Raw genomic sequence first — 121,896 nt, forward strand, 5'->3', positions numbered from 1 at the left:
TGACAAGGCCAGCATCTATGGACCTTAAAATGAGTAGCTTCCTAAGCCATTTCAGGGAGCAGTTAAGAGTCAAACACCCTGCTGTAAGTTTGGAGTCACATTTCAACCAGACAAGGTAAGCACATTGGATGTCATGCCTAAAAGACAGATATCATAATACATGTCATCACAATGAGTCCAAGCTCAGTTCTCCAAATGTTCTCAAACTTCACTGTGTCATAATTAGACACAGGCTGCTAACCAATGATAGTGTTTTCTTTGGCACGGTTTTACGTAGAAGCTATTTTGCAAACAACTTTCCGACTAACAACTTCTGATACCGAAATATGAGGAACCCAAATTTTGTAATAATGTGTAATCAAGTGATGAACAAGAATTTACAAAAAAGCAATTCTGTAATTGCTTGAAGAGGAAAACAATTACAGGATCAGTAGAAAAAGTGGCAGTGGGGGGCAGAATCAAGCAGATACTCTTTCAAAAAGAATAGCATGGCTCATGGGTCAAATGGCCACCTTCTGTGTTACATGATTCTGATTAAGAGTTTACATTTGAACAACAGAGAAAGAATTTGATATAAGAACATGCAACATAATGTACATTGCACATCGTGTTTCAGGTTCAGGCATGCTGAATGACTTCGTGCAACAGAAAGGCATTTGGAATTGCTTTAAGATGTCTGACACACTGTTGTTGAGTTCAATCCATGATTGCATGCTTGAGGGTAAAGAAAAATTATAGGCAGAGACTCGACTCTATTGGTGTTGATATTATGGTTGCTCAAACTGGTAATTGCGAGATATGCAGAAGGAAATTATAGTTTTCTATGGTCATTGACTGGAATTAGTCACTGTTTCTTGTATGATAAATGGAAATGGCAGATTTATTACCACCGAAATGGTAAATACAAACTACAAGTGAGAATAATTCATGCAATGAATTCCACTTAAACTGAATATTGTATCACAGATGGTACAACGTAAAGCTTTCTTTGCTTTTCTGTATCTGTTCTTAAACCAGCTCCAAAAGAATGCTTGCAAAGTAAATGTTTCCTTTGTCACTTAATTCATAGTCCATCACAATGAAGCTAACCTAGCTTTGAATCAACCTGTTTAGAGATGATACTGTACACCTCTGAAACAGGTGGGACTTGAACTCAGGCCTTTTAAGCTCAGAGGTTGGAATACTACCACTATACCACAAGAGCCTTCTCAATGAAATGCTCTTTTAAAATTTAACCTATTTTTCTAATCAGCCTGTTCAGCAATATTATTACACACCTCTGGAGAAAATGGAACTTGAACCCTGGCCTCCTGGTTCAGGGAGGAGAAAATGAGGGCTGTAGATGCTGGAGATCAGTGTGGTGCTGGAGAAGTACAGCCAGTCAGGCAGCATCCAAGGAGCAGGAGAATCGATGTTTCAAGCATGAGCTCTTCATGAGGAATCAGATGATGAGCTCATGCTCAAAACATCCACTCTCCTGCTCCTCGGACGCTGCCTGACCACCTGTGCATTTCCAGCACCACACTTTTCGACTCACGGGTAGGGACTCTACTTCTGCACCACAAGAAAGCCCTTCAAATGAAACCAACAACTGAGTACTAAATTTGACATAACTGTGATTTGTTAATTGTGTTCAGCAGTTTAATTATAATAACTTAATTATTGGCTCATATACTGTTGCCGTATGAAAACTGAAACATTATAGAAAAACTGACAGGCTAAATTTTGCCACTGCATTTTTTTTTATTCATTTACAGGATGTGGGTATCTCTGACTGGGCTAGTATTTATTGTCTATATCTAATTGCCCAGAGGGCAGTTCAGAGTCAACCACATTGCTGTGAGTCTGGAATCACATGTAGACCAGACCATGTAAGGATGGCAGTTTCCTTCCCTAAAGGACCTTAGTGAACCAGATGGGTTTTCCCCTGACAATTGATTCATTGTCTTCAGAAGATTAATAATTCCAGACCTTTATTGAATTCAAATTCCACCATCTGCCATGGCAGGTTTCGAACCTGGGTCCCCAGAACATTACTGGGATCTCTAGATTAACAGTCCGGTGATAATACCACTAGAACATCACCTCCCCTAACATGTAAAGCATTTGGAGTGTTTTGTGATGTTATTAGAAGTTCAGAAGTTCAAGACATTGGACTCAAATTGTTAACAGATTCTCTCTCACACGGTTGTTGCCAGTCCAACTGAATCTTTCCAGCACTTGTTTTACTCCAGGGACAAATGCTTTGGAAGTGGAGTAATGTAAAAATGAGAAGGAAAAGTCATTCTAAGTGTTCATCTGGTTACAAATAGTAAAATAAGAGTGGAACCTGTTGAGCATCGTCCATTCAACTGAATGATAGAAAAAAGTGTTATCCAATGAATGGCTAAGTGGGTATGTCAATGTGTGAGTTATGGAATACAAGTGGATAGTCAGGTCAGGGGAATGCAGCATTTTAAATTTTTATTTCAAACTTTCAGCATCCACAGTGTTTTGCTTTTGTCCAATCTTTTACCCTGAAGTCTCAGTTCGCCTAACAGCCTTCACTGGGTTCCAGGTTTTCACAATTGGATCCATGCCATGTACAGTTTGTTAATTTATTCTTTCAACAGTTCAGGCAGAGATTTAGCATGCTTGTTGAATTGTTGATTTCCTTCTACTTGTACTTGAGTAAGCTATTTTCATGACCCTTCCTGGTCATTTTGGAGTTAGCATCTTGTTTGGCAGCAGCTCTGCAGGCGTTTTCACATCCGCCTTGAGAGGTCTAGATTGGAGTGATGATAAGGTAAAGTTCAGATCTTCTTTTGTCTCGTGGCATCTCACAAGAGTTCTGTTGACAATCTGAGTAAGTTGATGTATAAACTCTTGGCAAACCCACCCTATTCAGCAAACTCCTTAAATCCTCATGAGATTAATTGGGTTTCACAGTCACATTATTATTTCAGGAGCTGTATAAACAGAACCCCTTATAGCAAAGATTATTGGTGTGCTCAATTTCTTTTACCTTTCAGTTAAAATTACTCAAATGTTTCTACAAAATTATCATTTTCTAAAATCATCATTCACTATGGTTGTGTTAAATTGAAATGAATTGAATTGAATTAGCTTTATTGTCGTATGTAATGAAATGAGTACAGTGAGAAGTTAATATGTTTCCACTTACAGTGCCATCTGAAGTACAAAGGTGCCTAGGTACAGTTTCTTCAGTTATAAGATTAGTTACTGTTATAGTTGTGTCTTCATTTCTATGATGGCAACCAACTTTTTTTGCATGGTTCAGTTTTTCTATCTCACTGGCACTGATTCAGATTGATTTTTCTTAATCAGCATGTAATTTAGCACGAGTTCTTTAATATATTTCATTCTTATTCATTGACACCTGTCTGCCACCAGGCTATATCTTATTGTTCTCAGATTTTCATCATAATTGCACCTTTAGATTCACACTCCATGAAGATCCAGCATTTTATTGCTCACAGCTATCCATGTGACTGGTGGATTTTTTTTAATGGATTCATTTTATGGGATGTGGGTGTTGCTGTTGGGGCCAGCGTTTATTGCCTGTCCCTAGTTGCCCTTGAGAGGTTAGTAGTAAGCTGCCTTCTTGAGTTGCTGCAGTCCACAGTGCCATGGGGGAGGGAATTCCAGGATTTTGACCCAGCAACAATGAAGGAATGGAGATATATTTCCAAGTCAGATGATGTCAGGATGATGTAATGAGGTCAGGAGCTGAGTGGACCTGGCAGAACCCAAACTGGGCACCACTAAGTAGGTTATTGCTGAGCATCATAGCATTGTTGATGACACCCTCCATTACTTTGCTGATTGATTAATTGTTGCTCACTGCATTCTCACAGAATGTAACAACGTAAAGTAAATCACTGGACGCTTTTAAAAAAGGAAGGTCCATCCAGTATTCACGACAACCAAACATTATGCACTTGCTGCAAGCAAGTTAGAATCATAGGATCTCTACAGTATGGAAGCAGGCCATTCAGCCCAATGAGTTCACGCTGACCATCTGAAGAGCAGCACTTACCCTGTCCCTGCATTTCCCATGGCCAATCCACCTAAACTGGGAGGAAACCAGTGCACCCAGAGGTAACCCATGCAGAGACAGGAGAATATGTAAAATCCACGTAGCCAGTAAGCAGGGTGACACTGAACCTGGGTACCTTGCACTGTGAGGCAGCAGTGCCAACTACTGAGCCACTGCATTAGAAAAAGCACAAATAAATTAGAAAACAAATTAGAAAAACGCAAATAAAGATTTGGATGAATCTACAGAACAATACAAGTAAAGACAGATCTGAAAAACTATTAATAGTCCAAACATAGCCTCTTGTCACCTTCGGAAAACCAACCGCACTTCCAAGTACTGCCCTCAGCTGGCCCTAATGTGCAATTTCAGAATCAGTCAAATGTGAAAAAGGCCTTATGTGGTCTGGAATGGAGACAAAGTGAACAGCAGAAGAGGAAGTTCATATCTCCACCAAGTGGAAGCACTGAATATGTTTGAAAGTGAATTCAAACTCTCCATTTCAGAGAATAAGATATCAGATTTACTCGGATGAAGTTTTTGACTTGTTTTATTTGGTAGCACATTTGCTTATGTTTGAGATACCTCACAGCACAGCTTCCATCTCAATGAATGCTGTTATCTCCGGCATGTTGAATGCTATAACGACACGCATCCACAAACAATTCGAAACAATCTTGAAACTTTCACAAAAATTGGAAACCTCAAGCCTTATCAGTGTGCCAATTTGATAAATGTTATTACATCTGAGTGAGAAATGAAGCGTTTATAATCAGGAGATTGTTTTGAACTGCTTTGATTGTTGTTAAGCATATACACAGCTTGCTGTCCGTGGGCAGCAAGATTATGTGGACAACAAATGAATGTGTGCCTAATTGAAGTTTTTTTCGTAGTGTCCTGGGAAGGAAGAATACTGTCTGAAACAGGAGACTGAAATCCTGTTTGTGTTTCTTCAGGTAGTGATATGTAACCTACTGTTCGTGCGTTAATACATATGTTGTCTTATCAGCCTTCCTTCACTACAATAAACTGTCAGAAGATATGCTCAAACCCTAAGCTTCCAACACAACGATAATAAATTATCTACAAAACTAAGTGCCTGTGAAATTTTTGCCTCGATTTGCGCCTCCTCCCGCGAGCCGCTTCTTGTGAGCGTGGTCACAATAACGAGAGGGGAGTTTTAGAAAATGTCACCCGAAATCAGCCCACATTTTAACAGCAACCCCCATTGTGGTGCAGCAACCTGGACCTTTCGGAATGAAATGCATCATTCCAATGCAATACCTGCTTTATACATTGAACACGAAGTAATGCTATAGTTCAGGACTTCAAATGGTGTTCTGTGCTGAAGGCGCGATGTAGTTGCACTTATTGTTGGAACTAGTTAAACCATGCAGTTTGGTTTTGTTTTGTAAACGTCTTCAGGGAATTATGTTGCTGTGTTATACGTAGTTTTATTTTTCTGTTGACCAACACACGTGTCCACTGGATTGTGATCTGGAATTGTGCTCTCACTCCTCCACCACACCTCCAACCCGACTCATTTCCCCTTATTTGATTTGGTATGCCACAATCACAACCATCTGTATTCCGCTAACATCTATGAACTGCTCAATACCTGTTGGACTATAGCCTGGTATTGTGTGATTTTTAACTTTGTCCACCCTAGTCCAACGCCGGCTCCTCCACTATGACCTAGACAGTACTATATGAACCCTCCGATATTGTTGGGTCTTGGGTAACGAAAAGCATTATAAAGCAGGCACGATCAAACTTGCGAAGATCTGGAGATTTCTTATCTAACCCAGAGTTGTTAATATTGACTGTGACCACAGCATCACAGAGCAGAATAGAAATCCAACGTGGGGTCTTCAACTGAGCGTCATCGAGCTAACTACTTTTAAACGGTAACTCATTGGGGGAGCACTTTAAACATTAGTCAGGTCTCTCAACAATATGAAAGGGACAGGAAGCCATTTGAGTCCTCTCTCACTCAGCCCCTTACCTTTATGCACTCGTACTGGCAAGTTTCCGATAGAGATTCCCTTTACCTCTAATCTGGGTTTCAATGAATTGTCGTGATCAATAATGGTGTGTTGTGCAGAAGTGATTGTTGGGTGCAGTTATAATAAGGCAGAGGCGATGACCTGGGGGTTGCAGTGAGAGAGAGAGACTCACTAAGATCTTTGTAGAGAGAGGAGAACTTCATCAAAACAGTCATGATTTGGAGATGCCGCTGTTGGACTGGGGTGTACAAAGTCAAAAATCACACAACACCAGGTTATAGTCCAACAGGTTTAATTGGAAGCACTAGCTTTCAGAGCGCCGCTCCTTCATCAGGTGGTTGTGACAAAGGAGCGTCGCTTCGAAAGCTAGTGCTTCCAATTAAACCTGTTGGACTATAACCTGGTGTTGTGTGATTTTTGACCTCATCAAAGTAGGCATTCTTAGAAGAGGCTTGGCAGTAAGGTTAAAATCAACTTAAAGTGAGGACTGTAGACGCTGGAGATTAGAGCCGAGAGTGTGGTGCTGGAAAAGCACAGCAGGTCAGGCAGTTTCTAAGAATAATTCCTGATGAAGGGCTTTTGCCCGAAATGTCGATGTTCCTGCTCCTGGGATGCTGCCTGACCCTGCTGTGCTTTTCCAGCACCACACTCTCGGCTCTAATCTCCAGCATCTGCAGTCCGCACTTTGGTGCAGTTACAATAGGCACACGCCTGAAACAGGAACAAAGTCTTGCTATTAGAAATCTGGAACAAAATAAGGAATTGCTGGAAAAGCTCAGTGGCTCTGGCTGTGTGGAGACAAGGACAGAGTTAACGAGCTCGGGAACGTTAACTCTGATTTCTCTGCACAGATGCGGCCAGACCTGCTGAGCTTTTCCAGCAACCTCTGGTTTGGTTAACGCTTCGAGTCTGCATTGAGTCTGCTTCAGAGCTGAAGAGCAGTGACCTTCCCGAGTATTGTTCTGAAGGAGGGTCACTGGACTCAACATTTCTCTATCCCCAGATGCTGCCAGTCCTGCTCAGTTTCTTCTGTACCTGCAGTATTTTGATTGTGTTTCATGACGTTCCCTGGTGTGGCAATGATCTAAGTCCTGATAAACTAAAGGTCAAATCAAAAAAATGTTGAGCAAATGTGTAGCTGTAATTGCAATTAACAGCATATCAGATTCCTGGGGGAAAAATGGCAAACTTTGCTTTGGCTGGAACATTAAGATGCTAGCGTATTTTGTAAGATTATTTTGTCATATTGTGTTCATAAACAGGCGCGGTCTCAGGAAGATAGTGGTCCAGATCTCATCTGTTCCCCTGGATCAGAGCAATGCTCCCACCTATGTGAGATGCTCAGCCGAATACAGGCTAGCTGTCATTTAACAACAGTGAGCATGTGGACTTGCTGTTCAGGAGTGGACAGTTAAAAATCACACAACACCAGGTTATAGTCCAAACAGGTTTATATGGAAGCCCTAGCTTTTCGTGAACCACCTGATGAAGGGGCAGCGCTCTGAAAGCTAGTGCTTCCGAAGAAAGCTGTTGGACCATCACCTGGCGTTGTGTGATTTTTAGCTTTGTACACCTCAGTCCAACAGCGGAATCTGCAAACCAGGAATGGCAGGTACGTGAAACGCCATCTGATTAAACAGGCTGTGTTTTTGGTCGGGGGTTGGGGGGAGGTGGGGAGCAAAGAGGTGGAGGTCTGAACATCTGCAGCACCATCCTCAATTCAGACACAAAACTTGAAACTCAGCGACTCTGGCAGCCTCTGTGCAAAGATAAACGGAGTTAATGTTTGCAATCTAGATCCTCATCCCGGCTGCGGTCAGAGCAAAGTTCAGGGCCACATTTTAAAAGACAGTTAAACACTTAACCAGGACACATGAACTTTCAGTTATTGACGATTGAGTCCATGTTGTTGAATATAAACGTATTTGAGAAAAAAAAGTCTAAAATCTTCATCCGCTCTTCCCTGGAACGGCATATATGAATATTTATTAACAAATATCCATGAAATGAATGAATGAATGAAGTTGCTGTAATTGAACATTTTACAGCTGCTGTTAATACAAATGCAAAATGTTACCTTTGGCTGAGGCAAGAGGTGGCTCTTTTTAATCATGGGGGGGGGGGGTATAAATTATTAATTCAAATGTTGCAAGAATGTTCAAAAAAATGTTTTGAACGTTCATTCCCTTGGCCCAGAGCCCGGTTTCCTCACCAAGGAAGCCCATTAATCATTCTGTTTTGATTTGATCTGAGTCATGGCTCTGATGTCAGTAGCTCTCTGTGTGTGTGTATAAATAATCCGTTCTTCAGCACCGGAGAACAGAAGCATCCCGAGAGTCAAGACATCTCGAGCTGCGCTTTGCTGTACTCCCAACATGATGCTGATCAGAGTTGCGCTGAGTGTTGCTTTGCTGGCGCACAGCTCCTTTACTGCACCGATGACTCCTCCATTGATGACATTCCCTGGGGAACAGAATGTCACCGACACCGAGTTGGCGATGGTAAGATGCCGGCGTGATTCAATCTTTAGCTAATATCATTAGGAGCTGTGGCTTTGCCGGAGTTAGAAGAAAAGCCAGGGTTTCTAGATGTAAAAAAAAACAGGAGACGCTGGAGATGTGCAGAAGAGTCGGCAAGGAAATGACCCCTGTGGCAACTTCATCCGCGGTCCATCGTGGGGTGGGTTCACCCGTCTGTCAGACTGACCCCAATAACTGAAGAGGGATAAGTGACAGATAGGGTTTCATAGACCATGAAAGGTTGTTGAGATGTTGGGAAAAAAGTGTTAAATGTTATGCAAAATCTATTGTCCCAGACACACCAGAAAGCCCGAGATAAGTAAAAGAAGGGTCCGACATTGCTCCAAAATGGAAAAGGAGCCAAAGCAATTTGAAGCAGGGAAATGGTTTGTCAGTGTCTGGATTTGTTGGCATTGCTGTGCTACCAGAAAGGCAGAGGAACTCCTGATATCAACTGAACTGATAATTATTTAGTTCTCTTGCAATCAGAAACGTTTTAAAGTAAATTTCATAGAATTAGACTGAATGTAAAGTACAGTAAATGATCATTCCACAGATTGGGTTTATGACAGAATTTATGCTCCCCATGAGCTTGTTCATTGGGTCCTATCAGTGATGTTTTATCAAGGATTATCTGAATGAAAGTGAGGGTGTTCACAATGAAGACAGCTTTGCAGTCAAGTCATGTGAACATAGAGTTGTCACAGCAGTTGAGTGTACAATGGGCCTCAGCTGCCCTGACTCTGGCTAAATTTCTCTTACTGATTGCAGCTTGCTTTTTGGAAAAGCCCCAGTACAGGCGTTCAGATGTGGATGTGATCTCAGTTATTGTTCCCTGCCTCCCAGAGCTAAATCTCAATAAGAGCATTATGTTTATTTAAAATCCCAGCTGAAATAGCACCTTGAGAGGAACGACAACAAAAGTGTTCTGGAGGATGCTTATGGGTGGATTATACTCGGCTGTTTGATTGTATGAATTAGTTAAAGCTGAAAAATCTAGTGGCTAATGTAGAAAAACAGAGGTACACACAAGATTCTTCAATGAGGTCCACAAATTATGCTATGTGACAGATTGTATCATAGTTAGTCATTCCAGCTGTTCAGCAATTGCAACATCATTACATAATTTGTTAATTGAATGTTTTAGCTCCAAATAGGAGTTTTCTTCCCCAGTTAAATTAATAATTTGATCAGTAATTCTGAGAATCAATTGCCTTTTTCTTACTGAGCCAAATATTTTCAGATTTATTTCGACTATAATAAGCACTCTTAAAGTGGCAAAAGCTGTGCATTTCAGGAGACTTGTTCAAAACCTCAGCTGAGGTGTCCTGTGAACAAGATATAAAACTATTTATATCATATTGTTAAGACTTGTCTGGACACAATTAGATTCTTCCACATGGGCTGTGCACAATTGACTGTGACTTGAAGTTTAACCTGCTTAGCTTTGTGTAGCCCAGTCACCAGAAAGACATTATACCAGCACACAGTAGCACTGGTACAGATCTTCAATGGGATAAAAGTAATTTAATTTCTATCACACTTCCCCAGTTGGTGGAGCTGATATGTAGACTGTCAGGTGTTGTGCTGACATATCCTGATCAAGAAAGTTCAAATCAGACTGGCAGGAGGAGTGCTATAGTTGGACCTTAAACTCAAGAAGAGATACATTAAAAAATATTCCAATTCTTGGTTATTATGTTGAAAATTTTGCTTGAAAGTATGCAAAACTGTGTGCCTGCCTTGAACAAGCATGTGTGGCAATAAAAGCTGTTCCTTCAAGAAAGGAGGCTAAGAAGAATACTAGTAAATGAAAAAAGAAGCAGGATATGACTCTAGTGTTTGGTGTTCAATAGAGTTAGTAGCATTCCATATTAATGCTTACTCCAATAGCATTGCTACTATTGAAGTCACTTTAACCTTATGGGTCTTATTATTTTACAGGATTACTTGAAGAGGTTTGGATACCTGAATTTAAAAAACACAGGCAATGCATTGATCAGTCTCCAACCAGCAATATTAAAAATGCAGAAAACCTTGGGCTTGCCTGAAACAGGAAAACTGGATAAGGGTACACTCACTGCCATGAAGCGGCCTCGATGTGGTGTTCCTGATGTGCTGAACTACAAAACATTTGATGACGAGAAATGGGACCACACTGATTTAACTTACAGGTAAACACAGAATACGAAGTTGCTTAAACTGAAGAAGCTGGACTAAAACATGGAAACTAGAAACAGGACTGGGCCAATTGGTTCTTAAAGGTTGCTCACCATTCAATATGATCATGACTGACCTATCTAATGAAATATTCCCACTTTGTCCCCATGCCCCTTGATGTGTTCTATTTTGCTGCTAACTTAGCATTTCATTTAATGGTGTCATATTTTGCCCAAACAGAGTTACAGTCTACACCCCCGACTTGGACCCATCTGTTGTTGATGACGCATTTGCTCGTGCCTTTAAATTGTGGAGTGACATCACTCCATTGACATTCACTCAAATCTACAGCGGCGAAGCAGACATCATGATTCGATTTGGCAGAGAATGTAAGTAGACAAACACAATAGCATCTCAAGTGTTAATGTTCCAGTATTCCATCATATTTTACATAATCATTCATGGAGTATGAACAACACTGAAAAGGGCAGAATTTAAAATCTAAATCTAACCCTGCTAGGCCATTTCAGAGGGCAGTTAAAAATCACCCACTTTGCTGTGGATCTTAGAGTTTTTTTGGCCTTGGTAAAGCAACAGGTTTTCTTTCTCCCCCCCCAGAAAAGCTAATGAACCAGATGAGTGTTCAAAATCATCTGGAATTGCCACCATTCTTAATAGCCCTTAATTACATTTAGGTTCCTTTGCTGCCCTAGAAGGATATGAATTCATGTTCATGGCTCCAGTTGTGTCCAGGTTATAAGATTACTAAGGGTAGAAAAGGCGCTGGAAGGGCACAGCATGTCAGGCACATTCTGAGGAGCAGGAGAGTCAACGTTTCGGGAATCACATTCCTGATGAAGAGCAAATGCCCAAAACCCTCCTGCTCCTCGGATGCTGCCTGAGCTGCTGTTCTTTTCCAGCATCACCCTTTTTGACTCCAACTGCTCCAGCATCTGCAGTCCTCACTTTCTCCCTGTAAGATTACTAGTCTGGAGCACAAGATGTCATGTGCCCTTATCATATTATGTCAATGTAGGCAAATTATCTAAAATGTTTATGTTTTCTTCCTCAGTCCAAGTTAAGCAACCTAAATAGTTTTTAATTGATTAGATATTTGAATACCAGCTGAAATATCGCTAAGTTGTTTTCCAGCTGTCTCACTCAATGCAATGCTTGTTGAAGGAACTTATGGATTTCTAGATCTCTATTCACAATTATATTTTTTGTGTTTCAATTCAAGGGCACGGAGATGCATATCCATTTGATGGATACAATGGTCTCTTGGCACATGCCTATCCACCAGGCAACAATGTCTATGGCAGCCTGCATGGTGATGCACATTTCGATGAGGATGAGTTCTGGACCTTGGGGGATGGCGCAGGTAACAAACATTAATGACACCAAGGAACGTGGGGATAGCACAGAAAAAAATGGTGTTAAGCTAGATGAGTATCCAAGATCCAGATTGGCAGGACAGACTCGAGGGGCTGAATGGCCTCTTGTTTTTCTCAAATGCAATGACTCCGCAAATAATTTTCCACTGATTTTTGAATATTATGAACCTCCTGTCCTGTGTGTTAACACTGTAGCCATCAGGAATGTTCACATACTGAGGGGGTGTTGGAACTCTTTCTCCTCCATTTCTCATCCTAACATTTTAAACTTCTTCCTTGTAGCTGTTAAAACCCGTTTTGGCAATGCTGATGGAGCTTTCTGTCACTTTCCGTTTACATTCAATGGGAAGACATACAAGACCTGTACCACAGATGGGAGAGACGATGGATATACTTGGTGTGCCACAACTGCAGACTTTGACAAAGACCAGAAATATGGGTTTTGCCCAAATGAACGTGAGTAATTTTGACCTTGTGGACTCCTTTCTAATGTGTAGCATAGTTAACAGTTTACCTGCCTCAGTTTTCGATTCAAACTTCTGTTCTAATTGTTATCAAGCTGATCTGTTGTAAGGCAGTTTCACCTGGTGTGAGGTCAAACTTACAACTGTTGAAATGTTAAGAGTACTACTCAGTGTTGAAAAACTAAAAACTCATTTTCAGCTCCAGGAATTTACATGCACCAACAGCAGTATTATATAGGCTCTCGTGCTCACCATGTTGAATTTGCGGGTGAACCCAGGCCTGCATCTCACCATGGTGTAGTTTTGCTGTCCCCATCCTCTTTAAGTGCAGGAAACTACAAAGCCTTTTGGTTTTGTGCAGTAAAGAAAACCATTTACTGGTCTAACTAAAAGAAGCTCTTGTATTGAACAAGAAACCACCGGCTACATTAGACAGTGCTACAGAGACTACAGGGTGGACTGGATGTTCTGGCTTACTTGTCCAAGGTCCTAAGGTACAAGACATCATTTTGGTATGTGATGTTTAAGGCGCTACCCTGTCTTATCCTTTTCATACCCTTACTCCCTTATACAACAGGCAGAAATAAACCACTGACCATTGTAAGATGTGGTTGAATATTTGAAACAGCCAAATAAAATCTATTGAGCTGTTACAGAGAAGGTAAGTACCTAAGGCTTTCAGGTTTCAATAAATCTTTTAATCTCTGATATCCCCTAGTTCATTGCTGAAAACCTGATCTCACCCGGGAGACAGCCAAGGAGCTAATCAATAATTTCAGAGAAATTATATAGGCTGGAGGAATAACACTAACTGAAGAACCATTTCTGATCACTGCACTGAGCCATCTGCTGTAGAAGTGAGGACTGTAGATGCTGGTGGTCAGAGTTGAAAAGTGTGATGTTGGAAAAGCACAGCCGGTCAGGCAGCATCTGAGGATCAGGAGAGTCGACATTTCGAGCATAAGCTCTTCATCAGGAAGAGTTGGTGCTTGAAACATGGATTCTCCTGCTCCTTGGATGCTGCCTGACCAGCTGTGCTTTTCCAGCAGCACACCTTTTTCCATCTGCTGTAGAGTCCATGCATGTGGTTGGATGCATCAGAGATCATTGATACCAGTAGAAGGGACTTCAAAAGGAAACTCAGAAGGTGAAGTGAATCTTGAACTCCTGGACCAACACAAAATTTGCGTCCTTATTTAACCAAAATGATATTGCCCTTATTACATATAGGATTCCAAAGCTATTGTTCTTTTTCATTGCAGAGCTTCATAAAGCTTAATAGTATCAGAATTACACTTTGTTCATTGCCGTTTTACTTAAATTTCTGTTTTCTCTTAATTTTTGTCCAGGGTTATACACGTTTAGTGGTAACAGTGACAATTCACCGTGCGTGTTCCCCTTTATATTTAATGGAAAGAGTTATGACCAGTGCACAACAGATGGCCGTGATGATCGCTACAAATGGTGTGCCACTACCAGCAATTTTGACGTGGATAAAAAATACGGTTTCTGCCCCAGTCCAGGTATTTTTTCATAGTTAGAAAACTTTGTCAATAATCAATAGTCCATTTTGTCAGATAGAATGGTATCTGGAGCTTGGGGTTTTAATTTGACTGAGAAACGAACAAAATAGCAGATTTGCTTTGGAAATGAGTGTTTTTTCTAGAGACTGAGTGAGTCAGTAGTTTGTGCTGCTGCAATGGTCAAATAACCAGTGGCATTCATTGTCTAGAATTATACATAAGAAAGTGTCACTTGATTTAGGCACTAGAAAGTGCTGATTCCTTTGGATGTCTCTTCAGTGTGGGGTCAGCGTCTACCAGGAGATGGAGAGAAAACTGGAGAGAACTTTAACAAATGATACAGACTGTGATAGAATTATTTAGCATGGTTTTAGCACGGAAAAAAGCCCTCCCAATGGTTGTGTCACTGCCAGCTCTCCACAATCGCAACTCAGCTGATTTCACTCGTCCACCTTTTCCTGGTGGCCTGCAGTTATGTTTTGCCCTTCAGTTGCTTATCCAATTCTCTTTTGAAACCCATGAATGACATTGCCTCCACTGCACACACAGTCAGTGCAATCCAGATCCGAGCCACTCGCTCCCTAAAAGTGGCATTTTCCACTTAAATTGGTGTCCTCAGATTCTGAAATGAGTCCAAAATTTTATTTTTCTTGCAATGAAATCTGAGGAGCAAAGACATTAGAAATAAAGTTCAGGGCTAAGAAGATGTTTCCTAGCCCATCAGTGCTGCCCCTACACTATTTCATCTTGTCTACCCTAATGTCCACTGGATTTTTGTTTTTTTGAACTCTTTAGCTCCATTTATCTTTCTGGAAGATCACTCCAAATATTCATGTGTCCCCGGGCAATTTGTTTTTTGCTGCAATGTGATTTAAATCCCTTTTCATTTGTTCACATTTTTGTCCTACTGACCTAGTGTGTTTTGAGGTACCTGCATTATTATGGATTAATACTGACCTTCTCTCATGGTGAAAAATGTTTTTCTTACAGTTAATGCTGTGGTTGCTGGAAATTCTGATGGAGATTTGTGTTCATTCCCTTTCACCTTCTATGGAAAAACATATGATGCTTGCACCACTGACGGCAGATCAGATGGGCAGCTCTGGTGTGCAACCACCAGTAACTTTGATGAAGACAAAAAGTGGGGTTTCTGCCCAAATGCTGGTAACTGTCGACTTTTCCATCTTTTGCCAATATTCATCAACTTTTGCATCACTGTTCGTTGGTACTCAAAGCAAACATACCATTTCTGATTCAAGTCGTTGAACTGTTGATTCCCACCTGTAACTGTCTTAAAGAAAAATCACTGGTAAAACTCAATGGCTCTTGCAGCATCTGTGCAAGAAAGCAGAGTTGAAGTTTCGAAACCAGTGACTCTTTGAATGAGCCAGAGAACAAATGAGCCAGGTTCAGCCTCTGGTTGTCATCCAGTACTTCTTGCTGAAATATGCTTGTATGTTGATTTTAGATGAGAGGACTCAGTGTAACTAACATTTAAAAGGCACCTGGATGGATATATGAATAGAAAGGATTAAGAGGGATATCGATCAAATGCTGGCAAATGGGACTAGACTAATTTAGGATATCTGGTTGGCATGAACAAGTTGGACCAAAGGATCTGATTCCATGCTTTACATTTCTGTGACGCTAAGTGGATTGGTTTTAGGTGTGTTTGTCTTACCTATATCTAAAAGGTGTGACAACAATCACTGGTAAGGGTCACCTAATGCAAAATGGCCACTCAGATAATGTGATCAATCAATGGTATCATCCTTGGAATTATAGAATCAACACATGTTAGTTACACTGGAACCAGTCAGGTTGAACCCAGTGGTCAGTTTTGGTCATGAATTTCTTGATGTTTATATGTTCATGTTTCTGTCAGTTGACTTTTTTTTCAGAATGAGAGTCACATGACAAAGTCATATTTAGATGAATGACCAATTGATGTTTGTTCTTATGTAGGGTACAGCATCTTTTTAGTGGCAGCTCATGAGTTTGGTCATGCCCTGGGACTAGATCATTCCAGTGTTGAAGATGCTCTGATGTACCCGATGTACAAATACAAAGAAAACTTCAGGCTATCCAGTGATGATGTTGCAGGAATTCAGCATCTCTACGGTACGACCAGTTTATTGTTTCATCCTAAAAGACAGTTGCACAAGGCCTTTTAGTGAAGATATTGCAGGTAGTAAACAAACATGCTCACATGACCTTGTTCTGAATACAGGACGAAAATCTGGCCCAACATCAACCATCCCTACATCAAACGCACCCATCTCAACATCTGTGCCTACTACCACCACCACTGCCACAACCACTACCACCACAATCAAGCCAGGTGCAGATGTCTGCAAAGTGGATACTTATGATGCAGTTGCAAGTATAAAGAAGACGCTTCATTTTTTCAAAAATGGGTGAGTAATGGTAACTTCAATCCATCACTTTCAAATTTATGGAAGCAGAAAGAACATGCATTTTTATGTGACATGGATCTCAGAGAGAGGCCTTTCAGTCTAATCTTCCCTTCAATGAAAATATGACCATTTTATCTGTATTGTAACTTCATTCACCCACCTTCACTCTACATATCCTAGTCCCCTACTTACAAAAATCTGTCATCACCGATAACATGAACTGAGCTAGTGTGTGATTTTATAGGTGGATTTCAAACTTCACTGTCTTTTGTGTAATTTCACACCTGAATGAGCAGGCTTTAAGTTTTAGATATTATAATTCTCATCCTAGACTCTTTACCAAGTATCTCCTACTTTCCAAGTAATTCTTCCAAAAGTCTAAAAAATTCAAATAGTTTTCCCTATTCAAGGAAATACTTTAGAGGCTCCATAAATTAACCCTTGGAACTCTGGCAACATTGTAGTGAAGTGCCAATGCATTCCTCCCAAGTCCAAAATGCCCTCTCCCAAGATACAATGGGAAATATCTGGGTATCTGTTGGGTATTATTCCATCTGATCTTATTTTTACATTTTCTAGATATGTCTGGAAATTTGCATTGGCAAAGAAAGTTATCAAGGGACCAATTCCAATTGCAAAGCTGTGGCCAAAAGCTCCTTCCAAAATTGATGCTGCCTTTGAAGATAAAAGGACAAATAGTATCTACATTTTCTCAGGTTTGTCTGAATTATTGACTAAGTATGGTTCTCAGGCTATACTATTTTGGCTATACGATTAATAAATTCTGAGGCAAGCTTCGTGTAAAGGATCAAGAGTGCAGATGAACCGTTCTTTTATTTAGTTTTTAAAACTTGGTGCAAGCTAAGAGCTTAGTTTTTCATAAATAAGTGTGAATAGATTTCACATTGAAAATGGCAGAAAAATAGAACCCTTGGTAACCATTGGTCAGCAAATGTTCCAAAACAAAGCCAGTGTCTGGGTTAGTTCAGTAACAACAACATTTCGGTTTTTAAGGTTACCTCACATGTACAGACATATATGAAATCTATAGTATTCCTTCCAAGATTTGAGTACGAGCTGTTAGTTTTATAAATGCATGGGATGAGAGCATTGCTGGCCAGGCCAACATTTTTGCCTATTCTTAATTGCCCTGAGGGCAGTGAGAGACAACCACAATGTTGTGAAGCTGGAGTCATACGTAGGCCAGATCATGTAAGGATGGCTGTTTCTTGCACTGACCACCACTTTTTTTAAAATCACTTCTTATCAATGAAAAATGGCTATATCCCCATACCATACTGAATCTCTACTTAAGTGCGGTCTCAATTCTTGTCCACTTGTCAATCACTGCTCATTCAATTTGCTTGCAAGAAATTCATTTTTTCAGTGAAACATATTCGTCTAAATTTTGCTGTTTACAATGTTGCCAAATGAATAATTGGTGCCTCCGTTTACACATCTAATGCAGACATTAGTTTGTTTATTTTAAATGGTTTGATATCGCACTTAAGAAGCAGTTCGAGGAATGTTATGCAAATGTTGCTTTCGTTCATTCATTGCTGATAGTCATTTCTAGGCTAAATAACTTTAAACTGTTCCTAAACAATGTAATCAACAGAAACTAAAATATTAATTTTTACTTATGCCCACAGGGAGATCTTACTGGGTATTTTCTGGCACTAGTCTTGAACCAGGCTATCCCAAGGACATCAGCAAACTGGGTATTGATACCAATGTTGAACGAATAGTTGGTGCAGTTGGGAAGGGTCTAAACAAAGTACAACTACTTGGTGGACAGAAAGTTTGGAGGTAAGCAGAATGTGATTAGAATTATGAATTTAGGCAAACTTCAACCAAGTATAATTCTTTTTTCTTTATTAGAGGTACTAAACAATTGCAAGATATGGGCAGCATGGTGGCACAGTGGTTAGCACTGCTGCCTCACAGCACCAGAGACCTAGGTTCAATTCCCCACTCAGGCGACTGACTGTGTGGAGTTTGCACATTCTCCCTGTGTCTGTGTGGGTTTCCTCTGGGTGCTCTGGTTTCCTCCCACAGTCCAAAGATGTGCACGTCAGGTGAATTGGCCATGCTAAATTGCCCATAGTGTTAGGGGAATGGGTTGGTGTGGACCTTGTTGGGCCGAAGGGCCTGTTTCCACACTGTAAGTAATCTAATCTTATGCTGAAATTAATATTGTAAACTATATATCAATTTCTTTACCACTTCCTATCTCTTTACCTTTTATGATTTACTCATGGGACGTAGTCCTTACCACTTTGTTCAATGTGAGAAAAGGCAAATATTGTAAACAATGGAATGTTCTGAATTAATTTAGATGTAAAGATATTTGCAACTTGGAACTAACATAAGAGATTTGCAAGAGCAGCAGAAAAGCTGTCGTCGTCGACAACCAGGAATGTGTGGTTTCAATTCTGGAGGACTTGAGTCTAATGTATTATTTCTGCATAATTTTGTTTCGAGTAAATTGCAAATTGTACTTAAAATTTATGGCATGTATGAATGGAACTGTTACATGTGCAATGAACTTATTGGAGTGTTTTTGATTTGCCATTCAGGCTCGATATGGCAACACAGAAAGTTGATAAGATCAGTCAAATTTATGACAGATTCCGGCACGTTCCTGTTGATGCTGATATTGTCTTCATGCACAAAAGTAAGTTAATCAGATTTGTTACAGTTTTGAATGCCAAATAGCATTGTACAGTCTAACCCTTTTATTTGGCTGAATTTGTCAATCACAAAAGAAGTCGCATGTAATACATACAAGAAGTGCAGGTTAATGTGTCATTTTGTACTCAAACACTGTAGACATTAGTGACAGCATAGTACCAATTGAATGTGTTCTCCAGAGACATGTTACAGCATCTGTTGTAGGAATTTTTGAAATTGCTATAAATCTTGATCTTAGTTCTGGGTGTCCTTGTTTTAACAATAAATAATAACTACCACTGCATCATAAAGGTCCAGAGTAGGTTTTTATTTTGAGTAACTGATTATCTTGTGTCCAAGTTAATCTGTGAGCCATATAGACTCTTGCAATCCTGCCCATGAATTTTAAGATAACTCAGTTTCTGTTGCGTTGGTTATTCATTTTGGCCTCTGTTGCCTGGATGCAAGAGATCAGGGGGATTAGCAAAGGCTACCTTATTGCTCCTCTCTCATTGATGGATAAATTCCAACTCAAAGCACTGAGATTGGAAGTTTGGTGTTACTGTAAATATGGGAATATTCATTTTAACTGTCTATGCTGCCCAGCTGATGGCATAGTAGAAAGGCAAAAAGCTCCTGAGCTTCCTCAACAAATGCTTACTCTAATGTTCAATTTGACTTAGAAGAATAGCTAAGATGTAATGAAAAGTAATCATATTCATTTTCAAATGACATTATTTTCAAATCTTGCAGCACATAAGGAGACCATTCTCTCCATTGTGCCTGCGCTATCTCTTTAAATGATACATCCAATTAGACCCATTCCCAAACTCTTTCCCAAAACGCTGTGCTTTGTCTTTTCTTTATTGAAGTATATATCCAATTCCTTTTCAAATTTACTATTAAATCTGTTTCAAATGCTCTTTCTGGCAGACACTGCAAATCAAGATTTGCTACATATTAAATTGTGTCCTAATCTCCTCTCCCCCTCTGCAATTATCTTATATCTGTTGTCTTGTTACTGACCCTTCCCTAAAAGAGACCAAGTTCTCTTTATTTACACTATTGAAAGACCACCTAAGTTTGAGCACCTCAGGAAATGAAGTCTCTCAGTACTGATGTAATTCTGGTAAACCTTCTCTCTGTATCTAAAACCTTGCTAACCTTTCACGGGCAATTCTAAGGCTACTCCTTGCTCCATATAATACTACCCTCTGATGTCACCCCTATCCATTGTTGCTGTACAGCACAGGCTGTTAGCTATATAGAGACAAATCTTATAATATTATGAATGATTGTGTTGGCATAGTACATCATGAAACTATTACATGTATAGGGCTCTACAGTTGTTAGGTTATTTGATAAATTCACTGCTCCTGTACTTTTTGAGCTTAGTCAAAGTAGAGAGCTAGTCAAAGAATTAACATTAAAGGCCCTGCCCAATTTCTGATCATGGAATTCATTCATGTGGAGACAGTTAACAGCAAATCATAGACATACACAATGTAATCTTTGTTTTTGTGAGATAATTTATCAACTTTCCAATCCATTCTCTTCAGTGAACACCTACTTCCTGCGAGATAAATACTTCTGGAAAATGGACATGTATTATCGGGTCACTTTTGTCGGCTTCATCAAAAGTAACATTCTGAATTGTAAAGAATAAAACTTTCAACCTCAGGAGCAGCATTATCTCGAGGAAGATTGTTGTTTAATATATTGTGTTTACATTATTCTGTCACGTTCTAGGATCACAGTGTAATCCTTCAGTTTACATTTGCTTTCCATGTTACTGGGTTTGTTCTTGAAGGATAAAACATCTGTGCAAAATACTTTGCCAAGGAGAAAGGGTGAAATTATAAAACCCAGTTACCTTCACTCTGCAACTGATTAAAGGATTAGACAACAACCAACAGTATTTTTTAAAATTCATCACTTATAAGAGATGAATATATTAACAGCTTTGATTGCATGAATTTTCACTCAGGCTGAGTCAAAATGCCTGCTGGACAATCTAAGTCTGGAACTTGATTTGTTATATTCATTCTACTTGCAACTAATGTTAAAGCACGACATTCTGTGTAAGGCATAAATGTGAAGCAGATGCAAATCCATACGAGACATAAAGGAGGGTGTGCTCCACGTGTCACTGGAACACATTTGCTTATTCCACTATCAGCTGTAATAAGATTGACCACAACAGAGTGAAGAAGACTCAAATGTGTCTTTTTTTAAAGATCGTGCGAAAGGCGGTGTCCCAATGACAACTGTTATTTGTATTGTTTACTGCGAGTACAGATAATGTTTATATCATATACAAGATTAATTATTTATTCTAATTTCTATGTTTATTTTTTCTACTTGGGAACAGTTTTTGGATAGATTTTCCTAGGATGTTTAGCGATGTAGAGTCCAGCCGTTGATCGGTATAATGGACAGTTGCATTGTATAATGGACAGTTGCATTGTAATGTCGATCATGCTGTTTGTGTATCTCACTGATGCTTCATTGTGTGTTAACAACCATTGTCACTCCTGCTGATTATGCTACCAAATAGCAGGCAAACACATTGTAACATCGGCTATCAGAATAGCTTGATAATCACTGCTTTGCCATGATTGCAGTGAACTTGAGAAGAGGCCTTTGTACAAATTGCATTGACTATTAGATTGGAAAATGTGAACATTTTGATATTGGTCTCTCATCACTGATTACCATCTTACCATAATCAGGACATTACAAAATAAGACTTTTCATTTATTGTTTCTGGAGTTAATAATGTAGCTTTGCTTTACCACAATAGTGTTATTAAAATACCCATATTTCCATTGAGATGATTTAGTTATTATATTCAAATGGTGCTGATATTTTATGCATAGTTGGTTTGGAGTTTCTCTTGCCATACTGAGTATAACATCTCTTGGTATGCAAAAGAATTTCCACTCAACATTTCCAATGCATTTTTATATTAATTAATTTAAAGTTTAAACATTGTAATTGATATAAATTATTTTCAGTTTGAATGCTTAACTTCTAATAAACTGCTTGTTGCATCTCATAATGTGGTTTTCTTGATGATTATGTGTGAACTGTGGTGCATATTGGTCACATTAGTGCTTTCCTGCAAAACTGACCCTCCTACCTGAGCCACATTAAATATCATTAGTACATCAGCCTTCCTGGCTAATAAGACTGCAAAAGTGCCAATGGAAGGAACCAGGTCAGATGACAGATCTTTAGAGATTGTTATTTGGATAGATTTGTTTGAAGCTTTGTCTTCACCTCCAGCAGAAAATCCCAGGTGTAATATTCACCACATTTTAGGAAGGATGTGAGGGGCCTCGAGGGGATGCAGAGCAGAATTATCAGAATGGATCTAAGAAAGATAAGGTTTAGCTTCAAGATTAATTCAAAGATGCTGGGGCTGTTCTCCATGGATCACAGGAGACGGAGGGAAGATTTGATACAGATGAACACAATTTGCAGGGTGAACAGATTTAAATGATATAAACAAAGAAAGATTGTTCTTATTAGCTGGAGATACAAGGGCAATGAGACACCCATTTAATGCCAGGGATGCAGTTGTGGTGAGGTGGACTGGGGGTCAATGTAAGACCATAAGATCAAAAGGTGTAGGAACAAGAATTGGCCATTCACCATGGCTGCTCCACCATACAGTGAGATCATAACTGATCAAATAATCCTCAGATCCACTTTCCTGTCTTTACCCTATAACCCTTGATTCCCTTACTGATTAAAAATATGTCTAGCTCAGCCTTGAATATACTTAACGATCGAATCTCCACTGTCCTCTGCAGTAACAAATTCCACAGATTTACTATCCTCTGAGAAAAGAAATTCCTCCTCATCTCTGGCTTAAATTGGGTGACCCCTTACTCTGAGATTACGCTCTGTGGTCCTCAATTCCCCAACAAGGCAAAATAATCTCTCTGCATGTATCTTGTCAGTACCTGAAAAACCTTATAGGTTTCAATAAGATCGCCTCTCATTCTCCTAAAGTGGAATGAATACAGGTAAAAAGTTTCATTCAGTGAGTGGTGATGCGATGGAGCTCGCTTCTATAGGGATGGTGCAAACAGAGCCAATCAATGCTTTCAGAAAGAAATTAGATGGGACCTTGGGGCCACAAATTTATAAAGCTATGGAAGTAGAACAGAGAAATGGGAGTGATCAGGTTTCTAGACTAGAAGCTCATTCAATCTTCTTTCCCATTATCAACTATATCATATTTTCTGCATACTATAATATTTTTTAATGTATCAACATTTATGTAAGCAGGTCTATAACTTGAGTTCTGTCTCAGTGAATATGAGTGTACATTTTGACTGCTGCTCCAAACCCAAACACATTATTTGATTTTCACTTTCGCTCTTTTTCCCTCTTTACCTCCCTACCTCACACCTCTTCCATTGTCAATCCTCCTTTCACTTCACCAATATCAGGAAACCAGCCCTCCCAGTTCACATTCCAACCTTCCATGACTTCTCAATTGTCTTTTTGTTTTTCCACACTCCAGGTTAGAGCTATCATCTGTGCGTCTCTTGGTGTTCTCCAAAAGCCTCATGAAGGCACTGGTTCATTATGAGCAACATTCCAAATGCCCCATCCAATTTACATGTCAAAGTTCCTTTCCTGTGAACACTGTGGGGAATAATCTTACCACTTATCTTCACATCCAACTCCTTCATCTCACTGCTGACCTGACAGACTTATCTCACCATCCCTCAGACAGAATGTTTGTTCATTTGTGAACTTTGTAATACCATTAGGCTAATATTCCAGAGGTGCTTAGGGGATAGCAGTTCAAATTCTGTAATGGTGGATTTTAAATTGAATCATTAGAATCCAAAAATTAAAAAGCCAGTCTCAATAATGGTGATTGTGAAACTAACATTGATTGATACATCAAAATCTTTATGGTTCGTTAATCCCATTTAGGGGAGGAAATCTGCCATCCCTACCACTCTGGCCTACAACTCCAGATCCACAACAAATCGTTTGACTCTCATCTGTCCTCTGGAATGGTCTTGCAAACAATTTAGTTCAAGGACAATTTGTGATGGTCAACAAATGCTGTCCTTGCCACAGACACCTACATCTCACAATGAACACCATATTACTTTAACAAATTGAGTTGTTGTGAATGATTGTATTCTCATCATGCCCTTAACTGAAGTCTAACCAAATCATAATGACAAATTTCACCTTATTGAAACTTTTCTTCCTGGCTACAGCTTCCAGCACCTGCCTCATCAAAACGGTGGTGTAGCAGTGCCCCATGCTGTTTGTTGTTGATCAACACAGAGGCTCCTTGCAGTGGCAAGCTAAAGTCATATTCATTGAATCATACAGCATGGAAACAGACCTTTCAGTCCAACTAGTCCATACCAATTAAACTAAACTAGTCACATCTGTCTGCGTTTGGCCCATATACCTCCAAACCTTTCCTTCATGAAATTATCCAAATGTCTTTTAAACATTGTAACTGTACCAGCATCCACCAATTTCTATGGCAGTTCATTTCACACGTGAACCACTCCTCTTAAAACTGTCAGCCCTCATGTAGGTTTTCAATTTTTCTCCTCTCACCTTAAAAATATTCTCCCTAGTTTTGAACTATCCCAGCCTAGGGAAAAGACCTTTGTCATCCACCTTACCTATACGCCTGATGATTTTATAAACCTCAATAAGGTCACCCCTCAACCTCCTACACTCCAGTGAAAAATATCCCAGCCTTTCCAGTCTATTTTCATATCTCAAACCCTCCATTCCTGGTAACATTCTGGTAAATCAATTCTGAACTCTCTCCAGTTTAATAATATCCTTCCTATAACAGGGTGATCAGAACTGGACACAATACTCAATGTCAAGCTTGTTCAGTGTGTTTTGTAAGATAGGATGATGAACATTAGTGAGGGAAGTTGAGTAGTTAATAGAATGTTTAACAACTTATAATTCCCCTTAATTTGGCTACTTGCCATTGCCCAGTGAGAAAAACGCTAAGCCTCCTACGAAAGCATAAAAGATGCAAAGGGTTGCTCCCGAGAATTGAAAGGGGAGTTGCTGCCTGCTTGATCGATTCTGCCACAAATTTCACCAGACTCCATATCAATCAGGTCTCTATAAGATTCCACCCAACATCCCTGCTCTTCTTCAAATAGTATTTGGGAATCTGTGCTCTGGCATTATAGCATTCCACAGGATAGACTATGTGGTGACATAGTGGTGGAATGGTAATATTACTGCACTAGTAATCCAGAAGCTCAGGTCCATATTCTGAGGTAGGGATTCCAATCACATCAGAGGAACCAGCAGAATTGGAATTCAATTAATAAATCTGGAATTGAAGGTAATGGTGACATGAAATTATCACTGCGGTAAGGAAAAACCCATTAGCTTCACTAATACCAATCAAGAAAATTAATCTGCCATCTTCCTATGGACTGGCCTAAACATGGCTCCAGAGCCACAGCCCTCAGAAGTAGCTTGGCAAGTCACTTAATTCAAGTGCAATTAAGAGAAGGCAGCAAATGCTGACCTTACTAGCAATTAAAAAAATATGCTCAACCACTAGAGTGGAAATTGAAATTATATTCCTTGGATCCTATTTTGTGATGATGGATCAGAATTTCAATGTACTTGTAGATACTTGTTACTTTTAATTCCAAATTACATTTTGTTTTGTTTTCCAAATAGGACTGCTGTTGAGAATAAACAAATTGTAGATGTATATTCAATGACTGTCTGGCAAAGTCCTGTGTGAAGATCCCACTTGTTATGTGTTTCAAACAGGGAGAGACTTAACAAGTAGAGCTATCAAGTATGGTTGACTATCCCTTCATCTAAGTAGAAAGTCACTTTTTGCAGACATATCGGTTTTACCCTCCAGGAATGGGATTAGAAGGGATTAGAAAATTACTGCAACAAACCTGGACTTGTTATTAGTTGAACATCTTAGTGTAAGCAGTAGAATGTTGTGAAGGCTTTGTGAACAATCAACCAACCAAGCTTTGTCTTCTCACTCTGAATGCTGGAATTTTGTCACTGTCAAAAGAAATCAGAACAACAGAATTTTCACAGAAAGCAAGTATTGATGATTTGTTAAGAACTTTTGGGAAAGCAACCATAGTTCTCAGTCAGGATGGGTCACAATGAGACCACAGACTGAAGAGATCATACCCAGCAAAACAAAAACCCAGTCTAGAATCCACTAACCGTGAGTCAGTTACTGATTGATTTGAAGAACCAAGTCAAATGTTCACTACAGGGGTGGAACTGCACCTCAGTTGGATAAAGCCAGAGATCTGCTGTTGCAAGGAGTAAACCCTGACAAAGTTGCCATCAAAAACTTGTAAAACACATTTCCTCAGTGGGCCAAAAGAAATTCATCCCTGCAATGGTTCAGTTTATAAGGTAATGGAACTGAAGTAGTTAATGTACACATTACATTGAGTTCCATCTAACTGGTTGGAAATTTAACAGTTCTCTAGATGGAGATATCTGAGTTCTGCATGATTAGTTGAGAGAACAAATGTCTTCTGAACATAACCTGATTTGGAGTACCCGGTATTGGACTGGGGTGTACAAAGTTAAAAATCACACAACACCAGGTTATAGTCCAACAGGTTTAATTGGAAGCACATTAGCTTTCGGAGTGACGCTCCTTCATCAGGTGATTGAATCACCTGATGAAGGAGCATCGCTCCGAAAGCTAGAGTGCTTCCAATTAAACCTGCTGGACTATAACCTGGTGTTGTGTGATTTTTAACTTTGAACATAACCTGAAAACCTTTAGTAATTCAGCCTGACTAATAATTGAAAATGTATCTATTGCTCTTGTATAACAAACTGCCTTCTTATTTATGACAAGTGCCCCTTTCTGTTAGACTGAACAAAGGTCTATCCTCTTCTAATGTTGGTTACACAAGCCTTAGACTCAGCATAGAGAAACAAGGATTGATGCCTGTAAACTACCCAAAACAGAATGCCAGAAGTGGCCATGGTAGTATCTGAAAATATGATACGATTAACAGCGATGAGCAGCCAGAATCAACTTGACCTAGAGGAAAGAAGAAACATTTTTTGGGGAGGGGGGGGGTGAAAAAGTAAGTGTACCATTTTAAGAGCATATTGCTTAAAGAAGACACAGTCAGCAGCTCAAACACAAAAGCAGTCGTGGGAACAGCAACAGGTTAAGTTCAGCACTCTAAAGAGAAAATTTCATCAAGAAGCTGGGAAGAGGCACTGGGTGAACAAGAGGGGCTACAGAATGAGAAAAGGGCAAAGGAGGAATCTGCAGGAAAGCTTCAGAAATAAAGGGAGATATCTCTAAGGGCAAGAAGGAAGAACTTTACAAAATCTGTGTAAAGACCAGAAAGGAAGGCAAGAAAAATAAAAAAGAAAAGTTTTACCTGTTAAAAATGAGCATGATTGCCTTTGCTAGTAGGCTCCAGCAGACACAAGTCAAGAGCTGGTGACAGGCTAGTACTGGGAAGACCTCTGAATCTAAGATGCGAAAGAGCAAGTTTAGAAAAAATTGGAGAAAGAGTCTAGAGGGAGAAGAATACTCAGAAGAAATGTGAAAGGATGAGATTTGAGTAATTAAACTGTTTTTGGATGTACATTAACAAAAGGTCACAGTCAGAGAAATTTATTTGAAAATTTGTATAGAAGAAAGTGCACTTTGCTTTGAGCTGTGAAGAAATAGGAAAACTCTAACTTGATTGCAAAAAGTGGAAATGTTTTCAAAAAAGATGGAAAGTCACCATTTTATTCAGTAAAAAGGCATCAAACTGAAGTGTACAGACATTTACAGCAATACTTTAAGAGAACTTAAAACTTTAAAAGCTGTAAATCACTACAGAACAGTATTTACCTTTTTCTCTTGTGACTTACTTACTTACTTACCTATACTCCCTAGTATTTGACATTTTCAACCTGGGAAAATGTCTCCGACTATCCACCCTTTCCATGCCTCTCATAATTTTATATACTTCTGTTAGGTCGCCCCTCAGCTCCAATGCTTTTGGGAAAACAATGCAAGTTTGTCCAACCTCTCCTTGTAGCCAATCCAGGTAGCATCCTGGCAAACCTCTTTTGTACCCTCTCCAAAGCCTTCACACCCTTCCTTAATGTGGTGACCAAAACTGCATACAATACTCCAAACATGGCCTTACTAAACTTTAACGTAGCTGCAACATGACTTGCCAACCTTTATGTTCAATTCATAGACTAATGAAGGTAGGCATGTTTTATGCCTTCTGTACAATCTTATTCACTTATGTTGCCACTTTCAGGGAGCTATGGACATGCTCCCCAAGATGCCTCGATATATCAATGTTCTTAAAGGGTCCTGCTATTTTACTCCACATTATTGTCATACATCAAAGAATATTATCATCGAAACATATAATATTCTGAGAGAGCTTAACAACATAACTAGCTAGTTAGAGAAAACTATAAAGAACTGTGATATCTGAAAACAAATTTGTGCTGGTTCTAAAGCTTCAATGGCTGTTTTTCTCAGACTTTACAGTCGCAGGATAATGTGTAACCATCTATGCAAGACAGGTTTAGACATACCAGTGGTCTATTCTCCATCACTGATAATTAGACAGGTCCTAGACTCAGCAGAGAGAAAGGAGGATTGGTGGGAGTCACCTACCCAAACCACATGCTGGCAACAGTGGTATCAAAAAGATAGGGCAGTTTCCAGCTTGCATAATGCACCTCTTTTGCAATAATTTTCCTTCTTTTGTATGTGCGTCTTGCACAAGCATCTGAGTGGGTGGTGTTGTGAATACATTCTGGATTTTGAAAAATAAACATTTACTCTTTGCCAAACAGACTTATTAAAAATCTTGTCTTTGTATCTGTTCTTGAGAAGCACAGTACTCAGTGGTACTTTAGAACTCATCCTGTTGCATCAGTAGAAAGTTAGAGAAATGGGTGAGGGTCCTAGGATCTCCATTCTGTCTGCCACATCACATATCAGCCTGACTGTTGTTCATGTCTTGCTGCATGCATGTTTGGAATTTTTCAGTATCTGAGGAGATCTGATTGGTACTGAAATCTGTCTTATAACTGAGGAGCCAATTGTGCGAACCTACCACACAGGGTATATGCATAATAAAAAGTGGAAGCATCATATTGTTGACACCATATTAAAAGACCCTAAGATGGAGTGACAGAATTAGGACGATTCGGCTGATCAAATCTGGACCACCATTTGATAACGGCTGCTATGTTCTTAATACCATTCCCCTGCCTTTTCCCTGTAACTCTTGATCCCTTACTCATCAAAAATATATCAGTGTCTTAGCGCCTTCTGCTTAGTGATGATCATCACACTCACCTCTGCACCCTTGACGGTCTTGAAATTCTACTATGCTATTAGAATCTTCCACCATGAAGACTGATGGAAAGTACCGATTCAGTTCCTCTGCCATTTCTTTGTTACCTATCCCTACTTGCCCAGCCTCATTTCCAGCACTACAATATCCACTCTTGCCTCTCTCTTAACGTTTATATATCTAATTATACCCTTGCAATCTTCTTTTATATTACTAGCTAGCTTTCATCTTCTTCCTGTAAGGTATAGGGTTAAAATTGTGCAGAATAAGGGAATAGGTGTTGCTTCTGCAAAAGCTTGCATTATAAAATTAGGCTGCACATGCAAATACTAAACAGTGAGAAGCGAAAACAGGTAGAATTATCTATGACTAATAAGGCAGAGCAATTGTGGAGCAGGATGTACCAGACATAGGAGAATAGGAGAAGTGAAAACAGGTAGAATTATCTATGACTAATAGGGCAGAGCAACAGTGGAGCAAGATGTACCAGTAACAGGAGAATAGTGTGCCAGTTGCAGGAGGGATGTGGCCAACGGATGGAATTTATTTTGGCAGGACGATCGCACGAAGACAGCAAACTATGCCAGGATAGTCACATATAAGGAATGAGATATATAAGAGTAAGGGGCGACAGGCTTAGAGTAATGGGAGAAGTAAACAGAGACAGAGAGAAGCTAGACAAAGGCTGAGTGAAGCTAGAGCTCATGCTACAGTAAAAATCAACAATGAGGTGAAAGGGGAGGACCGAGAGATGCAGCTGAACTGCATAAATCAGAATGTAACCTTCAGATCGCGGTGCCTACTCATTAGAAACCCGTTCTTGCAAGCACGTATCAATAAAATTCACTGCTTCAGAATTTGATTCGGACTGACATTTATTGATATGTGAGTTTTGTTTCTTACAATCCCCAACTGCTCCTCAGTATGTTTCTTCTTCCATGGGATTAATTTCTGCCAAGCCTCCAACATTAACCAAGAAATCCCTGTCATTGCTTCTCCACCATCTTCCCCGCTAGGCTACCCTTCCAATCAACTCTGGCCAACTTCTCCTTCATGCCTTTGTAGTTACCTTTATTCAATTGCAATACTGTTACATCTGATTCGAGCTTCTCTCTTTCAAACTGCAGGTGAATTCTATCATATTATGGTCACTGCCCTTCGGGGTTCCTTCACCTTAAGCTCCCAAATCAAGTCTGCCTCATACACATATGTGGGCTCTACCACAAGCTGCTCCAAAACATTTCACAAATTCTTTTCCTTAAGATCTGATACTAACCTGATTTTCCTAGTTCTCCTACATATTGGAGTCCCTCACAATTATTGTAATAGTACCTTTCTTACAATCCTTTTTTTAACTTCTGATTTATTTTCTTCCCCTCATCCTGACTACTGCTAGGAGGCCTGTACATAACTGTCATCAGAGTTTTTTCCCGGTGGCTCCTCAACACCACACAGACAGATTCGCTACGTCTTCTGACTCTCATTCATTGGTGATCCCTTGCAAATGAGGGTGACTCTCCTCCACTCTCAAGATGGGTCCATAGGTGGCTAGACAGACCAATGTAACTACTGCAGGTTATGTTACACTTGGAGCAGAAGGTGGTCATGGGAAGGGGTGAGTGGGACATTAATGTGGCAGTGTGCTCTTCTTGCTGTTTTCATTTGGCTTCTGCTTTTTCCCGAAGGCAAGTCTTGAGGTGCCTGACGCCTTCTAGGATGCTCCTCCTCCACTTTGGGCAGTCTTGGCCCACTGATTCCCAGGTGTCTGTGGCAATGCCACACTTCACCAATGGCCTTGAAGGGTATTTCTGAAGCACTTTCTCTGTCCACATTGGGCTTGCCTGCAGTTTTGAAGCCAGGAGTAGACTCTATGATCAGTTCTTGCTATCTACTTTAGTTTTGTTCCTTACTAAAAAGGCAACTCTTCCCTGTTTGTCCATTTGTCTGTCCTTCCAATATCGTTGAATATTTAGTTTCCAGCCCTGAACCTCTTACAGCCACATCTCTGTGATACCCACAACATTATATCCACTCATTTCAATCTGCTTATACGGGTTTATTTGCCTTGTTTTATATACCAATGCATTATGACCAATACTTTCAGTCCTGCATTGTCCCTTTATCTTCATGCTTTCCGGTCAAGATGGCAGTGGAGTAGGATACTCCAACCGGGGCTCCTCCACACCTTCTGTTTATTTCCTGTTCCTTCTTTTTCCCACTTTTTGATGTTTCCCTGATGGAGAGCAGCTGGAGGCATGGAGCTGGGCAGGGAGGGCCTATGGGATGGAGGTACGGAGTGGGACAGAGAGGGCCAGTGGGCTGAAGGCACGGAGCGGGACAGAGAGGGCCAGTGGGATGGAGGTACGGAGTGGGACAGGGAGGGCCAGTGGGATGGAGGTACGGAGTGGGACAGGGAGGGCCAGTGGGATGGAGGTACGGAGTGGGACAGGGAGGGCCAGTGGGATGGAAGTACGGAGTGGGACAGAGAGGGCCAGTGGGATGGAGACACAGAGTGGGATAGAGAGGGCCCACCTGCCCAACGGGTTGTAGGCACGGAGCGGAGCAGGGAGGGCCAGTGGGCTGGAGGTACGGAGCTGGACAGAGAGGGCCAATGAGCTGGAGGCATGGAGTGGGACAGAGAGGGCCAGTGGGCTAGAGGCACAAAGTGGGGCAGGCAGGGCCAAAGGGCTGTAGGAACGGAGCAGAGCAGGGAGGGCCTACGGGATGGAGGTACGGAGCGGGACAGGGAGGACCAGTGGGCTGAAGACACGGTGCGGGACAGGGAGGGCCAGTGGGATGGAGGTACGGAGCGGGACAGGGAGGACCAGTGGGCTGAAGACACGGTGCGGGACAGGGAGGGCCAGTGGGCTGGAGGCACGGTGCGGGGCAGGGACGTTTGTTGAACTTGGGAATGGTGTGGGCAGACAGCAGCTTGTGACACTGGTCAGGCCTCATGGAAGCCCCCTGCGCTGATCTGCTGCAGGGCCTTATGAGGTCCTGTCAGGCTTATCTTTTTAACTTTCTTTCTAACCTATACTATGAATTACTGTAAGTAATGTAATTTTTTTTACCTTCTTTATACTTTATTTCTCTATTTTGTATCTACAATCTATAGCTAGGTACTTTGTACCTAAGATAGCACCATGTGAGGTAACAGTGTAAACTTTTCACTGTACTCCTGTACTTGAGTACACGTGACGATAAAGGATATTCTATTCTAGCTCATGTGCCTGAAGTTAGATTCCTGAGCTTTTCCATACTCTTTGTCCTATTATTTGTTCTGAAAACTTTAATAACCTCTGCGGATCCTTTCCCCCCCCCAACCCTGCCCTTTAATTCTTTCCTTGCAATGATACCCATCCCCGTCATTGTTTAGGATAAAGCCGTAACCACAGCCCTAAATATGCACTAGTCCCAGCATGATTCAGGTGGAAACCATTCCATTCGAACAGCTCCTTCCCCAGCGTCAGAAGCTGAGGGGTGGCCTTATAGAGATTTATAAATTTATGAGGGGTATGGATAGGGTAAATAGACAAGGTTTTTGTCCATGTGTTGGGGACGTCCAGAACTAGATGGTATAGATTTGGGGTGAGAGGGGAAGAATTTAAAAAGGACTTAAGGGGCAACTTTTTCTTGCCAGAGGAATTAGTGGAAGCTGGTACAATTACAACAATTAAAAGTCATCTGGACGGGTGTATGGATCAGTTGGATTTAGCAGGAAATGGGCCAAATGCTGGCAAATGAGACTAGATTAGTTTAGGATATCTGGTTGGCATGGACATGTTGTACCGAAGGGTCTGTTTCAGTGGTGTACATCTCTATTATGGCCAATGTCCTATGAATTTGAATCCATTTTTCCCACCCAAATCTTTGAGCCACACATTTACCTCATTTAATCTTTGAAACATGGAATCTCTACAATTTGGAAACAGGCCCTTTGGCCCAACAAATCCACACCGACCCTCCAAAGAGTATCCCACCCAGACCCATTTGCCTACCTTAATACTCTACATTTCCCCTGACTAAAGCACCTACCCTACACACCCCTGAACACCATGGGGCAATTTAGTATGACCAATTCACCTAATCTGCACATCTTTGGACTGTGAGAGGAAACCCACACAGACACGGGGAGAATGTGCAAACTCAACACAGATAGTCACCCAAGGCTGGAATCAAACAAGGGTCCCTGGCACTGTGAGGCAACAGTGCTAACCACTGAGTCACCGTGGGGCCCTTGCGCCAATTAACTTGTAACTGAGGTAGCAATTCAGAGATTATTATCTTTTTTGTTTTTGCTTTTTAATTTAGCCCCGAGCTGCTCATATTCCCTCAGCATAACCTCCTTCCTCTTTCTATATATATTATTGGTATCCACGTGGACCACAAGAACTAGATCTTCCCCCTCCCACGCTAAGTTCCTCTGCAGCTCAGATAAGATTTCCTGAACCTTGGCACCAGACAGGCAACATGGCCTTTGGGATTCTCAATTCTAGCCCCAAAAAATAATGTCTATTCCCATGGCTACACTATCCTCAATTACAACTACATTTCTCTTTCCTCCAACCCCCACCTCTTGAAGGCACTTTGTACCGTGCTGCAATGGTCAGTTAGCTCATTCTCCTCTATAGCCCTCACGCTCATCCGCACAAGAAGAAAGAATTCAAACCTGTTTGACAAGCTCAAGAGCTGAGGTTCCTTCAGCATTATCTTCACCGTCCTGTCCCTGACCACTGACCAAATTCAAGTTAGTTAATCTATGGGGCTATAACTACCTCCTGAAACACAGTGTCCAGCTAACTTTCTCTGTCACTGATGTATCGCTGTATTTGAAACTCAGACTCCAGCTCATCAACTCTGAACCGGAGTTCCTCAAGCAACTGACACTTAGTGAAGATGTAGTCACTATGAACCACAATAGCATCCAACAGCTCCCACATTGTGTAGTTACAACACATCGCTTTGCCTGGCACCTCTAGTTTACTTTCTTAGACCTTAATTTGATTATAAGAAGATTTACATTGGGGGACTTTTAGTATGCAACTGTAAATATTTCCCCTATTTGCCTTCAATCTGAAAGTAACCTGTAATAGATAGTCAAATTAGTGGCTATTACCACACAATGACCTCACAGTTTTCCCATGATTCAAACTTCCTTTAGTTCTGGGTCCTCAATTCTGAGCTTCAATGTATCACGTAAAAATACCTTACAAACAATGAACCAAAAAAAACCAGCAAAAGGAACAACCTCCTCTGTACCAAATTCCCACGCTGCTTCCAAATTCCCTGAACAACGTCCTCACTCAGGTTGTGTTTCACTCCGGATGTGATCTCTCTTTCCTGACCGTGCACAGCTTATTATTGATCTCATTCCATGTGATCAAATTAAAGATCTGTAGTCCTGCCATATCTAATCATGAATTGTGCCGCACGATGACTCAACAAATCACTAAAAATATGCTACACAAGCATCTCAATTTTCAAGGCACAGATGGCAGTTAAGAGTTAACCATTTTGATGTGGATCTCAAGTCATGTGTAAGCCTGGGAAGGAGGACAGTGCAGAATATTGGTGAACTAGTTGAGCTTTTAATCCCAATGATCAACATCACTGAGACGGGCCTTTTATTCCACATTTATTATATAATAAACTTTACCAACTGCTGTTGTGGAGATTTAAACCCACATCTTTGCAATATTAATCAAGATGGTGGTATTACTGCTCCACAATCACCATTGGTCCGATGGGTACATCAACAGCAGATAAAATTTAACACTATTTACCCACATTTAGAAAAGAATGGACCCATTGGGGATAGTCAGCATGGATTTATTGGCGGTCGATCTTGTCTCACAAATTTGATTGAGATTTCTGAGGAAGAGACAAAGATGACTGATGCGGGTAGAGCAGTGGGTGTTGTCTCCGTGGACTTTATTAAAACATTTGACAAGGTCCCTCATGGTAAGCTGGTCCAAAAGATTAAGTCATGTGGGATCCATGGTAAGTTGGCAAATCGGGTACAAAATTGGCTTGGTCAAAGGAGACAGAGGGTAGTTGTGGAAGAGTGCTTCCCTGGAAATCTGTGACCTGTGATCTTCCACAGGGACAGTGCTGGGACCTCTGTTATATCAGATTATGAGGGACATGAACAGGTTGGATATAAAACAGCTTATCATTTTGTTGAAAGACAAGTAACCAAGGGTGTACTTTTAAAGTGAAAGACAGGACATTTAGAGGGGATTTGAGGATAAACATTTTCACCCAGAAGGTGGTCAGCATCTAGAATGCTTTGCCTGGGCAGGTAGTTAGGTGGATAACCTCAGAAACTTTTAAAAGTACTTGAATGAGCACTTGAAGTGTCTTAACATTCAAGCACAGGAAAGTGGGACTATATTGATGTGATGTATTTTTGGAGGTACAGACTCAAAAGGCCTCTCCTGTACGAATTCTGGATGAAAAATACTGTACGATTCTTTGATTCTAAACGTCTAGCGCTAAATTCATTTCATTTTCTTCTGTTATTGCTTCACTTCTTTATTCATACAACTCATTAGTTAGATAATGAGACCACTGTTCCTGCCATTCACTGACTTGCTGGATGCTCATTGATATACCATATTGTCGCTGAAAAATGTGTTGCCGGAAAAGTGCAGCAGGTCAGGCAGCATCAAAGGAGCAGGAGAATCGACGTTTCGGGCATAAACCCTTCTTCAGGAATGTACAATATACCATACTGTAATCAGCTGGCACTGCCAGGATTTCCTTGACAAAGGTTTGTTGAACGGTCAGGGAAGAAAAAGCTTACAAAATGGAGGTGGGTTCCTAATTATTACTGCACATATCTTAGTACCCTAAGACAACTATATCATATCACAATTAGTATAGAAGGCCTATATAATACTTTATATATACAGTCTGTCAGAGGCCAGCCAAACTGTTAGTCAAGCAGTCAACTGTGTATATAATGTAACTGTAATCTAATTAAGCAGAACCCCAGACTGTAATTCTGAGACATCATATTAGTGTACACAAGTGATTGTTAATAAATGCTGATGCAATGCAAACTTGACTGTTTCTGGGTATATGTTATATTGGCTTAGATACATAAAAGCAGCAGCACATCTTGGTGGTAGCAAGCGGGTTCTATAAGATGGTGACCATAAGAATACATTTGAAGGTGGGCACTGCAAGTTGTTATCAAGGGCTGTAATGGCATTCATGAAAAGTTCTTTTCTGAAAAACCACGCAATCCTGCCTGAGTTCAGAGCTGAATTTACAATTAATGACCGAGACTGAACACTACTCCTACAACAGAGGAAGAAACAATTTGTGAGTACATTCTCTCTCTTTTAAACACTAAAAATCTCACACCAGGTTATGGTCCAACAGGTTTATTTGGAAGTACAAGCTTTTGGAGCACTGCTCCTTCGTCATGTAGCTACTGGGGCAGGATCAGAGAACACAGAATTTATAGTAAAAGAGGCCTTTTAAAGAGGCCAAGGCTGATCTGATTCTTTTTTTTAAAAATAGGACCATTGAAAGTGTTCCTAGATTGAAATATAGTAAAACACAGGAGTAACACACTGAAAAATAAAACATTAATAACCAAAAAGGTCTTGCATTGATTCCAACACCTTACCTCTCTGAAATGGTGCAAATTTAGTGCATGCAATGTCACTACTCACTCTTTTGGGGCAAGATCCACATACAGGCACAGGCCTGCTACAAATCCAAACATATAAAGACAGTAATAAAGGAAAGAAAGCATGCATTTCTAAGGCAGCAAGGAGAGAAACAAAGAGAGAAGGCAACACAAAACAAAAAAAAAGGATTATCCTTCAAAACATACACCTTTTTTTCTTGACAATTTTTAAGAGCAAAAAGTAGCGCAGAAAGGATGGAAAGCAAACTTCTGAACACGGACTCATACTGCATTGATATTCTTTGGAATTCCATATTTAAAGAAAGATTGAAACTTTATTTCAGAAATCAAAAGATATGGATAAAGATTATCAAACTTCTAATCACTTTGGGAAATGAGGAACTGAGAAGAAATAAGCCCTCCAATATTTCAAATGCTGGGAGGACTGTAAACATCCAGGGAAGATTTTCCAAGTCCTAGAAGTTAACTTAAGGTCAGAGTCAACTTCAGAATCCACCGGTTACAAACACCCAGTTAAAATGAACAATCAGTTCATGGGCAAATGTTGATGTAATGGTACGGAATGTGACTTCACCAAAGCTGACGTAGCTGACAGGCTGATGGAACTGGTCATTGCCTCGACACATGTTAAATCTTTCTGAAAGGCACTTCTGAATAAAACTGAAGTTACACTAATTGATGCACTGTTTGAAGAAAGACACAAGTTTGAATCAATCATAGCAGCACTGCAGCATCTATGGGTCGACTCTACAACAATTACTAGAGCTGTAACTGGGGTCAGTAAAAGTCCAATCTTGTATGAGACATAGATTGTCTCGTCTTGTATGGCATTTCATGACAAGTATAAATGACGTTCCGAAAGAGGAATTTTGGTAAAAATGTGCAAAAATTCCAAGTGATCGGAGAAAGCTGAAGGGCAGCATATGTAGAACAGCCAATCAAGGAACAACTCAAAGACATTTTCAAACTCTCAATGCTTAGGCAGGCCATCAAAATCCAAGAGTTATGTGTAACTTTATAGCTTAGTTAGACAGTACACGTGCTCACAACACGTATACTGTCAGAAAAGCCTTTACCTCCATTCAACTATTATATCCCAAAAAGAATGGACAACATATGTGTGCTCCAAGGAAGAGATTTAAACTATTAAGTCAGTTTTCTCTCTCCAAATCACAGATGTTACCAGAAACAAACATAAACAGAAATTGATGTAGAAACTCAGCATTTGTGGAGAGAAAACAAATTAATGTTTTGAGTCCAGCGATTGAAACTCGGCACACGTGGCTTGACATGTCAATTCTGTTTTCACTCCACAGATTTGCCAGACCTACTAAGTTCCTCTATCAATTTATTTTAATGTTTGTTTCAGATCTCGATCATCCACAATTCTTTGTTTTATTACACATTTTATCAGACCTCCATATGTTTTTGTATGCTAAGTGCCAAGTTTGACATTGGCACAACTGCACAGATCATCATTTTTCCATCTTATTTGAGATATACTTGGAAAAAGGTCACAGTGATTCTACAATAATTATTTGCATTTCATTGTTGATACTCATCATAAACCATTGGAATAGCACCATCAAAAACCACTCAAACATGCACTGCCATAATTACAACAACAACTTGTGAAAATCTATGGGTATGATTTTGAGAAATATTACAAATTACAACAGGTGACCATCTCTGCTCCTAGCAGACTTCCAAATCCTGCTCAGAACAAATGTATCCCTCTAGACTTACAAATGGAGATTATCCAACTTGAGTTTGATGATGGTCAGTACACTGATCTTATTCATTTTGGTGTATGGCCAAGCAGACTAAACTCAGCAAGCTTTTGTGACCAGCTGCAACAGCTCAAGAGGATCATCATTAGCAGACAGCCTGAGCACATTCTGCTGGTTGCTGACTGAACACCTCCTTTCTGGTCACAACTGCATCTTTCAATAGCAAAGAAGCGATTGTTCTGCAATGGAGTTCAAATTTAAACAAGGTTTTCTGTAAATCACATGTCTGGTGACACCTACTTGCTTCGTTGTAAACCCTGCTGGGACTGTTTTCTTCTCTGATTTCCATCATTTCTGAAATGAAGACCTACGGGCTACATTCAGGGTGAAACATATTTGTTCTTTTGAAAGATTGATTGAAAGAAATTCTGAAGAAAAAAACCAAATACGGTGCAGGTGCTGTAAAACAGAAACAAATTCAAAAATTACTGGAAAAGCTAAGCAGGTCTGGCAGCATCTGTGGAGAGAAATCAGAGTCAACATTGCAGCACGGTGGCTTAGTGGTTAGCATTGTTACCTCACAACACCAGGGACCTGGGTTTAATTCAAGCCACAGGCAACTGTCTGTGTGGAGTTTGCATATTCTCCCTGGGTCTCTGCGTGGATTAGGTGCATTGGCCATGCTAAATTGCCCATAGTGTTCAGGGATGTGCAGGTTATGTGTATTACTCTGGGGTAAATATATAGTAGGGGAATAGGTCTGGGTGGGTTACTCTTTGGAGGGTTGGTGTGGACTTGTTGGGCCAAAGGTCGTGTTTCCACACTGTAAGGATTCTATTCAAATTGTCTTTCCTCAGACCTTCTGAAGATTGCATTTCCTCTGCAAGCTGCAATTGCAAGACTTCAGGAACAACCATAATTCATCACTTGACCACACATGTCAATGGAACAGACGCTGGACCATTCTTTTGTCTTACTCACTAAACAAATAGACTTTTTGAAAATGACTCTTTGCAGACAAACATGTTTTAATCACTTTTCCTGTAGACTGGGTGTTTGTGTGTTTTGAGGCTATTTACAGAGAGAAGGACTTATACTTCCACATTATTGCCAGTGTATGTTAATCAATTGCTACATAGAGTCATAGAGATGTACAGCATGGAAAGAGACCCTATAGTCCAACCCGTCCATGCCGACCAGATATCCCAACCCAATCTAGTCCCACCTGCCAGCACCCAGCCCATATCCCTCCAAACCCTTCCTATTCATGTACTCATCCAAATGCCTCTTAAATGTTGCAATTGTACCAGCCTCCACCACATCCTCTGGCAGCTCATTCCATACACGTACCACCTGCTTTTCCAAAATGCAGCACCTCGCATTTATCTGAATTAAATTTCATCTGTCACTTCTCAGCCCATTGGCCCATCTGGTCAAGATCCTGTTGTAGTCTGAGGTAACCTTCTTCGCTGTCCACTACACCTCCAATTTTGGTGTCATCTGCAAACTTAATAACTGTACCCTCTTATGCTCGCATCAAAATCATTTATGTAAATGACAAAAAGTAGAGGGCCCAGCACCGATCCTTGTGGCACTCCACTGGTCACAGGCCTCCAGTCTGAAAAACAACCCTCCACCACCACCCTTTGTCTTCTACCTTTGAGCCAGTTCTGTATCCAAATGGCTAGTTCTTCCTTTATTCCGTGAGATCTAACCTTGCTAACCTTTATTAAGTAATTTTGTTTTGATAACAAACTGATACTTGTGTTTATTCAGAAACATGGTTGACACATCTTCTTTAAATTCTGGTACTGGTAAAGTATTTAATTGGTCAACTTAGTTACTAGAAAAAAAAATGTTGTGATCTGTGAAGTGACATAAGGCATTCTCCGTCAGCATCTGTCATAATACAATATAACCGCAATCTAAATGTGCATATAATCCAGACTAGGGGCATTTTTGCAGTAATATTAATGCCCCTACCTCTGAGTAAAAACAATGACTGTAGATGCTGGAAGCCAGAGTTTAGATTAGAGTGGTGCTGGAAAAGCACAGCAGTTCAGGCAGTCCCTACCTCTGAGCCAGGAGCTTGGCTTGACCAACAGAAGACAGCGAGTGGTAGTAGAAGGAAAATATTCTGCGTGGAAGTCTGCGGTGAGTGGTGTTCCACAGGGCTCTGTCCTTGGGCCTCTACTGTTTGTAATTTTTATTAATGACTTGGAAGAGGGGATTGTAGAATGGGTCAGCAAGTTTGCAGACGACACAAAGATTGGAGGTGTCGTTGACAGTATAGAGAGCTGTTGTAGGCTGCAACGGGACATTGACAGGATGCAGAGATGGGCTGAGAGGTGGCAGATGGAGTTCAACCTGGATAAATTCGAGGTGATGCATTTTGGAAGGTCGAATTTGAAAGCTGAGTATAGGATTAAGGATAGGATTCTTGGCAGTGTGGAAGAATAGAGGGATCTTGGTGTGCAGATACATAGATCCCTTAAAATGGCCGCCCAAGTGGACAGGGTTGTTAAGAAAGCATATGGTGTTTTGGCTTTCATTAATAGGGGGATTGAGTTTAAGAGTCGTGAGATCTTGTTGCAGCTCTATAAAACTTTGGTTAGACTGCACTTGGAATACTGCGTCCAATTCTGGTCGCCCTATTATAAGAAAGATGTGGATGCTTTGGAGAGGGTTCAGAGGAGGTTTACCAGGATGCTGCCTGGACTGGAGGGCTTATCTTATGAAGAGAGGTTGACTGAGCTTGGCCTTTTTTCATTGGAGAAAAGGAGGAGGAGAGGACCTAATTGAGGTATACAGTATAATGAGAGGCATAGATAGAGTCGACAGCCAAAGACTATTTTCCAGGGCAGAAATGACTAACACGAGGGGTCATAGTTTTAAGCTGGTTGGAGGAAAGTATAGAGGGGATGTCAGAGGCGGGTTCTTTACACAGAGAGTTGTGAGAGCATGGAATGCGTTGCCAGCAGCAGTTGTGGAAGCAAGGTCATTGGGGTCATTTAAGAGACTACTGGACATGCATATGGTCACAGAAATTTGAGGGTGCATACATGAGGATCAATGGTCGGCACAACATCGTGGGCTGAAGGGCCTGTTCTGTGCTGTACTGTTTTATGTTCTATCCTACCTGCTCCAGAGGTATGTAAAATCATCTCTGAACAGGTTGAAGTAGAAAATATCTAAACCTAGTCTTAAAGTCCTGCCAGGATGATGCAACTGTACTGACCCTACCTCTAGGCCAGAAGATACAGATTGAAGTCCACACCTGTTATGAAAGTGTAACTTAATGTGTGTTAGAGGGTTTTGTGGTGCCGTGATGATGTTCCTCTGCTAAGCTACATAGCCTGGCTACAATTTCAATGATAAAGTGAGGACTGCAGATGTTGGAGAGTCAAGAGTCAAAAGGAATGGCGCTGTAAAAGCATAGCAGCTCAGGCAGCATCCGAGTTGAAGGAGAGCCGACGTTTCAGCCATAAGCTCTACATCAGGAATGTCGACATTTTGGGCATAAGCTTTTCATTGGGCATGTCAATGTTTTGGGCATAAGCCCTTCATCTGGAATGGCTACAATTTCCACCCATACCATGCATGCATCATAACGTCTGAACAGGTTGATTGAAAATATTCACCACCCAACTGCATTCTTAACTCTAAAAAGTTACACTACTGCAGAGAGTTAGTTGTTGATAAACTTCCAGATATTGGGCTTAATAATGACCCTGACATTTTGCAGCAGGTGTTACCTGGCTTGGCCCACAGAAAACTACAAACACATGAGGACCTCCTCAACACAATGGTGAGCATTTGAGGATATTAAGACCCTCCCACAACAAGTAAAGGATGGTCAGCTTCACAACTCAGAGAACTCCTGGTAATCTCTCTGACGTCAGACGCACACGACGCCGTGACGTCAGAGGCGCCGAACGTCAGTGTTTTTTACACTCCGCGACCATTTCACCAACAAAACCCCCGTCCACTTCCGCTCATGGCGGGAACAAGTGCGCCCAATTCCCTGTCAGATTACACCAGTCACCGGTCCAATCCCACCTACAGGCCGAAATGGCTGGGAGCCACTATGTCTCTAAGATTTTTCTGCGTTGTCGGCCCTTGTCTCTGAGCTTCCCCCGTCTCCAACTGCCCGCGCAGGTCCTTGCGCTCATGAATACAAAAGAAGGCCCAAGGGGTGTCGTGGCCGGGGAGGTGAGATGGCGTCTTCTTAGATTGCCGTCTTTATTTGTGTAGGTTTTTGAGCGGCTGGCGGCTAACGGCGCCGCGCCGGCACTCTGTAATTACACGCCGCCTGCAGCACCGGAGTGAAGGTGAGCGACGGGCGGCTGCTCAGAAGGCAGGTTGTGGGCGAGGCGCGGGAGGCGAGGCCAAGGCGGCCTGACCGAGCGGGGCCTGAGGGCCCGAGATCGCCCACCCCCCCCCCCTCAATAGGAGCTCGGCTCAGTGCCTGATGGAAATGAAAAGGAGAGGGAGCAGGCAGTGAGGGGGGCAGCGCAGGGGTGAGGACCCCGTAGTTGATGTGGGAAACGGTGGGGGAACACAGTGAGAGAAAAGGCAGCAGGGGAGGGGTGGGGGAGGATCAGGGTGAGAGGGGTGGGGAAGGATCAGGGTGAGAGGGGTGGGGAAGGATCAGGGTGGGAGGGGTGGGGGAGGATCAGGGTGAGAGGGGTGGGGAAGGATCAGGGTGAGAGGGGTGGGGAAGGATCTGGGTGAGAGGGGTGGGGAAGGATCTGGGTGAGAGGGGTGGGGAGGATGTGGGGGAAAGGGGTGGGGGAGGATCTGGGTGAGAGGGGTGGGGAAGGATCTGGGTGAGAGGGGTGGGGAAGGATCTGGGTGAGAGGGGTGGGGGAGGATCTGGGTGAGAGGGGTGGGGAAGGATCTGGGTGAGAGGGGTGGGGGAAGGATCTGGGTGAGAGGGGTGGGGAAGGATCTGGGTGAGAGGGGTGGGGAAGGATCTGGGTGAGAGGGGTGGGGGAGGATCTGGGTGAGAGGGGTGGGGAGGATGTGGGGGAAAGGGGTGGGGGAGGATCTGGGTGAGAGGGGTGGGGAAGGATCTGGGTGAGAGGGGTGGGGGAGGATCTGGGTGAGAGGGGTGGGGGAGGATCTGGGTGAGAGGGGTGGGGAAGGATCTGGGTGAGAGGGGTGGGGGAGGATCAGGGTGAGAGGGGTGGGGAAGGATCTGGGTGAGAGGGGTGGGGAGGATGTGGGGGAAAGGGGTGGGGGAGGATCTGGGTGAGAGGGGTGGGGAGGATGTGGGGGAAAGGGCATGGGGGAAGGATCTGGGTGAGAGGGGTGGGGAAGGATCTGGGTGGGAGGGGTGGGGAAGGATCTGGGTGGGAGGGGTGGGGGAGGATCTGGGTGGGAGGGGTGGGGGAGGATCTGGGTGGGAGGGGTGGGGGAGGATCTGGGTGAGAGGGGTGGGGAAGGATCTGGGTGAGAGAAGTGGGGAAGGATCTGGGTGGGAGGGGTGGGGGAGGATCTGGGTGGGAGGGGTGGGGGAGGATCTGGGTGGGAGGGGTGGGGAAGGATCAGGGTGAGAGGGGTGGGGGAGGATCTGGGTGGGAGGGGTGGGGAGGATCTGGGTGAGAGGGGTGGGGAAGGATCTGGGTGAGAGGGGTGGGGAGGATCTGGGGGAAAGGGCATGGGGGAAGGAGGATGGGAGTGTGGGTGGTGTGCGAGCAGGAAGGGGGTGTATGTATCAAGGGGATGCTGAAGGAGAATATGAAGGCAGTGGGTGATGGGGTAGGGGGCAAAAAGGGAGAGTGGATGAGGTTGATGGTGGTGGGAGACTTGACTGACTGAGGTGAGGGATTGTGGAGTGGGTGATCCTGGGGGTCTCAGGATCTGGAGGTTGGTGGGGTAATAGTCCTCTTGGGGGAATAAGTGGGAGTGGCTCAGGAATCTGCAGGGATAGAGAGGGGCAGAAAATTTGACTGAGTGTGAAGGGAGATGGCTGAAGAGTGGCTGTCACTTACTGTTAGGCAGCTAGGAAAGTGCTGCTTAGCTGTGAGAGAGAGATTGCCAGTAGGGCTGGGGTTGGGCTGGCAGTGCAAAGCAATATGATGGCCCCGAATTTGAATGCTGCTATTCTGATCAGTTTTTGGTATTGTGACAACAACTGCTTTATTGCTATTTACTGATGTGCTGTATGGCAGTTGTCAATAAATAGTATCTGCACTAATTGTAGCAAACAGCAGACAGACAATTGCTTTTTATTTAGTCGAAGTTCTTCAGGAGTGGACTGAATATGCACATTATCGGGCAGGTAGCATGTAACAGGATGTACTTGGGTAGAGGAGGTGGAAGATGTCTTGATAATGAATTGACAAAATTCCACCAGTTTTTGCCACAGTAGCATTTACATTTGGATTGGCCTCGATCAGTCTGAGTTGACAGTGGTCCTGGAAAAGCACAACAGGTCTGGCAGCATCTGAGAAGCAGGAGAATCGACGTTTCAGTCAAGAGCCCTTCATCAGGATGACGGGATCTTGCCCAAAACATCGATTCTCCTGCTCCTTGGATGCTGCCTGACCTACTGTGCTTTTCCAGCAGCCCACATTCAACTCTGATCTCCAGCATCTGCAGTCCTCACTTTCTCCTACTTGATCAGTCTGATATGGTTGTTCATTTTTTTTAATATGTCAAAACAGTCATTTTTTTTCAACTAAGTGCAAGTGAACTGTTGCAATGCACTTTCTGTGAAAATTAACAGAACTGAACTGTGCTCCTGATCAGGTCTGTAGATCTATGCCAAGGCCAAAACAAAAATCAAAGTTCTGCTTGTTCCATAGCTTTTATGCAATATTCTAGTAAAAACAGCTAGCAATGTCGCCCTACAGGTAAAACTTCCAGAAACTGCACTTCTGTGGCAGCTGATCACTGAGAGCTTTGTATATCAAGTGGAGCTCATTACCTCCTGCAGTTGCACTATCTTGCCTAGGTGGTGTAGTCACAGCATGTGTGGTCTAGAATCATTTCAATTGTATTTTAAAAATTTAATGACTGGGTTACAGCATAGAAATTTTAGGAAACCTGTTGAAACACAGGTGGCAACCACTCCTGTGTTAATTATTATTTACTAAATTTACATTAAATGATGGCATTTAAACTTTAAAAGTTTAAAATTTTGGTTTGTTCAGTGGGAGTGGCAGCAAAAAACAATAACTTTCAGTGCAATAACATACATCCTGCTCTTACTCAAACTGTTCATTTTCAGTTGAGTTGTGTGTCAGATATGAATTTATGTTAGTGATTAAATATTTAAGTATCACTTATGATTGCTCCATTCATGGCCAATTCAGTAATCTCTTTCAACGAGAATTGACTAAATACTCAAAAAGAATAAATATGATTAGCTGGAAGGAAAGAGCAAGAGAGTGGCACTGATTGAGGTCTGTGCCAAGTACGACAGTACTGATTGGGCTTCCAGAGACGTACAAAAGTTATGTAGTTTGTTTTTTTTTCCTACTGTTTTAAGTGCTTGCCGCCTAAACACCAAATCAACTTCTGGAGGTAAAATGCACTATGATGTGCAAAGCATTTGTTCCTGTTATTTTATCAAATTAGCAGAATTATGTAATCCCCTCCTACTGCAACTGCAGAAATAAGCAAATTTGGTACAAGTACAGTGAGCAGTAGATTGTATTGAACCACAAAGAACTGTACTTGAACACATTGAGTTTACTTTGTACACCGTGGCATTGGGAGTTAAGTCTGAAGCATTTCAGAGTTAACAACCAAGTGGGATGGCATGTGAATGCTTCATTAGATGTAGGGAGTCATTTGGATTGTACTGTACAAACGCCTACATGCAAAAGATTGCTGTATGGATAAGTGAGATTTTTTAGTTGCAAAAATAAGGAATTAGTTACAACTGAATTATTTGATTTCCTTTTAAGCATTGAGACTTTTCAATGGGAGTATGGCTATGTTTCCTTCTCTGCCACCTCCCACTGTACAGTTAACATTTACACCTGTAAAGTTGTGCACAAAGCCTGGATTTGGTGTGCCAGTCCCTCCAGTGACTGACCAGCAAGTGCGAACATTGTTTTCCTTTCCCCACACTGCAGATTTTTACATTGAATCAGATGATTTCGATACTGTTTTGATAATTCAGCTGCTTTATAATTGTGTGCCAATAAGTATAAAAGATATTCAATGCCAGCTCTCAAAGGCATGGGGTGCTTAATGAGTAACAAGCCAGGAGAGAAGAAATCAGGAAGCTTGAAATTAAAGTGTCGTTCACAAATATTGGATTTGGGTAGACCTTGAAGATGATGATGGGTCAGGAGTAAATTCCATGCTGGAGACCTGATGGCCAAAATGGGACTCAACTGATATTTAATCAAATATACCATTCAAGAAAAAGATTGCAATTACATGGTGCTTTTCAAACAATCCTTGTTTCTTTCCATTTCATGTATGGATTGTTTCCTTTGCAACTCATATTGCAGGTATTACTATAAAGCGTAATGGCTAAAGGTGGGAAAACTCGTTATCGCATCAGTTTTTGCTTGGAAACATATTTTGGGGATTGCTGTAGCTTGTTTGCTGAAAGCATTCCCATGTTTTTACTGCCTACACAGATCAAGAAAGTGCAAGTTCAGTCACTGCTCTGTACTGAATCAACTACAGCAGGGGAGAAGAACTTCATACAATCCCAAGACTAAAGGAAAAAGATATCCAGGGTACCTGCTCCTGGCTATTATATAGAGATCAATGTTGTAACGTGTGCTTGTATAGCTGTTTCTATATTGTATATTACAGTGGTTAGAAGGGAATTATATACTTAGTAATGCCAAAAAAGTCTTGTGCCAACAGAAATTTCCATCAGTAGCATTTCTTCCAGTCCTGCCTTGTTCTTAATTATGAGTTCTAGATGCTGTCCAAGGCCTAATATCAATTTCCAAAAGAGTTTGATTCGAAAGTGAACAGCAAAGTTCTGACTTGACATATTATAGCCCTTGTTTCTTCTTTATCTATACTACTTGTTACCTCACAAAAGAATTCTAGTAAATTTGTCAGGCATGATTTCCCCTTCACAAAGCCATACTGATTCCAATTAATTAGACAATGTATGTCTAAACACTTTGTTCATGAATTCTTTGTTAAACAGATTATAGGGAATGGCAGTCCCTGTCTCTAATACAGGACAGCAGTCACTGAGTATATTATAGAGAACAGCAGTCCCTGTGTACAAAGGAACCTCGATTTTTACAAGTGAGATGGGTGGGCACTATTTCATTCGGATAATTGATTATTCGGTTAATCGATTCAATGCCTTCCCTATGGGGCTCAGAGTTTTCTGTTTAGTCTGCTCCGCGTAGGTAGCAGCACCGCACATGTGAACCCCATCCCCCGCCAACACTGCCTCCCCCCCCCCCCGCCCTGCCCCTCGTGTCCTCCCAGGGCAGCTGGAGTGGACACCAACAGTAAGACTGCTGCTGCTTTTGTGGGGTAAGTTTCCAAACAGCATATACATGTTCACGCACTCACAACTTTGTACTGCAACTTTTTGACAATTTCTACCTCTGCCCTGTACAGGACAATGTTGGAGAGATTATCTGGGGGAGGGGGATAGGGTTTAGGGTACACCCTTGTGTAGAACTCTCGGGAGAACATGGGAGAAGAGAGGGCTGGGAGTCAGTCATTTGGAGGCAGTGCCTGGGCTCCCATCGATGTCCAGGGCTGTTGTCTGCAGCGTTTCAGTGAGTCAAGATCGTTTTTAGTCACTGTAAACAAAAGACATGATCAGGGTTGAAACAGCTCTTTGATGTGATGTTTCTATCAGGACCTCGATCTCCTTTGGATAATCCAATATTCGGATAATCAAGGTTCCTCTGTATATTGTGGCTAACACTGCTGCCTCACAGAACTGGGGACCCAGGTTCAATTCCAGCCTCAGGCAACTGTTTGTGAGGAGGTCACACATTCTCCCTGTATCTAAGTGGGTTTCCTCTGGATGCTCCAACTTCCTCCCACAGTCCAAAGATGTGCAGGCTAGATGGATTGGACGTGCTAAATTGCCAACAGTGTCCAGGGATCTGTAGGTTAGGTGGATTAGCCGTGGAAAATGTAGGGGTACTGGGATTGGAATAGGGTAGAGGGGTGAATGTGGGTTCGATGCTCTTTAGAGAGTCAGTGTGGACTTGGGCCGAATGGTCTGTTTCCACACTAGGGATTCTGTAATTTACTTGCATTCTCAAAAATTTTTGTCTTTCACAAACTTGGCTATAGTATGACCACTTTCCTCATCCAAATAATATATAGTAAACATTGGGGTCCCAGCTTTGATCCCTATAGCACACCACAAGTTAAAATTTGCCATCCTGAAAATACACTCTTTATCCCAACTCTATCTTTTATTAGCTAGTCAATCAACCATCTATGCTAATATCCTACCTTTAATACAATAGGCTCTTGTCAAGTAGCCTAAAGTAAATGCCTTCTCACAATTCCAATATATTACAACCCTTGCTGCTCCTTTATCTATACTTGTTACCTCATAAAAGAATTCTGGTAAATTTTTCAGGCATGATTTCCCCTTAAAGTCATACTGATTCCAATTAATTATACTACGTATGTTTAAACACTCTGCTCTTGAATTCTTTGTTTAAACAGATTCTACTATTTTCCCAAAAACAGATATTAACTGGCCTATAGTTCTTTTTGTCTCCTTCCCTTTTTAAATAAAAATGTTACATGAGTAGTTTTCCAATCCTTTGGGACTTTTTCAGAATCTAAGGATTCATGGAACAGTAACACCTGTGCATCCAATATCTCAGTAGCTACTTCCTTTAGTGTCCTTGGATGCATTCCATCAGGTCCAGTTGCCTTATTGGTCTTGGGCACAATTTTCTTTTTAGCTGCTTCCAAAGTATGGCAATGTGGAAGCCAATTAAGACACAGTAATAACAACAACAATGTAATTGCCAGATTTCTTTATAATGTTTGATTGACAGGTGCTTGCCAGGATATATACAAATGCAGCACCATTAATCAAACTCCTGGCATAGGAACTGGTTTGAATGCAAAGGATCAAGCTGGTAATTGCAGTTCTTGTTTAACTTTAACTTGCTCATTTGGTCATACAGTTTGTGAAGGTGCTGCTGTGTATGGCCTGCTGCTCGTGCAGTTCCTTTTTATTTTCCTTGCAAGGATTAAGTGGAAAAAAAGACTTGAAGGTGGCAGGTAGAGGACAACAAGTAGTATTTCCTGTGAAAGTCCTACAGCTTCCAAACCACGCGTTATCCGTTTGACACTTCTGATCATAGTTGAAGATTAATAGTTTACTCTGCATACTCCTAGAGATTTGAGTTTTTCATTTTAATCAGAGCTGGTAGTTTCAACTCAAAAAGATGACATCCCTGCCATGTCAAATGTAATTTTCTATGAGATGGTGACAAAATGTGCTCTGCTTCCAGAATATTGTGCTAAGGTTTTAATTCCAGCACTCTGCCTTTCTCTTTTTATAGTCACCCCTGAAGAATAGACAAGGTCTCTGTTTGAAAGGAAGATGGCACCTCTGATAGTGCAGCCCTCTCTCAGTACTGGGAAGGGGAGATTTGTTTAGACTTGTGTGTGTTTAACAGCAACACTTCTCTGGAGTCAGAAGGTTGAGAGTTCCAGTTCAACTCCCATAATCTAGACTGCCTGTTTTTAGATTAATTGGAAGAAAACCTCCAACTCCTGGCACTGGAAATTTGCTCAACTCTGCCAGCAGTTTAAGATACAGGCATAAAGAAATAGAACATTACAGTGCAGTACAGGCCCTTCGGTCCTCTGTTGCGCCGACCAGTCATACCAATCATTGTGGCATTGCATTGGACACAGGCCTCCAGTCTGAAAAACAGCCCTCTACCACCACACTCTATCTTCTACTTTTGAGCCAGTTCTGAATCCAAATGGCTAGCTCTTCCTGTATTCAAATGAGATCTAACCTTGCTAAGCAGACTCCCATGAGGAACCTTGTCGAACGCCTTACTGAAGTCCACGTAGATCACTTCAACCGCTCTGTTGTCATCAATCCTCTGTTACTTTTTCAATAAACTCAATCAAGTTTGTGAGACATGATTTCTCACGCACAAAACCATGTTGACTATCCTTAATCAGTCCTTGCTTTTCCAAATATGTGTAAATCCTGTCCCTCAGGATTCCCTTGCCCACCACTGATGTCAGGCTCGCTGGTCTATAGTTCCCTGGCTTGACTTTCTAATCTTTCTTAAATAATGGTGCCACGTTACTCAACCTCTAGTCTTCTGGCACCTCACCTGTGACTTTCAATGATGCAAATATCTCAGCAAGGGGCCCAGCAATCACTTCCCTAGCTTCCCACACAGATCCAGGATACACCTGATCAGGTCCTGGGGATTTATCCAACTTTATGCGCTTCAAGACATCCAGCATTTCCTCCTCTGTAATATGGATGTTTTTCAAGATATCACCATCTATTTCCCCACATTCTATATCTTCCATGTCCTTCTCCACAGTAAACACTGATACAAAATACTCATTTAGTATCTCCCCCATCTCCTGCGGCTCCACACGAAGACTGCTTTGCTGATCTTTGAGGGGCCCTATTTGCCCCTAGTTACCTTTTTATCCTTTAATGTATTTGTAAAAACCCTTTGAATTCTCCTTAACCCTATTTGCCAAAGCTATCTCATGTCCCCTTTTTGCCCTCCTGATTTCCCTCTTTGTATACTCCTATTGCCTTTATACTCCTCTAAGAATTCACTTGAACTCTTCTGTCTGTACCTGACATACGCTTCCTCCTTTTTCTTAACCAAACCCTCAATTTCTCTATTCTAAAACTAATAGAATTATGGTCACTGGTCCCAAAGTGTTCCCCCACTGTCACCTCAGTGACCTCCCCTGCCTTATTTCCCAAGAGTAGGTCAAGTTCTTGCACCTTGTCTAGTATGTACATCCACATACTGACTCAGAAAATCCTTTGTGTATACACTTAACAAATCCCTCTCCCCTCACTGTGGGCGGCACGGTGTCACAGTAGTTAGCACTGCTGCTTCCCAGCGCCAGAAGCCTGGGTTCAATTCCCGCCTCAGGCGACTCTGTGTGGAGTTTGCACATTCTCCCTGTGTCTGCGTGGGTTTCCTCCGGGTGCTCCAGTTTCCTCCCACAGTCCAAAAATGTGCAGGTCAGGTCAGGTGAATTGGCCAAGTAAAATTGCCCGTAGTATTAGATGAAGGGGTAAATGTAGGGGAATGGGTCTGGGTGAGTTGCGATTCGGCAGGTTGGTGTGGACTTGTTGGGCCAAAGAGCCTGTTTCCACACTAAGTAATCTAATCTAATCTAAACCCATCTAACCTACACTATTCCAAATACGTCCATATGTTTGTCCAATGACGACTTGAATGCACTTAAAGTTGGCGAATCCACTACCGTTGCAGGCAAAGTATTCCATACCCTTACTACTCTGAGTATGTTCAACTTTATCGTGTAAATTTATTTATATTGAAAATTCTAAATTCTGAGAACATTACCAGTGTAACATTTCAAATAAACATCCCTCTCTGACCGTCCCTGTCACTACTGCTGTTTCATTGCAGATATTTTATTTTTTACAGATAGCTGACATGATGGAGCTGGAGGATAATGCAGTACAGAGCAGTAGCGATGCTGCTCCCTCAGGGCAGGAAGAACCCTCTGAGAGTGGCATAGCAGTGGAGACATCTGAGGCAGTATCTGCAGACAGCAGTGACACAGTTACCACCCTTGGCGTAGCAATCGAGGCAGACAATGGCTCAGGGGTTGATTCTGGTGTCGGTCAGAGCTCTGAAGAATCAGTGGTATGGCACCATATGTGGAACTTGATCATTGAGACTGAATATTTATCGTACTATGTGTAGTTTTGTATGTCATTAGACTAACTTGAAATCATCTGATAAGCAGCTTGGCAAAAGTTAAATTGTCTAAATGCATGAGTTGGGCATTCATCAGTCAACTTCCAGGTGGGAAGCTCAGTACATCGGTTTAATGCTGATTCTTCCCATTCAAAATGACTGGTTTGCAGTTCTTTAACAGGTCCATAATGAGGTAGTTCACAACCACAGTGTAATTCATTTAGCTACTTTAATTTTTGAAATGAAAATTTTGAGTCCAAACAATTTACTGAACTTGGGCATTTGAGCAATGCTAATTTGTCCAATGCTAATTTCTTTTAATCAGGTGAATGTGATATGGGTAGCATAGTGTCATTGGATTAGTAATCCAGAATCCAGTTAGTGATGTTGGTGCATGGGTTTAAATCCTACCTCAGATGTGAAATTTCAATTTGATGTAATCGCTGTTAATTGTTGTAAAAATGCATTCAGTTCCTTAATGCTCCTTTTAAGGAAAGAAATTTGTCATTCTTACCTGGATTGACCTACATCTGGCTCTAGACCTGGACCCACAGCAATGTTGTTAATTCTCTTTGAGCAATCAGGGAAGGACAATAAATGCTGGCTAGTGACACCAACATCAATGAATTTTTAAAAAGCATGCAATTTCAGTGAATCATGTCACAGTCTAGTATCAAATAAACATTTCTTTGTAATGGGACACATGTTGTTTTGTCACTTTTTGTGATCATATTAATTAATATCTAATTTCAGTTTTGCATCTCCTCTCTATTGTGTCATTATAATGTTAAGTAAAATCAAAATACTTCATAAAGGGTAACCAGACAAAAGGGGACCTTTACCAAAGCAGCAACTAATTGGAAAAGTGATCACTAGCTCTGTTGGAAATCTGGGTACTCTAAGTACTCTAAATTATACTGTTAACTGAAACTAGGCACACGTTGATATTGCTGTCCTTTTTTGTAGATAGAAATTATTAATGTCTGTTTTAAATTCTAAAATGTAATTATGTTTGGATGAAGAACAAAACTCCTTTACAGTGATTATATGTTGTTGGTATTGATTGGAATACAGCAGTCTTTTGGAAGAAGCTGTGATTTTTCACTCCATGTTTTAATAAATGTCTGCGTTCACTGGAGTTCAGAAGAATGAGAGCGGATCTCTTTGACACACAAAATTCTGGCTATGTAAGCTGGGAAAGTTTAGAAGGTAGTAACCATGATCTAAGGATATAGGAACGGAGATAAAATATAAGTTTTCACTCAGGCTGGTGACCCTATAGAAGTTTCTACCACAAAAGATGGTAGAGGCCAAGTCATTGAATATATTTACGTAAATAATAGTTTTCACCACCAAAGATGTTGCAAGGTATGTGGATAGAGAGAGTGAGATTATTGTGTTAAGATAGTCTATCTGCATGATTGTATTGAATGATGGAGCAGGCTGAGTGGACCAAATGCTCTTTTTCGTATTTCTTTATTTCATCATGCAGTTAACTGGGGGAGATATTCTTCGGACAATGATTCCATGTAGTGCTCTGAATTATCTTTGATTACAGTGAACCCAAAATATGCTCATTATCTTCTTTCCTTTTGCTCTGATATTCCAGGAGTTAGTTCCAGAAACTAGTTCCAGTACAGATGTCAGAACCATCACACATCTTCCAGACTCCTCTTCCGTTGCTCAGTCCACCATTGTGTCCAGTGTCTCTACAGTTACACAGTCTATCATGGTGTCTGAATCTGCCCAAGTACTGGTCCATTCCAGTGTGGCACCAGATGGTACCATGATCGTGTCAGACTCAACTGCTTCTACGTCCTCCGATCTTGGATCAGCTATTGATAAAATTATAGAATCTACAATTGGGCCTGACATTATGCAGAGTGAGTGCGTTTGGAATACTCTCAATGTAGGTCATTCCTGGTGATTATTTATCTCTCAAATAAAGATAGCACTTATTAGATATTACTCTGTAAATTGATTACTGCTCTGTAAAGGGAGCCTTGATACAATTGGAGCTTATTAAGTGGGAATACCTGGTTAAAAATAAATCAATGGATTGTTTGATTCATTCTCATTTTCTTTTAATGGGGAAATAAAATGATTTATTAAAACCAGGAAAAGGCACCTTAATGTTTTGGTTATTGGATAACGTATTGGCTATCATCGATTTGCAACATTATACTGAAAGTGCTTATTTAAGATGTTTTCTGCATCTTTTCATGTTTTTATACCTGATTTCTTGCATTTTAAATGAATAAGCTGCACTGTGTCATTGACTGTGATGATTTGTACTTTGCCAAGGTTGTATCGCTGTTACAAGTGCAGGGGATGAAGGAGCTGAAGTCACGCAGTACCTTGTGCTGCCATATCCTGATGATGGTGAGAATTTTACTTTGCTGGAATATTCTTTAATGAATTTAAGAGTGCACCAGTTTTCTACAAAAATAATCATATTTTTCCTCTGTATTGGATGGTAATTTTAAATTTTCATAAGTACACTGTACACTGGACTTCACTTTTTATAATAGGTGTATTAATTGCACTGATGTTTATATTGCTGTAGTCTTGCAAGTCATTAAGTGATGGTTCAATTTATCATCATCTGCTGGAGTGTTTTTGTCATTGTCTAACAAAATTACAAAATCTGACTTCTCGCAGTCCATTGTTCTCCATGTCTCTGGGTGGGGAAATAAAACGTAATTAGATCCTTCGTTCCAGGTGATTTATTTCTACAGTTTTTGGTGCCCAGCTACCCCTAACTTTGACCATCTAATATTTATTTTTAGGTGGTCCTATTGATTCCCAAATGTCCAACTCTCAGATGTCTAGCTCCAGGCTCTCCAATGTGTCAGGTGATGGATTAGGAGAAGGCCCAACATCCACTTGTGCAGACCATCTTGAGCAGCACGACTTGACTAACCTGGAAGACATGATGGAGGTGGTGGTGGTGCAGCAGTTCAAGTGCAAGATGTGTCCATATAAAAGCATCTCTAAGGACAATCTCATCAATCATATGAAGGATCGACATCTCAACATTGGTAATTGTCAATCCAATGTCACTACCCATGTTTGATATTTACTGTGTAAATTTAGAAAATGTTGGTATTTCCTCAAAGTTTTTAAACAACTGATTTCAGAGGTAAAAAACTTTTTTTTTTCCCTTTTACTAACCTCTGATAATGTCAGGTACAGTACTATTTGAGCATAGAACAGTCAACAAGTATTTGTGTTAGATATTAAACAAAGACAAAACTGCGGTCTGGTCACTCAGTGTGTCAGCAAACTAGTATAGAAAATGCTGGAGAAACTCTGCAGGTCTGGCTGCCTATGTGGAGAGAGAAACAGAGTTTGAAGAAGGGTCCTACTGGGTTCAATGTTAACTCTGCTTCTCTCTCCAGAGATGCTGCTAGACTGGCTGAGTTTCTCCAGCTTTGTGTTTGTTTCAGGTTTCCAATATTTTGTAATTATTTAACTCTGTTAGCCTCAATTTGCTAAGGGCAGATTTATGTCCATGCTGTTTTTGGATGTCAAGCCAAGCTTTTAAACAGCAATCTGTTTTCAGTCTGTTTCCAAACAACTGATCAGCATCTGAAAATCTCCCTGTGAGGTCTTTGTTTGCCCACCTATTCTTCATCTTTGGTCCCTGCGTGATCCTGCTATGCCAAGTGTCTACCAGATTGTGGAATGTCACCGGAGTTGACTCTTCTGAATCCAGTGAGTTGATGGAACAATACCATCATCTCCAGAAGAGCACCGTTAATTTTATATAGTGTCTTTAGCATAGTAAGAACATCCAAAGGAGCAATATCAGATGACATTTGGCAATGAAGACTCTGAGAAATATTATGATGGAAAGCTTTGTTAGAGAGGTTTTTTTTTGAAAGGAATGACATAAGACAGGCAGAAACATCAAGGGAGGGAGTTCTAAAGCCAATGGTGGAGTAATGAAACTAGAATGCAAAAAAAAAAGTTGAAGGAGTAGTGAGATCTTGGATTGAATGGGCAAAGATTGTGGAGCAATTTTTTTTTTGTAACTCAGAGATGAGAATTGTAAAATACCAAATTTGAAGGCAATGCAAATCAGAGCATATGGATGCTGGGTGGATGGCATTTCATGAGAATCTGGATATGATCAGGGGGAGCTTTGGAGAAGGTAATTTTTCTATGGGAGATCTGGAGAGTACTGGCTCCATCAATGGTAGGGGTGAGGATTTCAACATCAGATAAATTGAAGCGAAGGTAGAGAGTGGTGATTTGTAGGGAGTGTGCGGTGAAGCTCACCTTTAGGGTAGATGGAAAAATCTTAAAGTGAGTAATACAGCTCAGCCTTGGGCTGAAGATGGGCTAGACTGAGTGGCTAGGGAGAGATGTTTGATTGTCTTTGTCTTTGGTCTTCCTGCTCATTAACGGAAATTTCTGCTCATCCGTACTGGATATCATTTGAACAGAGCGGCAAAAACAGGCTCCCTAAAAAATGTTTACCAAAGCTATAATTAGTTTATTGCATCTTGCATCTCCTTTCTATGTTGCATTCCCTATCCTCCCAGTCAGTAGTTTCTGTGTATGATACAATTGGAATTGAGTGCTCAACTTGCAAGCATGAGCCTTGGTTTCATTGCCACACAGGTGATTTGTTGGAGTCTGGTAGATAAAAAGCTTGGTTAACAAGAGCCTACAAACTCTGCAGTAAGCAAATCCTCTGCCATCTGATATTGTCTCAACAAGTAAATCAAAGATGTAAGAGAAGTACAGATTTTTTAAAAAATGTGCATTCCTTTTGTTTTAGATTTGGATTACTTAAATTTACCTCAACAGTCCTTTTTGTACCTTTGCAGGATACAAGAATCTAACTTTATTTAGTTGAATGCAAATGTGTATTTTAAAATCTCTGAATGCATGTGTTTTTGTTGTCGAAACTAATATACTTCTGTCATTTGTTACCGATTATAGTTGAATGGAACTAGGAGTATGGGGAGGTAAAACTAAACTTTTATTTGAACATCCTTGCCAATTCCTAGGTGGCTTTCTGTCTAAGAAGAGAGGAAGGGGCCGGCCAAGGAAGCATAGTGCATCACCAAGACCAGAGGAAACTAAGGCTCAGGAACAAGAGCAAGATGAAGAGGATGATGACATTGTGGACGCTGGAGCCATTGATGACAGAGAAGGTAATGCATCCTGAGAAATTTGGGAACAGACATTTAAGTGTGCTTGTTTCAGAAGGAAAGAAGAACAGGAGATGGCACAACAGTCCGCAGTTGAAAGAAAAAGAGTTGACACCTGGTTATGTGTCAATATGCTGAATTCCTGCATAATTGAAGCAAGAAAATTGCTAATCTGTTTGCAGGTTTGAATGTGATTCCATTGCCATATTACAAGCTGATGATTTTAGTCCCACTACTTTAAAAAGTCCATATGGATTCCTTTATTTCTGTAATAAGTTCTTAGTCTATTGAGTTTGGGTCTAATTCCATGCTCATTCAGGTAATTTTGGAAAGTAATGTGTCCTCTCTTCATACTGTTTCACTATTCAAATGATTGCAGGTCAGAAATAGCTCCACTTAATTGCACAGTAATAATCCCTTTTGAGTTGAGGCTAAAGCGCTTTTTTTCAACTTTTGCCAATTATTTTAGATGCAAAACAGCTATTTTTTTTGAATATCCATCTCCATTGATATTGACCTCATTTACTGCTGCTCATCTCAGTACAATCAATATAGATGAGCTATTCAAGATTGTAGAATTGTTGCAATTATATTTGATGTTGTATTTAGAGAAGTCCCACAGTGATGTTTTAGATCTTGTGTACTCCTACTAAGAAACAACTAACAGGCAGCATGTGGTTAGGAGTCAGCATGGTACTAACATGGGAGGGAGTGATTTTTACAAATCGCTGGTTTATTCAAGTTGGTTGTGCTATGAAATTAGTACAGACATTGATCTGAACTTGTTTGCTGAGAGTTCCAAATGAGAAACTAGATGGGCTAGTTTTGGAGGTTGATTGTGAACTTACGAGGCAGTGTAACTTAAATGTGACAATCGTCAAAGCATGGAGTCCTGAAGTATGTGCAAAAGCAAAATACCACAGATGCTGGCAATCTGAAATAAAACAGAACATGCTGTAAATTTCAGGTCTGGCAGCATCTGTGGGTAGAAAAATGGAACAAATATTTTAGAATTTTAATTCTGATTTCTTTTTTTCCCTTTTCTGACAAAGGGTCATATTCCAGAAATCATAGGCCTGTTTCCACCCTGTAGGGATTCTATCGGCCCAACAAGTTCACACTGGCCCTCCGAAGAGTAACCTACCCAGACCCATTCCCCTACCTTATATTTACCCCTCATTTATGCACCTAACCTACACATCCCTGAACAGTATGGTCTATTTAGCATGACCAATTCACCTAACCTGTAAGTCTTTGGATTGTGGGAGGAAACCGGAGCACCAGGAGGCAACTCATACAGACATGGGGAGAATGTGCAAACTCCACACACAAAGTCATCCAAAGTTGGAATTGAACACTGTTCCCTGATGCTGTGAGGCAGCAGTGTTAACCATTGAGCCACCGTGCTGCCCTAATGTTAACTGTCTTTCTCTCTACTGATAGTGCTGGACCTGCTTAGCATTTCCTATTCAGAAAAGTATGTCAAATGTACATCAAAATTTTATATTTTTGTGATCCACTGTTTGAAAAGCAAAAGCATCAGTTGATCAATTTTGCTGCTTTGCTGATAGGCTGATAGATTGACTGCTCCATTCTAGAAAATGATTTCTTTGAACAGAATGCTGAGAGTTCAATGGATGTGTGTTTTTAATCTCTTCCTAAAAGTTTAATTTTGTCTCTACTTTACATTTAATGTTCAATGATTTACTGATTAAACATGGATGAAATGTAGAATTTAATCTTGGATGGAATACATAAGTGCTCTCTGCTTGAAAGCAGGGAAAGTTAGTTATATAAGTAATCCCAGCTCAAACTCTTTTTATACCCAGGACTGAGCTATCTGTTCTGTTTCCAAGCAAATAAGGAGAAGGTTCTGAGTGTGACTTGGCACTCTGTTTGAAGGCCCACTCAGTACCAAGAGTTGGGAAAGCAAAAGAGTTAGGTGAGGAGGGGAAGGAGATGCTCGTTTAATTTGCTTTTTCTAAATTTTCACCTCCTAGTAATTAGTTATTTCTCTACTACTGAGAAGTTAACTGGTGATCTACTGAGAAGTTAACTGGTGATCTACTGAGAAATTAACTGGTGATCGGATTCTTAATGAACAGCTTAGGTTCAAAATAGGACTTGAGCTGATGTTAAAGTTTACAAAATATGTAGAAAAGGAAAATAAACAATTGACAGAATAAAATAATTAGAACTCATCAAGGTTGACAGAATGTTGATGTGTCACAGCTGCAGTTTGTGGTATCTCCTGGATGCAAGTGTGATCCAGAGCAAATACGTTCGATCAGCTTCAGTTCAAAGTTTGAGTTGGAGACCTAACTGCAGACACTGCTAGATGGTGGAGTGTAAAAGTTGCCTGGAGACTTGATTCCAGGATGTAGTCACATGCCTGAGGTTAAGGTCTTCTGACTACAGAAACTACAGACCAGTCAGCTGAATGTTTTCTATACAAAAAGTCTTAACTATTATTAAAAAAGTTTTAGTGCAGAATGTGGGGGAAAGATTCAAAGCCATCAGGCACAGTCTACATGGTTTTGTGGATGGGAAATCATGCGTAACCAGTATCTTAAACTTTTGAAGAAGTAACGTGTCATAGGTAAAAGAAAACCAATGAATATATTGTATTGGGATTTCCAGAAGGCACTTGATAAGGAGCCGTATCAAAGTCACTGAAAGCTCATGGCGTAGGCTATAACATAATGCCATAAATAGAAAATTGAATGGTTATGAGTTAACATAGGGCCTCATTAGATTGGCAGGCTGTAACAAGTGTTGTGCCATCAAGGTCAATAGCAGGGCCTCCACCTTTTTACAGTCTGTACAAATTACATGAATGAAGTGACCAAATGTATGGTTGTTAAAATTTGCTGATGACACAAAGATAGGTAAGAAATTCAATCATGAAGAACACATAAGGAAGCTGCAAAGAATATGGGAAGGTTCAGCGAGTTGGCAAAAATCTGGCAAATGGAGTATGACGTGAAACCTATGAAATTTTCAATTTTGTCAGGAATACCCACACAGCTATTCGTTAAATGATAAGAAATTGCAGAGCTCAGTAATGCAGGGGCATGAGTGTCCTAGAGCATGAATCTCAAAAATCTGGTGTGCATCCACACAAAGTTAGTGGGGAAGTTACTGAAATGTTATTATTGAAGGGAAATTTAATAGCAAAGTACGGTTATGCTTGAGTTATACAGGCTGCTGGTGAGATCATGCATACAGTACTGTCTAATATTAGTTGTCTTTATTTAAGGAAGAATGTAAAATCCCTTCAGAGAACATTTATTGGACCAATACTGGGAATGGGTTGGTTTGTCTAATGAGGAAAGGTTGTATGTGCTAGTATTGTATCTGCTGGTGTTTAGAAAAGTGAAAGATAACTTGTTTGTAATGTTCAGGATCTCCCGTGAATTGTGTGCAGTCTTGACAGGGAGTATATATAAAGTGTGTTCCCTGTTGTGGGAGAATCTGGAGCTAAGGTCACTCATTGAAAATGGGAGATTACCCATTGAAGACCGATGAGAAACTGAGTATAATGGGTATTTAGAAATCTCTTCTTCCTTAAGAGGTGGTAGATGCAGAATTATTGAATAATTTGAAAGGCAATGGTAAGTGGATTCTTAATGAGCAAATGGATGAAAAATCATCAGGGATGTGCTGGAATTTTGAGTAATCTGATCAGCCATAACCTTGTTGAACAAGTCCAAAAGGCTTAGTGACCTGCCATTACTCCTAATTGGTACATTTGTGTGTTCCTTTTAGCTGATAGTGATTATAACCCAGCAGAAGATGAGACGCGTGGAAGGCAACCAAATTACAATCGCAACGTCACAACTTCGACCAGTGACCGGCCTCGGAGACGTCCTGGGAGACCTCGCAAAGTTTTGCGGACAGAGGCAATGTCTGGGATTGATGGTAAATTTTTACTTTTTTAAAAAAAATTAATGGCATCACTCACTAGTCCAGCATTCATTGCTCATCTCCAGTTGTTCAGAGGGCAGTTGAGTCAACCACATTGTTGTGCATCTGGAGTTGTGTAAGCCAGACCTAGTAAGGGCAACAGAAGATTGGGGTGATGTGTATATATGATATGAAGATACAAATGGCAGAACTTGAATAAGTTCAAATTAATGGAGGGTACAAGGTGGATCATGACAACATGGAAGCAAACAGATTGAGGAAGTAGCAAGGGTAAGTGACTGACTGTTACAGACTAGAGAGTCTATATTGCTGGATGTTCAACTCCGAGTCCGATATGTTGCTCAAGTTATTTTTAGCTCTTTCGTTACTGATTGTCAACACAAACAATTGTGATGTTGAGAAAGTGGTGAAGGAATGGAATTTTGTACCTTCAGCAAATAATTGGAACTTGGTGTAATTTTTAAAGGGCAGTACATAAATGACAAATAACCATGTAGCTAAAGATAGATCTCAAAGATGGCATAGATTTTAGAAATGGGAAGGAAAAATTCTGTCAAAGTGGACTGAGTAAGTATGAATGAGATGAACAGAATCTCAATTAACTGGACAACGGTGCAGAGAAGTTGGTGGTGATGGATCACTATGTCAAAGGCTGGTGACCGGTAAAAGGTGAAGGGTGATAGTTCACTATGTTAACATCTTGAAGATTACAGGGTAATTATTAGCTTCAATTTGGGCCATTTCAGTGATCTATCAGGATTGAAAACCTGTTGGAGGGTTCAAACATGAAGTTGGAAAAGACTAACCTGAATTTGGGAAGAGCAAACATGTTCAGTTTCTTTGGAGAGGAAAGAAAGGCTAAAATAGGGTGCTGCAGTTGCACATCATGCACAATCCAGACATTTAACCAACTTGTAGCAGCAACAGCAGAGCCATCCTGATCAGCTTCTCCTACTAAAGGCTTCACATCTTCATCTCATACTCCCCACCTTATACCATTCAACATTGTAGTTTCTCATTGGTAATTCAGTAGTGCACAGCCTTAATGTTTTGTTTGACTGTTAATTTGATTCGAGCTCTGCACCCAATCCGTAACAGAGGCTATCTATATTTGATTCCATTTACAGTATATTTCATTTTTGCCTTTGAAACCTACATTTACAACTTTGCTTGGCTTTAGTAAAGCCAAATTAAATATGCATTTATAATAATACCTTTATGACATTCCAAGTGCTTCACAACCAGTGAAATATTCCTGACCAGTTGCACTGTTATAGTCAAGTTGATTCAATGCTAAGTATTAGACAGGTCACATTAGCATATGTGCGCTATCTCTTTGCACAGGATCTGATACATCTGTAAGAGGGAAGAATCAAAATGCCTGATCACTGAATAATAAGGTCTATATTGCATAGTATAACAATTCTGTCTGCAGTATTCTCCACGGCTAAATTTATATGAAACTTGATTGATTGAACTGAAACAAGGAGTGTCAGCTTAAGTGTTTGAAGTGAGATTTGAATCCATCATCTTGCCTCTGACTGAGGTGCTACTATTGAGCCTTAGTTCGCATATTCATTCACTGCACTTCATGTAGTCTTCTGAATTCCTTATACAAACTCTTGCTCATCCAAGACTGTTGCCAGCATTTAATGCTGTGGTAAATTATACTTACCCACAGTTGTGTTTTACAAACCTCCAAATGGGTGGTAGTACAATGATGATAAAATATTTGTCCTTTTTTAATCAGCCTTGTATAAACTCCTCTGGTGTTTCCCAGACTTTCTAATGCTGGTCCATGCTTCAATTTCCTTTCCTTAGCTGCTTCAGCTATTGTACCCTGCACCATGCCAATTTTTCCTAAACCTTCCCGTTTTGTCGAATCTCTTCCCAATTTTAAAGGCCCTCGTCAAAATGACCAAAAACAAAATTCTGTTGCTAGAAATGAGGAACTAAAATAAAAATAAAACACTGGAAGTACTCAAGGATAGGGTGCAAGTGTTAACATATCAAGGTCTATAACTTTGGCCATAGATCTGAAGCATTAATGTTGGTTTTCTCTATTTTTCTATAGATGCTGAGAATTTCAAGCTTTCCTCCCAAAAATCCACCGTTTTAATTGTTTTCTGTTTAAGCCTTGATTGTTAATGTCTCCACCCATTGTCTTATTACGAAACAGGAGCAGAGGTTGAAGCACTTGTCACCTCCCAGTCGAACACGATGGATCTCCAGAGTTCTGAAGCGGCTAGTTCAACTGCACAAGAGAATGGGGATGTGTCAGCAGCCAATGAGATGGTAGTTGAGTCAGGGATCAGTCAGTCTGATTCTGAGAACAAAGACCCATCATCAAACACCAACGAACTACCTTACAAGCATTCGAGACGACGTGGTCGCCCACCCAAAAGGTTTGGCAGGAGGAAGTACCGAGGCTATTTGGGGCGCAGGTAAACTAGTTGATGGCTTGAATTGTTGTCTTATTTTTTTTTAAAAACTTTAAATACTATGCCCGCTGAACAGCATCTTACTCATACCAGTGGAATTTGTTGATGCTGTTTTAATATCAGTACCTGCACTTCTACTTCAGTATCTGTCATGCTACTAACATGAATGCAGCTCAGTAATACTAGATAAGTGATTGTCACGTTTCTGCAAGTACTGTATCTGGTATGTCTGAGTTCAATGACAATAGTCCCTGCCCAACTCCCCATGTTCTGAAAACTGTTAAATCAAAGAAGTTGAAATCGAGAACTTGTAATAATTTAGTGTCATACCTTGTTACACCTTTTAGATGCATTACATGTCTTTCGTTTGGGGAAGGAAGTGCTACCAAGCAATTATCCAATTTCCTTTTCCTCTGACTAGAAAAGAACTTTGAAAAAAGCCACAACTGGAGATTCCTTCCATCTAACTACTCATTTATGACATTTTATGGCAGCTGCCCCTTGTTCACATTCAACGTAAGCAAACTTCTAGAAACTAGTATGGGTGAAGCTACTCTGTTCTGACCACTATCAAAAGATTTCTCAACACTGCTGCCATCTGATGATATTGTTGACAAAGGCTGGTATTTTTGAGTGACAGAATTCCTTTGTTTGCTTCCCTTCTCTCAAGCACAGTTTCTTTCAATATATTGTTTCCAGTTCTCATTTCAATATTCTAACTTCTATGATCACGTTGAAAAGTAGAAAATTCAACGTTGTGTAAAATTTTCTTTCTTTATTTTTCCAGATTGTTACTAAATGAATACTTATGCCTATGACCTAAATTTTAGAAAATTCTTAAAATCTGACTCAATTGGTATGTGTATCCAAAGGTACAATTATTATAGATCCAGTAAGCCCCTAATGAGGCCTCATCACTGTCGGATCTGTGGCTCCCGTTTCCTGACACAAGAAGACTTAAGATTTCATATTGATTCACATGAGGGGAATGATCCAGAACGCTTCAAGTGCATGCAGTGCAGCTATCGGTGCAAGCGTTGGTCATCTCTGAAGGTCAGTGATACCCCTCTAACTTAAACTGTGGCATCGCAACTTCTGTTAAGTTCTGACTTTCTTTTTTAAACCTTAAGAGAACCAAAATTTGGTGTTTCTGTATCTCCCTCTCTCTCCCCAGAGTTTTTCCATTTAAATTCTTTGGTGCATTTATTTCTGAATGTTTTTCTGTGACTTGTTTTTCCTCTTAAAAACTTGGCTGCCAAATGGATATAAGTTGAAAAGTGTGGCACTGGAAAAGCACAGCAGATCAGGTAGCATCCGAGGAGCAGGAGAGTTGACGTTTTGTGCATAAGCCCTTCTTCAGGAATGTAGTTGCATGGGGGGGGGGGGCTTGAGAAATAAATAAGGGTGTGGGGCTAGGGCTAGGGAGAAGGTAGCTGCAAAGCGATAGGTTGGTGGGAGGAATGGAGCATATACGTGGGCAGTTCAAGTACGCGCCGCCAAGTTGGAAGGTTGTATCTAGGATGAGGTGGGGGGAGGGGAGATTTGAAAACTATTGAAGTCGACGTTGACGTCATGTGCTTGAAGGATCCAAGATGGAAGATGAGGCATTCTTCCTCCAGTTGCCCTGGGCCACCTCCACTGCCAAATCCAAGCAACCTGACGACTGGAGGAAGAACGCCTCATCTTCAGCCTTGGGACCCTTCAACCACATGGCATCAATGTCAGCTTCACCTAGTTTCCAAATCTCTACACCCCTGCCCCAACTTCATCCCAGATCCAACCCTCCAAATCAGCACCGCTTTCTTGACCTATCCCACCTGTCCATTTTCTCCCTACCTATCTGCTCCACCATCCCACAATTACCTCCTACCTGCATTCGCCTATCATCTTCCCAGTAACCCCCCCCCCCCCCCCCCCCACCTTTTTTTTTTAATCTTTCAGCACCCTCTCCCTGTAACTGCTGATGAAGGGCTTCTGCCCAAAATGTCCACTGTCCTCCTCAGAAGCTGCCTAACCTGTGCTTTTCCAGTGCCACACTTTTCAATTCTGACTCTTCAGGATCTGCAGTCCTCGCTTTCTCACATCTGAGTCACTAAGACTATCAAACAAAATATTAAAATGTGACCACCAAAATATGTCATTTGCTAGCTGTTTTATCATTGCATTATCTTTTCAGTTCTACCTTGAAGAGGTATTGGACAACATTTGGTCAGTAAACGTAGTGGAAAGTATTTGCATACCTTCTAATGTTGCCCCTGATGTGACATGATTAACTGACATAGTCCATACATTCTTCCTATGCTCTGATTTATTTTGGTTTAATATCTGTAGATTGCACACATTTTAAGTTGTGACATTTTTTGGTCCACATTATACTTTTAATTTGATCCAACTGGACAACAACTTTCAGCAATTTTGTCCCACCATATAGAATTCTGCCTCGTACTTCACTCCTTGCCACCTAAATGCCCACTGTAGCCCTGTACGTTCCTCCTCTCCAAGGCCAAGGTGGTCTTCACTGCAAATAATCCTCTGCCCATCACCTTCCATGCCTTGTCATTCTGTACTGCTTTACACCCCAAACCCCACCTTATACCTCCACTACCACCTCCCCACCCCTAGTACCAACCTTGTCGCAACTCAAACTGTTCTTCTGGCTTCACGCCGTTCCCTCTACCACCCCCACCTCCCACCACACCAGTATATCCACCTGAGCCTCCTATTAAGCCTCCCCACCAGTGTATAGACCAACATGATTGATTGACTGGTGTCTGACCCTCTGACCAAATTTGACACTCACCCCCAAGTCATGACTGACCAGACTCCTGACCACTTTCCTTGCAGCTGCCTGGCTGATGCCTCACAAGTCTCCTGACTGACTGATTGCAAATGTCCTGTAGGCTGGACCTTGATTCACTCCCAGATTGCAGTCTGACTTATCCTCTGTCAGTGATGACCTCCTGTGGATGACTGACCATGGCCAAGGCCCTGGACTGTCCTTGATAGTCCTTGACTGATGGGGCCACCTTACCATGTAATTTCTGACAGCCATTTGTAGCACAGAAATCAAGTCTGCCTTTATATAGAGGAAATCAGCCCTTAACCAAGACTCAAGAGTTGCTTGCTGCAATTGAGGACTTTATCTTGGCTTCTGAAGGTCTGATTTGAAAAGTATGGTGTTGGAAAAAGCACGGGTCAGGCAGCATCCGAGGAGCAGGAGAATCGATGTTTTGGGCATAAGCCCAAGTGAGCTGACAGGATGAAAGACTAATATTGAGGTGCTAACCTGAATAGACATTCCCAGCATTCACACTGTGATGGCAGTTGGAACTGAGTTGAACTAGTCTGGTAGCAAAATGGCTCACAGTTGCTTATCAAAGTAATTCTTCAATGGAAAACTCAAGTCGAGGATGTGCTGTCATGGATGTCAGAATACTCAAAAGGCTTTGCTTAGACACATTGATATCCACCCTGAATCCTGGGAGGCATTTTGCCCAGGATCACTTTACCTGGTGCAACAAAATACTAAAGGATGCAGCTTGTTTCAAAAGTAAATCCATCTCCAAGCTAGTAGTAAATGCAAGGAGAACAAATCCTTTTCCAGCAACTCATCCAAGATGCCATTCATCTGCAGTATCCATCTTCATGTTTGTCGTAGACCTGGGTGCAGCTCAGCCTTGGCACTCAACTACATACCCACTGGAATGTGGTTGCACACCCCAGACAATGGATAATAGGTATCTTTAGCTTGAAAGATCAACATACATTTTTATCCTGAGTTTTTTTTTGGGGATAAAGGACACACAATTTATAAACATGAATTCACAGCTGGACTGCATCATAATGAGACTAAGGTGAGGACTGCAGATGCTGGAGATTAGAGTCAAGAGTACTGGAAAAGCAGAGTAGGTCAGGCAGCATCAGAGGAGCAGGAGAATCAACATTTTGGGCAAAAGCCCTTTATCAGGCATGTTGTGAGTCAATTGGGAGGGAGTATAAGATGCAATTTATTTTTCTGGTACATTATTTAATTATAATGACCTCACCCCTTGTCAAACAGGAGCACATGTTTAATCATGTGGGAACAAAACCATACAAATGTGAGGAATGTGATTATACAAGTGTGTACAAGAAAGATGTCCTCAGGCACTCCTCTATTCACACTAAGGAGAGGTAAGCAAAACCAGAAATCTGTGCCTCACCTCGACCCGGTAGCGGTGTGTTTTGAGAATTTGTTTTCCTATTGTGATCTTCAAACTTTAAATTTCAGCAAAAGAATGAGTAAATATTTGAAGGTGCTACCATGAAATACAAATTAAATTATTTTAATTCTGACTGTTCATCAACTCCGTTTGAATAGAGTTCAGTTCATATGGAAAAGAAGTTGAAACTAGTTGCAGGTCATAAATAACACTGACTAAAACTAATTAATATAAATCATCAGTGAAAAAAAAATCATAAATGATATGCAAAAGAGTGATGCTGGAAAGGATTTGGAAGTGAAACAAACCACTCTAGGTTTTATTGTTTCTATCTCCTTTTTTCTACTGGTCTTTCTTTCTAAGCAGAATTTTCTGCTGACTGAAATGGGAAGAGACTTGGACAGGATAGGAGACATACCCATACCTCTTGCTTTTCCACCTCCAGTGTTAATCCTTGATCGACCTCCTGTACTTCCACCAATTAATCCCTCAATTAGAGTGACCTGTAGGTGGTCAAGGAACTGAATTTTTCACAAAGGGATGCCCATTTGGAACCAGTTCCTTGCTTTTCTCTCCCTGTGACCCCCCCCCCCCCCCCCCCTCCCCCCCAGTCCAAGACACCAACCAAGGGTGGTTGATTTGTCAGTCATTCCTGCAACAACCAGAACTCTTCCAAGACTGCTGAGTTGAGGCTTTACAGGCTTCTGATGTGGCTGGCAGTTCTTGCCACAGCATGTTAATTCCTATGGTAAGACTGTGTGTTTGGTGGCTTTACTCATCCCTTGCCTGATTTTAGTTCGTTGACAGGATGTGGACATCACTGTGTGGGCCAGTATCTGTACCCCAATCCCTAATACTCTGGAGCAGGTGATGTTGCAATGCTGCCTTGAACTTACAATCCTTAGATTTACACACACTGTGCTATTAGAGAGGGAATTCCAGGATTTTGACCTTGTGATAGTTAAAAAGTGATATTGTTACAGCCAGGTATGTGTGGCTTGTACGGAAACTTGCAGGTTGACGTTTTCCCATGCATTTGTTGCCCTTGTCCTTCTTGATGGTAGAAGTCACACAGTCGCGAAGTAACCTTGGTGAGTTATTGCAATGCATCTTGTAGACAATCCATGCTGCCACCATTGCATGTAAGCGATGAAGGGAGTGAAGTTTGAAGGTAGTGGATTGGTTGCCAGTCAAGCAAGTTGTTTTTTGTTCTAGGTGGGATCAAGCTTCTTAAATGTTGTTAGAACTGTGCTTTTCCAGGGAAGTGGAGTCTTCCAATATAATCTTGAATTGTGCCTTGTATATGATGGGCAGATTCTGGGGAGACAGGATTTCTAGTCACACACCTGCCCTTGTAGCCATGGTATTTGCATGGTACTTCAGTTTAGTTTCTGGTCTGTTAACCCCGAGGATTTGGTAGTGGGGATTCAGCAATGATAATACCATTGAATGTCAAGGGGTGATGGGTAGATTCTCTCGCCCTTGTCTGGGCTTGAATGCCATGTGCTACTTCTCAGTCCAAGCCTGTATATTGTTCACATCTTATTACAGATGAACAAAAACTACTCCAGTATCTGAAGAGTTCTGAATAGTGCTGCACATTATGCAGTCATTTCTCCTGATGAATAGAAAATCATTGAAGCAGCTGGTGCCATACTTGGGTCTGGGAATTTGAGATGATTGACTTTCACTTAAAGTTCTTTTAAGGAACTATTCCCTTGATGGATAAGCTTTTGGGTTTTATTTTTGCTCCTCACCTATAGTCTTGATGGTCAGAGAAACATGAGGGAAAACAGTGTTGCTCACTATTCTAATAAAATTCAGAATAGGTCTTTCAATAAGCTTACCTTTAAACAGCTGCCACTGGCTACTTTTTAAGATTATGGATGGCTTGTATTTGAGTGCAGTAATGATAATCAAATATCAACCATACAAAATGTTGTGTAGAGGAGCGAAATTTGTGTAATCTATTCAAGTTCATCTACTGGTATGCTCAGTTTCGAGCATTTTGAGTCTATTAGAACATTTTGAATGTAAAAATGTGTTTAAACTTGCCCTTTTAGAATATTTTATTTCAGCGTGACCTTTCTTCTTTTTTCCAGGAAGAAGAAAGCGGATCTGGTGAGTCTTCATGAAATATTGACCAGACATTCATAGAACATTAAGTTCACTAATTAGGTGCTTAGAAAGAAACAAGTGAATGAATTTATTACTTTGGAGTTTTTGCCTTTCTTATTATTACCATTTACTACAGTGTTACCACTTATCAAATCTGACTGGGTGAAGCAGGCTATTTGGTTGTGGCTTTAGTTTTGATGTTTGCTTTGTTAGCCATGCATTGAATTATAAATGTGGCCATTGAGACCTAAATAGCTTAAACAAAATGGATCTCAGGTTCACACCTCAAAACATTGGCCTGTAACTCTGCTGTACATTCTTTCAGCCCTAAAGGATTCATGCCAGTGTTTTATGCTGCACACAAGTCTCCTGTCACTCTGTTTGACCCTGTCAGCATATCCTTCTATTCTTTTACCCCATTTGTATTTATCTAGTTGTCTTTGAAATGTTTCAATACTATTTGTTTTAACAACTCATATCCTCTGAATAAAGTGGTTTCTCCTGGATTACCATGACTTCTATGACAAACTCCTGTCCCACTTTAATGAACAATTCACTTAACAATTGGCTGGTCTTGCTCAAAATTTAGAAGGAAATCCCCAAGAAAATGTAATGAGAATGTGACATTTTAGATTGTTGATTTGTGTTGGAGTAATATAGGTCGATTGCCTGACTAGTAATCCAAAGGCCCGGAGGGAGACTGAATGTTAAGATCCTGAAGTGGAAGATTAAGAATTTGAATTCTGAAGCCTTCAGTTGACATTCAATTTAAAGAAATAAAATTGCTATTTCCTTACCCAGTCTAATCTGTGTCTCCAGTTCTATACCTACACCAAAATGGTTAACTCTTAGCTGGCTAGACCACACCAGGGTACAGTTATCTAGTTGTATAAATCATTATAAAGAATGCCACACAGATTGCAGTAGCTCACGAAGATGATCAAACCACGACAAATGCCCACTTAAACACTGCAGAACTGAATAATCAAACAGCAATTTATTTTTGTCCTAAACAAGATGTAACTTTAGGGGATGCACTGTATAACACTAGGCTAAAACCATGCAGTTTTACCTAATGTACGACACCTTTGTGTTGTTCACGCGAAGCAGTTTCAGATGATTTAAAAATATTGTACAGGCTTGCACTCCAATATCTCTGCTTTTTAAAATCTAATATGGGAGTTGTTGTAATATTTCTAGCATACTTCCATAAGCTAAGGAAGATAAAGAAGAAACGTTTTATTATGACTGATACCAAGGTTTGGCAAAATGCGGTTGTCAATCATAAATTCTGGCCCAAGTTCTAATCATCATAAGTTTATAATTTTAAATATTATAGTTGATGTTTCAGATTTCTTTTAACCACTGTGATAAGCAACTTGTGACATGCAACTGATTTCCTTGACTTGTTCATACTTAAATAGGACAGCTCAAAGCAGGATGTTTTTAAAAAAAGGGCATTTTAATTTTTTTAACGGTTCTTGCATTTTAAAAAGTTACTAACTTTTGACTTCCTACATTTTGAGTTGTGGGGTCCCTTCCAAATGCAAAATAATTGCCCTGATACCTGAGTAATTGTAGATTATCATAGAATGATTTAGCGTACATGGAAGCCATTTTTCTTATGCCCATTCATGATGTCCAAATGCCAGCATTTGAAGAAGGGTTACACACGAAACATTGACTTCTCTACCTCCTGATACTGCCTGGCTTGCTGTGTTCTTCCAGCCTCCTGCCTGTCTACTTAGAGTTCCAGTATCTGCAGTTTTCTTTTGTCTCTAGCCTTCTTCAAAAAGGCTGACCTCACACTGATTGTAGTCACAAATTCTAGACTCCTCAGTTGGGTAAAAGACCTTTCAGTAGCTAAATGTCAAGCCTGAAAAGTGTTCTGTGTTTTGATATGAGAGTCCTCCTTTATTCTAAACTCAATAGCATATAGGCACCATTCTGAATCTCAAATCAACCTAGTCTATTTCTCATCCCTTTCAAAGTATGGCGTATCTTTCTCCATGTTAACTCGCCAAGTCTCTTTGTAGGTCTGGTCTCATCAAAGCTCCATATCTTATCTGTGTAACTTCCTTTATCTTTGTTTTCCATTTTCTTTTGTAATAAAGGCGAACTTACAATTTGCCTTTCTAATTATTGCCTGTAAGTTAACTTCACATCTCCTGTACAAAGGTATCCAAATCCTCTGAACATTGATTACTAGGTCTGTCAAGTTTTTAGGAAGTCAGAAGTCACGTGACGCCAGGTTATAGTCCAACCTGAGGGGATGATTGCACAGATATGCACAAGATAGCACACAATAACAGAAGATAGTTCTTGCATTGGCTAAGAGGAAAACAGTCAAACTGATAATAAACAAGTCAGTTTTTTACGCAATGATTGATTGTAATGTGGAATGGGTTACTGAGTAAAGTGATAACCCTGTAAACACCTTTTTTAATTGGGAGCTGCAGTAGGGTTGGTAGGTTGGAGGCTATTAAGTCTCTTTGGGCAGCTAAATTAAAATGGATGAATGCCTTTCTCATCCATACAACACAGCTGTTTATTTCACACTTCCTGTTTTTATTTCAAAAAGAGTTGTTGTTCCTGCTGTTTGCAGATCAAATCTGGAGACTACAATGTGATCTCCTGTAGAATAACTAATCAACCACCCATGTTGTACCTGTACATCTGTTTGAGTTAACAAAAGCAGTTTTATCTGCCTTTTAAGGAATTAACAAAACCCAAACATTGTTGGAAGTAAGCAGTGGGTCCATTAGCGTTTCTAAAGAGAAAAGATTTGTTGGTCTTTGTATACCACAGACCATGCCTTTAAAAAAGCTAATCTCTTTAATAATTTACAGGTAAAGAATGATCCAATACATTCTTCCAGTACTTTTATGATGAGTTGCAGACTTTTTAATTGTTTTATGATGAAGATGGTAAAATCAATTGTGAACAAACTTTCATTCTTTCTGATTTTATTAACTTGAATGCTTGTCTTGATTATTGCCCCACAGGCACCCAAAGTGAACTCCTATCCCTGTCCTGTGTGCTATCGAGTCTATCCCATGCAGAAAAGGCTCACACAGCACTTAAAGACACACAGTGCTGAAAAGCCGCACATGTGTGATAAGGTTAGGACATTTCTTACTCTTGTGGATCACTGTACATGCAGATCTTTAACTTTATTAAAAGATAAAACTTTATTCTCATAACTTTCTCCCAAGTACAAGACAACGAGTCGCTATACCATCTAATGGACAAAAGGCAGTTCTGATATTTCATTTCTTTGACGTGGTAACTTGATTGCTAGTTGACTTTTCATTAAAGCTTTGCATTTTATTATTGGGACAGAAGTAAGCCATTCAACCTATTGGTCCTGTTCCATCATTGTGAGGTTGTGATTGATCTGCATTTTGTTTTCTGGTCTGGTCTCTAACCCTGAATATTTTTGTCTAAAAAAACCAATCAATCTTGTTTTAATTACCTGTCCACTGTGGATACAGAAAGTACAGCTATCTAACATCACTTGTGTTCAGGTTGATTTGAGAAAAGTACATCCTTGTTCTGCACTCCCTACCCACCAGTACCAAGGATGTGCAAACATATTTTCTGCCACCTGTTCTCATAATTTAATTGTTTGTTTGTTTGTTTGTTTGTTTTTCAGTGTGGGAAATCTTTTAAGAAGAGGTACACATTCAAAATGCATCTACTAACCCACATTCAGGCTCTTGGAAACAGCAGGTAGGTCTGACTTCTATAGTTGCATTGTAAAAGGTAATTTATGTACATTTGAGGAAAAATGGCTTCTATTCAGGAGTAGAGTCTGACATGGCTTGAGCTGTTGAGATGTAATGTTGTAATCTAATATATTTTATGTAGTTCCCAGTGAAATTTGCTTGTCTAAGTTGAGAGTTTTCACGTGATGCTAAGCCACTGGTGTGTAGTACAGCAAAGAATCATCCAGGACTTGCCCAATACCCAAAAATGAGATTTGCATGTTCATTGGGTTAGGGGTGGGAATACTACATTGCTTTTTGTTTTCTCCATCTAGACATAGGTAATAAAGCTAGTTGGAGCATATTCTCTGATCTCGATCAGTGGCCCTAGCCTACTCCTTCTCTACGCAGTGGGTGGTCTTAACTTTGGTCAATTCCTCCTGCTGTCCCGAACAGCCACTTCTTGCGGTTTCCTCTCAACTTCAAGAAATAGAGGGGAAAGTGCTGTGTGAGCAAAAGACAGCCAAAAATAAATAAGCAAAAGCAAACTAAATGAGCAAAGGGGAATAGCAAAAGTAGAGAAGAGCATTAGGGTTTATTATGGCAGTATATAGCTTGTAGGGAGCTATTGAAGCTTTAGAGCGCACTTTGACTTTGCCTCTAAAGTCTAGAAGCATGAGAGGGTGAGTCCGAATGTAAGAAGCATTAGGTGCTAAACATTTAAGGTCAGAATTATAAAGAAAGGTTTGAGTGAATTAAAAAGATAAATAGGAAACCATATTCATGAGCAAGAGGTGTCAGAAGAAATGAGATGAGGAAATTTTGAACATCTTCTGCTTAGGTAATAATGCCAGTGTGAGCTAATATTTCTGCCAGTAGATGGAGTGACTGCACTTCTTAAATTTTGTTCCCCGTGCTTCTGTATCATTGTTCTTGCTCATTGAAATGTGTACTTCATTTATTGGAATTCACTGTGGTTTACTGTTTACAAAATGGTTACTTAAGCAAATGTATACTCTTTGCTTTAAACCTGTTTGGATTGCTGAACTGACTGGGTAGACATCTTATCCTTCCTTGCTCATTTCTCTCTTGTTGAGCAAGAGGTGTTGTGGAGTGGGAACCAGCTGTAGAACCTAGCAGGGTCTGGGTCTGGAGATCCTGCAAAACATAACAGCAGGATCATATTTGTATTTAAATGTGTTTTCTGACTATCTGGTCAAATTGGCTGCCTGGCCAATGAGAAGGAAAGGATGCCATGGAATGAATCAGAAAAATGTTACATATACAGAAGGAGGCTATTCAGCCTGTCTTACCTGCTGTTGGAAGTCACACCTAAGTAACCTTGCAAATTGTTCCAGTAGATGGGAAGGAGGTGGGGAAGGTGGAAATAACCATGGAATGTGGAAAGAGCAGATAATGAGGTTCCAGGGAAAGTGATGTGGCGGGGGGAGGGAGGTTCAAAGCTTGCTTGAAGAGCCAGAGGGGGGCAGACCTGCTTGTGATCTGCAAGAAATGGTGGAAAAATGCTTCTCTTGTGGATCCACCAGCTTCATCTTCCCTTTTTCGCTTCCTGAACTGAAATAGTAGAGATGGCAACTAGACCTGAGTGAAAAGCTGGGAAAGATGTGGGTTAATGCTTTTACCATCTGCCCTAATATTGTATCTCACTCCAACCACAAGACATCCTCGAGATCCTCCTGCAGGGAAGCAGAAAGCTAGAACAACGAGGATGCAACCCTTGATCAGCCATGATTGTAAGGGGCCTCACTTCACGGTTATCAATTAACTGAGTCGCTTTGCCAATTTACTGCTGAATTGGAGACAGCTTTGCTCTGAACTCACCTGCTAAAATCTGAGTTGTCTCCCCCTGTTGGTTCCTTTATAGACTGAAGTTGATCTCATTGCTTGGCACCATTGTCTGAGACTTTTGTTTTAAATTAATTTGCTGTAAAGTATTGCAATGTTAATTAAGTACCAAATAATGTTTAACATTTGTTACTTTGCAAAAGGATTAAATTTATGAGAGTGAGAAACTGCACATTGAAATAATAGAAGTTTATGGCACAGAAGGAGGCTCTTTAGTACATTGTATCCTTTCTAATTTTAAAATGAACTATTTCACCTATTCTCACTCTTGGTCCATAGCCCTGTCGGTAACAATACTTCAAAGTATATGTTCAAATACATCTTAAATACAATGATAGTTTTTACCTCTGCCACCTCTTTTTTTCAGGTAGTGAGCTGTAGACTCTTACAACTTCCAGATTTAAAAACAAAACTCTCTACTTTGCTATAATCATTTATTTTAGATCTGTGTCCCTTGATTTTACACCTTTCTCCACGGGAAATAGGTCTTTCCTAGCTACTTCACTTTTGATTTTTGTAATTGAGATTCTCAATTCATGGAAATGCCTTCCTAAATCTCCTTCTCATAGTGATCAAATCCTTCCTTTAATTATGCTGACCAAATCTGTACAAGCTACTCCAGCTGTAGGCTACTAGTGCTTTAGGTAGTTCTTGAATAACGTCATTATTCTAGTACTCAGTGCCTTAGCTAATTAAGCACAGTATCCTACATGCTGCCTGAAGTACCTTTTAAATTAAATTGATTTTTCTGGATTTGCCAACAACAATGTCCCTCTGTTTGTACCATTTATTGTATATTTTCTAGCCTAATTTGAGCTTCCCAAATCCATTATCTTGTACTTCTCTAATCTGAATTCCATTTACCATTTTTCTGACTACCTGATCAGTAAATGGATGTCGTCTTGCACTCCAGACTGGGGCTGTCTCCTCCTTGTCAACCACACAAACATTTGCGTTATCCTTCACATGCACCTGAATAATGACACCAACATGTCAAGTCTGAAAGATGGAAATCTATTCATCAGTGAGTTTGTCTTTCAGAAGTTTTTTGTTTCAGCTATCGGAAAGAATGCAGCTCATACAACACTTAAGAACCTTGATATTATCCAGGACAAAGCCCACTTGATTGGCATTTGGTATTCCAACTGCATTGTCTTCATCATCTGAGCATATTGGCAGTATTGTATTCCATCCTAATTAAGTGCATTAACTGGCCAAAATGGCCAGCTCAGACCTGTACTGCCTAGAATGGCAAGGGCAGCAGATGCATGGGAATACCAACACCTGCATTTCTCTCCAAGCTACTCCCCATCCTGCCTAGGAACTATATTTCCTTTCCTTCAATATCACTGGGTCCAAGTCCTGGAGTTTTCTCCTGAACAGCATTGTTGGTATCCTTACACTTCAAATACTGCAATTTAATAAGGCAGCTCACCACTGCCTTCTCCAGGCAATCAGGGATGGGTACTAAATGTTGACCCAGCTAGCAATGCCTTGAAAGTACATTTTTTAAAAAAGTTCAGTCCAGTAGTAGTAGTCTGGTGAGACAATGATCTGTGCTGTCCTGTATTTAACTTTTATTTTGCTTTCTAGATTTAAATGTGAATTCTGTGACTATGTCTGTGAAAACAAGAAGCTCCTTCTTAACCACCAGCTATCGCATACTACAGATAAACCATTTAAATGTGATTTTTGCAAATATTCCACCATCAAAGAAGATTTTCTGGTTTCTCATGTTGCCATTAAACATACAGGTGAGATGTGAGGGATGGTTCCTCGGTTGCCTTTTAGATATTTGTCACCTTCAATCACAGAATTCCATTGAAGAGCTTTAAATGTTTCATTTTATTTTGTTTTTAAAAATGCTGCCATAGGTCACCTAAAATGTACTTTTTTTATCATGCAGGGGTAGTACACAGCTCTACTGGAGTTGTGTACATTTTATTCCATCATCCTCTAAGGCTTCTGCAGAATAAAATATAACATCTTCCATTGCAACATATTGGGAAATATAAACTGTAGTGTGGTTTGAAGGGAACTGCATGGTCTAAATGCTGTGTGTGAGACAGAGTGTGCTTACCTGATAAGATGTTGCTAGTATTTTATTTAAATCACACCGGCAAGAGCTACCAGTCTGAACAATATCCTATTTAGTGATATCTGAAATGTGTTAATATTATAATACAGTCCCCAACTGCTTTGTGTGTTTTTGCTTTGGACAATTCGTTGCCCAATCTATAAATAAGGCAAATTGCCACTGTAGTTTTAAAAAAGAAACTTTAATATTTTATGGCAAGTCTGTGTTTTGATAAATTGTTTTCCACTTAGAAATGATTAAGTCTATAAGATTATTGCAGCTCACAGATGTATGTATTTGCTAACTAGTTTAACTTGTCAATGTTGAGTAGTGCACACTAATATGAAAATTTAAATATACAGTGTTGCACCTTAACTGGTTGCTGATCAACCATTTTGGGAAAATTAAGGGAATTACTATGTGGGCACTGATTTTATAATTAACAATAACAGTTATGAAAAATAGTTCCACATTATTTAATTGTAAAAGATTTACCTGATATGAAAATGGAAAAATTGGTGACCGTAATGACAAATGATTAAAAATCTCACATGTTATCGAGAGCAAATATTTGAAGGACTGTTTTGATATGGTATAGCAGTAATGGAGGCCAGATGGAGTCAGAAGGTGATGTGAAGTTTTTCTATTTTGTATACAGATTGGCCAAAATGGTTGATTGTTATAAGATTAGCAATAAACTGTAAATTGTGCACTCGAACCCAAGTTTCTAAGATGAAGAGACCATGCCATAATAATCCTTTGAACCCTGTAGTTAACTGCTGTGTATAGCTTAATGGGATTTGCAGTTTAATAATATTAATGGAATTATAGTCTTATCAATGAGCCACATTCCTGAATAGTATTTTGACCAGTATATTTCTACCATTTGAAATAAAAGAGTTGGTTTAACAGCGTGAATAATTTTGTCTTTGGGAAAGAATTGCAACTATTAAATACATGATCTCATAGGTGAGAAGCCATTCTCCTGTGACCTCTGCCATTTCAATACCAAACACAAGAAGAACTTGCGACTGCATGTTCAGTGCCGTCATCAGGAGTATTATGAAGACTGGGCAAAGATCCATCCCGAAGAGCCACCACGCAGACGCCGGCCATTCTTCACTCTGCAGCAGATTGAAGAGTTAAAACAACAGCATGAGCAGATGCAGTCTACACAGGAAAGCGTGAGAGATACCATTGTGAGTGCATTGGTTTGGGATTGTTTCCAATAATGTCTTTGTGGAATTTTCTAGATTTTTGCTTCTCTTCTTTGCCTATGTTTTCTCTGCTATAACCCTGAACCCAGATTGAAAGGTTTGTTAAGAAGGCAATACAGTGTTTTGGCCTTTATTAATAGATGGATTGAGTTCCGGAACCAGGACGTTATGCTGCAGCTGTACAAAGTTCCGCTACGGCACACTTGGAGTATTGTGCACAGTTCTGGTCACCGCATTATAAGAAGGATGTGGAAGCTTTGGAAAAGATGCAGAGGAGATTTACTAGGATGTTGCCTGGTATGGAAGGAATGTCTTGCGAGGAAAGGCTGAGGGCCTTGAGGCTGTTCTCGTTAAAGAGGAGGAGGTCGAGAAGTGACTTAATAGGGACATACAAGATAATCAGAGGGTTAGATAGGGTGGGCAGGGAGAACTTTTTTCCAAGTATGGCAACGGCAAACATGAGGGGACACAACTTTTAAAGTGAGGGGAGATAGGTATAGACAGATGTCAGAGGTAGTTTCTTTACTCAGAGAGTAGTAAGGGTATGGAATGCTTTGCCTGCATCAGTAGTAGATTTGCCAACTTTAAGTGCATTTAAGTCGTCATTGGACAAGCATATGGACGTACGTGGAATAGTGTAGGTGGGATAGGCTTCAGATTAGTATGACAGGGTGGCGCAACATCGAGGGCCGAAGGGCCTGTACTGTGCTGTAATGTTCTATGTTCTATAATACAAGTGTAACATTACTTCCAGTCACCTAGTTCAAAACTATATGACCCATGCAAATTTTTCCAGAAGCCCCCATCTACTTAAAAACTTGAGTAGATTCACTTTGTCAATTCCTGCTGAAAAATAATCTTTATCGTATAATAAAGATGAAAGAAATTCTGTCCTCCCCTCCCATCTCAGACTTATGTATCATCATGGTTGCAACAACTCTTCCTTCACAATGGGCACCTCTGAAATCCTAAATATTTGTTTGGTTATGTTCACCCTCCCCAACCCCATAGGCAACAAAGGAGACAAAATATCTCCATCAGTGTTTCTGTGACTGCAGTTTACAAAAGAGTGCACCTTTCTTTAGGGAATAGTACAAAGATGTGTACACTTCCATCTTGAATTTGGTGGTAATATTTGCTTCCACATGTTTCTTTTTACTGTATGTTCACCAGTCTCTGAAGTAATTAAATTTAAACTTCCTACTTACTGTAATACTGTGTGTTAGCGGTGCCAGTTAGACTTTAGCAAATGTTGTGCATAGTTTACTGAGTTTAGTTTATATCAGTTAGAGTTTTGTTCAATAAGATATTCCTCCTTTACTCACTTGTTTAAAAAAAAATAATTGTCCTGGAGGTCACACATCTCATTTCCAGTTCTCCATTACTACTTTATACTCAAAGGGGTTACAGGCTTCTGGCAATCTACAATCCACCCATGTATAGGGGAAGAAAGTGCAAGACGCCTTGCAGAAACCCTTGCGTCATCTATGACTACGGGTGAGGTGTCTGATGACTGGAGGCTGCCTCATGTTTTACCCTTCTATAAGAAAGGCTATAAGGAGAAACTGAGGAACTATAGACCTGTGAGTCTGACTTAAGTTGTGGGTAATTTATTGGAGGTGATTATATAAGATGGTGGTTACCGATGTTTGGAGAGGCAATAATTGATTAGGGATAGCATGGCTTTGCGCAAAGAAAATCACTTCTCTTGAATTTGATTGAGTTTTTTTGAGGAAGTTACCAAAAAGATTAGAGCCGAGTAGTAGACGTTGTTTACTTGGACTTTAGTAAAGCCTTTGAGATTTGGGATAGTAGACTAATTAGTAAGGTTGGGTCACATGGGATTCAGAGTAAGCTTGTCAATTGGGTACATAATTGGCTTAAAGGCAGTGACAATGATAATGGAGGGTTGCTTTTCAGCCTGGAGACCTGTCTGATGGTATTCTACAAAGATCTGTTCTGGGTTCTCATTTATATGAACTATGTGGATGTGAATATAGGAGGCATGGTTAATAAGTTTGCAGATCAACAAAATTGGTGGCCAAGTAGAATGTTTTGTAAGATTACAAAGGCATCTTGATCAAATAGGTCAATGGACTGAGAAACAGTAGATGGAGTTCAATCTGGATAAATGTATTGCATTTGGGTACAACAAACAAGGGCAGGACTTATACAATTAATGGAAGGGTCTTGGATAGTGTTGTAGAAAAGAGAGATCTCCAGGTTCAGGTGGGTAATTATTTGAAGTTTGCATCATGTATAGACAGGATGGTTAAAAAGGCATTTGGCACACTTGCCTTCATTGCTCAGTCCTTTGAGTACGATTGGGAAGTCATGTTGAGGTTGTAAATGACATTGAGTACTTTGTCCAGTTCTGGTCACCCAGTTATAGGAGAGATATTAAGGTGAGATTTACCAGGATGTTGCCAGATATGGATAGTTTGAGTTGTAAAGAAAAAGCTGAGATTTTTTTCACTGGAGCGTAGGATGTTGAGAGGCAACCTAGTAGAAGTTTATAAAATAATGAGAGGTATAGATAGTTGTCTTTTCCCTTGAATGGGGTATTTCAAGATGAATGAGCACATTTTTGAAGATAAGAGGAGCTAGATGTAAAGAAGACATGGGGGGGGTGGGGGGAGGGGGCAAAGTGTTTAGAGTGGTTTGCATGTGAAATGTACTTCCTGAGGATGTGGTGGATATGGGTACAATTATAACATTTAAAAGACATTTGGATAGATACGTGAATAGGAGAAAGTGAGGACTGCAGAGGCTGAAGAGTCAGTTGAAAAAGGTGGTGCTGGAAAAGCACAAGAAGTTGGGCAGCATCTAAGGGCTTTTGCCCGTAACATCAATTTTCCTGCTCTTCGGTTGCTGCCTGACCTGTGCTTTTCCAGCACCACGCTAATCTTGACTCTGATCTCCAGCATCTGTAGTATCCACTTCTGCCTAGCATATAAGGAGCAGGAGAGTCAACGTTTTGGGCATAAGCCCTTCAGGAGGGGGAAGGGGGCTGAGAGAAATAGGGGTTGGGGGGTGAAGATATGTGGGAAGGTGATAGGTGGATGCAGGTGAGGGATAATTGTGTTAGGTCAGTGGGGAGGGTGGAGCAGATAGGTGGGAAGGAAGATGGACCAGGTCAAGAGAGCAGTGCCAAGTTGGAAGGTTGGCTCTAGGATGAAGTGGGAGAGGGGAGACTTTGAAATTAGTGAAGTCGATGTTGACGCCTTGTGGTTGAAGGGTCTCAAGGCAGAAGATAAAACATTCTTATTCCAGTTGGTGAGTGAATTTGATTTGGTGGCGAAGGAGGCCTGCGACTTGCATGTCCTTTGGAGAGTGGGAAGGGGAGTTGAAATGGTTAGCCATGGGCAGTGGGGTTGTTTTTGTGTGTGTGTGTGTGTGTGTGTGTGTGTGTGTGTGTGTCAGAGATGTTTCCTGAAACGCTCCACGAGTTGGCATCCTGTCTCTCTGATGTAGAGGACACCACATCAAGAGCAATGATCGCAGTAGATGAGGTGGATGGACGTACAGGAAAATCTCTTGCAGTAGATGAGGCATTCCGCAGAGACTATTCCCTGTTGGATCCATGCCCCCTACCAACCCACCCTCCACACCCAGCACTTTCCCTTGCCACTGCAGGTTGTGTAAAACCTGCGCCTACACCTCCCCCCTCACCTCTATCCCAGGCCCCAAAGGATCTTTTCATACCTGGCAGAGATTTTCTTGCACACATCCACCTACTTCATCTACTGTGTCCATTGCTTGTCCATTTATGACACGATGGATATTCCCACCTAGCTTTATGAAGATGATGATTTGGACGAGTCTAAAGTAAAAACTTGAATGTAATGTATTATAATGCCAGTTTATCTGCCTTGGTAGGAGGGTGAGATATGTAAAGTATTTCTTGAATGAATGGTAAAGATTAGAAAATGTAGATGTACAAAAGGTCCTGGGTGTCATCAATCATGGAAGACTGGCTTGTGGCTACAGCAAGCAATTGGGAAGGTTAATGGTAGGCTGGCCTTTGTTGCAAGAGAACTTGAATACAAGAACAGTGAAGTCTTCAATTGCACAGGACCTTGGTAAGACAGCACCTAGAGTATATTGCAGTTTTGGTCATCTTACCTTTAAAATTAAACTGTTGGCATAGAGGAGCAAAGGTTCACCAGACTTATTCCTACAAACCCAGGAACATCCTGTGAAGAAAGATTGGGCAAACTGGACTTGCATTCTCTAGAGTTTTGAATAAAGAGAGATGATACCTACAAAACACAAAGGAATAGTCAGGTTATTTGCAGGTAAGATATATCCCATGACTAGGAAGTCTGGGACCAGAGGACACATTCAAAACCATGGAGGAGCCACTTGGCTCCCCGATGTAAATTACTTTTTCTAACTCTGTGTTGTGAACCTTTGGAATTCCCTTCAGCAGAGAACTGTGGAACTCAGCCTTTGAGTATGTTCAAAGTAGAAATTAACAGATTTGTACATAACAATGACATTAAGATATGTAGGGTAAAAGACATTGAGGTGTTTGATTAGCCATGATTATTTTGGTTGAGGAGCAGGCTGAAAGGGCTGAATTATCTACTCTTGCTTGTGTTCCTTAACTTTGCTGGGTGTTGTCAGATGCCTGTTGTTTTCATTATTGTTAATGCTTTAAGTTTCTCAGTTGTCTTAGATTCCTCTCCATTCCATTTACTTTTCTATTTTGGCTTCTAACTAGCTTGTTGTTTCCTTTCACCGATTTAATGTCTTCTGAGCTATCTATAAATTTACATGTGAATGCTGTTGCAAATTCTTCATCTTTTCAGCTAACTTGTTACTCCTATAAGTTAATTTTTGAAGTCTTTTTTTTTGCCAGTCTGATGTGTAATAGTACATTGTTGAATAATTCTTAAATTTTCCACTTGATTCCTAATTCCACTTGTTTTTTTCTCACACAACAACTGGTGCCACATCATGATTTTAATCCTATGAACTGCATCTATGTTTGAATGACAAGGAAAGCTATCACTGTTCTAATGCAGTAACTGAGTAGATTGTAGTTTATGAAAGAAAGACAGAAAATGCGATTGAATTTCTGCATCAAATTCATTGCGTATTGTTTAAATCTAACCTTTATTTTTTTGACTTGATACATTGTGAGCACAATACAATAATTGTATGAAAGGCAGCATGACCCAGCAGATGACTGGGAAAAAAAGTGATATGGCACATACAGCATTATTCTTAAGACTGAATGTTATCTCTTGTCAACAGCCTGTCAGAGAGAAAAGTATAATCCTCAGCATCTATTTACATTGTAATGTCGAACTTGCCTAGCAATCTCTAGAAAAGATGCCTTTCAAATTCAAATTGTTGCTTTGTGGATTGACCTTGCGAGCTTGCATCTACTTTATGAAGCCAGTGCATTCCGAAATGGCACTTCCCTAATTTAATTTGTTTTGTTTTAATATCAAGGATTTCATCGGATAACTAAACTGATTATTCTTGGTCTTCATTTTTAAAACTAAATATTTCCTTTTCCTCTTCACCTCCCCTCTCCTTTTTTTTTGCACCCCATCTCCAGAGTCATGTCATGTTATGTCATGTTTTGATTGATTTGCAGTGATATTTTGTAATGATGTTTACTATTCACTGTTTTTCTTTTCAGTTACAAACCCATTAACAACAACAATTCATGGAAATAAATCTACTGCTCTCAAAAACATGCAAACTAAGAACAGAAGTACACCATTTGGTCCCTCTAGCCTACTCAACCGATAAATAGATCAAGCTCTGTTTTGAATAGCACATTCCCACTTACCACCGACAATCTTAGGTCCTTGCTTGGCAAAGGAATCTGTCTGCCTTAGCCTTCATAATATTAAATGTCTTGCTTCCACTGCCTTCAGTAAAATGGGAATTTGGGAATGTCCCAATAGCCTATCGTTATACAAACTATTTTTTTCTTCTACTCTTCCTCTGTATGTCAATGGTAGAATCCATTCTAAAATAAGTGGTTTTATGAAGAAATTGGTCTTTTTTCACAAATAACATCTGTTTAGTTTCCACAAATAGTGAAATATTCATCTGGCAATTTACTGTGAACTTTGGGGTCAAAGTAAATCAATGTTACGGTTAAATCGTATGCAAAATTGCTCGTGCTTGAATATCACATGTGAGCCAATCATCTCTACCTCTTCCAAATCTCCAGACTCTCTCATTCCAAGAAACCTAAGCAGTTGGTGATTAGATTCAGTTCCCTTGCTGTAAATGATTTTTCCTCCAGTGAACTTTCCGTAATCTGTCTAAAATTCTGCATGTTTATATTGTTAGATACCCCTGACCTACCAGACTGTTCCAACATCGATGGTCAACCAAGATTCTTTGGGAACTGCTACAATCATTTATGAGCAGGGTATGTGACTTCATGTTGCACTTTTTTTAAACTATAGAAACTAATCTGTTTTTATTTTCTTACTGTGATCCTTCCAATATAACCAACTGTTCCTAAAATATACATAGAATTTGGATTTATGTAACTTCCTTCATAGCAAAATGTGACAAGAAGTTTCTCTGCCATGCAACCTAACAAAAATTGTCACCAAGTCAAAGAAGAAAATGGGTTTTAAGGAAGGCCTGAAAGAGAAGAGACTTAAGTAGGGAGTGAATCTCAGAACTTCAGGCCATGATGACTGAAAACATATCTATGAATAGTAGAATGAAGGATGGTGCTGATGAGGATTTGGGTTTTTCATAGGGTTGGGGTATAGAAGACTAAAGCTGGACGAATATTGAATTCTTAAGTATATAGAGATGGAAAGGGGTGAGGTTATTGATGCCTTCAGATCCAAAGATGAGAATTTTAATCTGCAGATGTTGGTGATCCAGTGGTGAGACTGCATCACTGAGACAAGTCTGAGGATGTTCAATGCAAGTTAGAAAAATAATATCATGTGTTTTGCATGAGGTCCAGTTAATGGAGGGTATAAATGGCAGGCTGACCAGGAGAGTAAATTCTCAAAAACAAAAACAAAATTCCACAAGCAGACAGCAACTTGATGCGTAAATACATTTGTTAAGCCTTCACTTTTGCAAATTGCTGTCTACCTCTGATCTGATGTTGGAAATCTCAACCAGTTAAAAAACTAGGAATTAACCACAGTTAGCAGTCGTAATTCTTGATCCTTCTGAATCTACATGAACATCCATTGTCATATCACATGGCACAAAAAGTCAGTTCTGCAATGACTAGCATTCTTCAACGTGAATTGGCTATAAAGCGATTGAAGAATTTAGACGATTATTTTTGGAACGTGAACTTTTCTTATCTGCATTGGCTGTAATGTGATTCTGGTCCCATTTGGTTTAAATTGTGCTGCTGTTACATAATTTTCTTACAATATGGGACCACACAGAAAGGAAACTATTGCATTATATCAGAATAGACTGTAGGTTTCAGCCTCTATTCCAACATCTGATAAACATCTAATCTCACTCTTTCCATTTGGGGGGATAAAAGATGTATTGAGAATGTTTTCAGTATGATGAGTAAACGTGCAATCTTCTGCTCACAGGTACAAGCGAAGCTTCTGAGATCACTGCACAAAGTGCCCTAGATCTTCTGCTGAATATGAGTACACCAAGAGAACTGGTTACAAACTCATTACAGGTGCGGCACTTTGAAATAAGCTTCAAACTTACAACAAAATCTGTATCTTGGAGAAGCTGTGCTGTACATCTCTATGACTCTATAAGTGCATATTTTCCCCAGTTGAGTTACTGAGTGACTATGCAGTCATTCATATTAAATAATAACTGGGTGGGCTGTAGGAAAAGCACCTAAAGGAGTTTTATTGGCATGCCTCTCAGCTGAAAATTTGCCCATCGCGAACAGTGTAACATTCTGCAGAGATTTGTTATATATGGTATATAATGTGGTGTGACATGTTATGGGTGTTTTTCCTTGGCACTTTCCAGCTGCTTTTACTTCAGTCTATGCAAATTTTTTTCTTTTAGGGTGTTTTGTTTTTGTTCTTGCATATTCTTTACAACTTGAACTGATCTACATTTCCAGTTGCGTGGTCTCTGGATAATACGATCCTATCCTGACAATCAGAGTTGTTAACCTTATCGGAGAAGTTAGAAATTTATGTACAAGTATGAAGATTCTAGAAATGTCTATGAGGCTACAGAGAATTGTCACAATAGAAGGACAGAGCAGCACGTGCTCAAAGCTTCAAGGATCTGCTTGGTTGGAAATTGAAGGCCTACTCTGACTACTCTTTGGCTGCACTGTGTCTAATTTACAGTGCAATTTCTTAATTTGAAATTAACCTTTATCTACTTCATTGCCAACCTGTTATTCATGGAAAATCTAATTCTGGAATACTGACAGTTCCTATGTTCTGTCGATAATAAGTTAGGCCAAATACCAGGTATATCAGGAACGGTCAGATTTGAGCCCTCTTTGTAAAGAATGTGTGTTCCTAGTGTAAATATTTTTTTCCACAATGAGATCTCTACAACGTTCTGTAAAATAACTTCAGCAGAGTGTGGGGACTATCTTTATAATGAATATCCAGAGACCACCCGTATGTTATAGTATGTTATCGCTTGCTGTTTGCATTTAAATAGAAAAGAAACATGATTAATATTGGATCCAAAGTATTGGACTGCTGAACAGAGGCACTTGCGAAAGGATAAAACATGAGGCAAAATTTGAGTAGAGATTGTGGTAATTTTTGGCTGTCACATGTTTGTTGTGCCCTACTCAGGTGGCTGTCCTGAAATCAGATAGTACAGCCCAAGATCAGACCTCTCCGGAATCTCAAAACCGTGAGGAAGAGCAATTGACCATGTCACCCCAACACAAAATTGTCACATTGCACGTGGGCGAACATGGTGAGACCGTGGTCCAGGAAATGTACGAAACTGCAACCCTAGAGAACTCTGGAATTCCACAGGTTACCATCAACCCCTACACCAATGGGACAGAATACAATATTGTCACACCAGGAAGTGAGGAAATGCAACATGCTACCACAGTTTACAGGTAACATAAGAGTAAACAGTGCTAATCTCCTGACCTTTTTTTCTAACAGTAACTATTGTTTTATGGAGCTAGAGCTTTAAGTGCTCTTGATACTTTTTAAAATCACTTTCTCAGCTTACTGTGCCACGTTTAGCATTCTTTGGATATCTTTGCAAGTCTCTCAACATTTGCACCCCATGTACAATTTCCTTTAGTTTGTCTTGCCTCCCTATTTTCTTCTGACCAAACATACCACATTTCACTGTTCTGCAATAAATTTGATCTGCCACAAATTTGTCAATTATACCAACCTGTTTCTGTCCTTCTGTAATCTGTCATGATTCTCCTCAAAGTTCCTAGTGCTTCCCTGTTTTGTCATCTGCAGATTTTAAAATGATGCCCTGCACACCAAATCCTTAATATAGATCAAGTGAGGTGATGGTCTTAATAGAGACTCTTGGGTCCCCTGCTATAAAACATCCCCCACTCTGAAATACAGTTGTTCACTCTGTTCCTTAATACTCAACCAACTTTGTGTCCATGCTCTCTCATTCTGTGGACTTCAACTTTGCTTCAAGTCCATTCAGTGGTACTTTTGGAAGTCCATATGTACCACATCTTCTGTACTCACCTACTCCACTTCATTACCTCATTAAAAAGTTGAACCAATTTAGCTGAAATAGGTAGTCACCAGTACAAGATACTGGACTGAACCATCTTGAATAGTTCACTTTAGAATTATTTATTTCCCGTCTTTAATCTCAGAGTCAGGGGTTGCTGAGTTTGGACAAGGATGAGGAGGATTTATTTTCTGAGGTAGTGAATTTGTGGAATTCTTTACTGCAGAAGGCTGCTAGGGCTGAATCATTAAGTATATTCAATGCTGAGATGAACAAACTTTTAATTAATGAGGTAATCAAAGGAAATGGAAAAGATTAGGGAAGTTAAAGATTATCAGATCAGCCATGATCTCATTGAATGGTGTAACAGACTCAATGAACTGACTGAACTGCTTCTGCTCCAATTTCTAATGGTTTTATGGTCAAAGCTTCCATGCCAACATGTTTTGTGTTACTGAGTTGTGAGAAGATTTGTAGCTCAGGTTGAGCTTCTGGATGTAGGTTTGCTCGCTGAGCTGGAAGATTCGTTTTCAGACGTTTCCTCACCATCCTCGGTAACATCATCAGTGAGCCTCCAGATAAAGCACTGGTGGTATGGCCCATTTCCTATTCATGTGTTTAGATTTCCTTGGATTGATAGTGTCATTTCCTGTGGTGATGCCATTTCCTGTTCTTTTTCTGAGGTGGTGGTAAATGGGATCCAAGTCGGTGTGTGTTGATAAAGTTTCAGTTGAAATGCCATGCTTCTAGGAATTCTTGTGTGTCTCTGTTTGGCTTGTCCTAGGGTGAATGTGTTGTCCCAGTCAAAGTGGTGTCCTTCCTCATCTGTATGTAAGGATACTAGTGAGAGTGGGTCATGTCCTTTTGTAGCTAGTTGATGTTCATGTATCCTGGGGACTAGTTGGTTAATGGACTCTTCAAGTCTACTCCGAGTTTTCTTTCTTTGAATGTTGCCATTTCACTATAATTATCATTTATTGTTGTTGCATTTTCAATTGTTAACTAAATAACTGAGCTTCCAAATCCAACCAGGAGCTCAGAAACATTGCTTGAATGACAAGTGTATCTTTTATTTTTCATTACTTGCACTATATGTGTGCATGGCTACGTGGGGATCCTGTAGTAAAATTTTGACATTTTTTGTATATATATTACACAGAACAACCTCGATTATCCGAACAAGACCTCAAGATCCCGTAAAAACATTATCCACTTTTCCGAACAGCCGTTATCCGAACTCTGTTATCTGAACGATGTAGTCCCTGCCCGTCTGTATACAGAACAATCTCAATTATCTGAACGTCAATTACGAATTTCGGATTACCCGAACAAGATCTCAAAGTCCTGTAAAAATGTTAGCCATTATTTGAACAATCAGTTATCCAAACAAAATACTCCTCACCCATGCCATTCGGATAATCAAGGTTCTGTATATATTTTAAATTTTGGATGTAGGTTTGCTCGCTGAGCTGGAAGGTTCATTTCCAGAAGTTTTGTTACCCTACTAGGTAACTTCTTCAGTGGGCCTCAGGTGAAGCAATGCTGAAAATTCCTGCTTTCTATTTATGTTTTGGTTTCTTTTGGGTTGGTGATGACATTTCCTGTGGTGATGTTATTTCCTGTGGCGAAGTCCCTACCTGTTCCTTTTCTCAGGGTGTGGTAGATGGTGTCTAGCTTGATGTGTTTGCTGATGGCATTCCAACCGGAATGCTATGCTTCTAGGCATTCTCGTGCATGTCTTTGTTTGGCTTGTCCTAGGATGGATGTGTTGTCCTAGTCGAAGTGATGTCCTTCCTCATCTGTATGTGAGGGTACTAGTGAGAGAGGGTAATGTCTTTTTGTGGCTAGTTGGTGTTCATGTATCCTGGTGGCTAGTTTTCTGCCTGTTTGTCCAATGTAGTATTTGTTACAGTCCTTGCACGGTATTTTTTTTCACAACAGGAAATGACATCACCAACCCAAAAAAACCCAAACATATAAGTAGAAAGCAGGAATTTTCAGCATTGCTTTGCTTGAGGCCCACTGAAGATGTTACCTAGTAGGGTAACGAAACATCTGGAAATGAATCTTCCAGCTCAGTGAGCAAACCTACATCCAAAACCTCAACCTGAGCTACAAATCTTCTCATATATATTTTATATTTTAAATGTTATGGATCAAATAATAAGCAATTGCTCGAATCTGCCAATTATTTTCTTCTCATCACAGTAAATACTGCATTAAAAGTTGGGTAGTGTAAAATACCAAATCTCAACAGTTGCCCTGAATATGATAGTCGTGGCATTTGCTGCACACAATAGTGTAAACCTGTTTATTTGCTTATGTTTACCTCTGTTTTGCTTCCCCTAGTGGCTCTGATGGCAATGGGGATGTTGCTCACACTGTGGTAGTCAGTGGCGATGAGTTAAAACAGCACCATGGTCACTTCATAATGACAACCAATGTGCAGGGGAATCAGTTTCAACAGATTGAGGTATGTGATCTAGCATTCTCTATTCCATTTAGTTTTCTCAACACTGTCTTAAAGTTTGTCACCAAGTAATTGTAGCAGGGCAATGTTACTACACTACAAATCCAGAAAATGTTTTGAGAATATGAATTTAGTTAAATTAAAAATAAGCTAGAAATAAATTGATATCAGTAAAATTTAACTTGAAGCTATTGAATTTCATTCAAAAAATTAGCTATTTCATTAATGTCCTCTAAGAGAAAGAATGCTGCTGTCTGTCTCATTCAGGCTACAAATGCGCTTGAATTTTCGAAGTGTAACAAGCATTTAGTTATGTTAAATCTCCACAAATAATGTCACCTGAATTGCAGTGGTTCAAGAAAAATTCCCACCATTTTAGCAGTGCCACATCCCCAGTATGAAGCTTTGAAAATGCCACGAAAGGCATGTTACACTCACTGTTATCCAACCTCCCTTTCAACCTTTAGATACCTTCATCTACAAGAGTAAATGTTATCAATAGCAAAGGATCACAATCAGTTCCCCAATATTGACATGCCAATTATGTTTGTCTCTAATTTACCCTGTCAATGAGTGCACATTAAGCCCACAGTTGCTAAAATCAGCTTTTAATTTAGGTGCAGAATACTGAAGTTCTTCGTATTAAGGTAAAATCATCTTTTCTCTGTATTTGACGGAATGAACAAAAATCATGCATCCACCACATTCCTTGTATTCCAATCTTTAAAAATATTGTACAAAAAACTCAACTTACTCACATCTGAAACCCAAATAGTCTGTACACGGAAGTCACAAGATACAACTGAGCAATGTAAAAACAAATAGTGTAGAGCAAGAAATTAGTCATTTCTCACTAGTTTCTCCAAGAAGAGCTAACATTTATAAGCAACTGCCAGTCTAAGGAAACTTCCTTCCCCAACAGAAATTAACTATTCACTTAGCTCAAAGGTTCCTCCTTGGTCCCGATGGGCTGCACTTTTGTGCACCTGAAAGACAGAACAGGATGAAAATGGTTCTGTGTTCTCAACAGGCAGTTTTTCTTTTGAGATAGGCACTTTCACCATTGGAAAGGGGCTCATGGGAGTTTCCTCCATTTTTGAGCTAATGTTATAACATTTTGTCAGTAAAAAAACAACATATCTTTTAACTTAGCATGAGCAGCTCCATCAGAGATATCCGTTACTACCCTTTCCATACAAACATTGTGTCACCAAGGGACAAATTATTCCATCATGATAAAATGTTGATTTAAAGGATGCATAACACTGTTCAGAGGGACAATAATTAACAAAATTCTATATTTTATCCCTGTTACAGTCAGTGATGTGCCATGCGTTGTCATCAATGGACTCTGGCAGAGTGCAATGTTACTACTTATGTGCTCTGTAATTGCAAAAGTTTTTACTTTGAAGTTTGAAAGAGAACTCCATGCAACTTTGCTGCAAATCTGGATCGGGTTAAACCATCTTTGATCCCTTTTGCTCTACACCTGCCTGCAATCATTAAAAAGGCCTGTGCATTCTCTGTTGAGAAATCGATTTTTGTAGTTCAAGTTCAAATCTCCAATATTATCATGAAGCTAAGGTTACTTGGCTAATGAGTAGCTCTAGTGTGATGATCCTGGGCAAATAACCAACTCCAACCTGTTGTTTCGGGAAAATATGAAGATAACCTATTAAATGCGACCGAACTTGAAGGGAGTATTTTATTTGTATCTTGTTTAGAAAAATAATTCTGGACATGTTCATCAAAACATCAGTTTTATTTTGTGACAGCAGAGTCCTGTGGCATTGGGATATGTTGTTCTGGTGGTTCACCCTTGCAGACATGCTGCTTGTATCTTGGGGCAAGTTTGTTATATCAAGGCTTCAGACGAGCCTGGGAGGTAATCCAGAACCACCCACCCTGTCCCCCTTTTGAGAGAAAAGTTAAAGGTTTGCATTTTGTTTTTCAAATTCCCAGTTTAATGGCGACATCACAGCTCCACAAGTCGATTCAAACCTGCAGTCATCGTCAATGAAGAAGTTTTCCTGTAAGATATGTACTGCCTCATTCCATGGCCGAGCAGAGATGGAGAGTCATAAGAGAGCACATGCAGGGGAGCAGGGCTTCAAGTGTCTTGATTGTAATTTTGCAGCCAGTACCTGGCCAGAAGTCAGAGTAAGTATTATTTTCCAATTCCTTCTTTCCAGATCACTTTCAGTTGCCAGGTATCAAGGTTCAATCCATTCAACAGTCAGCTGAAAACTGATCAGCACTTAGCTACTTTTGCTTTCTTTTTGATTTGCAAGTTCCTCAGATTTTCACTAGTTCAAATTTTGACCCCTTTCAATGTCATGTGAACTTTAGAATTGTGCCTTAGCATGTTCAGCATGTCCCTCACTGTAAATGTCTTCTCTTTGAATTAGTTGGTCTTCATGAGGTATAATGTTAATACTGTGTACTAGTGCACCAATGCATGCAACAAGATGTAAGGCAGACCCTGTGTTTTTCACACACACTTATTATCTTTTGCTCCCTCCAGTTAACACCCATTCTACACATTTTGTGACCTTGGAATGTTCTGAGCAAGGCTTAACAAAAGTACTGTATCTTCTTGGGTAACTTGGGGTGTGCTTCTATAATAGCATTAACTGATTTTATTCTGATCATGTTCTTTGCTAATGTGGAAATCTGTCTTGCCTTCAGAGTCATATGCTTCAACATTCTAACTTGCGACCTCACAAGTGTAACCAGTGTAGTTTTGCATCTAAGAACAAGAAAGATCTTCGGCGGCACCTACTGACACACACAAATGAGAAGCCTTTTTCTTGTGATATTTGTGGACAGAGGTAAATCTTTCTTCCATTGGCCTTTCAATTTGCTTATGCTGAAACCTTTCTCCCTTCCTTCCCTCTCTTGCTTTCCCAGTCTATAGTGACCAGGGATCAAAGAATGTGTGTATCTGCCTCAAACTTGTGCCTGATTTATAATTTTTAGTCGAAACTCTAGTGAAGGTAAGCAGCTTTTATATCAACATGCACTTTGCTCAGCTTTTTGGAAAAATGGCGGGCTTTTTTGAAAAGCTGTTGCATTGCTATCATTTGTTGTCCAAAATTCAAAAAGCCTAAATATTGGGTGTTATGTTAAGCAGTGTGGCTAGGTTGTATTGAGAACAGAGGTTGACTTGTTGGTTTACAAGACTAAGGCATATTTAACATATTGTACCACATACATTCAAGCTATATAGGCATTACAGTTTGGAACCTGGCTGTATTTGTGATCATTCTCCACATCTGTAGTTGTTCTAGTCCAAGATTACGGGCGGCACAGTGGTTAGCACTGCTGCCTCACAGCGCCAGAGACCTGGGTTCAATTCCCGCCTCAGGCAACTCTGTGTGGAGTTTGCACATTTTCCCCATGTCTGCATGGGTTTTCTCGGGTGCTCCGGTTTCCTCCCACAATCCGAAAATGTGCAGATGAGGTGAAATTGGCCGTGCTAAATTGTCCCTAATGTTAGGTGAAGGGGAATGGGTCTGGGTGGGTTGCTGTTCGAAGGGTCGGTGTGGACCTGTTGGGCCGAAGAGCCTATTTTCACGCTGCAGGGTATCTAAGTAATCTAATCTAAGATTGTTTTGTTTTCAAAATGCTTTATTTGCCTTTCCTTTAACTGTTAATCCCCGTTTACTCATTCTAGCTTCAGTCAATACCTATTGCAGTCCATTGTACAGTGTTACTGTTTTTAAGACATTTTTCATTCTCTTTAAGAGAATGAACATTTGAATGGGCTAAATGGCCTGTTTCTATGTTGTAAGTTCTGTAATCTTTTTCTCCCAGATTTCTGTCACTTCTGTTTGACTTGAAACTTTTGTCCTCACCGCTTCATAATTTTAAATGATTAAAATATAAAATGATTTAATTTCCATGTGTTCTAATGTACCTGGATAAGTGTTTTTTTTTCTTTTTGGTATTTCTTCGTACAGAGTAGCATGCTAGTGAATGTGATGTTTACTTTTATTGTTTTAACGGCTTTTCTATAATGTGGAGCCCAAGCTGCACAGTACTCAGATTGTGATCTTGCTAGTGTGTTCTACAAATTCACTGTAACATTTACCTCCTTGAGTCTCCTACCATAACATCAACTATCTCATTATTTACGGTATTACTTGCATTTCTGTTGCAACAACTTCATGTATCCTGCTGTCTCTCTACTCCAATTTAGATCTTTTTCACTACATCTTTTTACAATATTACTTGAAATCCTCCACATTCTGTACCTGCACTGTACTCACTGGAGTTTAGTAGGAGAAAATGAGGACTGCAGATGCTGGAGATCAGAGTCGAGAGAGCACAGCAGATCAGGCAGCATCCAAGGTGCAGGAGAATCAACACTTTGGGCATAAGCTGCTCATCTGGAGTGAGGCTTGTGGGCCGGGGGCTGAGAGATAAATGGGAAGGGATGAGGCTGGGGTTGGGGGGGGGGGGGGGGTGGAGAGGAGAGAAGATAGCTGGGAATGTAATAGGTAGATGAAGGTGCGGGTGAAATTGATGGGTCGGAGAGGAGGGTGGGGTTGGGAGAGAAGATGGACAATGCCAAGTTGGAAGCTTGGGACTGGGATAAGGGTGGGGAAATGAGGAAACTGGTGAAATCTGCATTGATTCCATGTGATTGCAGGATCCCAAGGTGGAAGATGAGGCATTCTTCCTCCAGGCATTAGGTGGTTAGGGTTTGGTGATGGAGGAGGCCCAGGACTTGCATGTCCTTGGTGGAGTGGGCGGGGGAGTTGAAGTGTTCAGCCACGGGCGGTGGGGTTGCTTGGTGCGGATGTCCCAGAGATGTTCTCTGAAACGTTCTGCAAGTTGGCGTCTTGTCTCCCCGATGTAGAGGAGACCATATAGGGTGCAACGGATACAGTAGATGACTTGTGGAAGTACAGGTAAATTTTTGTTAGATATGGAAGGATCCTTTGGGGCTTTGGATGGAGGTGAGGGGGGAGGTGTGGGTGCAGGCTTTGCACTTCTTGCAGTGGCAGGGGAAGATGCAGGGAGTGCGGGGTGGGCTGGTGGTGGAGTTTTGACAAGCGAGTTGCAGAGGGAATGGTCTCTACGAAACACTGGTATGGGTGATGGGGTCTGTTTGCAGGTGGTGGAGGATGATGTAATGTATTCGGTGGTTGGTGGGGTAGAAGGTGAGGAACAGGGGGGGGTTCTGTCCTTGGAAGGATAAGGGCGGTATCTCATTGAAACTCTCAGAATACTGAGAGACCCCGATAGAGTGCATGTGGAGAAAATGTTTCCGCTAGCAGGAGACACTAGAACTTCGAGAAGGGATGACATTTTATGAGATGGGAGGAATTTCTTCATCAAGAGAATCTGTCGAGCTCATTACAGCAGGTTGTGGAAACCAAGTCATAGAGTGTATTTAAGACAGAGATAGGTTTTTGATTTAGTAAAGGTATCGAGGGTTATGGAGAGCAGACAGATGAAGGTAGATAACAAACATGTCAGCTATGATCGAATGGTGGAGCAGCCTCTGTAGGCTAAATCGCCTAATTGTGCTCCTTTATCCTGTGGTCTTGTCTTCCGGAAGTATGTTGCAGTGAGACAACTCCAGGTATATCCTTGTTTCAAAATATCATTAATATTAATTAAAAAACCATATTGTTCAATCACTTCCTTTTTAGGGAAGGAAAACTTCTATCCATACCTTGTGTGGCTGACATGTGATTCCAGACCCAAGGCAATATGGTTGACTATTAAATACCCTCTGAAATAGCCCAACAAGCCACACTCTTTTTTTGAAGTGTACTGAGGAAAGAATTAGGAATGCTTGCTTTGCTAGCAGCATCTATATCCATTTGAAGAATAAATGGGGGTGGTGAGGGAAGTTTTCTTTGATGTCCCAAGAATGCCACCTGTTCAATTCTGCATCGGCCTTCCTGATTGTCCTCTCCTTACCTTCTCCTGTGTGTGACATTGGAAGAAATCTGACAATTACCAACCTGGTGTTCTTGTTTTATTGATGGTGATCCAATGTTTTAAATTCATTCTGCAAGACCTCAAACTGATATCTCTATGAACTTGACTCTTGGCTGTTCTTCCTATGTTTCCTGGAGATTTCCCCACTCTTGTCTAGCGATATCCTTCATCATGGCACAAAGGCAAAAAGATATTAAACTTGAAATCCCTCTGCTCATATATATCACCAAGCATTTGACCTATACCACCTACAGTTACTGGTTGGTAATGTAACTTGTGATTCTGTACCAAAATAACAATCTATTTGATCTGTGTCTTGGAGATCGAAGCAGTAGGAGTTGATTATTAAACCACAAGGATTTTCTTTATTTTTGAAAAAGCAATGACTTGCCAATCTTCTTTAAATTGGAATCTGTCCTTTTACAAGGCAAAGCTGAATAAAGTAATCAACTCCAGCTTGTACAATAGGAAACATTTGGTTAAATTGATACTGTGTAACTCTCAAAAACATGTTTTCAATTTAACAATATCCAGTGAAACAATCTTTCAAAAATTTTCATTCTTTAAAAACAATAAAGGTTTAATCGAAATGGCCACCTGAAGTTTCACATCGAACGACTGCACAGCTCTGACTCTCAGCAGAAGCAGCCTCGACAGCAGCACGTCATTCTGAATAGTGATGATGAAGCGATTGGTAAGTTCACCAGTTCAGTGCAAACTTTCTCTTTCCCAGGGATTAGCACACAGGACAGTTGAATATTTTTGCTTGCATATTAAATGTCCAAAGATGTGCCTGAAGCATCAACATAAAAGAAACATTTCATCCTTGTCACATTATCATTTGTGGAACCTTGCTTTGAGCAAATTGGCTACTGTGCTCCTTAGGTTACAAAAGCAGCTGTACTTCAAAAGTTCTTGTTTGGCTACAAAGTGTTTTGGCATGCCCTGAAGTTATTGAGCCTGTTATTTAAGTCCAAGTCATCTTAACCTTTGTGACTAGCTGTTTAAGCTCAGTGAGTCTTCACCATCTTGATACTAGTGGTGATGCTGTAACTCTCTCAAACATACAAATTGGAGCAAGAGTAGGCCTTTTGGGCCTGCTATTCCATTTAATAAGATAATGGCTAACCCTGATCGTTGCTTCCACTTTCCTCTTTACTGATATCCTTATATTCTTACAATTAAGGGAATCAATCTAATTTAGCCTTAAAAATATTCAGTGACCCTAACTCACTGCTTTCTGGGGAAGAGAATTCCACAGATCTCGACCCTCTGAAAGAAAAAGATTCTCGCCATCACTTTTTAAACCGTCCCCTGGTTCTCGTCTCTTCCACAAGAGGAAACATCCTTTTGGCCTCCATTCTGTCAGGTTCCCTCAGGATCTTCATATCTTCCAGTAAGATTGTGCTAAAGAGACCAAAGCTATATGCAGTAATCTAGATGTGTTCTCACCAATGTCACGTACAATTGCAGCAAACCCTGCCTGCTTTTACATGACACACTCCATATAATAAATAACATTCCATTTGTCTTCCAAGTAACTGGTGTTTATTTTTGTTATTTATTTTGCCAGGATACCTAGATCCCTCTACACCTCAGTTCTTCAATCTCTCTTCAATTAAATAAAATGCTGTTGTTCTATTGTTCCTGACACGTTCACATTTTCCTAAGTTATACTGTCTGATTGAAATGAAAAAGCTGCCTGTTGCTGACTGCAAAATAAAATTTCTTTTGCTTTTCAGCCAAAATCTAATTTTGGCATCTTTTGCTCCTAGCCCCTTTGGGCTATTTTTCAAGAGTCACAGACTCAAGTCATGAATTAACATGAGAAGCATGCATTTCATTCCTTCATTTTGCCTAATATTTTAAAATGAAATCAATGGATTTTGCATCGATATTTCAGCACACTTTTTTCTTTCTCTATTTTCATGATGAATATTGTTTGATTAAGACAACATTTTAAAAAAAAATTGTACTTCACCATTGCAAGGTGAAAGATATACAGTAGTAATACACTTTTTATGCTGAAATTCTTTTGAGAAGTTGAAACCCATTCTGGGTCAGGGTGATGGACCAATAAGAACAAAGTCATGATGTGGACTCGGGCGGACACAGTTAAAAATCACACCAGGTTATAGTCTAATAGCAAGCTACCTGACGAAGGAGCTGTGCTCCAAAGGCTCGTACTTCCAAATAAACCTGTTGGACTATATGCTGGTGTTGTGTGATTTTTTTTTTAACAATAAAAACAAATGCACACCTGAAAATGGGTGGGTGACAGCTGCTTATTGTTTCATGGGTTGATGTATTGGATCATGGATTTCTACCGTGGAACTCTGTGGCTGAATGGGCTGATTCTGAGCCAACGTATCTTCATGCAGGTGGAACAAAATGTCCCATGAGGTAGCCAGATTGGAAGTTTACTTTTTGCTTACTTTCCCTGCTGCTGCTGTGTCTCATCACTTAGGCTTTAACTTGAAGCATGATGGACATGTCAGCAGCATTCTGAAGGCTAACAAGCTTCTTCCAGTCAGTCATGTCAATGCTACTAGGAGAGTTGTTTGCAATATAGCAATCATAATATTTTCAAATAATTATTTATGTGTGAAGCTACATTTTCAATGAGAGATTGTGGCTGAAAATAGAACTTTTATGTCTTTTTTATGCCCTATTCTTGCAAGTTAAGTAAATTTGGTACATCGACATTAAACTTTCAGTGAGCATTCAGTACAACATTGTAAAATAGTTCTTCTCTGCATCTTCAGTAAATCTGAAACAGTCTAGTTTGATGCTAACCTTCTCCTTGGTTTTCTACTGGAGAAAATCTGGAGGGTTGAGTTGAAAAGAAATGTCTGGTTCAGACTGGATACTATAAATGTCACAACAGCAGATACCATAGAGTCATAGAGATGTACAACACAGAAACAAACCCTTCGGTCCAACTCTCCCATGCCGACCAAATATCCCAACCCAATCAAGTCCCATTTGCCAGAACCTGGCCCATATCCCCCTCTTAAACCCTTTCTATTCATATACCCATCCTGATGCCTTTTAAATGTTGCAGTTGTACCAGCCTCCGCCACTTCCTCTGGCAGCTCATTCCATACACACACCACCCTCTGCGTGAAAAGGTTGTCCCTCAGGTCCCTTTTAAATCCTTCCCCTCTCATCCTAAACCTATGCCCTCTAGTTCTGGACTCCCTCACTCCAGGGAAAAGACTGTTTATTTATCCTATATATCCCACTCATGATTTTATAGACTTCTAACGTCACCCCTCAGCCTTCAACACTCCGGGGAAAACAGCCCCAGCCTATTCAGCCTCCCCCCATAGCTCAAATCCTCCAACCCTTGCAGCATCCTTGTAAATCTTTTCTGAGCCCTTTTAAATTTCACAACATCTTTCCGATAGAAAGGACACCGGAATTACGTGTAATATTCCAAAAGTGGCCTAACCAATGTCCTGTACAGCCGCAACATGACCTCCCAACTCCTGTACTCAATACTCTGACCAATAAAGGAAAGCATACCAAACACCACCTTCACTATCCTGTCTACCTGAAACTCTACTTTCAAGGAGCTATGAACCTGCACTCTTTATTCAGCAAACTTCCTAGGAACTTAGCAGGATGTATACACTTAATGGTAAGATTTGCTTTCCCAAAATGCAGCACTTTGCATTTATCCAAATTAAACTCCATCTGCCACTCTTCAGCCCAATGGCCAGTCTGATCTAGATCCTTTTGTAGTCTGAGGTAACCAGTTCCCAGAATGTCATTGTTTGGGATTCGTTTCCATAGGTGTAATCATCCCATACAAGTGAACCTCTGTTTGACTGGTTGGTTTCACAACAGAACACAGTTCTGTAATTAGATTAGGTTACTTGGTATAGAAACAGGCCCTTCGGCCCAACAAGTCCACACCGACCCTCCAAAGAGCAACCCAGACCCATTCCCCTACATTTACCCCTGGCTAATCCACCTAACACTACGGACAATTTACCATGGCCAATTCACCTAACTTGTACATTTTTGGACTGTGGGAGGAAACCCACGCAGACACTAGGAGAATGTGCAAACTCCACACAGATAGTTGCCTGAGGCGGGAATTAAACCCGGGTCTCTGGCGCTGTGAGGCAGCAGTGCTAGCCGCTGCTGCCCAATTATCGAGACCGTGAAGACTTTATTTTTTGGTAACCTGGAGGTATTTCTAATCTCGGGATGTTGAGATCATCTTTAAAACTGCTGGATGAATTGTGACTGAGATCAGCCAACTCCTACACAAAACCTAAATGCGCTATTTTGTTGTATTATTTGACACAGCTACTCATTGTGTAAACGTCCTAAATCCTGCATGCTCCTTTCTGGATGTTTGTCTCAAATTTCTTTCAATTTTGGTAGCTGAGATTTTTAAAAGGATTAAAGCTGATTTTGAGTTCTGTGCTGACTGAAGAAAATGCTTTGTATCCACTGTGCAGCTCTGCAAACAGATGAAACCGTTATTTCACCAGATAGATTCCAGACGTTGGCCCCGGACCACATCATTGTAGCCCAGGAGCAATCTATTTCTGACCAGGTCAGTCACATGTTCAGTTTACTATCCTGAAACTTAACTGAATTGGTGGAAATAAATTCTCATCTCTTTTTTTTAAACTGCTTTTCAATTGCTCTGCCTTTTTTTTTATTCAAACAAGTTTGACATTATTTGCTTCTCCTTTGTACCCAATCTTCTCCACTCTCTCCCAAACCCCACCAGGATGAGACAACGTACATTCAACACATAACGTCAGATGGACAGACTGTTCAACACCTAGTTACAGCAGATAACCAGGTAACATCTGAATATCGCTATTCCTTTCCTTGTATTTTTTTCACCTCCTTAGTGTAGCAGGTTGTTCAGTTCAATTGTAGTTATCATTTTTGCCACCTACAAACAGACTCCACCACCAGGGATATTTTTCTCTCCCCAACCCTATCTGCATTTCGTAGAGATCGTTCCTTCAACAGTTCCCTTGTTAGGTCCACGCCCCCTACCAACCCACCCTCTACTCCCGGCACCTTCCCCTGCCACCGCAAGAAGTGCAAAACCTGGGCCCACACCACCCCGTCACCTCCCTGCAAGGCCCCAAAGAATCCTTCCACATCGACAGATTTGCCTGCACTGCCACACACACCGTCTACTGTGTTCATTGCTCTCGAAGTGGTCTCCTCTATACGGGGGAGACAGGATACAGACATGCAAAACATTTCAGAGAACATCTCTGGGGCACGTGCACTAAACAACCCCACCGCCCTGTGGCTGAACACTTTAACTCCCTCTCCCATTCCACCAAGGACATGCAAGTCCTGGGCCTCCTCCATGGCTAAACTCTAGCCACCCAATGCCTGGAAGAAGAGCGCCTTATCTTCGGCTTAATCAGTGGTTGCAAATGTCAACTGCATGTTGTCATATCTTTTAATCGCTTTATGACCTTGATTGTTCCTTTGGGTGTTGTTATGTTTTGTGCCAATCATGCCCTGTTGCCATTAAATGCTAGTTTTTGAAGTATTGCTCATTTACAATGGATTTGCATTACTTTGAGATTCTCCATGTAGGTATGGGGAATCTCTTCCATTCAGCAACATGTAGGTTTAGATCCATGTTTGGGACCTCGAGCTAGTTACTGAACACCCTCCATACAGGCATTTGGTATAAGCAGTAACAAGATTCTAAAGTAGAACCACAAGTAATACAACAAAATGGTACTCAGGCTGTAGTCACAATCTTTACAAGATCACCAGTTCCTGACTCTCAAGTTGGTTGTGGTGTTCTGTTCTGTCCTTGTTCACCACAGACTACATTCTCTCACTTGGTTGTTGTATTGAGGGCCACAAGATTCTTACACCTTGACCAGAATTAGCTTTGTGCCATATTATGTAACTTACTTCAAATAGGGTAAAACTTCTTTGTCTTGGCCAACCTGATTGGTTTACCATTATTTCACTATTGTCTATTATTGTATTATGTTATTGTATGTTCCTCATGCATGATGTTTTTGTTTATTAAACAGGCAGCCATTTAGCTAACATAATTAATGCAACACCTTTCTCTTTATCTTTGCTATTGCTTTAGTACGCAGTTCAGTAGAGGACGATGCTTATCCAAGCTCCCAGTCAGCTGAAAGTCCGAGGGCTTTCTGGCCCAAGCTTTTACAACACATTGACGTTTCCTTCCTTTGTACCCCCATGCACTGGAATCCTACCTGACTAAATTACTTAGAAGTTTGCCTTGCTGCTTGGCATTCTCTGAATTCAAATTTTCTATTTTACCTGGAACCATCTTGCTGTAACCTCATACAGTCGATGTTTTCATATTGTGTATAAATTCAGTTTAAAATTGACTTAAATGTAGAGTGTTATTAAGTAATGAATCAGGACGATCAGAAATAACTGGCAGTATTGTGTTCTTCAATTCCAACTGACACTGCCACCAGAGATCACTGTTCTTCCATAAACCTTACAACAATCTCCTCTTCTCTAAAGGTACAATACATAATTTCACAGGAAGGTGTACAACATCTTGTTCCACAGGAGTATGTAGTTGTCCCTGAAGGTCACCACATTCAGGTAAGTGTCAGTTCTCTGTGATACATACTAAAAGCTCTTGAAGAACAGGCAGGCTAAAAGAAATTGCTAAATGCCATGAATCATTGAGACAAGAATCTACTTTACTCATCCTAAACTGATGCTCCAGTCTAGGAGGCTATTGCTTGTCACTGGGCTAGTAATCCAGAGCCCCAGGCTACTGTTCTGGATAAATGTGTTCAAATCCTACCATGGCAGATGGTGAAATTTAAATTCACTAGAATTAAAAGCTCACCTAGTGTGATTACATAACCATTGTTTGATGTAAAAAACCCACCTGCTTTAATCTGCTTTACAGAAGGAAATCTGCTGTTTTCACCTGGTCTGGATTATGTGACTCCAGACTTCAGCAATGTGGTCAACTGCCCTCCAAAATGATCTCGCAAGCTACTCTGTTGTATCAAACCACTATGAAGTTAAACAAAGAACTGAAACTGTGCAGACCCACTATGGTGTGGAAACAACAATAGCAAACACAGTCCAGTAACCCTGCAAAGTCCTCCTGACCAATATCTAGGGGTTTGTGCCAAAATTGGGTGAGATATCCCACCAACTCCGACAACAGCCCGACATTGTTTGTAGGTATGATTCTGTAAATAAGTTTAAGTCCTTGATGCTATCATCATGGGTATGTCCCATTCCATTGGCAGAAACCAGTGGTGGTGTTAATAGTCTTGTTGGGAGGAAATTACTTGCATAGCCTTCAACATTCACCTAGGACCCTGTGAAGTCTCATGGTGTCAGGGCAAGCATGGACACTGAAACTACTTGCTAGTTATCATTTACCGCGCCACTGCTGCTGATGAATCAGACTCATCATGTTAAACACCACTTGGAGAAAGCAATGAGGGTGACATTGGCACAGAATGTATTCAAGGTGGGGGGAACCTTTAGTATCCGTAACAAATGTATGTTTGGCAGCAGCACTATTACCAAAGTTAGTCAAGTGCTGGTGGACATACCTGTTAGAATGGATCTGCAGCAGGTAGTGAAGGAACCAACATGTAGGAGAAACAAATTTTACATTGTTCTTGCCAACCTACCTGTTGTAGCTGCATCATCCATGTCAATATCAGTATGAGTAATCGTGATGAGGTCCCCACATTCACATTGAGGATACACTCCCATCATATTGTAAAACATTACTGCTGTGTTAAATGGGATAGATTTCACACAGATCCAGAGCTGGACATACATGAGGCACTGTGGGCCACCAACAGCAGAAATACGTCTATCTACAACCTGTAACCTCAATACCCTGCATCTCCTCTTTTCTACTACTACCACCAAGCTGGGAGGCCATCCCTGATTCGATGAAGAGTGCAGAAGGGCATGCCAGGAGCCAAGCCAGGCATACTTAAAATATGAGGTGTCCATAAGAACATAAGCTGTAGAAGCAGAAATAGGCCATTCAGCCCATTGAGTCTGCTTCACCATTCATTGAGATCATGGCTGATCTGATCATTCTCCATTTCTCTTTCCTGTCTTTTCTGTATTGCCCTTCATTCCCTGACTGGTGTAAAAATCTCTCTAAGGCCCATCTGCTCCAGAAGATAACATCTCCAAATTGGTTCATGTAGAAAAAAAATCTATGATAAGTGCTGAAAAATGGGACTGGAATAGATGGGATGATTGATGACAGCCAAGGGTCAATATCCGGCCATTGGGCCTCTCTTCCATGTTGTTTAGTAATAGGGGGAAATATCCAAGACTGTAAGCACGTCAGGCAGACCAACTTCGAAGTGAGCTCCCAGTGCCCACATGACATCTTTCACTATCACTGTTAATATTGTTATCAATCTAGTCTATAACTTGAGGTTATTTTTGTGCTAAACAGTGAAATCAACATACTAAGCATTCCTGAAGAAGGGCTCATACCCGAAACGTCGATTCTCCTGCTCCTTGGATGCTGCCTGACCTGCTGCGCTTTTCCAGGAACATATTTTCAGCTACTAAGCAGTCCTACAACTACTGGATCAGAACAAAGTTCTGCAGTCCTGCCACATCCTGTCATAGGATAATGCAGCATGGAAACAGATCCATCGGTCCAGCTAGTCCATGTTGACTGTTCTCAAACTAAAATAGTCCCTGCTCCTGGCCCATTACCCTCCATTTCCTATTTGTATACTTATCCAAATGTCTTTTCAATGTTGTAACTGTTCTTTCATCTACACTCCCTCTGGTAGTTCATCCCACACACTAACACTCTGTGTATATGAAAAACAATTGTGTCCCTTGTGTCCTATTCAAATCTTTGTCCCCTCAATGTAAAATTATGCCACATAGTTTTGAACCGACACTGGGGAAAAGACCTTTGCTATTCACTTTACCTATGCCCATCATGATTTTATAAACCTCTATAAGGTCACTGCTCAACCTCCTATGTTCCAGTGAAAAAGTCCGAGAATCTCCTTCTAATGCAAACCCTGCATTCCTGGCAACATCCTAGTAAATCTTTTCTGAATCCTCTCCAGTTTAATAATACCCTTCCTACAACAGGGCAACAAGAACTGCATATGAAACTCCAGAAGAGGCCTGACCAATGTCCTGTAGAACACAACGTGACATCCCAACAATAAAGGCAAGGATACTAAATACCTTCTTAACCACCCTGTCTATCAGTGATGCAAATTGAAGTCTCGGTCTCTGTTCTATAATACTACCCAGAGCTCTACCATTATGAATGGTTGTGAAGAGTTAGACAACTAACAGGAAGAAGGCATTCCACAAATATCCTCATCAGGGACAGAAAAGACTAAGCCAAAGTATTTTATCTATCTTCCACTTGGCACTTCTGGTTGATCTATCTTAGCCTCCTCCTGACATGCCCAGCATCATAGATGTCAGTCTTCAACAAATTTGATACACTCTACTTAAGAGCAAGGTGTGGCTGAAGACTTGTGTTCCAGAAGCAGCTGCATGCTACCAAGGTGTTCCTGTACAGCTACAAATAAGAGTAATTACCACGGTATCAGGGCAGAGCTAGGTGGATAAACTGGGAAAGGAGTTTAGCAACAAAAACAGTTAAGGAAAAAGTGGTAGTTGTTTAAAAGTATTACTCAAGGTTTCATTGATCAGGTATGGTCTGGTATACTACTTTGAAATTTTAGACTTCTGTTTTTATTCAAACATGTGGGGGTCACTGGCTAGGCCAGCATTTATTGCCCAGAGGCCAGTTCAGAGTCGACCACATTAAGAGCCTGGAATCAAATGTAGCCCAAACAAGGTAAGGATTTCCTTCACCAATGTACATTTGTAAGCCAGGTGGATTGTAATGATAATCAGCAGTGGCTTTATGGTCACCATTAGACCAGCTTTTTATTCAAGGTTATTATTACTGAATTCAAATTTCATGATCTACCATGGTAGCATTCAAACCCATATCCCCAGGACAGTAGTCTGAAGCTCAAGATTACTAGTCCAGTGATATTGCAACTCTGCCATTGTCTCTCCTAAATCTAATCAATCTGTACATCTATAGACTTCCTTTTTCTCCCCTATAGCTACATACACCAGAATAGCCCTGGTTACCATGTTTAGGATGGGAGGTGGGGGTAGTGTGTGCTGGTGACTAATAGCCGTTGGTGTTCAAGTATCATAGGAGTGTTCTGCCTGCTCTTTTCACTCTCCTTCCTCGTTCCACTTACCATAATTGTAATGTAACAGTACAGCTTTGGCTTCTCTTACCTCCCAAATTGTCATCACTCCCTCCTTCAAACTGATTCACTTTGCCCTGGACTCTCTCAGGATAGATGTGAATGGATTTCTATCGGTCACTATTACTTTGGACAAAATGGTTCTGAGCATGTGAAAGTTGCATGGTGAGCCATTTTGCTGTCTGCCTTTAAATCAGCAAAAGCTCCTTCCACACAGCAGTGAATTCACTGGAAAGCCATCAAGCTGGCTGCAAGCAACTGAACTTATAAACAGCAATACTGTGAAGGTAGGTGACCCTAATCAAGATAATGTCTCCAAGTTCACCTGAGAACCAATCTTCTGGAAATTCAACAAAATGAATTCTCATGACTTACTGAGAAAACTTCGCATTACACAAACTTTCACTTCAACTTTAACGTGTCAGTTCCATCTGAGAAAGTATTGGCCTGCCAAGAAAGATACTGTGATAGTTATCAGGTGTAACCATTTTTAAAATCTCCCATCTGTATCTAATCTTTGTGTCTGAGTTGCATGGGTAAGACATGGTGTTTTTAAATTTTGGTTAAGTGTAATATAAATACCTTTCTTTGGTTTTAAAAAGCTCAAAGCTTACTGCTCGAATTGTTTAATTGTGACAGTAGCTGTGAGGATAAGAAAAAAAGCATGTCTTTCATAAAATGCTGGTCATAGACAGGAGATAGAACATATAAATTCTGTGTGTGTCACCAGCCTGGTCCTTGATGCACCCATTGTACCACCACAGTTGTTCATTCAGCCATATATCCCTACACCAAATTTTCCCTCCTTTGTAAAGCTCCCTGTATTCCTCTTTCCTACCAACCTCCTATAAGACTTGATGACACCTCTTTCAATGGCCAAGACATGCTCCAGGATTGCGGACTGTTGGTTTTGGGAGAAGGTATTGTCTCTGGTACCTTGAGCCAGTTGTCTGGAAATGCAGGAGTGGTCTGGGTGTGATGTGGGCTTGCTCAAGTTTCCGATTTTCCACTTTCCATGTCAAATCTGCTTGCCATGCTTGCCTGATCATTCAGTCAAGATTGGTAACTTGTCAGATGGAGAATTGTGTACAGATATTCTGCAAAACTGGGTAGTGACACTCCAGTGCACGCCTAGAAATATTTTCAGAACAACTGTATTTGTATTTTGCTCATGTGAGTCTGAGGGATACGGGTGCTGGTGAGTATAATTTTCAATGTTGAGCCCTTAAGTGTTAGAATTTTACTCCAGAATGCAGAATAGCCCTGCTTTTGTTCAGTCCTAACAATGATCCTTCATTCTAACCCCAGAGGGATGTCACTACATCATGAACAGGGCACCCTTCTCTTTTTGGCTGTCTGAATGATGCTGTAAATTGCAGCCGTTTTTGTACTGTGTCCCTACATCTGCTTAGAATTAACTTGAGCCTGTCTGAACTAATTTCATGTATAATCCTTTATAATGTGAAGGCAGAGGAGATTGTGCTATCGGTGTGAGCACAAATAACTCAACCATTTAAAATGCAGCTTTTTAAAAATTAAACAACTCTGCTTGTAACTGAACGAAATCCTGCCTGTATTTTTGAATTCAACCAGAATCCTACCTTGTGTCTGTACGTCAGAGATTGTGCAGTCTTTAAATTCTGTTTTTATACACATTCCTGATTTTAACTATCATCATCTGCAACTATGCCTTCACCTACCTACCCATCCAAGTCAAAATTCCATTCATAAACCTCTCAGCCTGCCTATACTTCTGTTTCTTTTATGATGTTTCTGAAAACCTTTGTTTAACCAATATTTTCAACGCTTGACTTAGTGTCTCCCACAGCATTATTAAGCTAACTTTGACATGACATGCCTTGGGATTCTGCGCTGAGTTAGTGTTGCTTTATTGTTTCAACTGATCTTGTACCTTGTTAATTTGCTGATGCGCTCCACAGGTCCAAGATGGTCAAATCCACCACATACAATATGAATCAGATCCACAACTACACCAGGTCTTAGAGGGACAACAGGTATAAATTTTTCCTAGTGAAATGTATTTGCATTTAGAAATAGTTTCTAAAACCGAATAGATCATTATATGGAATTAACTCATGAATTTGTCTCAACTAGTCAATATTGGCAACAGGAAAATGCATTTTTTGCTGTTTATTACAGAACAGGATATCCTGGTTCTTTAAATAATGCTTCAAGCAATTATGGCTTTGAGATGTATTTTGTCTTTTTTTTAATATATTGAAGGAAAACACACACTTTATTCATGCACTGTCGTTAAAATGAAATAAAAGAAAGCTAAAATTGGAATAACAATAGGAACTATTGGAAAACTTAGCCAAATAATGGGTTATTTAACTACTAAGCAATAACGTTCCAATATGGGAACATCCCATAAACACACCTAAGGCAAATTCGTTGAAATATATATCTCAGATGCGGTTTTCCAGTCCAGGAGGAAAATCAAGAGAAAACAAAAAGAGAGGAGCAGGGGGAGATGTACTGCAGCTTCCAAACCCAGTTTCAAGACTTCAGCAACTGCTACTAAAAAAGACCTAAAAATCCTGTTTCTGTGGGAGCTTTCTATTCAGACTGCTTCTATTGTTCCAATTTCAGGAGAAAACCAAAGGACTCACAAGCTGTTTATGGGCTTTGTAGCTGATTGCTTGTCTCTTCTGTCTCAACCTCTTTTTTTTTTTTAAAACAGAAGGACAAAATACACCTCTTAAAGCCATATTATGATCCCAAGTTTCATATCAGAAAATGACAGAGATTAATTGACAATCCTGTTGTTGAGTGTTCAGGAATGAGAATCCTGTAATTCTCCCTTCCTAGCCAAGGTTATAAAAGGTTGTTCTGATATATAATGCACATTTCGTTAACATAAATTTGCTATAATGCGATTAGTGAATTCGGGACACTGTTTCTAAAGCACCAAGTTTTAGAGTGTAATGGTTGATATGTGACTCCAGCCTCATTAGTTTAAGTGATGCTGCTATTACATGATTTTCTTAGAACACGGGATTACACGAGAATGGAACTACCACAGTAAAGCACAATTGACTGTACTGCTAACTTAGACCTTGAATTATGTTATGGACTTCAAGTTCACATGTTTGAACTCCCCAGATGCATGAAGACTGACAGTGAGCATGGTGCAATATGTGCAGTCTGTCACTAAATAACCAACCATGAGCATAGGTCAGAGCTGATGCTTGTAAATCTTGCTGATGGGACAAAATACTTGCCAACAGAATCTTGGCAGCCTAATTGATATTAGTTAAGTGAGCTATTTGTCATCATTCACGACATTAAAGTAATTTGATTTCATTATATTATATAAACAGATCTGTTTGTGGAGGAAGGTGGCTTGATTGTTTGATTAATACTGTGCTTTGATTCATTTTAAAAATAATTCCTGTCTATTCTTGCTTATCCAAGCCCAGAAACCTTGACAAATCCACCTCTTTAAAAAAAGCTGCTTTAAAATTTGGTGAAAATATAGAGTACACATTTTATCATCTGGGCTATATTTTATGGTTAAGAGTTTTATTTTTAACATTTGAAGTTTTAATTTTCCAAACCTACAAAATGTATGCTAGAAAGACTCAAGTCAGGTATCACGAGAAGAAAGTTTTTTTAATGGTTCAATGACTCTTCATCAGTTTATGTAAAGTTGCTGATATTTCCATCTCCTTGGTGTATTTTTATTACGTTGCAATATGGTAATAATCCTGCTTTTCAGATATGGCCTCCTGCAGTGTGCTGTAGCACACACTTATTGCTGTCAATCTATTGATATTGTTTTTATTTTACTAAGATCGCAGTAAGTCATGATGGACAGATCCAATACGTGCCAATCACTGACCAGCAAATAGTGACACAAGCTGAGCTAGAAGCTGCTGCACACTCTGCTGTGACAGGTAAGCAGCTACCATGATTGGTCCTGGTGAGAGGCAATAATATTTGGTGCTATTCAAAACTGTGGACCTGGTCATCGTGTAGGTTCGCACAAGAATAGATTCACTCAGATACTGAAGGTGTTGCAATTTCAGTAACAAGATCAGTTACTAAATACAATGCACACTCTTGTGTTATCAATATATTTCTGCTTTTTAACAATTGATGCCTGAGTATTATTGATAATCTATTTCTTAAGAGCATTTTAAAACTAGTGTCTTCATCTTGATAGGTAGCTGCTGGATATTTCTCCATTCCCTTTTCCTTCAAAAAGCCCTTTGACATGCCTCAAACCTTCTCAGCAAAATAGATTCAGAGGATAATTTATTTGATAAGTTGTTTATTTTTAAAACCTGAGAAATGTTCTATTCTTACTAGTTCTTTTAATCATTCAGTTACTTAGTTTGGAGGTGGGGAAGGTATTTAGTCCAGTAGTGTTGTAGTGGGTGGGGATCATGCCAGTTTGCCCCTCCACTCTGATTAATTGATTAAGTGATGGGAAGATCTGTAGATGACTTGTTCACCCCTCCAATAATTCAGGCCCTTTATTGGGCAATTAGTGCATAATTAATTGCCACATCTTTTTATTTTGGCGCAGCAAGTAGCAAATCAATTGGTATGGACCCAGAGGGGCAGAAGGATTGTGGCAAAGTGGTTGCAACATTCAAAGGCCCTCATTCAAAGGCACTGTGACTGGCATCAGAAGGGCCGATACGAGTGCCAATGGAAACTGAAACATCTCATCTCTCCTCCCCTACAACTGTCATCCAAATCCCCTTGTGTTATTATTCTCACATCTCCAGGGATCACTTATCTGGGCTTTGGGTGGCTGTCTTTCCTGCAGTAACCACTGCCACCCAGTGGCATTGCTCAGCAAATGACTTGGCTTCTGGCAGGTAGGGTGTTCCACGTTCAGTGTTCTGATCCTGTGGAAAACCTGGCAATGGTCTCTTGCAACTGCTTGATTGGCACATAACACCAATGAACATTTCCAGGTGGAGGCAATACAGGTGTCTTGTGGGTCCTCCAGCCGATGACTGACTGAGACCACATTGAGTCTGATTGTGGAATAGATGTACTATGTGTATAAAATCAAAGTCTGGGCCAGTCTATATTTTTCATTGCTGGGCCCAATATATTAAGTGCTTTATCCACCTAACTAGGCAGTTCCTACTTTGAATTCCTATGAAGGTGCCGCATTGTTGAAGATATTATATTTCAGAATTGTTGTTAAATAGAGGTGCCTGGTGTTTCCTCAGGTAAATATAAAATTTGATGAATTACATCTAGGCTTAAATTATTGAAATCCATCGATCGATCGACACCACCTCTAAGCCAAGGATGTATAAATAAGCAACTTACATAATTTCTGAAACTGAACATGTACTCTTTTACAAAAAACTTATAACTAATTACTAATGGATCACTTATTAAAAAGAGACAGACTCCAGTTCAAATTATGTTCTTAAGTTTTTCTTCCCCTTTGTAATAGAAAGGAGTTGGTTTCTCTTCACTTTATTTGCTTTTAAAACCGTAAAAGGAAGCGCAGACTTGCACCCTGTATATTTAGTTGAAAGAAAATGACAGCTTTGTGTGCCACTTTAAGATCAGCTCTGAATTCTATCTTTTTGAAGGTTTATTAACCGTACTAAAGATTGATTTTTTTTTAATGGTCTGCTAATAATTTATCTTTCTCCGTAGCTGTAGCAGATGCTGCCATTGCTCAGGTCCAAGGGATCTACGCAACTGAGGCTACAGAAGAACAAATACAGCAACTTCAGCAACAAGCAATCCAATATGAGATGGCTCAAGCTGAGGTCATTGCATACTCTGAAGACTAAAACAATGCAAGTGGCAGCAGCAGAAGATGACTCGAGCACTTTTTAAAAACGTTTTAGTAAGAGAGGGGTACATTGAGGACGAGAGACAGACAAATGACTGATCTCCTTTCCCTGCCTTGTAATACTTTTGGTTTGCTTCTTAGATTATCCTGAATACTTGCATGAAATGAACTGAAACAAAAAATAGCACATTTGTCCTTTTTAATTCCCCCTCTTTCACTTTGTCTATCTACCCATATCCCCAACTTGTAAACAGGACCTCGGTCCAACTATTAACTAATTTGAAAATCACTTGCTAATGAATCCTCAGAAATGGCCCCCATTTTCAAATCCCCTTCTTTTGATAGTTATTAAAAGGTTCAGCACAATGTTTAACAGCTGAGGAACCAATGTGTAGAAAAAAAAAGTAAGGTTCCTGATTTTGACAAATGTTATGTAAACAGATCTATACATGACTTATATTTATGTTTATGTATATAGAATATATACAAAAATATTATGTATAGATTATTGAATTCCTACAGGTGAATTATAAGGCAATGACCTAAGTTGAGGAATTTAGTTGCTAGATCATTGCCTCTTGTTTTCCATTTTAATATATAGCAGATATTGAATTTCAAAAAAAAACTTAACATTGCAGTAATCTAGTCTGTGATGTGGAATTTTGTTTTCAAGGTGAAAGAACAAAATGTTCTTGCTATTTTGTCTTTCCTTCTGTTTTTATATGTCTGGAATCTGAAATTGTATTGGATCACGTGATAGGATGTGTAATAACTTTTCTGGGGAGCAAAACACCCTATTTGAAAAATTTTGTTTGGTGCATATTGAAATCAAGTTTAAAATGTTTGAAGGAATTCTCCCTCTTCCACCTTTATTCCCTAATAAATAGGTGTGTAATGGTACTGACTAGGAGAAAATTCAACTGTAAGAATCAGGAAATGTTCAGCTTAAACCCAACTCCCCGTTAAGCTGGCTGATTTCAGCTCTCCATCAATTGAGTCATTAATTCTGGTCCCTATTGTAGTGATTAACTTAACACCAGTAATGAAACTTACTTAGAAACTTTTGACAGGAAAACAGTTTATTGGGAGCCTTTTCACCCATCATAAATATCTAGATATAGCCCTGTTGAGAAAAGAACCAGGAAGCGTGTCTGTCATAGGGTTATATCTTCATAACAGTACAATGTTTATTTTCTCCTGGACTGAATTTTAAAGACTTTTGTTGAAAGCCTAGTTTGTACCATATCAGGGAATCAAAGCTGAATTGGAAGCTGATGTCTCCAGGTTTATCTAATTAATAGTTCCTGGGTTGCATAAAGAGCCAGTCAAGTTTAGTAATGCTCACTGCATGCAACTTTTTGTTCGACTATCCATATGGTTTCTTTCATAATGCTGGAATCAATAATCCATCACCACAACCTGCCACTGGTCAGTTTTTGCATTTTCCCATGAACGCATCCTGCTAATCTTGCAAAATTAAGCTGTACATACAGTATTGTACATAGAATAATTTATTACATAGGATGAGATATTTTGCTTACCAAATGGCATAAAATGATTACAGTTGACTCTTATTACCTCGACTACAATGGATTCTACTTTTGCTGTCTATGTCAATTGTGGTTACTGTTTGTTTACTGAGACCTTATTCTCTTCAATACATTGCATTCATTTTGTAATCATACATTCTCACTTTATTTTTCTAGGAAGTGTTTCTACTTGTACATTTTCCCTGTCATTATACTAATGCTTATGCATGGTTGTGAAGCACTTTTAAAAGTGTTGGTATGAAAGCATAAAACAGTAATAGTTGCAAATCTTGTTGTAAGCATGGTGAAGTGAGGAGATGTAATACCATTCCTGATAGTCTGAACACCATGTGGGCTTCCCATTTGATGTAGTACATCTCCAGTCTAGGACAAAATCTCACTTTAAAAAACGTGCTCAGTTCTGTTGGACTTGCTGAGGACTGCCCAATTATATATTTTTGTGATAGCCCCATCTTTCAAAGCTTGAGAATTGACTGATTGTACGGCAGATTACTGCTATTTTGTGCTAGCAGTACTGGGGCTGTGTCGAAGGTGAACTCAGCCAGAAATGGTCTAAATCCAAGCTCCATTCAATATCTGTAGAATTTGCTATTCTTCCTACCCTCCCCCTTGAGTTTGACTATCCATATGGTTTCTTTCATAATGCTGGAATCAATAATCCATCACTATAACCTGCCACTGGTCAGTTTTTGCATTTTCCCATGAACACATTCTGCTAATCTTGCAAAATTAAGCTGTACATACAGCATTGTACAGAATAATTTATTACATAGGATGAGATACTTTGCTTCTACCTTGCTTCTCGATGACAAATGTAATTATTTAATCATTAGACAAAATGGTTGGGTGAGCAAACTAAATTCATTTCACTTGGTTTATTGTGAAATTCACTGTCTACATCTGCTATTATCCCTTACAATGACTAAATACATTTTGTGCTAACTAACTAAACATAGCAATAAATGAAGTCTACTATTTGAGACATGACTTTTTTAAAACAGTTAGAATTACTTTGATAATTGGTCCATGTGGGTACCAAGAAAAGGAAAAAATGTGCTGAGGGAGTTAGAGCAGCTAGTAACTGAAATACAATACAGAATCACAAAAGATGGTAACCTCTAGATTATCATCTGACTCCTGAACAAATTGGCATGGAGTAAATGAGATCAGAGTTGAGACTTGTGGCTCAAAGATTAGTGGTGAAGAAATAGGTTTTGGTTCATGGGGCACTAGTACAAGCACTAGGAAAAGTGTGAGCGATTACCATCCTTTATTGAATTGTACTAGAGAAAGTGTACCGGCAAATAGTTTAACTGGGATTGTAGACAGGGCTTTAAGCTAAATAGTCAGGATGGTGAACAGAAGTCAGGAAACAATGCCAGTGAGTCCGTCTACCTTTCATCATTGCAAAGTGCTTAAAAAAAAAATAGAAAATCATAATATAACTCAGCATGGTTTGTGAAAATGAAATTGTCATGGACATATTGGAGTTCTTGCAAAGATGTAATGATGTAAATTGAGCCAATGTATTTCCAAAAGACATTCAGTACAGAAAATTCTAGGTCACTGCAAAATTTGTGAACTCTGTAATACGGGTAATCTATTAGCATGGATAGAAAATTCGCTAAATAATAGGACATAGTCAAGATCAGTGGATCATTACACTAATAAAGTGCTGCAGGAGTTAGTGCTGGGTCTTCAACTATTTATAATCTCTATTAATGAGTCAAAAAGTCTGGTGCTGGAAATGAAAGCCAGTCAGGCAGCATCCAAGGAGCAGGAGTGTCGACGTTTCAGTCATAAGCCCTTCATCAGGAATGTCAACTCTCCTGCTCTTTGGATGCTGCCTGACCTCCTGAGCTTTCTCGACTCTGATTCTGCCACATATTTTGACTCTGACAGTCCAGCACTTTCTCATAATCTGTATTAATGATTTGTACACAAGGATTGACTGTGTATTGTAGACACATTTGCTGACTATACAAAAATAGACAGGAATACAAATTGTGACAAAGACACAGTTTACAAAAGAATATAGACAGGTTAAGTGAATGGGGCAACTGGTTTCTAATGTGCAAAAAGAAGAGGCAGGAAGAATAGAAAAACAATACATACAGGAGAATCTGTGTCCTTGGATCTGATTCTCAAAAAATGTAATGTAGATACGGCAAGTAAGTAAGAAAACAATCTTGCCTTTTATTGAAAGAGGAATAGAATGTAACAGTAAGCAGGTCTTGCTGAAACTTTACAGAATGAGCCTGCACTTGGAGTAGTTATGCCCATTATTTGGTCTCCTTCCTTAAGGAATATGTTTGTTTTGCAAGCGGTTCAAAGATGTTTGACATGCTGATTTCAGGATGGAGTTGCCTCATGATGTATTGCCTTCATTCCAAGTCCAAGACTTGGACCTGAAAGTTGATCAATTCATTTCACCATTCACTGCCAAATCTGGTGGGATGACCTAAAGTAGTATCCTGTTCTGCTCTTGTCTGCCCAACTATTCCCTATCCCAAGTTCATCTGGAATGCAAATAATTTCCTTGTCCTCCTTTCAAAATTAATATTTCAAACTTATTTCCCTGCCTCCTTTCACCCTTTCCTTCAATTTGTGCAATCTGCATTATGTTGAGGTTGTATTGGACATTGATGAAGCCTCTTCTAGAGTACTGTGTCCAACTCTGGTCTCCCTGTTAGGGGAAGGATATTATTAAGCTGGAGAGGGTTCAGAAGAGATTTACAAGGATGTTGGCAGGAATAGAGGGTTTGAGTTGATAAAGAGAGGCTTGATAGGCTAGGATTTGTTTTTCACTGGAGCTCACGGAGAGATGTAGCAGGAAGTGGGTGGCACGGTGGCTCAGTTGTTAGCACTGCTGCCTCACAGCGCCAGGCACTCTGGCTTGATTCCCGTCTGTGTGAAGTTTGGACATTCTCCCTGCATCTGCATGGGTTTCCTCCGGGTGCTCCGGTCTCCTCCCACAATTAAAAGATGTGCAGGTGATTTGGTTATGCTAAACAGCATATTAGGTGCATTAGTCGGATAAATATAAGGTGGGGGCATGGGTCTGGGTGGGTTGCTCTTTGGAGGTTCGGTGTAGACTTGTTGGGCAGAAGGGCCTGTTTCCATTCTGTAGGATATCTAATCTCTCAAGTTTGAGAGGTGATCTTCTAGATCTTTATCAAGGTATAGATAAGATGAATGGCAGGTACTTTTTCCCTAAGATGGGTGATTTTGAGACTAGGATGCATATTTTTAAGGTGAGAGGAGAAAGGATTTAAAGACATGAGGGGCAATTCTTTTTACAGTGTGGTTAATGTGTGGAACTTCCAGAGGAATTAGTGGATGTGGATACAGTTACAATGTTTATAAGACATTTAGATAAGTACATGAAAAGAAAGGGATATTAGTGAAGCGCAGACAGGTGGGACGGGTTTAGTTTCGTTTTATGATAATTCTGGACTGAAGGGCCTGTTTCTGCTGTATAACTCAGTGCACATTGTCTCTCTATGATTAAGACTCTCTTGTTAACTGTGTCTGCTGCTTCACTCCTTTTCCCAGTCCTCCAAACCATACTGGTTCTGAATCTCCTCACTGCCTAATTCTTCTTCTTCTTCTCCTATCTTCCTCATATCCTTGGAGTTCATCTAGTCATAAAACCCACTGCCTATTCTCTCAACCCTATTCCCACCAAACTGTTTGTCGGTCATCTTTCTCAAAGTGGAGCTGATGTTGTAGAGGTTGTTCTTTATCGTTGTCTCTCACCTCAACAAACTGCCCTTGATCCCTTTCCTCCTCAAGCAAAGTGACCAGAAAACATCATTAATTATTGGGTATATTGGTTGAGTTTTTTTTTTGCTCTTTTTGTATCATTTTTAGACTGGGCACTTTGGAGGTGAGCAAGCTGGTTAAAGTTGATCAGAAGATTTTGACAAACAGTCTTTGTACTGCTGAGTTAATTTGGGGTGACAGGCAGGACTGGAGTCAGCAACAGTCAAGAATATTAACCAGGCTGCCCATTTCTCTCTCTTTTTCACCAATTATGCTTGCTGGGAGAGCTGCATTTTCCAATGTCCAGTAAAGAGTGGAATAACTAGGAAGGCTGTTCTGCAGGGCACCTACCAATGGGTATTCATCATACAAAATAGAAAATATTGAGCTACTGAGTTGCTTATTATTACAACCTATAATGCTGAAAATTCATCTCTCTTCATTTAGAATTCATTAAACACCGCGTTCTACAGGTTCATGAGGCAACTGTTTTGGTCTTTAGTGACCAATAATGATTTGTTTAGTATCAGAAGATGCCTTGATCACTGGAAACATTCAATGCTTTTACTGACCTTCAATTAGGACCACAATTGAATCCAGTCAAATGTACCTACCATTCAAACCTCTTCAAACAGATGAACTCTTTTGTGAGCAATTTCCTGGACCTTTGCTATTTTGTCTGCCCTTTGATAGGGTGGTCCTTGGGATTCATGCTGAGTTTTACACTGAATGGTAGAAATTTAAACCTCTTGCATTTGAGCAGTGTAATTGTTGTCCCACTGTTTCATCTGCTATGCACATCCAAAGTACTTTCCATCATGTACATGTTCAGAGTCTAGACGTGTCTCTTCAAGCAATTTAGGTGATCGGAGTGCAATTCTATTGCCACTTACATTCTTACTCTACATTTTGAGTATTTATACAAAAGTGTATTGTTATTTCGGTCTTAAATAAGATCCAAGTCTTGAGACCATCTGCAGGAGGTTTGGAAATGCAATCGGCCAAGGTAAATTGTTAAATAAGATTTTTGTTTCATGTATGCTTAAACTTATTATGGGAGGACACTTAGGTTAAAACATTTGAAGAGGATACTGGATGCATGTGACCCTACTATTAAATTCTATACATGCTTAACAAGTCCCAGGTGTCTCAAGTAGAAAATCTCCCTTCCTGATCGTCAAAATTCGGAGTTTGAAGAAGATATAGACTGTAAGCTCTGAAGCTTGTAGATTCTTTTAGAGAATATCATGTTAAATTGTATTTATAATGGCTTTATTCTATGACTTCAGTTAAATATTTTGCTTATACAAACTCGTTTATTCAGCTGTGACTTTCACCTTTTTTTTAATAGTTTCAGCTTCCTTGACATGATAGCGCTCAAAATTCTTCATTTTTTTCAACAGTGACTACATTTCTTACGTTTCATTAACTTTGTAGTGCCTTGGGATATGCTGAGGTAATAGGTGCTATCAAGGTATTTGAGAAGGGTTTGGTTATGGTGTTATCATGCTGCTAATGTACTGTTTCTGACACCACTGGGTGGCGCAATAGATCACATTATGGTCCAATCTTCCAATTTCAAGATTATACAAGACTGGAGACCCCCACCGAGGCCTCTGAAATCCCAACACTCTGACTACATATGATTGCAGGTTTTACATCCCTTGCAATGGGCAATTACCTGGTGTTTGATACCCTCCAAAAAAAGTCCCCAACTCTGAGTTAAGAGCCTGAGACTTCAGTTCGGGATTACTTTTAATCTTTAACCAGGAAAGATTTGAGATGTTATAACCTATTATTTCATGGCTAATTAATAAGCTGGCACCCCCGTCACTCCCTCTGACAAACCCTCTGGACCAATTAATACCCAACATCCTAACTCCTCCTAATATTCAACCCATCACCTACCCCCATCACCTAAGCACACCACACATACCCCTGACACACAACTTCCCCCTACCCTATCTTGTACTTGCCTGCAACCTGTTCCCTTCATCCACCTGGCACCCTACTCCCATCAACTTACCTTTCTGTGGCCATGAGAGGCTTTGGGGCCTTTTTTAAATTGTGTTCAATTATTGTGATGTGGCAACTATCTCTCTAAAAGGAGAGAATGGTTTTCCCAGCAATCCTTTTCAGTTCCAGCACGTTTTGTTACACCAAGGGTCTGTTGTGATGGGTCCTGCACCATTTGGAAAATATCCTCAGAAGGTAGGTGGGGGACAATGTTCGCTCTGACTGCTGTTGGAAATATGGATTGGGACCTAGATCAGAAGATTCAGGCCATCTGTTCATCCAAGTCTAAAGGTTGAATTTTTACTGTGGTCTTTGGGATGAGAAACCAGTGCTGAGCCCACAATTGTTGGCAGCAGAACTCACTCAGTTACTTTAGCATAAGCTGCCTCCTAACTGGTTGCTATTGGAACCAGTGCCCCATTACATATGGTAAATAGGCTCCTGATGCTATAGGCTCAATCGGTGGTCAGGGATGCTACTGGCACAGGTGGACATAGCCCATGCAGGTTTGAGCTCCTGGGCACCTCCATGTCTAAATACCAGTGGTTCCAGAGCAGGAGGGGAACCTCCCATCAGGGTGATCCTTGGGGTCACAGGCCTGCCTTTGCTGCTAATTTGCCATGGCTGTTTTGGGGTTATAAAGCCTCTGGTACCAATTGCCCTCCCCTCACCCCACAGCACAGCATTCATGATCTTTCTACACAATGGGGAGAGGGGGCAGGTCATCTGCCATTCGTAAAAGGCCAGCAAACCTGTAAAATGGCCTTCTAAATGATTTACAAGGATATTGCCAGGGTTGGAGGATTTGAGCTGCAAGGACAGACTGAATAGATTGGGGCTGTTTTCCTGGAGCACTG

General features: G+C 40.4%; 2 protein-coding genes and 1 long non-coding RNA gene across 8 annotated transcripts; 2 read left to right on the plus strand and 1 right to left on the minus strand.

The window, feature by feature from the left end:
• The first annotated feature begins 8,371 nt into the window (after positions 1-8,371).
• mmp9 (matrix metallopeptidase 9) lies at positions 8,372-22,256 on the plus strand. Its single transcript, XM_072556946.1, has 13 exons — positions 8,372-8,546; positions 10,509-10,738; positions 10,965-11,113; positions 11,965-12,105; positions 12,401-12,574; positions 13,932-14,105; positions 15,096-15,269; positions 16,071-16,226; positions 16,336-16,522; positions 17,102-17,238; positions 18,175-18,331; positions 19,102-19,199; positions 20,755-22,256. The coding sequence occupies exons 1-13, from the start codon at positions 8,421-8,423 to the stop codon at positions 20,859-20,861; spliced, it is 2,010 nt and encodes a 669-aa protein (XP_072413047.1). The 5' UTR covers positions 8,372-8,420; the 3' UTR covers positions 20,862-22,256.
• LOC140463169 (uncharacterized) lies at positions 16,165-43,096 on the minus strand. 2 transcript variants are annotated; one of them, XR_011954623.1, is made up of 4 exons: positions 43,025-43,096; positions 39,262-39,420; positions 26,146-26,260; positions 16,165-16,250 (listed from the first exon to the last, which is right to left on the minus strand). It is a non-coding gene; the product is annotated as an uncharacterized lncRNA (long non-coding RNA). The 2 variants fall into 2 exon arrangements; XR_011954622.1 differs by lacking the exon at positions 43,025-43,096 and adding an exon at positions 42,717-42,946.
• Positions 43,097-43,148: 52 nt separating this feature from the next.
• Positions 43,149-116,238, plus strand: znf335 (zinc finger protein 335). 5 transcript variants are annotated; one of them, XM_072556942.1, is made up of 29 exons: positions 43,149-43,292; positions 47,568-47,669; positions 52,569-52,790; positions 54,454-54,727; positions 55,149-55,226; positions 55,634-55,885; positions 57,866-58,012; positions 61,778-61,930; positions 64,116-64,380; positions 65,250-65,430; positions 68,438-68,550; positions 70,682-70,700; positions 73,703-73,819; positions 74,353-74,429; positions 77,864-78,024; positions 79,317-79,546; positions 85,886-85,967; positions 87,127-87,221; positions 88,327-88,604; positions 91,553-91,676; positions 93,636-93,833; positions 94,362-94,504; positions 98,210-98,325; positions 102,107-102,204; positions 102,385-102,459; positions 104,151-104,234; positions 109,849-109,923; positions 111,726-111,828; positions 113,567-116,238. In XM_072556942.1, exons 3-29 carry the CDS (start codon positions 52,578-52,580, stop codon positions 113,704-113,706), a joined length of 3,891 nt encoding a protein of 1,296 aa, XP_072413043.1. In that variant the 5' UTR covers positions 43,149-43,292; positions 47,568-47,669; positions 52,569-52,577; the 3' UTR covers positions 113,707-116,238. The 5 variants fall into 5 exon arrangements, with proteins under 5 accessions (XP_072413043.1, XP_072413042.1, XP_072413044.1 ...); XM_072556943.1 differs by lacking the exon at positions 43,149-43,292 and adding an exon at positions 44,726-45,085; XM_072556944.1 differs by lacking the exon at positions 43,149-43,292 and adding an exon at positions 45,498-45,717.
• The last annotated feature ends 5,658 nt before the right edge of the window (positions 116,239-121,896 follow it).

This window comes from Chiloscyllium punctatum, chromosome 37 (genome assembly GCF_047496795.1).
Source record: "Chiloscyllium punctatum isolate Juve2018m chromosome 37, sChiPun1.3, whole genome shotgun sequence".
NCBI lineage: Eukaryota > Metazoa > Chordata > Chondrichthyes > Orectolobiformes > Hemiscylliidae > Chiloscyllium > Chiloscyllium punctatum.

Excerpts from the sequence above, each read along its gene's own strand:
- znf335 (XM_072556942.1), top strand. The coding sequence starts at position 52,578 with ATGATGGAGCTGGAGGATAATGCAGTACAGAGCAGTAGCGATGCTGCT. Across the intron at positions 78,025-79,316 it reads TGTTGCCATTAAACATACAG|GTGAGAAGCCATTCTCCTGT; the intron begins GTGAGATGTGAG and ends ATGATCTCATAG. Across the intron at positions 79,547-85,885 it reads AAAGCGTGAGAGATACCATT|ATACCCCTGACCTACCAGAC; the intron begins GTGAGTGCATTG and ends TTATATTGTTAG.
- mmp9 (XM_072556946.1), top strand. The coding sequence starts at position 8,421 with ATGATGCTGATCAGAGTTGCGCTGAGTGTTGCTTTGCTGGCGCACAGC. Across the intron at positions 16,227-16,335 it reads AGGAATTCAGCATCTCTACG|GACGAAAATCTGGCCCAACA; the intron begins GTACGACCAGTT and ends TTCTGAATACAG. Across the intron at positions 17,239-18,174 it reads TAGTATCTACATTTTCTCAG|GGAGATCTTACTGGGTATTT; the intron begins GTTTGTCTGAAT and ends TTATGCCCACAG.